Source organism: Bos taurus, chromosome 23, assembly GCF_002263795.3.
Source record: "Bos taurus isolate L1 Dominette 01449 registration number 42190680 breed Hereford chromosome 23, ARS-UCD2.0, whole genome shotgun sequence".
Lineage (NCBI taxonomy): Eukaryota > Metazoa > Chordata > Mammalia > Artiodactyla > Bovidae > Bos > Bos taurus.
In genome coordinates, this window is record NC_037350.1 from 50,862,123 (window position 1) to 50,998,252 (window position 136,130).

Here is a 136,130-nt window from a genome sequence, read left to right on the forward strand (position 1 = left end):
CGCCGCGCGCCCCCGGCTCCGGGAGGCGGCAGGACGCGCGCGGCCCGGCGCAGAGCGCCGCTCAGGCCTCACGTCCGGGCCGCCCGCGTCGACCCGCCCTCTGCCCGCCGCCCCTCCGCCTCGCGCGGCGCGCCGGGAAGCGGAGTCCGCGGTAGCCCGCCCGGCCGCCGCCGGCGCCGGCTCGCACGGCCCGACGGGAAATGTAGTCCGCGACCGCTCGGCGGGCTGAGGAGCGCTCCTTTCCGGCCGGCGCGGGCAGCGGCTCGCACGGCCTGCCGGGAAACGTAGTCCGCGGCCTCTCGGCGGGTTTGCGGCGCGTCCCATTCCGGTGGGCGCCGCGGGAGGTCGGCAGGTTGCGCATGCGCAAACCCACCTGCGGGCCGGAGCGGTGGGGCACGCGCCGCGGCGGCGCAAGGGGCGTGGCTTTGCGCGCGGTAGGGGGCGGGGCGGGGGCGGAGTCGGAGGGCGGGGAAATGCGGGTTACGGTGGACGCGGGCGGGACGCTGGGCAGGGACTGTCTCAGGGAGTCCGAAGGGCCACACACAGCGGCGGCCGGAGACACACGTCTAGCACCGTTCTCCCCAGACTGTTGGCCTTTTACCCCAAACGCGTGGTGTCTCACGGCCGCTTCGTGGTTAAACGTTAGGAACGCGCGAGCATCTCCTGGCGCCGGCGGACGAGCGACGTCGGGTTGGAACCCGCTCGTCTCTGGCCTGCGGGCGAGGGGATGGCCTTCTCTGAGCCGCGTTCCTGCTCTTCTGAAACTAATTAAAAAACGTGTCACAAACCTGACTTTTTGGTATTTAGAGAAAGGAAACACAGGTGGCATGAAAACAAATTAAACATTTTTAGGGGAGAATTGACTTTCCTAAAAGCTGACAAGACTGGAATTTCTAATTCATCTGCATACGAACTGCTTCAAACTTAACCGAAAGGCAACCACCTAAGGAACGTATGAGCCCCTTCTTGTGCAATGATTTTACAAAAAGGAATGGATCACAGAGAACTTGCTCTATCGCCCAGCCGTGTCCAGTGAGTCAGTTCTTTGCATCAGTTGGGCAAAGCATTGGAGCTTCAGCATCAGTCCTTCCAATGAGTATTCAGGACAGATTTCCTTTTAGACTGATGAGTTGGATCTCCTTGCAGTCCAAGGAACTCTCAGGAGTCTTCTCCAGCACCACAGAGAACTAGCATTATATAAAAGATGGTATAAAAAAGAACAGCAAAGGAAATATTTTTTCAGTTGATACTGGATTTAAAGTATGTGTTGCAACCTCCCTGCAATTGTAAAGAGGACCGAAATCCGATTTTCTGATTAGAAGAGGTAAGCAAAAATGAGAAAGAATCTTTACCCTTTGGCCGTCATACAGTTTGAAATGTAGGATCGTGAACTTTTATATAACCTTTTAATTATTACCCAGAGCAAATAGCCCCTGAACTTCACAAAAGCAGGTGGTTTGAGAAGAGGTTTTCAGAGCCTAGAGAGAAATTTCCTCATTCCACCTTAGGTTTTATTAGCTGGGCCCTTCGAATTTAACCAACAGAAGGCAGATCAAAAAGAGAAAAACGGGCCTGTGAGCATGCACAGGTCTCATACACAGGGAGTACCTAGTGGTGACCGGGGGCTTGGGTGGGAGCTTAGCAGCAAACGCAGCACACCTGAAGGAAAGAGAGGACAAGGGAGAGGGCCTTGCGTTTCTAGGGAGCAGACAGCTAAGGCACATGTATGGGGACCCACGGGAGACACACTTAGTGTATTGAAAAGCAGGGACATCACTTTGCCAACACAGGTCCGTCTAGTCAAAGCTGTGGTTTTTCCAGTAGTCATATACGATTATGAAAATTGGACTATAAAGAAGGCTGAGCACTGGAGAATCGATCCTTTCTTCTGTGGTGTTGGAGAAGACTCTTCAGAGTCCCTTGGACTGCAAGGAGATCAAACCAGCCCATCCTAAAGTTAATCAACCCTGAATATTAACTGGAAGGACTGATGCTGAAACTGAAGCTCCAGTACTTTGGCCATCTAGTATGAGTGGCCAGCCAAATCATTGGAAAAGACTCTGATGCTGGGAAGGATTGAGGGCAGGAAGAGAAGAGGGCAGTAGCGGATGAGATGGTTGGAGGGCATCACCGACTTAATGGACATGAGTCTGAGCAAACTCCGGGGATAGTGAAGGACAGGGAAGCCTGGCGTGCTGCAGTCCATGGGGTCATAGAGAGTCAGACACGACTGAGCACCTGAACAACAACAGATGGGAGACAAGAACCAGTTACGTACGTTATATAGCTTTCTCTGGTGCCGCCTCTGGGCCCATGAGGGCCCAGGGTTCCCTCCAGCGATTGTCCTGGTAGATGGGATGGGGGACACCTTTGCAAATTTATGTCCTGCTCTTAGGAAGTAAGGGGAGAGCGGAGAGCTTTTCTTGTATCAGCTTAATTACCTTCAGCTCAGTATAATCTGTGGACTTCCTGGTGGCCTGGTGGTAAAGAATATGCCTGATGATACAAAAGACTCGGGTTCAATCATTGGGTCAGGAAGATCCCCTGGAGAAGGAAACTGCAAACCACTCCAGTGTTCTTGCCTAGGAAATCCCATGGGCACAGGAGCCTGGTGGGCTGCAGTCTGTGGGGTCCCAGAAAGAGTCAGACAGGACTGAATGACTGAACAGTAACAGTGCAGTCCTCAGGCCAGAGTGACAGTTGGGTGTGGCATGTTCTGCTCCTGGTCAGGTTCTGGGGCTGCCCTCAAAATGAGTTTTGAAGGAACGTATTTCTAAATATGGAAACATAGTACACTACGATGATTTTAAACATTTGTAGAAATAAATGGACACATGGTCACCTTTAACACAAAATATTTTGAAATAGTAACAACAAACCAGGCAACATCTGTGAAGCTTCTTGAATCTTTTAATAAATGTAAAGCTTAAAACTTAATTTTTTTAAAACTAATACACACTTATTGTGAAAAATCTACTCATTCTCACTGTTAATATTTTAACACCCTCTTCCAGTCTTTTAAAATGCATTTGAAGACTCTGCTGTGTATATACATATAAATGTAATTCTGTATCTGCCTTTCTTGTTACCTAATATATATTTTCAAAAGTTTTTACTGTAATGGAAAGCATTTATTGTGTAATACTGAATAAAAGTTAGAAGATACAAAGCTATATAGTATAGTCCTATCTTATTACTATACAAGCGCTTTGTTCACATATTTGTATATATAAATATTTAAAAGAAAAAGTAGAGAAGACAAAACTCTCCGTATCTCCACGTGTACATGTAGTTTACTCCTGTGGTCTCATCCATGAATAAAATCAAGCCACTTGGATGGAATGCGAGGTGAAAATGCACGGACTTGCCCTTGAATCTGGGCTTGAGTGGGGCGTGGTGTGACCTTGGGCAAGCTGCTGCCCTTCGCAGGCTCAGCTTCCAGACCTGAGGGCGTTCGGCAACGCCTCGCAGGCCGTTGTGAGCGGTCAGCCATCCTAGGAATGTAAAGGTGTTTAGTACCTCGCTGGTCACCCGCTAAGCCCTCTGTGACTCTGTTTTCCTGAACCCTAGCTCATTCTGTCTGAAGTTCAAAGTTTTCTCCACTAGATGGTGGTACCAGAAAAATAAAATGAATAAACCATACCAGCTTCCCTATCCAGATTTAAACTTTCTTTTTTTTTTTTTTTTGATCACTGATATTGTATAGAAGACATAATGTAAGAAGACATAATGTAGTTAATCAAAGCTGACTTCTTTATAGTAGAACTGGAAGAGACCTTATCCATGAAATTTCAATTTTAAAAATTATTATTTCAAGCCTGAGATAATAATTTTGAATAGTTTTTAAAGATGTAATACCTTAAGAGTAAGACTCAGATAACCCTAGTTATGCAAATGATAAACCATTGGTAGAAGAAAGACTCAAAGAGGAAGAAAAAAGACTTTTTGAGCTAGAACAAAGGGCCATTTAAGAATTCCATCTCATGGCCAACTGGCACATGAAAAGATGCTCAACATTGCTAATTAATAGAGAATGCAAATCAAAACCACAATAAGGCACGATCTTACACCATCAGAATGGCCGTACTACAGAAGTCTACAAACGACAAATGCTATAGAGGGTATAAAGAAAAAGGAACCCTCCTACACTGTTGGTGGTCATGCAAGTTGGTGCAGCAACTATGAAAAACAGTTAAGGAGGTTTCTCAAAAGCTAAAAATAGAGTTCCCATGTGATCCAGAAATCCTATTCCTAGGCATATATCCAGGCAAAACTATAATTCAAAAAGATACACATACCCCTATGTTCACAGCACGATTCACAATAGCCAAGACATGAAAACAATCTAAATGGTCAATGACAGGTGAATAAAGATATGGTGCACATATACAATGGAATATTACTCAGCCATAAAAAAGAATGAGATAATGTTATACAGCACCACAGATGGACCTGGAGATGATCATAGTAAGTAAGACAAAAGAGAAAGATAAATATCATGTGGTATCACTTATATGTGGAATCTAAAATATGACACAAGCGAATTTATACAAAATAGACTCACAGACATAAAGAACAGACTTGTGATTGACAAGGGGGAGGAGAACTGGGGAAGGCAGGGATTGGGAGTTTGAGATTAGCAGACACAAACTACTGTATGCTGCTGCTGCTGCTAAGTCACGTCAGTCGTGTCCGACTCTGTGCGACCCCATAGACGGCAGCCCACCAGGCTCCTCCGTCCCCGGGACTCTCCAGGCAAGAACACTGGAGTGGGTTGCCATTTCCTTCTCCAATGCATGAAAGTGAAAAGTGAAAGTGAAGTCGCTCGGTCGTGTCCGACTCTTAGCGGCACCATGGACTATAGCCTACCAGGCTCCTCCGTCCATGGGATTTCCCAGGCAAGAGTACTGGAGTGGAGTGCCATTGCCTTCACCAAATAAGTGTAAATCCTGTTATAAGACTGTAGTGAATGAGATCAACGTAGAGCAATAAACCCAGGGCTTGAACGTCCTCCGTCAGTTCCTCCCGCTGTTGTGTTTTCAGCGGCCTTGGCGTTCTCTCTCTGTCCTCCGGCCCCAGAACCACGGTGGGCCGACGGTCGTGTGCGTGGCTCAGCTCTCAGACCAGCCGTCTGTTCAGTGGCCACAAGGAAAGTCTCAATGTGGCTGCGAATGCTGCCGGGTAAGGAGCCGCCAGTACTGTCGAGCCTCGGGCATCATCTTGCCCCTCACATTCACACCCAAGGTACATTGGACATTCTGAGCTCGGTTAACCCCACTGTGACGCACATCCCCGCCGTCTTTAGTCTGCATCCTAAAAGTCAGCCCCAGGGTCGTCCGTTGTCCTTCCTGCTGCAGGGGTCCTCTCCCCTAAGCTAGCCTCATGCGCCTTTCTTGTCCTGACTTTCCCGTGTCCCCTTCACTCTGCACCGCATCTCTCATCAAGGTTATTCCAATAAACTGTACACTTCTTGCTGCTGCACTGAGACCGTCGAATTGTTCTATTACTGGTCTTACTGGTATAAAAGAAGGGCCTTGACTTTTATTATTTCATATTTGGCTTTTATTAGTTTTAAGTGATTTTCAGTTGATACTTGTGATACAAAAAGAATATGTCTGAACTTTGAAATCAGTTTCTGGCACTGAGCTTCAAAAATCCTTGGAATTTCCTGAGTGACAGGAGAGCCAATGGGGTGACTCCTGGCGGGTCCCAGGAGAGCTTCAGGACGGGGGCTGGTCACCAGAAAGGCCAGCCACACAGTTCGAGGTTGGAACTGTGGGCCAGCCATCTCCGGGGAGGGCAGGGCCCTGAGCCTGGAGTCTGAAATGGGCCATTCTTGTGGGGCGCTCTGCCCTGACCCATGGGTTCTGATAAAGCACTGGTGTCAAGAGAATTGAACTGTAGGATGATGCCTACTTGGTGTCAGAACAATACCGTGCCTCTTTATTTCCAAAGCATTTATTCTTTTTCTTTCTGAATTGCACTGGTCAGTACTAGTTATTATTACATTGTTGGAGAAAGCAAATCACTTTACCCCATAAAGTGAAGGGTGAATTGACAGAGGCAAAAATCCTACTTCAATCCCTGATTTTTTAAAACTTCCAGTCAAACAGAGAACAGCTGTGTCTTGGTTCCTATTTACCCTCCGGTTCATTGATCGTCCTTGACCCCCCAGGCTGGTCTGGTGCCTTGCCGTCCCTTCTAGCAGACACCCCGTGGTGCTGTAACTGCCCCCTGCGTGTCCGTTTCCACTCCTGCCCTCGACTTCCGTGACACAGGCCCGTGCAGGCCCTGAGCCCGGCCTGTGGTGCGCTGGGTGTGTCTGAACAGAACCGTGAGTGAAAGCCATCAGGCAGGCATCAAGGGCAGGCTTGACCCTCTGCCCCGAGGTTCACATCAGGAGCACTGTTTCTTCCAGAAAGACCATCCAAGTGGGGCTTTTAGTCATGGAAAGATTAGAGGCAGACTTTCAGAGAACCCTTCCATGAAGAAAAAGGGCAGTGTTCGGAGGTGGGCATGAGATGGTCTCCTGGGAGCAGTGGAGAACTGCAGCTGGCAAGAAAGACTGGCTGGCTCTGGGGAGAGCTGGGTTTTTAACTGAAGGGAGAATAGAATGTGGAGGGTGAGCCGTGATGTCTGTTTCCTTCCTGTCTTTTGAACTGAATTTGAAACCCTACAGGAAGAAGACCAGGATGGTTCAGGAGATGATGGGTGTTCTGGCCACGAATCTGGGTTGGAGGACCAGCTGTACTGCGGTGGAAGGAGGCCTCCCCCCTCCCTGCTCTGCCTTGGCCCGGGGCGTGGTGGGCTCCCCATTTGGACCCTGGTGCTCCCACCATGGCCCTAGCAGCACTGCCAGCGCCCAGGGTTCTTCCAGGAGGGTCTTGACAGTGGCCTTCACCCAGCGGGGCAGGAGGGCTGCAGTCCACAGAGCAGCTGGCAGCACATTTCAGTGACCCTTGGAGGATTTCCAGAAATATTAATAAGTAGGGGGTTCACAGGGAGCTGCTAAGTGACTGGTTGGTAAAATGAGGCACGTGTAAAGGAGGATCTCAGAGACGTTGTTAAGAAGGCATTAAAATTACTATGAAGTTCAATAAATGATCCCATCAAAAGTGAGTAAATGACAGAGAAAAAAATGATCCTTGGCTTCTACTTCCACCGCAGGCAAAAATTAATTCAAGATGGACCACAGGCCCACATGTGAAAGCTAGAAGTATGAAGCTTCTACAGGGAAACATGGAAGAATATCCTCATGGCTTTGGGGTATGTGAAAGTTTGTTAGTGATGGCATAAACAGCACTGCTCATTAAAAAATATATATATGAGTGTATATATATATATATATGTATATATTGAACTTAATTAAATTTTAAAGCATCTGCTTTTCAAAAGACATCTGTGGGAAAATGAAAACATAAGCCATAGCCTGAGAGAAAATATTTGTAATACATATGTCTGCACTGGACTTATTTCCAGAGTATATAAAGAAAATTATTGTAACTCAACAATAAGACAAAATACCCGTTTTTAAATGCACGAAAGGTATAAAAGAATGCTTCACAAAAGAAGGTACATGGATAGAAAGCACGGGAAACATCCACAGTGAAAGGCACGTTAAAGCTGCAGTGAAATGCTACAGGCCGTCTGCCGTGCCAAGTCGCTTCAGTACTTCTGACTCTGTGTGACCCCATGGACTGTGGCTCACCAGGCTCCTCTGTCAATGGGAGTCCCCAGGCAAGAACACTGGAGTGGGTTGCCATGCCCTCTGCAGGGGATCTTCCTGACCCAGGGATCAAACCACACTCTCTCTAGAATGACTGAAAACTGAAAAGATTGGCCACATTACATACTGTTGAAAACAAAACACAGTTGGAACTCAAGCGTTGCTTGTGCCAACATACAAGGGTAAAATCATTTTGGAAAATCACGTGGCAGGTCTCTTAAAAGGGCAAACATGCCCTTGCCACATAATCCAGTAATTCTGCTCCCAGAGGGTTTACCCAGGAGAGAAGAAAACATGCTCCTGATGTGTCCAGAAAACCGGCTGGACACAGACGGTTAGCACAGCCTCGGTCATAACCACCTCGGACTGGAGACACCGCAGAGGCCCGGCAACAGTGGGATGGAAAACACAGAGTGTGGTTTATTCACACAATGGAATTCTACTTAGTAAAAAAATAAACGTACCTGCATACACAGCAAGACGGACAAGTCTTAGAAACATTGTGCTGAGTAAAATAAGCCAGATGTGAAACAGCGTGTGTGTGTGTATATATAATGACTCCAATCATGTGAAAATGTAGACCAGGCAGAGCTCATCTGTGGTCTAGAAATTGCAGCAGTGTGTGAAGGGATGGGGCTTATTGGTGGCCAGGGCTCGCGGGGTCTCTTGGCTACCACGTTTCTTCACTAGCCAAAAACTGCCTCAGGCCCTGGCCTTTTGGGTAGTGATAGAAATGTGGTGGGCTTCCCTGGTTGCCCAGCTGGTAAAGAATCCACCTGCAATGCAGGAGACCCCAATTTGATTCCTGGGTCAGGAAGATCCCCCGGAGAAGGGATGGAGTACCCACTCCAGTATTCATGAGCTTCCCTGGTGGTTCAAATGGTTAAGAGTCTGTCTGCAATGCGGGAGTCCTGGGTTCGATCCCTGGGTTGGGAGGATCCCCTGCAGGAGGGAAAGGCTACCCACTCCAGTATTCTTGCTTGGCGGGCTACAGTCCGTGGGGCGGCAAAGTGTCAGACGCAACTGAGCGACCAAGGACAGCAGCACAGAGACGTGGAATATATTGATTGAGGAGATGTCAAAACTCACCAGGGCATCCCTGGTGGCTCAGTGGTAAAGAATCTGCCTGCCAATGCAGGAGACACGGGTCTGATGCCTGGTCTGGGAAGATGGCACTTGCCGCAGAGCAACTCAGCCCGTGCCCCACAGCTGCTGAGCCTGTGCTCTAGAGCCTGGGAGCTGCAACCACTGAGCCCACGAGCTGCACCCCCGGAAGTGCGCACGCCTAGAGCCCGTGCTCTGCAGCAAAGGAAGTCACTGCCTGTGCACCACGACTACAGAGTAGCCCCTGCTCGCTGTAACTAGAGAGAGCCCTTGTGCAGCAAGGAAGACCCAGCACAATCAAAAATAAAAATCCTCATCACCCTGTACCTTTAAAATGGGTGCAGATTGTTTATGTAATTTATATAAGGTTGATTAACCCCCCGCAAGATCCTGTTTCCTGCCCGTGAGGATGACTGCAGTTCACAGAGCCATCAGTGCCACACGCTGGCAGGGATGCAGAGCGGCCACAATGCCCACAGGCTGCTGGCGGGACGCCGTGGGAAGCCTAAAATGGGCTCTTAGAAAAGCTTGCCGATTTCTTACAAAACCAAACGCGCGTCTGCTCTGCGACCCATCAGTTGCACTCTGAGGTATTTACTCCACGGAAAAGATAACATATGTGTAAAATGTCTTGTAGAAGAGTGTTTATACAAGCTTTATTTGCAATAGCGAAACAAACAAGTAAAGACCAGGGTACACTGTAAATCCGCAGGTGATGGATAGACAGACCGTGGTCCTTCGTCCTGTGAAATGCTACAGTGAACTAGAAAAGGAGGGGCTGCAAAAGCACACGGGGTTCCCACAAACACCATGCTGAGGGGACGAAACCAGCGCAGAGGGCACAGGCAGTGAGCCCCTCGCAAGTTCAAGAGCAGGCAAGTCTAGGGAAGCCGGGTGTTAGAAGTCAGTGTCGCTGAGACAGGAATTGACTGAAAGGGGCCAAACAGGAATGTTACGTGTGCGGGTTGGGATGTGGTCTAACCAGGAACCAAGCACTGTTAACAAATTTCTCCTCAATTAAAAAAAAAAATTCAAGGGGTTTCCATTTCCAGTAACGGCAGCTGGGAAATTCAGATAGACCAGTACAGGCAGCTGCTGAAAACAAGTAATAATGCTGAATACAATGGCTTACAAATCTTCTTAAAAGTACCAGAGACCTGATACAACAGGAGCTTGCTGTTTTAGTTGCTAAGTCGTGTCTGACTCTCTGCACCACCATGGACTGTGGCCCGCCAGGCTCCTGTGTCCATGGGATTCTCCAGGCAAGAATACTGGAGTGGGCTGCCATTTCCTCCCCCAGGGGATCTTCCCGACCCAGGGATTGAACCCACATCTCCTGCATTGGCCGGTGGATTCTTTACCACTGAGCCATCAGGGAAGCATGAAAATAGGAACTATCTGGGAACAATCCGAGGGAAATGCAAATCCAGACAGAGCAGAAGGACCTGAGCACAAGAGGTCCTTCTGCCCCAAGCGCTTTTACCAATTCTGCCAATTCTGAGAGCGTCCGTCATGCGCCCAGGGTCTACCCGAGTTGAGGGCTCACCCTCAAGCAGAGGGGTCTGATAGACCTTGCTCCCCCTTCATGACGCTGGCACCCAGAGGGCAGGAGCCCCGGCAATGCTGAGCAGGAGGCAAATCCAGCCCCACAACCACTGCCCCTAACTATCACACTCATTTTTTCTGGCACTGTTAAATATTCTTCTATGTGTGACTTAATAGAAACATAATGTTCTTTCTTGTGGAAGGACCATAGCTATTCAACCAGCTTGTACTTATGTTCTATCTCAGTGTTTTAAATGTAATAAATAATGTCATCATCGATAACTTCAAAGATATTATTTTGCAGTTCTATTTCCTTTGGGGCAAAAGTCTTAGAAGTGCAATTGTGGATCACAGAGCGTGGCAGAATGGCCTTCCCCCAAGAGGAGAGCAATTCCCACTCCGACCAGAAGTGCAGGGGTGTGCTGCTCTGCGCCCCCAGGCTTCGTGCGCGCTCAGAACGTTTCCCGCATGACAGCTGGGACTTGTAACGCCCTTTTACCGTTCTAACAGCTGCCACGGTCCTCATGCACCAAGAAACGCCAATACTTTTGAATATGTGGGATAAAACCTAAAAACCTATTATGAACCATTACATAGTAGCCAGATTTATTTTCTCCCTAAAGATACAACTGTTACCCTTGATAAGAAATAACACACCCCTGAGCATGTGGGGCGTCTTCACCCAGCTCCCCGCCAGCCACCATCACCCTCTCGGCTGCAAAGTTCTCCCGTGGAAAGTTTCTCTCCTCAACCTTACCCTCGGGAAAAGCAGGCCAACGTTTGGTCAGAAGAGCATGGCTTGGGCTTTGCACTTCTGTAATTTCATGCCTCGTTCCTGTCATGAGCTCCTTCTAGCTCTTAAAATTCACTTCTAATTTAGAAGGTAGAAAAGCATCCTCAAGAATGGAAACATAAATATACCCTTCCTCAAATTCCAGCTGGAAAAGATGATGATTCGTGCTGTGCAACAGAGTCTCTAACATTTGGACCTGAACACTCTCACTTTTCCCAGTTGTTTAGAATGGACTCAACAGAAGCGTGAATGCTACCTCACAGCAAGTGTTTTATTTTGTTCTTTCCTTCTTAGGCTTAAAGAATCAACGGGAGGAGATGTTCTTGTGGAACGAGGCAGAACGAGGGGCATGAGGCAGAGAGAATCCTGCGGGGTTGGGTTGGGATTAGAGAACTATAAGGATGAACTCACAGCTCAAGAAAGTTATGCTTCCAGCTCCGTCCACGGAAAAGGACCGGACAGTCCAGTAGCTAAGAGCCCTCTTGCCTTGGTCTTGGTTTCTAAATGCCCTTCTTCCCTGAAACGAACCAGGGCTGCTCTGAGAAATGGCAGATTCTAGAAGAGCAGGAAAAGGACATGGGGAGCTTCGGCGTCTCTTTTTGCCAGAAAGTCAGGAAGTGCCCCCCTAGAACAGCAGGGGTATGTCAAAAGTATTTTGACCAAATCCGGGACAATTTGAGCATCAGAATGAATAGCACAGGGCATGTGTTTTATGTTCAGAAATGATCCTGAAAGGAAGTGTATCAGGATGGGGATGGAAAGCTTCTTAATGAAGAATATCAGTTAACAAGCGTAGAAAATGATGGAATTCAGAAATCACTTCACAGTCAGTGTGGTGATAGCCAATTCATGCAAGAAAGGATACTTAAGTCACAGAGTGATAGATTGTTGTGGAATGGGATACCCGTAAAATCTCACAAGTTGCCTATTAATTGCAAAAGGAAAAGGATAATTTTATTATGGAGAAATCTAGCAGACACTTCCTAAATCAGATCACCAAATTATATGATTACTCACGGTGCAAGCCTCATCACGTACCACCTGTCGAGACATTCTGAGAAAGACGTGCCATCAGTGACGTGGTTTTCATGCCCCGTGGTTTACCTGGTTCAAACTATGAGGAAAGATCCAGCAATTCAAATTGAGAGACATTTTACGAAGAAACTGGTCTAAAGTTAAAAATATAAAAAATATCAATGTCATGAAAGGTTAAAAAAAAACCTTGGTTTTTGTTCTCTGAAAAGATAAAAAGGAGACTGAAAAGACATGTCAACAAAACGTGCTGTGTGATTTTTGGTTGGATCCTGTCTCTTATCTCAGGAGACATATGATAATGTATTCGGGGTAAAGCTTCATGAGGTCTGTAACTCAGAAAAGAGAGAGATGGCAAACATTGAAAATAAAAACCTTGGTGAATCCACGTGCAGGGTGTATGGATATTCACTGTACTATTCACGCAAATCCTCTGTAGGTGGTAGGTTCTAAAAATATAAGTCGGAAGGAATGGAACATTTCTAACGAAAATTATACCAAAGTGCTATGAGCTTCAGAAACGTATTTCTGAATTATGAATGGTATTGAGCCATGTACTTGGCTCCTGTTGAATATCATATATGTTTTCTAAGCAGTAGATTAACTCCATGACTTGTATTTACATTTTACAAGAAAGTTAAAAAAAGATATAATTATGTGGACAAGTTGTACAACCTTTATAGAAGTAATGAACTGGAACATTATTTGGTACTTCTGAGGAGACCAATTTTTAAAGGGCCCTAGATGTATTTTTATCTAGTTTTTTTTCAATCCTCCTATTTTCATTTTTTATTACATGAAATTTAGCTACTTACTCACTGTCACCTGGACATTTTAAGGGTCTAATATCAGCAGGGTTGTAAACAAGTCCGAATGTTCCATCACATCACTGTCCTCCCGGCTCAAAGCGTCCTCTCCCCAAGTAGAAAGTAAGAGATACACATTAGCTTTAAATTTCTGTTAATTTTCTACTAATTATGCAACCCTACACCATGCGGCATTCCTTCCAGGAGAGAAGAGTGAGATCTTGGCTCTTTCCCACCCACCGTTCGCTCTTCCTTTCTCTGGCCCGAGATGGCCTGGCAAGCGCAGGGTGTGATTTATGACTCCTCGGGTCCAGCCTAGGTCACCTGGAACAGCCGGCCACCAACTGTTGAGTGGCTCTTTTTTTCCTCTTAACAAGTTTCCCTTTCATTATTTATATTATTGGGTTTTCTACTTTCTAAATTACTTTTTTGAAGTATAATTTGCACACCCTACATTTCATCCATCATCAGTGGACAATTGAACTACGTGTTAGGAAACACACTGAATTGTTCAAAATGTTTTTTGAACGTTTCCGTCACCTGAGTAGATTTTGCTTACAGTTCATCCTTGTTCCTACTCTCAGCCCAAGGCAACTCGAATCTGCTTCCTGTGTCTACAGATTTGCCTTTTCTGGACATTTCATACAAAAGGGAAGTTTCGGTCTGTCTTTCTGCCTCTCTTCACTTAGCACAGTGTAGCCAGGGTTAGTGCTGCATTCACTTCTACTGTTGAGTAGTATTGCATTTGAACGGCTACATGGAGTACTTTTCTCCATTCACTGAATCTGCTCCTGGACACTGGACTGTTTCTAGTTTTTGGCTGCTGTGAATGACACTGCTGAACATTTGCACGCAAGGCTTTGTGTGTTCACGTCTTTTCATTTCTCTTGGGTAGATGCCTGGGAGAAGAATTGTTAGGTCAGATGGAGAATAACTTTAACAAACTGCCAACCTACTTCCTAAGACCTGAATCATTTTGCATTTCCTCCAACATGGGTGTTGAGGGCTCCAGTTATCCCACATCCTCACCAACGTCTTCCTGCATCTGTCTTTTTATTATAGCTCTACAAGTGGGTATGAAATGTTATTTCCTTGTGATTTTAATTTGCATCCCTCTAATGACAGACTTTTGAGCATTTGTGTGTGTGTATTAACTATTATATATTTTCTTTTATAAGATGTCCTTCAAATCTCTTGTCCATTTTTAGAATTGGGTTGTCTTCATATTGTTGATTTGTAAGAGCCTGTGTCAGGATATGAGCCTTTTATCAAATATATGGTTTCACAGTATTTTCTCCAAGTCTGGAGCTTGTTTTTCCATTTTCCAATGGTGTCTTTTGAGGAGCAAATTTTGAATTTTGGTGAGTACAGTGTATCAATTTTTGCTTTCCTGGATCATAGTCAATGATGCTTTTTGAAAGGAAAGTTTAATAGCTGTGTAGATCGCGGGGGGCCTTTCTTTGCATTTTGATATTTATGAAGATGGCTGCACTCCTGTGTGTACACATGCAAGAGCCTTGCTGTTCTGGGGCCTCAGGATGCCGAGCAGGTGCAGGAGCTACCAGCACTGCCCAGACTGTCTTTGCACCAGCCAGCACACAGAGTCTCTGGCGATGCCTGCCTCGCCGGCTCCCATGACGGCACACTCTCTTGCTGGTCAATGTGCATTGAAAGCAATCGCAATTTCTATGACTCTGTGGAATGACGTTTTCTAAGGTTGAAGAAAGTGAAAGTGTTAGCTGCCCAGTCGTGTCTGACTCTTTTGTGACCCCTTGGACTGTAGCCCGCCAGGCTCCTCTGTCCATGGAATTCTCCAGGCAAGAATACTGGAGTGGGTTTCCATTCCTTCTCCAGGGGATCTTCCCGACCCAGGGATTGAACCCAGATCTCCCGCGTTGCAGGAGGATTCTTTACCTTAGATTAGTATTTCTATAAAAGATTTGTGGCTCCAAAATAAGAGGCAAATCCAGGGGAAGTGTCTGGAGCTGTTTCTACCTCTCCTGTGAGGTTTTCCACTCGTGCTGTCTGTACAGACGCTCGGCTCCTGGACTTTGGGGGGGTGAGGCGGGGAGGCCCCAGCGGGTGTGCCTGCTCTGCCTGTTTTTCTTGGTGGTCAGCATCGTGCCAGGCTGCTTGTGCTCGGCGCTGCTGCTGCTTAACTTCAGAAGACAAGCAGCCTGAGAGCAGTCCTTTCAGTTGACTTTTCCTTTAGGTCAGTTGCTGCTGCTGCTGCTAAGTCGCTTCAGTCATGTCCGACTCTGTGCAACCCCATAGATGGCAGCCCACTAGGCTCCTCTGTTCCTGGGATTCTTCAGGCAAGAACACTGGAGTGGGTTGCCATTTCCTTCTCCAATGCATGAAAGTGAAAAGTGAAAGTGAAGTCACTCAGTCGTGTCCAACTCTTCGAGACCCCATGGACTGCAGCCTCGAGACCCCATGGACTGCAGCCTACCAGGCTCCTCTGCCCATGGAATTTTCCAGGCAAGAGTACTGGAGTGTGGTGCCATTACTAGGACAGTGAGGCACAGTTAAAAACCTTCTCTCTAGTGAACTCTGGTATTTTGGTCACCTGATGTGAAGAGCTGACTCATTTGAAAAGATCCTGATGTTGGGAAAGATTGAGGGCAGGAGGAGAAGGGGACGACAGAGGATGAGATGGTTGGATGGCATCACTGACTCAATGGACATGAGTTAGAGTAGACTCCAGGAGTTGGTGATGGACAGGGAGGCCTGGTGTGCTGCGGTTCATGGGGTCGCAAAGAGCTGGACGCAACTGAGCAACTGAACTGAACTGAACTAGTGATCAATCAACAGATGTGTATTGAATACATATTGTGCATGAAACTGTCTGCCTGTGATAACTTCATGTCTGCGACTGGGACCTCTCCCCTGAAGTCCAGGTTTCTGTCTCACAACTTATGCAATTCAGATATCTAACAGGCCTGTCAAACACGGAGGGCCTGACTCCCCCCAAAGTCATGTCTCCATCACCACCAACCTCAGCTCCCTCCTCCACATGCTCAGGAAAAAACGTGGAGAGTCATCCTTGCCTTCCGGCTTCCTTTCACTCCTCACATCCAATCCATCGTAAATCCCGGTGGATCTAAATGAGTATAAAGTCCTGGATGAGATTCCAACGTGGAAAAGGGACATCAGGGAGGAACTCATGAAGCCTGAATAAAGTATTTGTTTTTGCTGTTGTTTAGTCACTAAGTCATGTGCGACTCTTTGCAGCCTGCCAGGCTCTTCTGTCCGTGGGATCTCCAGGGCAAGAACACTGGAGTGGGTTGCCATGCCCTCCTCCAGGGGATCTTCCTGACGCAGGGATCAAACCTAGGTATCCTGCAATGCAGACAGATTCTTTACCATCTGAGCCACCAGGGAGAGAATGCCATCAAATTAGCCGAAGGCCACTCACCTGGCTTTCTCTGGGTGTGGGGATTTGTCACCTTATCCGTACTTCACAGTTTAATTACTCTGAGGAAACTGATAACCTCAAGTCAGTTCAGTCTTTTCTATTCTGTCACGTAATCTATCTTTCACAAACACATAATATTGTGAAGTTACTCTGCCTGAAGAGCAAAGTTCTCTGGTCCTAGAGAAATATCCAAAGTTTGGCTTTTAAAAAGATTTTATATAATTTTTATATTCTATTCAAAATGAAAATGTATTCTTATTTAATATGGAAAACACGGATCTGAATTAAAGATAAGAACTTAAATCTTTGAAAAGCAAGAGGCCACTAGAAATGGGTTGGGGTGGAGAGAGGGGGGTCGGCAAAGGCTCTGAAAGACGAAAATGGAAGGACTGTAGGATCACCGGTATCAGTTTTATTTTTTGGGGAATCGAGGTTTTACGCAACTTCAGTAAGTCTAGGAATCCCCTGCTGTTGGGAGCAGGCAGGTGGTTTGTTGGCACTGGATTCCCTTTTCTTGGCTGAAGACGGGGAGAGGCAGAGTGTTGTTTGCAGGGAGAGTTTGTGAAACCTCACTCCTGTTCTTTGTAACTCCCCCGCACGCCTGTGCCTTTGAACTTTCCCTGGAGCTGTAAATAGCTGGAGATGTTGCAAATAATCTTAAGCACTGAGAAGCTTAAAACTGTCCGGTGCTTTTGCTGGCAGAAGCTCTCTCCTATTGTAGTGGGATGTGTTCAAAGTGTAAGGTGGGCCAAAAAGGTGGGCTTCCCACGCTTGAACCCTCCATCTGGGAACGTGCTCGAGATGCCAAGACCGAAAAGGGCGGCAGAGCGGGGCGTGAGATGGCAAAGACAAACGCACCTCTGTCGTCCTGAGGCTGCTGCCACCGTGACGCGACAAGAAGGTGAAGGTGATATTTCATCCACCGTTGTGGTGCGTCCTCTCCTTACCTGACCTCTGAAATGGAGCCATCGGCTTTGAAAAGCCTGGTGTCTAAAATTAATATTCTTCCCCATCTGACTAAGAAGGCAACAGCTGAGCAACATGAGATCAAGGACCATCTGAGTTTAAACAGGGGCTCAAAGTGGCATTTGAGAGAGAGGCTACTTCCTCCCGGAGTGGACACTTGTCTTTTCAGAAGACTTACTCTGATCGCAAGGCAAGACCTTTACCAGGGGGTTGAGTAGTCTTTCTGAACTCTGCAAACTCCCCTTTATCTGCTGGAACTTGTGCTCGACGCTTGGAGTGGTCTGGACCCCAGCATGTCCTCTTATAAATGGTAATAACTCTATTTTCTTTCTTTCTATGTTGTCTTACATAGCAAGTTTTATCAAACTCCAGGCAGAACTTCATGTTTAATAGTTCTCTGCAAAACTTTTGTATCTTGGACCCAAGCTTTTGTTTTAATGTGCTAATTTTTATGTGGCTTCCTGAGCCAATTTGAGCACCTTCTACAATGATGTATTAGATTTTAGTTATAGTTTGTCTTAGACGTAGCTGTGAAATTCTTATTATAATAACAGATTTTTTCAGGGCAACTTGTAAGAACACTAATGATGGTCTGTAGTATATTTCACAGAGCTCTGGTTGATCCTGTTCACATTTTAGTGTGAATAAGTTTATGGTCTTTCTACGGTTCAGTAGAATTATGTAGAGCATTGGATTTTAAATAATTTAGAATTTCAAAGTATCATTTTATTATACTAAAGGAGTTGAGAAAATGAAAGATGAAGTTTTGTGGGGATAATTACAGAGGATTTCAAATTGAGAAAAAGCAGGAAGAAGCAATTTCCAGAAAATCTCCAACAGGGGGCCTCCGGAGGGAACCAGCCACAAATTTGCATCAGCTCCCCGAAATGGTCAGGAGATGCGTGGATACAGACACCCTTGTGGGGCTTTAGTATCGGAGCAGTAATGAGCCTATTACTTCGTTTGTAAGTAATAGTGTAAGTGTTACTAGTTGTAACACTTGTAAGTGTATCTAGTGTGTGAAATCTTCAGTGAAGTGTAAGTGTATGTAGGGTGTGAAATCTTCGGTGCTCAGCTGCTAATGACGCAGAGAAGAGTGTCTGGGAATCTCGCCTATGTGAGAGGACTGTTAGGAAGCCAAATTCTTTTAAAAATAAACATTTTAAGACGTAGGCAGCAAAAGGCTCTGAAAATGGCGCATTTGGTGAGACCACTCCCCCGAGGGGGCAGAATCCCCAGGGGAGGCCAGGGGGCCCATTCCTCACGCAGCATGCCCTTCCCATGTCCTTGTCCAGGGCCAGAGGGGCAAGGCCAGCAAGCCAGTTAAACCCGAAGAGACTGTCTCCTTAAACCGGACGCTTAGCCTAGATCTTCTCTGAGGCAGTGAGGGGGCCATCAGCCGCCCCGTGATGCTCAAGTTGCTTCTCACTATTTGCTTTTGTAGGAAAAAGAAGGGAGAGAAAGCTTTTTCCTTTCAAAGTTCCAACGTGTGAAACTCAAGTTAATATTTGCATTTCTCTTCCTCATTTGGGGCCCTTTCTCTAGTTAAGATAGAAGCAACCTCAAACTTCCCGCTGTACATTTTCCCAAAGAGTCAAACGTGTGTCTGGGTGATGGGAGCTCTGTCTCTCCCCCTTGCAGTGGAGAGAAGAGTCGTGATGACTGTGTCCTCATTCACAAATCAGAGACCGAGGGGGCAGAGACCACGCTCCAGACACGGACTTCCTTGGACTCACCACCAAGATGCTAACAGTGAAGAGGCTGGAAGGAATCAACGCGTGTTACTGCAGTGACCAGCTGGAGAAGATGGCCTTTTTCCAGTGCATGGAGGAGGTGGAGAAGTGCTTTCTGGAAGAAAGTTCTGGTGAACAAGATTCGAGATCTGGAAAGAACCAGGTAAGCCACGCCCGTCCCCATCTGTCGGACGGTTTTCAGATTCTGTGTGTCATCACTGGTGTAGAATTAAGGAAGCTCTAGGAAAAGGCAAACCCGCGCTTCGTTCCCTGGAGGTGTGCCTCCAGGTGGGTGCGGTCGCCACTGGGAGGCCTTTGAATGTACAGCTCTCCCTGTGGGTGCCACCATGGTGGGTCACGAGGGTCGTGTGGAAGCGCAGTTTCTTAGGAGGGCTGGTTTGGGCATGCAATCTGGAGAAGCACGTGAAGGCCACAGCTGCTCTGCAGACGTTTCCAGTTCCCTCAGGACCCCGAGGTCCCCACGGAGTAGGGGTCAGGGCTGTCGACAGTGGCCGCTGGCGACAGACTGGCGGCAGGCCCCGTCCTGGCAGCCGGCTCTTCGGGAGGTCCCTCGCTGAGCGTGGGGGCTGCCGCTCTGAGCAGTGGATGCCCTGTGTGCCAAGCACCCAGCACCGGCTCCGTCACGGTGAGGGGTGTCCTCGGGAGTGGACCGGCGGGCTCTGTCCCCTGCTCGGCCCCCTGGGTCCCCTCCCCCTCCCTCCTGCCTGGAGGGGGCCTCACCTGGAACTTGTTTGTCACCCTGCCCGACGCCCTCCTCAAGGTCGGGACCCCATGTCACCCACCTCGCCTGCTCTCCTGCTCATGGTACCAAACAGGCTCCGAGAACGTTTGCAGAACAAACAGGCCTGTTTAAGTGTGCCCTGCATTCCCCTGGGTCGGGAAGATCCCCTGGGGGAGGGCATGGCGACCCACTCCAGGGTTCTTGCCTGGAGAATATCGCTGACAGAGGAGCCTGGGAGGCTGCAGGCCAAGGGGTCGCAAAGAGTCAGACACGACTGAGCGACTTTACTTTCACTTTCCTCTTCGTCCAGCTTCTGTTCTGAAAAACCCTGTCCAGGTAGGAAGGGCATTTCTAATGGTACAACAGATGGTGGAGCACAGCTGTTAGGTATGAAGAGGGGAGGAGTCTTTTCCCTGTGAGTACAGAGAGATAGACCTTGCTGGCTAGGGGGAACGAGTCGGGCTGAGAGTGGTGTTTGGAGACTGCCCTTCCCCTGTGGGCTAACATCTTGTCCCGCATACACCAAGAAGACACTTCCTCGGCAAAACTGAAGTCAGATCCGAGGACTTCCTCATTCGGGCTGCTTGTGATGCAAATGAATAATCAGAAGGGTTTCCTTTTCTGTTCAGTAATTTCTGTGGAACAGGGGGACAAAGTATTCTTATAGGCTAACTTTGAAACAACCAATGATTTGTATAGTTTTTTTTTTTTTCAAAGTTCTTTTTTTTTTTAATTTTATTTTATTTTGATATTTGGCAAAACTAATACAATTATGTAAAGTTAAAAAAAAATGATTTGTATAGTTTTTATGAGTTTGATTAGGTTTCCAGGATGCTTTTTCGCCAAGTTCTGTGATACAAGTTTTGTAAGCAGGCAAGATGGTGCTAGGTGGAAACACGAAGATTTTCAGGGAGTTTTGGTGATGATCTGCTCCAGAGAAATCGAGTGAGTGGGAAGTGAAATGCTTTAGGACACTTCTGAGGGAACGCCTGAGGATGCTGGCCCTGCGGTCCTGACAGAAGGTCCTGTGTGATGGGTCTGATGTCTGGCGGCGCCTGCGCCCGGCGGTCACGGCCGCGAGGAAGGTGGGGAGGAACCGCCACGTGTCCCATTCAGTTTCTCGCCGAGTGGCTCAGGGCCCAGAGGTGTCGGCAGTAAATCTCCCTGTCTCTCCCTCGCCCTGCGGGGGACGGACGGGCCTGGACGGGAGGCACAGAGCCCTTCTCCTTGCCGTGTCTGCCAAGGCCACAGGCCCCGGGGCCCTCGCTGGCCCGGTGAGCGGGTGCCCGGGCGGCCAGCAGGCCTTGGCAGGGCTGGGAGGAGAGGGCCTTCCAGCGGCTCGGATGTCGTCAGGAATGCAGACGGAGCTGGGCTGACACGTCTCCATCTCCTGCTGGGGCCACAGGAAATCTTCACAATCCTGGGCCTTTCTCTCCAGGGACCATACAAACATGCCCACCATGACTCTCTCCACCTCTCCTCTGTCTCTTCATCCCTTCTCTCTTTAGGAAGATTAGCACAGCTAATCATAGTAGGAACCCTCACCGCGCTGCCCTGAGGAGAATTTACTCTGCATTGCAGGCGCTCTGGTGACAGGCACACTGCTCGGAAGGCCTGAAGCACAAGCTCTTTCTAGAAGAGTTTTTTCTCGCCTGAAGAGAACAAACTGCGCGTTCCACAACTTACATCCTTCGACACAGTTCAGCGTAGCTCAGATTCTTTTCCTGCTCCTAACCAGGTTTCTCCGTCACTCATTTTTCCTCTTCTGGCTTTACTTTTGCCTCTCTTCCTCTCTTCCTCTGATTTTTTTGAATTGATAGGACACCACATTTTCTACTTTTGTGCTGTGTTTTGTTCCTTGTGCTTTCCAACCTCCCTTCTGATTGTTTTTGAAAGGCTTTTCTTATATTCTCTTATATTCTACATACTGTTCAAAATCACCTAAGAAGTGTAGAATTCTAAAAGCTTGTGGCGGAAACACTGGGCTTCCCAGGCGGCACTGGTGGTAAAGAGCCTGCAGGAGACGAAGAGATGCGGGTTCAGGCTCTGGGTCGGGAGATTCCCTGGCGGAGGGCGCAGCTCTCCTGTGGGTGGCTGCAGCTCTGGAGTGGCTCCCTGAATGCACTCCAGTATTCTCGCCTGGAGAATTCCATGGACAGAGGAGGCTGGAGGGCCATGATCCATGGGGTCGCAGAGTTAGATGTGACTGAAGCGACTTAGCACAGAGCAGATAGACTACGATAAACCAGCTGGAAAACCACACAATACGGTGTTGAAACAAAGTGAAACTTAAATGAGGGACGTGGCACGTGTGAGTCATGGTCTAATAGCTACCGTGTGCGTCGTTAACTCGGAGTGGCAACGACTCTCATAACTGTGATTAGCGGAATTTCACACAGTCAGATCCAGCGTTTCCTCTTCTGTTGTTCTGTTACCCGTATAAATAACCACCATGCTGTATTTCCCTCAGATCTGACTTGCTGTCTGATACACGCAAACACACACACACGCACACACACATTCTTTTTTCCCAGTGGAAGACCAAGGAGCTCCTGTTCTCAGCAACCTGAGTCCGTTCTCCCCTGCGGTTTTCTGCCCCCTCTGCTGCCCCACTGGCTCTACGCACCCTGCTTTTTCTGCTCAGACTTGTGTGTGCTCACCTTCTGTCCTCTGGTCCTCAGCCCCTGCTCCCCCAACAGGCACGGTCCCCAGGGAGGAAGGGACCGTGCGGAGGTGGGGGGTGGGTCACAGCTCCCGGAATGCTGAACCACTGGGCACAAATGCTGCGAAGACCAAACAAAACAAAGTATTTATGATCAGGATGTGAGTAGGCAGAGCGGATTGGGACAAAGCCTGGGTCTCCCTGTTGCGATGGCAGTGGGCGCATTCAATAGCAGGCGGCCCTTCCTGCCTCACCGCGGTGAAATTGTACTATCAGCGGTGGTCACCGCGATTATAACTTGGATCTCAAAATAACGCAGCTGCGGGCGGAGGGTTTGTGATGTTTGAAGCCGTGCGCCCCCTCCCGCCCACCCCGTGCCCCTCGCCCGCGTGGCAGGAAAAAGCTCCCTGGCGGCGGCCCCGTTTCCCTGGTGCCTATCGTCCTTGAACGGGAGACTAGCGTGCTCTCCACAGTGTCACTCGCTGCCAGCCGGCCTCCCTCTACCCTGCACCTGTTTCCGATCTGTCACCCGGGCCATCATATTTTTCCTTTTAAAGAGGCAGATTAGCCGTTGATGGTGTAACTGGAACCGTCACCGCGGGGTCCCGCAGACCCCGCCGCTCAGCACCGCTTCCTGCCCGGAGCAGAGTTCTGCCTGGAAACGAGCTCGTGCAGGGTCAGGGCGGGAAGGGCAGGATGGACTTGTCACTCAGAAGAAAAGGCGTTTGGATTGCAGGTAGCCTGTGCCTTCTCTCGTCTCCCGTCCTCTGGCGTGTGCTCCGGTCCGTGATGACCCGCGGAGGTCACCGACAGGCGCCTGCTCTTGAGGACACCCAGGTAGTAACGTGGCTGCTGTCCTGGCTGAGTGTTTCTGGCCGGGGAACGGGCTCGCCCCGGCAGACGGAATGCATGTCCTGCCTTGTCCTCCCCCGGGAAGGCCGCCCTGCAGGGGTGGGATCAGGAGAGGTATGCAGCCCTTGTCAACATCTCCAAGTCTCCACCAACTTTCGGGGAACCTGGAGGCAGTCATTCCTGACGTGTATGAAAGCTGGCGTTCTATTTTTGTCTGTGAGAGCTAAAAATAATGTCAGCGTGTCCTCTTCTACTTCTTATGTAACTGAGGGAGATAAAGTGGCACCAAAGCACAGCGTCCTTTCCCCTTGCTAAGAAGTGTCTGCAGAAGAGTGGCCGCCTCTTCTGAGCAAGCTCCCGAGCACAGATGGCCTCCATGCCTTTTCCTTGGGACCTCTGCCCCTCCCTGCCTTTCCTGGGAGGCCACAGCTGCTCTCAGAATGGGCTTCAGTCAGGAAAACAGGAGAATTTTGAAGTAAGAGAAAGAATTCAGATTCTAAAGATTTTAGCGCTTCCCAAGAGAGAGTATTGTATCTGGGAAATCAATTCTTCCTACTTATTTAATTCTTTCATCAATTAGCATAGAATGAGTTATTTTTAGGATAAAGGAGGCAGTTTAGCAAATACTCTAGGAGGTGTTCTGAGTTGCTTTTCCTACCGGAAGTGGTTGTCAGCAGAGCTGCTTATCGCCATCTCCCCCACCGCAGGGACTTCTGGCTTTTTTCTGCTTAGTCAAGCCCCTTCCTTGAAATCATGCTGTCCCAGACGCACTCTATACCCGTGTGTGTATTGCAGGTGGTTCTATGCTTTGTGCACGGAAACAGTACGATTTTCTTCACTTCTCCCAAAGAAGTAATTTTTGCCTCTTTGGATTTGGCCCCCACTGAAAATGCGTGAATTTATGGTTAAAAGTCTCTCCCGGGGAGTTGGCTGACATGTGTCTATGCCGGCATGTAGATATCTGTCTTATTCAACAAGAAACCACCAGCTCTGCATCTGGGTGGTGCTCGGAGAGCCCGGAACTCGAGGAGCCAGGTCCCCGTGGGGCCCTGCGCCTCTCCAGGGAGCCGACAGGACGAGTGTTCCTGTCACTGCTGCCCAAGCCCGGATGTGTTTGGCTGTTGCACACACGCTCCGGGGGAGTTGGCTGATACGTGCCTGTGCCTGCAATAGACTTCTGTCTATAGGGGACGCACGGTAAAGAATGGCCCCTCCCCTGGCTCTGAGCGGTGGTCCCCAGGTGTGTCCCGAAGGAGGGGCCGGCAGGGAGCTGAGCTCATTAGGAGTGCTCTGGTGTGTGTCTTTTATAAAATGTCGTTGTAACTTTCTAACAGTAAGGAAAATGTCTCTTAAATTAGGTTTTACAATATACCCTCTTCTCTTTTCCATTGTGAATGGTTATTTGGAAATGTGGGCGACCTCTTGTCTTAAGAGTGTCTACAAGAGCAGTTTTAGGAACTCCCTTTCCAGGGTGTCAGAGAATGCCATCTGGACGTCAGTCTTCACTGAAGAGGTAAAACCGTGGAAGGCCTCCCGACACCCTGGGAGCACATCTCTGCTCGGGTGGGATTCTGAGACTCCCAGTCTATATCCGTGTCATTTGGGTTCTCAGAATCGTTGAAACTGTGATCGTTTTATGTCATTTGGTGGAATAGGGAAAAAAAAGTCTTATTTTCTCTCTCTAAAAGTTAAATCAAAGTAGTAAAATTTACAAACATTGCAAATCAAGCCTGTGATTCTGTTAGAAAATGATGAGCATATGGATAATGAAATTTCTAGATACAGTTGACCAAACTGTGTCCCGATCCACTTACCTAAGACATGACGACTGTAAAAAGCACGTTTGTCTATCGGGGTTTCCCAGACCAATTTTTCTCACACTCCCTTCATGATTTTTGCTACATCTACACATTACTTTTACTCCTGTTAGTTAATATAATATTTTCACACATCAAGTCGTTAAAAATATTTAGCAAAAGCAAGAACAGAGTGGAATCACAGTTTCGATGTGCTTATTCTAGATTTTCAAATACACAGTAACACACATAAATAAATTTGAAAATGGTTTCTAGTTTACAACCCCCACATCACCCCAAGCTTCTAGTAAAGAGGTGACTTCATGTCACCACTGGACACTGGCCTCGGGGTGCCGTGTCCAAGTCTTCCGCCTGGGCCGTTGGGCACTTTGGGCTTTATTTTGAAATTTCTGCTCAAAACATAGCAATGATAACAAAGACAGGGAGTGATAAGCAGACAGTGGTGGCAAGCGAAGAAGCCCAAAGTGTCCCCCTGAATGCAGATGCATAGGAAACTGCCAGGTCAGGTTCACCTGGCGCCCCTCGCTGGTTCTCCACCTGTCACTGAGGTCCCGGCAGACAGTGGGGCCGAGGTGGGCGTGCATGTGGGGGTGCTGGGGGTGTCCTAGGGGTGCACTCAGGGATGGGGAGCGGGGACCCCTGATGGCTGCACCGCTGGGCAGGAGGGCCTCAGAGGGTGAGAAGGGGGCACGATCCTCTGCCTCCTGTCACACCAGGGCCTTCTGCAGGGTGATGCTGCTGCTAAGTCACTTCAGTCGTGTCCCACTCTGTGCCATCCCATAGACGGCCTCCTACCAGGCTCCCGCGTTCCTGGGATTCTCCAGGCAAGAACCCTGGAGTGGGTTGCCATTTCCTTCTCCGATGCCTGAAAGTGGAAAGTGAAGTTGCTCAGTCATGTCTGACTCTTAGCTACCCCATGGACTGCAGCCTACCAGGCTCCTCCGTCCATGGGGTTTTCCAGGCAAGAGTACTGCAGTGGGGTGCCATTGCCTTCTCCACTGCAGGGTGATAGACCCCCGGCATTTCCAGCTGTGTGTGGGTGACCTGCACCCTCAGTTACAGCTTTGGTCAGGGAGAGACACGGGCTGGTTAGTCCACTGACGGTGCAGAAGCGACAGACCCAGCCCAGGGCTGCCCTGTGAGCGTGGCTCTGGCTTCGTCCCCCCGGGGTCCCGGGGAGCACAGGTCACTGTGGCATTTCCATGATGGTTGCGGGGTCAGGGGGCCGGGAAGCACAGACCTTGGAGGTCAGCTGCTGCAGGTCTTTCTCTGAGGGCAGCCTTCTTCACAAGTGGCTGGGCAGCCCTTGGCAAGCTCGCTACCAAGTTCCCATGTGGATGCAGCCAGCAGCCGTGAGGCAGGCCCTGGGTCTCGCAGGCCCCTCACAGGGTGGCTGACCTGTCCTGGACCCCGGCCTCTGGCTTTGGTGCCACCTCTTCCTGACTCCCCTGTTCTTTAGGCTCCTGCACTGGAAATGACCCCCCAGGCCTCAAGCTGGGAGCTGGGAGTCTGAGCAACAAGGCTGGGGTCGTGACAGGCAGGCCGATGCTCCAGTCTGTGACCAGGTGTCAGGAAGTTCTAGAAAGAGGCAGAGAGCAGACTGGCAGTGAGGGGTGTGTGAGCCCAGTCTCCGGGTTGTCTAGTAGACCTTCAGCTTGTAGGCTTTGCCTTGCAAACGTGAGTGGAGAACACGGACGCCACCCTTCCTGTTACTGTGCTTTGTGCACCATTTAGGGCTTAGCTGATGAGATGGTCGGTACACGGCGAGTGCAGAGAAAAAAACCGAGCCAGGCAGTCAGGCAAGAAAAGGAAATTTATTAGAGGGAAATGAGAGGGTGACTGGCCCTTAAGGAGAACCTGTGTCCTCCCTTTCTGATGGGGTCTTTCTTATACCCCGCCAGTGAAAAATTCTCGGAAGGGATGGTCATGTAGTGGGAGGTCTGGAATCTGGTGGTCTCGCAGCTTTAGAAGGTAGGCGCCAATGAGAGAACGTCGTTTGGGCAATCTGTTCAGTCTCAAGGATCACTGTGGTTTTATTCTTCGTTTGCGAGGTCAACATCATGAGCCATCTTATCAGTGAGGCCCCACGTGGGCCCTATTAGGTGGATGGCGTCACCGACTCAATGGACATGAACTTGGGCAAGCTCCAGTAGACACTGAGGGGCAAGGAAGCCTGGTGTGCGGCAGTCCATCTGGTCACAAAGAGTCAGACGTGACGGAGCGACTGAACAAAACAGAACAGGGGGCTTAAAATTAAGGTGGGGCTAAGTATAGAGATTAACTATGAAGACAAGATTTTAATTCATGAATGTATTTTTTTTCTGCGTCCCAGAGAAATGGCTCTCCCTTCTGAACAGCGCAGAAGCTGTATGATGGCGCGTCCCCTTTCAGCCGTGCGATTCCAAGCCCAGCTCTGATCTGTTTGGCGCTGGCAGCGCGCAGGTGCGCCAGACAGTTGACTGCGGACACCTGACCGGCAGACAATGGGCACTGGCAGGGGCCGCTCCGCCCGGGCCTGGCCCAGGGCACCTGTCAGTTCCGGGGCCGCGTCCAGCCTGGGCGTCTTTGAGTCCAGCGTTTGTATGGTTTGCAGGACGGTTCCCCGATCTGAAAGGGGTTGGAGCTCCCTCGGGCACCAGGGGCAGGACGGAGGCAGCAGCAGGAGGTGTAAGCTCTCAGAGCCTGTGCAGGCCCAGACTCCCGAGTCTCTCAGGCCCCTTGGGTTCTCAGGAGAGGGCTCAGAAGATGCTCAACATGATGACCGTCCAGCCTCCACCCTAACGAGGGGTGTTCCCAAAGGGCCCAGAGAAGGGAAGGCTGGAACAGGCCAGGGAAACACGTGATGAGTCTACGCTGACCAGCTCCGTCTGTCCTGGGACCAAGCAGTTCTCACAACGAGGTCCCTGGCCCCCCTGGGGGACCCTAAGACTCTTTTGGAAGTCTGCATGGTCAAAACTGTTTTCTCTTCTGTTCTAAAATTTTTGCCTTTTCCGCTGCTTTGACTCTTGCACTGATGACATCAAGGCAGTGATGAGTAAGACTGCAGCACCTCTGCACAAAATCAGGCCTGGCACCAGCGTGTCCTAGCAACCGTGGCGTGTTTCCCCACCAGACACTCAGACACAACAGAAAGCTTTAGTTTCTGTTTTCTAAAGAGCCAGGTTCCTTAAGAATTTACTCGGTGAAGCAGGAATAAGAATGCATCTGATTACCTGTGTCAGAGCTGAAATATTCACTTAAATATTCACTTTGTGCCTGAATTCTATGCTTATTTGCTCAGTGAAGAATCTCTGAGCACCCACTGAGTGAAGAGGAGGCAGAGTTTGATGAAACGGGGTCGTTTATTTAAAGGGCTCACAGAGCCTGCAGCTCAGCATGCTTACACAGAGGGGCTTATGATGGGGTCTTCCTGTAGAACCCTCGAGGGCTTCTAGTTATTTCAAAATTTAAAAATGGATGATGACACGAGTAAGGTCTTGTTTCTTCCCAAGCTTCTAGGATGAGCATGATGAGTTGACAGGATAATAGAAGCAAGTTTCTGCACTTGTAAGGCTGTGTTTGTATTTTACTCACGGCTGCCTGATGTGAAAAGCCTGCTCACTGGAAAAGACCCTGATGCTGGGAGAGACTGAGGGCCGGAGGAGGAGGGGGCAGCGCAGGATGAGACGGCTGGACGGCATCACTGGCTCGGTGGACCTTGTGGGCACCACCGCCATCGGCTCTGACGGCCGTGATCTCCAGCATTTGTGCTGTTTCCTGTGTTCCGGGCTCCGTGCTCAGCTCTTCATCCCGGTCAATCCTTACAGTGGTCCTGTGAAGCTGTGTAGTTGCTGTTTTATAGATGAGTAAACCGAGGGTCAGTGAGGCCAGTCACCCAAAGTTACAGCTCTGTGCCACGATGCTCTGTCTGGATGGATTAGTTAGCCCCACACATGGAACGGGCAACGAGGTTCATTTGTAGGCCGTTTGGTGTTGCCGTTCAGTCGCTAAGTTGTGTCCAAACGCTTCACTGGAATTTAACTCGCAGACCATTTAACTGGATTTAGTTTTCAGAAATCAAGCATTAAGTATTTGAAAACCACCTCTGACGAATTTTCCAAGGACAGCTTATATCTTCTTCACGTTATCGGATGTGCTTCTCACCTTTGCTGTTTGGTCAGTTGCTCTCCTCCCTGATGCAAACACAGCCAGGCTGGGTAGACAGATTGAAAGAAAGGGCTTGTTTCTTTTTCTCAGCAAATTGAGGCTCTTTTCTGGAACTGATGTCACAGTGACCTCCTGTGGGAAGAAGCTGCAAAAGTTACCGCAGTCCTGCCGTGGGGTCAGAGCACTTTTGGCTTGTCCTTCCAACTGGGTTTTAAAAATTGTTTAAATAATTCATTAATTGAGGTATAGCTGATTTGCAATATTATATTGATTTCAGGAGTACAACACAGTGATTCAATATTTTCCTATTTCCGTTTAAAGTTGTTACAAAGTCGTGGCTTTATTCCCGTGCTGTGTGGTGCGTCCTCATTGCTGGTCCATTCTGTACACCGCGCTTCGCGTCTGTTAACCCCACACCCCTACGTGCAGCCCGCCCTTCTCTCTCCCGTTTCGTGGCCGCTGGTTTGCTTTCCATGTCTACGTCTGGGAGTCTCTTTCAGTTTGGCTTGTGCATTCGTTCATACAATGTTTTAGATCCTACATGTAAGTGGTATCATACAGTATTCCACTGAGCGAACGCTGTCTAGGTTTGCTCTTTTACATGATATTTACATGTTGTTTTACATGATATCATCTCATTCTTTTTTAAGGCTGAGTAATATTCCACTGCATAAACACACGCACACACACACACACACACGGCATCTTTATCACACACACACACACACGCGCGCGCGCGGCATCTTTATCACACACACACACACACACACACACACACACGGCATCTTTATCCATTGGTCTGTTGATGGGCTCTTCCCTTAGCTCCATACCCTGGCTGCTGGAAGCAGTGCTCCAGAGAAGGCTGGAGTGCGCGTGTCTTTCTGGGTTTGTGTTTTTGTTTTCTTTGGATATATATCCAGGAGTGGGATTGAAAGATTGTCTGGTGCTATATTTTTAGTTTTCTGAGAAACCTCCGTGCTCTTTCCCACAGTGGCTGCAGCTTCCAGTTGTCAAAACCAGTGTCTTGAGGCTGCCGTCCGCCTGTTCTCAGCCACTGATTCCTGGGCAGAGGAGAAGCCAGGAAACAAAACATTGGAACTAATGATTTTCTCAAACATATAATAAGGCTGTAAAATTATAAGCTAAATGCTGTGTGTCAGCGTACCTAAGATATTTAATTTCTTTGTTGTATAATACATAACAGTTTTTATAGTCTGTAGTTTATTAACTGTAGTCATAAGTCTGGACTCTTGAATGGATCTGACTTTCCACTACCTTTAGCTGGTGGACGATAGACAGGGAAGGTGGACGATCCAGGGACCAGCTTGTCCCGCTTTCACCGTGCTGCTCGGTATTTCCGCAGGTGCTTTACACACACTGTACTTAGTGAGAAAGTGCGAGGTGAGCCGTGGTTGCTGTGCGCACAGACTGGTGTGAGACCACAAGCGTGGATTTCACGTCCTCTGTGCTGCCTCTATGACACTGAGCGTATTGCCCAGCCTTTCACCTGCTTCCTCATCTGGGGTCAAGAGTACCGCCCCCAAAGGCTTGCTGTTGTCTAAAGCAGGCTACGCAGAGCTTGCTGTGGAGAGAGGCTCACAGACCACACGTGGGTGGGCGTTGTCCGCGGAGCTGGCTTCCCCTCTGGGGTCTGACTGCTCTCCTGCCGAGAGCCCCACCGTCCGCCTTCCCGAGGGACTCTCCTCCTCTCCTCTCCTCTCTCTCCGCCCGGGAAGTCCTTCCCAGTCCCTGGGAACGGGCTTGGAGGCCTTGCACTGCATGTTGCCTCATTCTCTCTCCTCTCCTGGGCCCTTGCGGGTCCTTCTGTCCTTCAGGGCCAGATTCAAGCCCACCGCGGTTGGCTCTAATCCAGCCTCCCGCATCGCCCTTCCGGGGCGCTGTGTGCCCTGTGCCAAGTGTGCGGGCGGTTCTGATGCCCTTTCTGGTAATTACCTTGGGCTTGGCCTCTGCTCCTGAAAAACTGGGGCCTCTTCCCCGGGGGAGCCTGCTCTAGTCCGTCGTGCCTTTCACGGCACCTGCGTCACGCGGGTCCAATCTGTTTGTGTTCTAGTTATTCCTAACACGGTTTAGGGACTGTTTCGTACTTTAAACCTTAGACGTTAGGATAATTATTAATATCCTTATTTCAACTCTTCAAACAAAGTCACGGGCAGGGCCAACCTCCAAAGAGCAGGATATCTGGAATAATATCGATGGGGGAATTTTCCCCAAGAGTCCCACGAGGATGTGCTTGAGTGTCTTTTACTCATCTTGATGTGGGCAGGGTGGCCTTGGGAGTCAGCGTGACCTGACACACAGATCAGAGCATCGCCCCGCTGACCTGCTGCCTCCTTCTCTCAAATAGAAATTTGTCTACCAGCCTGTATTCTGAAAATGCTCTCACAAAATCCAGGGAACATTGTTTACAGTCATGGCCAAGAGGCATTGTATAGATTCTGAAGTCTGTTTTGAGATTAATTTTCCAAGAAAGAATAAGTTTATTTGAACATGGTTTTTATTTGTTTCTCTGAGGTATTCTGATCTTTAACAGTCATCGTTTTCTGTGTGATGAAGATGGTCATTCACCACAGACCAGAACCTTGTTACTCAAAGGGTGGTCCATGGCTTGCCAGCGTCGCCTGTGAGCTGGTTAGAGGTGCAGACGGTCAGGTCCCTCCCAGACCTGCTGGGGAAGAATCTGCATTTTAACAAGGTCCATTGGTGACTCCTGTACTCATCGAAGGGTAAAAAGCAGTAGAATATTCACTGCCTCCTGCAGTTGACGGATGAAGGGTTCATTCACGTTTACTGTAAAAAACTTCCTGGCAGGAAAACAATCGCTACCACGGTTGTGAATACACGCTTGCGTGTTACAGGCATGTGAAAGCGTTAGTCGATCAGTCACGTCTGTCTCTTTGCGACCCCATGGACTGTAGCCCGCCAGGCTCTGCTGTCCGTGGAATTCTCCAAGCAATAATACTGGAGGGGGTTGCCATTCCCTTCTCCAGGGGATCTTCCTGACCCAGGGGTCGAACCTGAGTCTTCCTCACTACAGGCAGACTCTTTATTGTCTGAGCCCCGAGGGATGGCCTTCATCACACACATGCGCACACACACACGCACAACACTTGTGTGCACGCGTGTACATACATGTGTGCATGTGGGCGTGTGTGTATTTAGTGTGTACATCTTTCCAGGGGGTTGTCAGGCTATTTCTTGGGAACCAGACAATATCCTTTCTTGAACATTTTAAGAACATATTTTCCTTGATAAAATAAATAGGTCTAAGAATAGTTCTTTCCATTAGATTTCTCAGGCAGACAAAACACAAAACTAGTACTAGGGCCAGTTAGATCAGCTGCGGGAGGGACTTGCGAGGCGCTGGGCGTGGCCTGCCTCCCAGTGAGATCAGCTGCGGGAGGGACATGCGAGGCGCTGGGCGTGGCCTGCCTCCCAGTTAGATCAGCTGCGGGAGGGACATGCGAGGTGCTGGGCGTGGCCTGCCTCCCAGTGAGATCAGCTGCGGGAGGGACATGCGAGGTGCTGGGCGTGGCCTGCCTCCCCGTGAGATCACCTGCGGGAGGGACATGCGAGGTGCTGGGCGTGGCCTGCCTCCCAGTTAGATCAGCTGCGGGAGGGACATGCGAGGTGCTGGGCGTGGCCTGCCTCCCAGTGAGATCAGCTGCGGGAGGGACATGCGAGGTGCTGGGCGTGGCCTGCCTCCCAGTTAGATCAGCTGCGGGAGGGACATGCGAGGTGCTGGGCGTGGCCTGCCTCCCCGTGAGATCACCTGCGGGAGGGACATGCGAGGTGCTGGGCGTGGCCTGCCTCCCAGTTAGATCAGCTGCGGGAGGGACATGCGAGGTGCTGGGCGTGGCCTGCCTCCCAGTGAGATCAGCTGCGGGAGGGACATGCGAGGTGCTGGGCGTGGCCTGCCTCCCAGTTAGATCAGCTGCGGGAGGGACATGCGAGGTGCTGGGCGTGGCCTGCCTCCCCGTGAGATCACCTGCGGGAGGGACATGCGAGGTGCTGGGCGTGGCCTGCCTCCCAGTGAGATCAGCTGCGGGAGGGACATGCGAGGTGCTGGGCGTGGCCTGCCTCCCAGTTAGATCACCTGCGGGAGGGACTTGCGAGGTGCTGGGCGTGGCCTGCCTCCCAGTTAGATCAGCTGCGGGAGGGACATGCGAGGTGCTGGGCGTGGCCTGCCTCCCAGTTAGATCACCTGCGGGAGGGACATGCGAGGTGCTGGGCGTGGCCTGCCTCCCAGTGAGATCAGCTGTGGGAGGGACATGCGAGGCGCTGGGCGTGGCCTGCCTCCCAGTTAGATCAGCTGCGGGAGGGACTTGCGAGGTGCTGGGCGTGGCCTGCCTCCCAGTGAGATCAGCTGCGGGAGGGACATGCGAGGTGCTGGGCGTGGCCTGCCTCCCCGTGAGATCAGCTGCGGGAGGGACATGCGAGGTGCTGGGCGTGGCCTGCCTCCCAGTTAGATCAGCTGCGGGAGGGACATGTGAGGTGCTGGGCGTGGCCTGCCTCCCCGTGAGGTCACTGGTCCTCTCCAGATGGACCCCAAGTTCCTGGCCCTTTTGAAAGGCAGGGTCCCTGACGAGCTGCTGCGTTATGGAAATTCCTTGGTCAGCCCTTGTGCACAAGGCAGCAGGTGATCTAACTGAGAAAAGGGATCATCTGTGAGGCCCTTCTAGTGACGGAGGCCCTTCTAGCGTGTAGGCATAGCATCTTGTGGGAGGCGGCTGGATCCAGGGCGTCTATTCAGGGAGGCCCTGCTCCCGAAGCTCCCAGGGTTGGGGGGAAGGTCCCTGTGTCTGGAGCTCCGGAGTCCGCCTGGGTTCCGCCCCTCACATTGGACAAGTGACCTTGACTCTGAGCATGTGTGTGGCTCTCTGATATTTGCTCATCCAGGGCATGTGTGCTAAGTTGCTTAAGTCATGCTCGACTCTTTGTAACCCCATGGACTATAGCCCGCCAGACTCCTCTGTCCAAGCAATTCTCTGGGCAAGAAGATTGGAGTGGGTTGCTGCTTCCTCCTCTAGGGGATCTTCCTGACTCAGGGATTGAAGCTGCATCTCTTATATCTCCTGCACTGGCAGGTGGGCTCTTTATCACTAGCCCCTCCTGGGAAGTCCCAGGGCAGCATTTCCCAAACTCCTGCAGATGAGAATTGCCTGTACATGGTGGGTATTCCAACCCCAGGCCCCTGGAACCACAGCGCCAGACTCCCCATGAGGGACCTGTGCCTCTAACGCTCTCTGGGGCTCCTCAGGGACCCCATGTGCCCTAGGGACCCCACCTGATTCCAGTCCAGCTGACTCTCCTTCCCTCTCTGGGCTAGCTGGCACAAGAGGACAGCCACTGCCAACTGAAAAGATAATGATGTGTCTCTGCTGGGGGTTGGTTAGGCCGTAGAACATATATGATACTTGAAATATTTGGTCTCTGTGTGTGATGTGCACTCATCATGCATCTCTTCTAATCAAGTTAGTCTTGTGACCCCTGACGTCTCCTTAATTAAGGCTGAGCACAGCACGCATGTCAGAGGGCTCTCGGTTCTGAGGAACAGGTGAGTGCTGGCTGCTGTCATCGAGTTTCTTGCCCTCCGCGTGCTCGCTGGGTCTCTGGGGATCGTGGTTGCGTGGGAGGCGTGGGGACGCTGGCTTTGTGTGCATATCTCCACTGGGTCTCTGGGGATCGTGGTTGCGTGGGAGGCGTGGGGACGCTGGCTTTGTGTACGTATCTCCACTGGGTCTCTGGGGATCGTGGTTGCGTGGGAGGCGTGGGGACGCTGGCTTTGTGTGCGTATCTCCACTGGGTCTCTGGGGATCGTGGTTGCGTGGGAGTCGTGGGACGCTGGCTTTGTGTGCGTCTCTCCACTGGGTCTCTGGGGATCGTGGTTGCGTGGGAGTCGTGGGACGCTGGCTTTGTGTGCATATCTCCACTGGGTCTCTGGGGATCGTGGTTGCGTGGGAGGCGTGGGACGCCGGCTTTGTGTGCGTATCTCCACTGGGTCTCTGGGGATCATGGTTGCGTGGGAGGCGTGGGACGCTGGCTTTGTGTGCGTATCTCCACTGGGTCTCTGGGGATCGTGGTTGCGTGGGAGGCGTGGGACGCTGGCTTTGTGTGCGTATCTCCACTGGGTCTCTGGGGATCGTGGTTGCGTGGGAGGCGTGGGACGCTGGCTTTGTGTGCGTATCTCCACTGGGTCTCTGGGGATCATGGTTGCGTGGGAGGCGTGGGGACGCTGGCTTTGTGTGCGTATCTCCACTGGGTCTCTGGGGATCGTGGTTGCGTGGGAGGCGTGGGACGCCGGCTTTGTGTGCGTATCTCCACTGGGTCTCTGGGGATCGTGGTTGCGTGGGAGGCGTGGGGACGCCGGCTTTGTGTGCGTCTCTCCACTGGGTCTCTGGGGATCGTGGTTGCGTGGGAGGCGTGGGACACCGGCTTTGGGTGCGTATCTCCACTGGGTCTCTGGGGATCGTGGTTGCATGGGAGGCGTGGGGACGCCGGCTTTGGGTGCGTCTCTCCACTGGGTCTCTGGGGATCGTGGTTGCGTGGGAGGCGTGGGACGTGGGAGGCGTGGGACGCCGGCTTTGGGTGCGTGTCTCCACTGGGTCTCTGGGGATCGTGGTTGCGTGGGAGGCGTGGGACGCCGGCTTTGTGTGCGTATCTCCACTGGGTCTCTGGGGATCGTGGTTGCGTGGGAGGCGTGGGACGCCGGCTTTGTGTGCGTCTCTCCACTGGGTCTCTGGGGATCGTGGTTGCGTGGGAGGCGTGGGACACCGGCTTTGGGTGCGTATCTCCACTGGGTCTCTGGGGATCGTGGTTGCATGGGAGGCGTGGGGACGCCGGCTTTGGGTGCGTCTCTCCACTGGGTCTCTGGGGATCGTGGTTGCGTGGGAGGCGTGGGACGTGGGAGGCGTGGGACGCCGGCTTTGGGTGCGTGTCTCCACTGGGTCTCTGGGGATCGTGGCTGCGTGGGAGGCGTGGGACGTGGGAGGCGTGGGGCGTGGGCGGCGTGGGACGCCGGCTTCGGGTGCGTGTCTCCACTGGGTCTCTGGGGATCGTGGTTGTGTGGGACTCCGGCTTCGGGTGCGTGTCTCCACTGGGTCTCTGGGGATCGTGGTTGCGTGGGACGCCGGCTTCGGGTGCGTGTCTCCACTGGGTCTCTGGGGATCGTGGTTGTGTGGGAGGCGTGGGACGTGGGAGGCGTGGGACGTGGGAGGCGTGGGGCGTGGGAGGCGTGGGGCGTGGGGGGCGTGGGGCGCCGGCTTCGGGTGCGTGTCTCCACTGGGTCTCTGGGGATCGTGGGGCGTGGGAGGCGTGGGGCGTGGGGGGCGTGGGGCGCCGGCTTTGGGTGCGTGTCTCCACTGGGTCTCTGGGGATCGTGGCTGCGTGGGAGGCGTGGGACGTGGGAGGCGTGGGACGTGGGAGGCGTGGGGCGTGGGCGGCGTGGGACGCCGGCTTCGGGTGCGTGTCTCCACTGGGTCTCTGGGGATCGTGGTTGTGTGGGACTCCGGCTTCGGGTGCGTGTCTCCACTGGGTCTCTGGGGATCGTGGTTGCGTGGGACGCCGGCTTCGGGTGCGTGTCTCCACTGGGTCTCTGGGGATCGTGGTTGTGTGGGAGGCGTGGGACGTGGGAGGCGTGGGACGTGGGAGGCGTGGGGCGTGGGAGGCGTGGGGCGTGGGGGCGTGGGGCGCCGGCTTCGGGTGCGTGTCTCCACTGGGTCTCTGGGGATCGTGGCTGCGTGGGAGGTGTGGGACGTGGGAGGCGTGGGGCGTGGGAGGCGTGGGGCGTGGGGGGCGTGGGGCGTGGGGGCGTGGGGCGCCGGCTTCGGGTGCGTGTCTCCACTGGGTCTCTGGGGATCGTGGGGCGTGGGAGGCGTGGGGCGTGGGGGGCGTGGGGCGCCGGCTTCGGGTGCGTGTCTCCACTGGGTCTCTGGGGATCGTGGTTGCGTGGGACGCCGGCTTCGGGTGCGTGTCTCCACTGGGTCTCTGGGGATCGTGGTTGCGTGGGAGGCGTGGGACGTGGGAGGCGTGGGACGTGGGAGGCGTGGGGCGTGGGAGGCGTGGGGCGTGGGGGGCGTGGGGCGCCGGCTTCGGGTGCGTGTCTCCACTGGGTCTCTGGGGATCGTGGGGCATGGGAGGCGTGGGGCGTGGGGGGCGTGGGGCGCCGGCTTCGGGTGCGTGTCCCCACCGCCACCACAGCTCCCTTACCTTTGTGTTAGTTGCTGCAGTAAACATTTTGTGCCGTTAGTTGGGTAGCAAAAGAGGATCCATGATGATAAAATCAACAGATTAAGAATCTTTGCAGAAGGAAGATGTTACACAAGGTTTAAGGAAGAACCGGCGGTCGGGTCACCCTGTGTCCAAGCAGGTGGACGGGCCTGTCTCTGTGGAGAATTACACTGAAGCGGATCTTCCATGAATCGACTTGAGAGACTGAATGAAATCCAACCTGAGCGCTCTGGGCCCTACACGTGTCCACAAATAGCTGGAGAGGGCACCCGTGGACAGCGGGTCAGGGGAGGTGGTGGCGGAGGAATGTTTGGGAGGAACATCGAAGACCAGGTGGAGAGAAGGCCTGGCTTCTGCAGCGTGAGGCCTCTGGAGCGGACACGAAGGCTGGGGCAGTGCCTGTGGCCATTCCTGCAAACCCTCCCCGTTTCCAGCTCTGGGGCCCGAGTGACAGCCTCTGCTTCCCTCCCAGAGTGCCGGTCCCACACCAACCTGGACACCAGTGGCCTTTGGGCTTCCCTCAGCACGGCCCGCACAGAACAGCAGAACCTGCAGGCGGGGCGGGGGGTGCCTTTTGGAGCTGGTGGTGAACTCCGTCAAGGCCAGGACCCAGCTCAGACAGATGCTCTGGACGGGGTGGCCCAGCGGTCTGTGACCAGAAGTGCAGAGACTCACAGGCTCCACTCAGGCCGAGTGGAAGCCTTTGCTAAATGCCTCCCAAGAACCATTCCCGCTGGGCTCCAGCGAGGAGGACAAAGAAGTGCAGTTTGCAGAGCCCAGCGTGCTAGCTGTCAGCCACCCCGGCGCCCACATGCGCTGAGGGTGACCTGGGCGTTGGTGATGCTGCCCTCCTGGGGACTGGCGCGCAGGTGCGCCCAGTCTGGGCGGAAAGCGCTCAGCGCCGCAGATGCGTGACACTGCGGCTCCGTCTAAAAGATCATCGTTTAGCTGAGGTTGAAATGTCAGGCTGTCTGGATCAGGAGGAAAACCAGATGGGCAGTCCCAGCTTGGTTCCTGGGGCCGGAGGTTCTCCGTGCTCGGGCTGAGTGTCTGGGCCGCGCCTGCAGGCGGGCCCCTTTAGGGCTGTCTCAGGTCTCACTTGGGTGAGCAGAGCAGGGTCAGCCCAGGTGCAGGCGGGTGTCCACCGACCCCTCGCTGCAGCGAGGGGTGGGCCCCAGCCAGCCATTGCGATGGCCACTCAGTCTTTGCTGCTGCTTCTCTTCTTGGCCAGTCCCCTTAATGCTCAGTTCAGAGCCAAGTCTCCAGGTCCATTTGGAATAGAAGAGACACTGGGTCCGTGAAGCTGGACTCACGGAATCCGGCTTTTGCCCCGCTACTCTCTGAGCACGCAGCGGGAGTGCAGGGTGGGCGACATGTACGCCCGGCTCCCCTCTGCCCTCAGTCTTAGGGAGCAGGCAGGCGAGGAAGGGGCGTGGAGGGCTGAGAGCGGAGCGGGTGTAGGGGGGTTGCCTAGTCTGGGGGCACTGGGGAGGTCCCCCGGAGCAAGTGGCGTCTCGGCTCTCACCTGACATGCTGGCATTCAGGAGGCGCTCAATAATTAAGGCTCGGAGTGAAGAGGGAGGCAGGCGTCAGGAGAGGAGAAGACACCCTTGCTGACCGGCCCGGCCAGGCCGAGAGAGCGGGAACCTCAGGGCTGCCCGGAGCCTGATACCAAGGTGGGGGCACCTCCCCCAGCTCCGACTTCCTGTTCACAGCCCTGCCTGTGTTTTATCAGCCCTGAAAGTTAATTCTGGTGGTTCCAGGCCTCATTCCTGGGACTTCTTAGAAATGAAATACACTTGGTGCCACTTCCCCTCCTTCTGAAATTACTGTTGCTATATTTTTAGTACGTTTTAGGGGAGTAAAAAGCATTACTTACCTCTAGTTTTCCACATAACCACTTCTGATGACTACCCCTTTTAAATAGATTTTTTTTTTTTTTCAGGCCATCCAGCCTGAATTAACTTTTCTGTGAGAAAAGGTCTTTCGTGGTTTATAAATTTTCATGCAGGATGCTAACTGCCAGGATATTCTTGGATCACAACCAGAGGCTTAACCAGCCTCCCTTAACGATGAGACGAGGCGGGCCTGAGCCGCACCTGGACACAGTGGCTCTTTCATGGTCCACGTTCAAAGTCATGGCACCTCCCGGCTCAACCTCAGGACGTCAGGAATTCTCTTTAAAAACCTGTTTCCTGGAAATGGGTCTTTGCTGTGCTAATGGATAATTTTTCACTTCATATTTTTTTAAGGTGCATAAATTCTATTTTTTCCCCTGGCAAATAGAGAAACCCCAGGGTATTGGGGTGTGTGGTAAGAGCCTCCTCTGTATTAAACAGGACAGAGCATCCCTGTCCTGGGTCTTTAAATATTTCATTAGCAACCGGGGGTTCTTACACTGACTCCTTCTTCCCTGTCCTCCCCAGACACTGGACTGATTATTTTGATTAAAAGTGCTGAGTAAGAGAATGTGGGCTGAGAATTAGCCTGGTAAGTAAATGCCCAAGGCTTTAACCACAGAGGGACCTGCTCTGGGGCTGTTTAGAGTTCTCTATTCGACGTGCCTTTAAGGGAAGCTGGGTTTTTGAGGCCTGACTTCCTCCTTTGTTTTCTCATCCTTTCTCCTCCTGCGCTGAGTGATCCTCCTGGGCTCGAGCGTCACTCCAAGCTGGCAAAGTTCCTTGGTGCAAAATTTTCAGAGCTGCTCCCTCTGGGCAGTAGATTTCCTTCCCTGTGCTTGGTGGCCTGACGTCCAGGCCAGCTGGTGACGCCTGTGGGAGAAGTCCCTTCCTCCATGGGCTCAGCCCCAGGGGCTCAACCACCGCTGACCCTCGATCCACCCGTCTCCTCCCTCGGCGGCTTTGTTCAGCCTGTGAACCACACACAGCGGACATCTTGCTGGAACGGCGAGTTTGCTGTCAGCCAACTATCCATTCGTTCCTGGGGAACCGCTGACAGCTTACTCCTAAGACTCCAAATAAAACAATGCGTTTGCGAAAGACCATGGTGGGTTTCCCGGGAGGACGGTGCCTGAGGAGGTGGATGGTTGCTGGCCGCGTCCCCACCTGGATGGGGCAGGGCTGCTTGGCCCAGGGGTCCTGCTGGGAGGACTGGCTCCAGTGACCCTTCTGGGTTATGTCAATGAAAAATCACAGAGGCCGTGGCTCCCAGTGTGGGTTTTAAGAGGCTCCTTTGTAGTTTGTCAAAAACTGCTTTCCCAGGGGTTTTGGTGTGTAAACACTGAGACATACCTCCGAGCGGGAACCTCCTAGAAGGAAACAAAATAAGGCCTTCAGCGTCTCCCCAGGAGGTTCAGAGTCACGACAGCACATCTGATGAGCTGAGCCCACCGTCTGCAAAGTGTCCCCAGAGGCCTAGGAGGGCGTCTGGCCCAGCGCTGCAGGCACGGGGCGGGCAGGGCTGCCAAGTAAAGTTCAGGAGCCCCTGCAACCTGAACTCCAGAGAAGCAGTGCATCCGCTTTAGCGTGCGTGTGTCCGTGTAGTATTTGGGGCATATTTATACCCCACAGTTCCTCATTGCTTCTCTGACTTGTTCAAATTATGCAGGACCTCCTGTTTTCTCAGTCACACGGTAACAGGGCGCGGCCTGTGAGCACGCTGCACACGAGGTGTGTTGTGATCGTGGCCACGGGCTGACCCTGGAACCCAGAGGCCAGGTGTGGGCGCAGCTGGTGGGCTGGAACCAGGAGGGCGTGGGGACTCCCGTGGCCCACTGCAGGGGTGCTGATGTCCTTACAGTGTCGGGGGCTGTTACGGCCCAGTGGGGGAGAGGGACATGGCAGGGCTGCAGACAGGGAGGCCTGGGGCCACTGTGGGGGACAGAGAGAGGCTGACGGGGAGGCAGGGCTTGATGGACTGGTGTGAGGTCAGAAAGCAGCAGGTGTGACTGTCCTGGGTCTCCACATGGGTGACGGCCGGATACACAGGACTTGTGGTCAGCATGGTAACCAGGGGGTAAGAGAAATGGCCCCACAGCCCCACTGGGTTCTGAAGCCCCAGCCTGACCTGGTAGTCAAGTCACAGGAGAAGAAGGGCCCCACGGGCGCTGGGTGAGATGGAGGTGGCAGGAGCCCAGGATGCAGGGGCAGGCTGGTCGAGGCCCCAGGCGCCGATGAAGGCGTGAATCTCCTGCAGCTGCAGTCACCAGATGCTCTTCTTGTTGACCCCCTTCTTCAAATGTTGCCTGACGGGCTGGGCTGTACTACAGACAAGTTAGTGGCCCCTCCTGAGTGGTGGGGGCACTTGTCATCCCTGCAGAGAGCAGGGAGGAATCGCTGACCCCCAAGCTCTACGTCTGAGAACAGTCTTCCCCCAAAACAAGGACAGACAGGCTGCCCGCCCAGGACCGCCGCCCAGGGCCGCCTGGCCCTTGTGGGGACCTTGGTCAAGCTGCGATACCCGCTGACCTTTAGAAACAGAGGCAGGCGCTGCTCCCTCCTGCCCAGTGCCCTTGGAGTCCTGAGGCACTTTCTGGGCCCTGGTTTGCCTGTGTGGAGGGGAGGCCACATGACCTCCTGGTGGGTTAAGCAGGGGCCACCGGGCTGTCTTGCGTCCTCAGACGGCTGTCGCTGCCAGTGGTGACGTAGTGGTGAGACGTGGGCCAGCCCCTCCAGACCAGAGCCTCAGATCTGAGCGAGTCCTGCTCAAGTGATTCTTAGGATTCTACAAGCTTGAAACACGTTTCTTGTGACAGAGCGTCTGTCCTCAGGGGTTTCCCAGCCCCTTTCCTGGTACTTCCCCATTTCCCTTCTCAGTTCCCGTTTTTATCCCCAGAACCTTGTGGGGCTCCCTAGGATCCCACTCCTTCCTTGTGACCAGAATTGTGGAGCAAGAGAATCCAAGGGCCTGTGTTTGAGTTCCTGGTGGATCGCTTTCATTTTCAAGTCTGATTCAGTTAAAGGAGCCAGTTCTTCAAGAGTCATGAAGATTGACCAGAGAGAGCAAATTCCTGAAGCTCTTGGGGTGCCACCCATCTGCCCACATCCATGTTCCCCGAAGCCCCACAGGGACTCGACGGGTACCCCACTTCAGAAAGCAGCGGCCTGTGACATAGTCACAGCTCAGAGCATCAGGGGATTGGTCTCTCCTGCCGGGAGGGAAGAAGCTGGCAGTAAGATGTGTACACAGAGGTCTGTTTTAGCCTGAAGGACCGTTCAGTTAATTACAGTTAATTACGTCATCAGGTCTGAGGCTCCTCGGTCCCCCGTCTCCCGCCACGGCTTTTGTCTTCTCTGAGTCCGGCCACAGGGGACAACATCACCGGGGGATTTCCTTAGGCGGACGCCTGACACTGGGATCTGGTTTCAGAAACCACTCACCTAGGGTCTCAAGATACTTGAGCCAGTTCCTGGCGAAAGGCGCCGGCGCTGTGTGCCCGACCCCCTTCCTCCCCGCCACCCACTCCGTCTGCTCTGCTATTACGACGTCTGTCTGTAACCTGAGGCACCTTGCGTTTTCTGCAGGCCTGCAGCGACAGGGTCTCGGTACCACTTTTGGACGTCCACGGCCGTGTATGTCGGAGAGGCTGGCTGCTTCCTCGCTTCTTCAGAAACCAGCGCCCTTACCTCTGGGCTGACATGTGCAGCTGGCAGTGAGGGGAGCTCTGCTTGCTCCCCGGTGAGACAAGAGACTCTCGAAGACAAGAGGCGAGGGGCACTGACCCTGGTGGACCAGGAGGACCTTCCGGATACTGGGGTCTTTCCCTAGGGAGGCCTGGCCGAGCCTCGAGCTCGAACCTGGACCCGCGTGTCAGGGTATCACAGAGGGAGCCGGGATGAGATGCGCTCAGGGCCACTGCCAACCGCGGGGTCTTTTGTTTTGCTTCAATACGGAGTCCTGGTGTTTGTTCCCTCGGTACATATGAGGTTAGCGACCGACCACAAACGTTTGAAGGATCGATTTCTGTGATATGAATATTTTATTAATGCTTGGCAAAAAAAGCCCTTTTTCCTTCCACACAATTTTCCAGAAAGCTATCACTGACTCTTCACATTTTTGTTCCTCAGCTAGGGTAACAAACGGTGTCTAAATGTCTTCCTGCTTGAGTTAGGGCTTGAGTCAGCTGCATCAGAGTCAGAACACCTTTTTCAGAGCCCCATTGGACCCAGACCCTCTGGGATTCCTGTTGTTTTCCCCTAATATACCCCTGTCCAGAGCAAGCCCCCTCTGGACCCTCGGGGGCAGGAGCCCCAGGACGCAGGGTTTGGTGGTAATGTCTAGGCTACCGAAAAGCGCCTGTGAGTCCAGCCCACCCGTGCAGGTGCCGGAGGAGGAGCAGAAACGCCGTTCCTGGCCGCAGGGCGTCGAAGGGGGATGGCCATGTTCAGAATGGTCCACCAGAGAGCCAGGGAGATGGGGACAGAAACAGACAGAATCGCTTTGTGGAGAAGAGCCCAGAAACAGTGAGGCTCCCGCAAGTGCTAACAGCCTCAGGAAGGGCGTCTGTCTAGCCGGGGCTGCCTGGGGCTGGAAGCCCCCGCATCCCAACCGCTTCCCCGTGAGCTCTGACTGAAGATGCCAAAAGCCAAAACCGTGGCTTTATGAGGTGCTCCGGCTGGGCTGCGATGGAGAGGGAGCATGGAAAATAAGACAAAGAGCACACGCAGACTCTGGGGTGCCAGTGAGGGCGGGAGAGCCCAGGAGAGCCTGGGGTGAGCGTGGCCCTCAGCGTTTCTGAGCAACCTTTGCGTCTCCTGTTCTGCCGAATGTCCTTGCATCCTTCCGTCTGGGAAGCTGACTCGGGCAATTCCATATTCTCTCATTTCCGTTCTGGAACGCCTAGTATTTGAGTGCTGGGTCTCCTGGTCTCGGAATTTCTTACCTTTCTCGTCTGTTTTCCTTCTCTGCTCTGCTTTCAGGGAGTTTTCTTTATTGTGGGGGTTCCTTCAAGTTCTCTCGTCAACTATCGGAATCGATCGCAACAACTCTTTCCTATTCTCTGAGCACTTCTTTTACGTAAATCCTGTTCTAGTAACAGAGATTGAACACGTTTCATGGGCATATTGATGAGTTTTCTTTTAGTTTTTTTTTTTTTCTTGCATCACCTCTGCTGCCTCCAACTTGCTTTGCTTCATTGGTTTTAGCCTCTGGTTTTCGTGCTAGGGCAGAAATGCCAACACTTGTGGGCATGTTAGAATTACCAGAAAATCCTTAAAAACTCAAGTGTCCAGACCACAGGCCAGTTGAATTATAATTGAATTATAATCTCTGGGACTAAGATGAAATACTTAGTACTTTTCAAAGCTCTCCAGGGTTCTGTGGATAAGCCCTGTTGCTTCTCCACGTCCCTCCTCTGCTGTCCTGAGACTCCACTCTCCTGTCTGGGTCATTCGCCCATCTGCCTCCCGTTTCTAGTGTTCTGTTGCCGCCGTGTCTCCTCATGTTATCTCTTGTTTCTGAGTGGGTGTCACCCGTTTATTGCTGTGGTGGTTTTAACAGGGTCTGAAGAAGGCGCAGAGCGTGGAGTAAGACAGGGAGGGAAGGAAGGGCTCTTAGAGGAGGTCAGTTCCAAACCAGGAGGAAGGGTCCTTCTAGTTCAGTTCTGGTGGATATGGACACAGGTGCAGCTGTATCAGCAGTGATTTTACTTTGCTTCATTTATTAAAAACGGGGCTATTCCCTGAAAATCCACCCAGATTTTCTTTGACTACGAGAGCGCTGGCACCACCCTCGTCTACAGTTAAAACTTCACAAGGTCAGTGTTTACTCATTTATGGTTTAGTCACTAAGTCCTCTTTGTGACTCCACGGACTGTAGCCCGCCAGGCTCCTCTATCCATGGGGTTCCCCAGGCAAGAGTACTGCAGTGGGTTGCCATTTCCTTCTCCAGGGGCTCTTCCTGACCAAGGGATCAAACCCAGGTCTCCCGCATCATAGGCAGATTCTTTACCAACTGAGCTACGAGGGAATCCCTACTGATTTATAACTAGTGATAACAGACTTGGTGAGAGTTTGCTTTTCTCTATTTGTTCTGGTTAAAAAATTAGTGTAAACAATATTGCAAACTGGTAAACTGATTAAGAGAAAGATATTCAAGGATCTTACTAGAACTTAAATGCAGGAAGATGAACAAGTTGCTGTGATTACAGATGCTGCTGATCTGATCTGCTCTGCCCTGAACCACACTTCAGTAGCTATTAATCTGTGTCACTGAATTAACAGAACTGGAATAAAACTCTTCCTTCTTTTTAAACAGATTTCATAATTTTATTTTTTTACATACGTTTGGTCTGCCTGAACTTGGGACTGTGGCGTGTTTAATGAAAATAACAAGAAGACCAACTGTGAGGTGAAACATGTCATTTCTAGTTAATAAACCAGTAAACACAGGCAAGGAATCCCGGCTGTAAAGCACTGCGCCTTTCCACAGTCAATTAATGCAGAATTATTTGGCATGTTCAATTCTGTAGCTAGGTGGGAAGTTGGTGTATTTAATTGTGCTCAAGCTCACGCACTTACCTGTGAAGCAGGGCTCTCTTTCCTGCTCTCAGGGCCGGTAACGGAACCCGGGGCAGCGGTGCCTCAGCCGCCCCGCCCCGGAAGCACGGTTGGTTTGTCTCCCCCACCGTGACCCCTGCCCTCTCCCCCTCTCTCTGTCTTTCCTTCTTCGCGGATGAACTTCCAGCGCTCTGGTCCCTGTGCCGGGGCCGACTGGTGCACTTTCTCCCATGTGTGGGTGGATGTGACTCAAGGATGTGAGCCCAGACCTAGCTACACATCCTGCCTTTTGAAGGGTGTGGGTGAGTGTGTGTGTGTATGTGAGTGTCAGTGGGTGTGTGTGTGTAAAGTGTGGCTTTCTCTCAGAAGCCTGGGAGTTTCGCTCACTCCTGGCTGGTCTGTCTACCACAGCAGTTCTGAGTGGGGCCAGTGGAGTGAAAGAGAAGGCAGGGAGCCGGCCTCGGAAAGTCACACGAAGGCTCCAGTGGGACTGGTGACATCCAGCCTTATGAGTGTGAAATTTACAGACTCCCAGTTTCCCCAGCAACACAGCTGCACCTCTTTTGTTTCCTGTTGAGAAAATAGATGACTAAGAGCTATTTTATCCATCAATTCTGTCAAATAGGCTTGACTTTTGCCAACCACACTGGTGTGACCGAACATGTGAACGACGGTCAGAGTCAGTGCGTGCCCGTGTTCAGTCAGCTGCCGCTTAGGGATGGTACGTGGCTTCTAGAAACAGAAGGGCTTCCCTGTGGCTCAGCTGGTAAAGAACCTGCCCGCTGTGGAGGAGACCCGGGTTCGATCCCTGGGTTGGGAAGATCCCTTGGAGAAGGCAATGGCAGCCCACTCCAGTGTTTTTGCCTGGAAAATCCCATGGACAGAGGAGACTGGTGGGCCACAGTCCATGGGGTCGCAAAGAGTAGGACACGACTGAGTGACTTCACTTTCTAGAACTCACACTCTAGTGAGTTGAGTACATGAAGGTTTAGACCCTGAGAGTCTAGAGGTCCACAGGTTTGGTTCACAGCCAAGCTCTCTGAAACGCTCTGGCTTCTCCCTCACGGCCCCAAGGAGGCTACTGGGGCTCCTGCCACGGACCTGCTTTCCCTGTAGCTTAAGGACTGGAAGGGCAAGAAGTTTTCCTTGAAAGCTTTTTACTCTCTGATGCTTATATCTCAATGGCCAATCCTTCTACAAAAGAGGCTGAAGAATGTAGTTTTTTAGCCGAACACATAATCCAGGTGTCTCTTAGAAGGGAAGACGGGGAAAGGACGTTAGACAGACTGCTCGTGACCTGTGACATGGTCTGTCCAGAGACCAGGCCGAGTGAGCGCATGGGTCCATGGGCAATGAGGGGCTTCTTCACACGTGGGCCAGAGACCCCAGCCCCGGTGTCCCCAGCACTCTGACTCCCCGAGACTGGGGTCTTGGGTGCTGGGTGTGAAGCATTTCCCAGAGGAGGCAGCTCATGGCAGTAAACGGAATGCTGAATACGGAGTGAGAGGAGGTGGGTGCACATCCTGAGTGATGCTCAAGCTGGACAAGCTGCTTGACTTCCTGGAGGCTCAGCTCTCCCCTGCCAGGAGGACACGCTCACCTTTACTCCCGGGAGGGCCGAGGCGAGCCGGGGTCTGCGGACGTGTCTTGGCTGGGAGCCTCGCACACGGTGCTGCTGACTCAGTGGCCTTTAACCTGAGGAGCCGGGGTCACAGGCCCACCCCGGACTGGGGGACCCCCGGCCTGGGGGACCCCCGGACCGGGCAGATGTGAGCTGCTGGACCTTCACCTGGAGTCCCACACGTGGGTGCTGGGGTCGACGGCCACAAGGTCATTCCCAATGCCAAATGGCGCCTTGTGAGCCGCTCGGCCCGGGGAGCAGGTGCGAATCGGATCTCGCGAGGCGCGGGCCGCTGCCCGCCGCAGCCTGCCCGCCCTGGGCTCTGCTTGCGAGTCTGCTTTGTGTTTCAGGAGTTCCGTTTTTATACTGGCTCGTTTACAGATGTTTGATCAGGTGTGAACTTCTACCAAGAAGACTATAAAAAAGCAATTTAACCAGGGAGTCTGAAATGCCATACGAAGGGTCGGCCTCTACACAAATTACGTGCTGGACTTTTAAAATGAACAAAGTTGCTCTTTCTTTTTCATTTCCTTGCGAAGCTCCTAGAAGGAAAGTTCAGGAGTTCACTTCGCCTGTTCGGGGCGGCTGTCCCAGCAGCCACACTGTCCTGTCTGACCTCAGTTCTTCTCTTTTCCTGACATGGCCTCTCCCTCCTGCTCACCAGGCAAACACCTGGGTATGTTTTCAGGCCTGGCTCAAGGGGCAACACCGCCTCAAAGCCTCCATAGCCAGGAGCCCCCGGAGGAAGCCCTCTTTCCCCTGGGCTGGGGTAACCCTGCATCTTTATCGTAAGAGCGTCAGGCGCTGATTGAGAGCTTACCACGTGCCAGCCGCTGGTCTAAGTGCTTCACATGTGTTCACTTCATGCTCATGAACGCTCTGTAAGGTCAGAACCCTTATCATCTTCAGCTTACAGATGAAAATTGAGGCACAGAAAGGTTAAGTAGCTTGTGCAAGATCACACAGCTAGAAAAAAAAAAGCCAAGGCAGGACATGCATCCAGTCTCTTAAGCAATTATAACCCATACAAGATAATTCTTTTAACAATGCACTTCTCAGTTTTTCTCACTTGATTATAAGAATTTTCCGTCAAGGGCTTTGTCTTATTCCTCTGAACATATTCAGCATTCTATCTTGAATGGATGAATGAATGAAGAGGTATACACATACCAGCATGGGGAAACAAATTCAAACAGTACAGGAAACTTGAAAGTGATGAGAAATTACACTATGGCTCCAACTCAAGTTTCTCTCCACAGTGCATGCTGTTGAATTTCCTGTGATTTCTTTTAGGAATGCCAGCATATATGTATGTGCTTTAAAGAATTCATCCAAGCAGGATCAAACTTGAACACATTCTGTTCATTCCTAGTACATACAGGGCTATTTTTAACTTAGCAAGACTGAAAAGCGTTTCCCATCCATCCACTGTCCATCCATCCGTCCATCAGCAGACGCTTGAGTCTCTTCCACGTTTGGCCGTTGTGGATGATGCTGCTGTGAACAGGGCTGTGCAGATACATTTCTGCATTCTTGATTTTAGATCTTTTGGGTGCACCTCAGCAGCGGGACTGCTGATCGTATGGTGGCTGTCTGGTTGAGTCTTTGGAGAATCCGCCTCACCCTTTTCCCTGCTGGCTGCGCCATTTTATGTTTCCACCATCAGTCCACAGGGTCCTGATTTCTTCACGACCTCACCAACACTTACTGGTTTTATGCTAGGCTCCCAGGCTCGATGGGTGTGGCGGGTATCTCGTGGTGGTTTGGGGCTTATGTTATTTTATTTCTCTGCCCATGTGGCATGTGGGATCTTAGTTCCCTGACCAGGGATTGAACCCATGGCCCCTGTAGTGGAAGCTCAGGGTCTTAACAGCTGGACCACCAGGGAAGTCCCCTGGCTTATATGACTCTTCATTCAAGAAAAATCATCCTTCACCCTGGGTTTGGGTGGGAGTGTTTTAAGGAGAAACAACAAAAGCAAAGCTCTCTGTGGGACGTGGCTCAGGGCGTGTTTGTCAGCCAGCGTCTGGGCCCAAATAAGGGATCCGACCTTTAAACTGGCTGGGAAGTGCTGCACCGCCCTGCCAGGCTGACCCCCAGCGACCTCCCCGGGGATTCCTGAGTGTTAAATTGTGCCCTGACTCTGGGTGGGAACGGCCTGCTCTAACAAAATGCTGGTGACTGCTTTGTGCTGGCGTTTATGGCAACGGGAGAGTGTTCTTCCAAGTGTCGGGGTCAGGCATGGATACGCCTCCCGGGAGGAGGTGGACTTGCCCCGGGCGGTGGAGTCTGTGCAGACAGCTGACCCGGCTGTTCTGGGGACCCTGCATCAAGCTGGTGTTTGTGATGCTTTTCTTTTTCCAAAACACTTCCACATTCGTCACTGTATGTCAGCCCCTCAGTGATCTTTAAAACTAGGGGCGATAAGCCAGCGTCTCTAACGTGGAGCGCTGTCCGCAGGGGGTGCAGCTGGTTAGCAGAAACGCCCCTAGGATCCAGCCTCCTGACTGTGGGCCAGTGATCCATCTGACAGAGATGGTCCCCTCCCAGAGTTAGGATTTCATGCCTTTGAAGAGCCTGCTTTCTTCAGGACTTTTTCTGGCTTCAAGCAAAGTACCCTGTCGAGCAGTGGCAGAGGGCAGCTTGTATCTGGCCCTTTCTCTGTGGACCCTGGTGGTAAAGACCAGCTCTATGAGGATGGGCACAACCCTGGGGCCTCCCTAACCTTGGCAGGTGCCACCTAGTGCCCCTCACAAGCCTTCAAGACCAAGGCTGGTTAACTCTGCTCAGCTTAAGGCTAGAGACCTCTGCTGATGACTCTCATGATGGTTAAAACCAAAGTCTCCAAGCATGAATGCCATAGACTGAGGAATGCCCTGGGTCTTCTCTTGTTGCTCTGCGTAGCTTGAGTCAGAGATCACGGGAAGTTCTGTGTCATCAGAGAAGGTCTCTGAGTGACCGGTGGTTCCCAGCTGGACTTCGGGCGGCCTGAAGTAGGTACAGGTCTGAGTGGCCCTCCCCAGGCTACTTGCACAAACACAAACCCACGCATAACCAGTCTGTCTTCTGGAACTTGCTCTCCGTGAGCTGAGTGGCCGGGGCACCGGGGCTCATGGACACAGCAGGTGGACACCACTGATGGACAAAGGCGGCCAGCTGAGCGTGGTGGCGTCGCTCCACAGAGGTCATCCCCGGCTCAGGTGGCCCCTGCTGAGAGTGAGCCCCGGGGCATGATGAAGCTGTTGTTCCAGGGACAGCAGAGTCAGCGCCCGGGGGTTTCAGGTTTCGTGACTGTTAGTGGGAACAGGGTGAAGGTTTCCTCAAATAGACGGGCTCACAGCGTGTCCTTTTCTGCTTTAAAACAAAAGAGGAGAAAAACCCACCTCACATGCCACCTCTGACATGTTATATACTTACTTGCAAGATGTATGCCTTTGATTGATTATTTATATCTTTACAGAAGCACCTTCTTTGTCAAGGATACTACAAATGGAGGAAAGAGCTTTTGTTTCCAAGGAAAAACAGTCACCGGTCACTCTTAGGTCGTTCTTCAAAATGACTCCCCAGAGCCTACTTAAAAATTACAGACCCGAAATGTTGCCTTATGTCTTTTAAACCAGAGATACCCAACGTTAGCATTACTTAAAAATAGTTTTTAATTAGTGGATAATGTTACACATGAGATGCCCTTCCAAAGCATCTTAGCACTTTACAGCTTCTCAGATGATACCACCCTGTGAGAGTGTGTTCTTGAGCCCTGGGCTGACTCCCCACGCAGAAGCTCCTGAAGGGTAACCAGGTTTCCTCCTGTGTCATGCTCAAACACAGTTTGAAAATAAAAAGTCTTGCCCTCATTTCATTCCATCTTTACTGAGCCAGAGGTAAGAGAATTTCATGAGGAAGTTTGGAAGTAACTGGTGACTTGAGGATATTTAGAATATGGACCATCTGAGGGTGAAGACAAGGACTGCTAAAAAATACCTCCACAAATTTGTAAGTTGCATTCATCAAGGAAATGTTGTGCTAAACTCATTCTTTCTTCTCCTGAGTTATTAAACTGGCTGACGTGAGAGTGCCAAGACTTAGATAAATTTCCACAGCTCAGTTTCTTGCCGTGTCTTGTGGGAAGTGCAGAGGCATGTGAACTGGCCAGCAGCAGAGCGGTGATACTGTGGTTGGCTAGAGAACCATCCCCAGGACAGAGCCCGGGGCTGTGGTCCTCAGCGTCCTTCCTGCTGTGGCTCCGTCGGAGGCCCTCTGTTCCCGCCCTGACTCCTGTGCGTGGCTGTGTGCAGACCAGCTCCCTGGCACTCAAGAAAACACACCTCCAGACCAGTTAGGGTGAGAGATATTATTATGAGAATAAATGCACCACTGCGATCTGGAAAACGGACGGCCAGCAGATTTCAGTACCTGGGACACAATCAGTACCAAAGTGTTTGAGCATCTGTGAGGGACCCTAAGTAAAGCAGGCTGTGCTGTGACCTTGCCCTTCGTCTCAGCCTGCGCAGCATCTAAACTCCAGTGTTAAAGACACTGTAAGGTGCGCTTCCCGTCTCCCGGGGAGGCCCGGCTCCACAGCTGAGAGCAGCCTGCGTGAGAGAGGCGGCTTCACATCTCCAGGGGAGGCTTTCAGGACTGGAAAACCTACAGATGAGGGAAGCTTTAAGCCAGTACATACAAGTGGTTAATTTTTAAAAATGAAGCTTTGATGTCCCATCCAAAAGTTTTCAAAACAAGGCTTGATTTCTATAAGTTTTGCTCCAAATGGACTTCTCTGATAAACAGACATGTCAACATGATCAATTACTATTTGGGTAAATATTTTAAAGAACTATAAGAAATTATAAGAAATAATTTGTTATTCTGTCCTGCCTCTAGAGGGTAGTCCTTGGACGATGGTGACACCGTCTTGCTGGTTGTCTCTTCACCCTGGCTGTCTCAGGCACGTGCCATAGAGGCTTGGTGAATTAAACGCTAGTTCACAGACCTTGCAGAGGAGTCTTGGCTGTGACAGAACTCTCCGCTTAAGACAAAGTTTGCAAATTAGATGGCTAGGACCTGGACGAGCTAACCCCAGGGCAACTGTTCCCCACCCTTGACTGTGCGTTACTCACAGGAGCTGCCCAAGAAAATACACAGGGCGCCGCTTAGAATGGAATTTCAGAGAACGAACGATTTTTTTTGGTAAGGGACACACATTAATAATTATTTGTCATTCATCTGAATTTAAATTTAACTGGGCGTCCTGTGTGTTCCTTTGCTAAACCTCATAAGTCTAAGGCTTTAGAAAGGGTTGAAACGAGGTTCTCACTTTGGTGGTTTGGCCTGGGATGGGGCGCCAGGGCTGGGGTGCTTCAGAGGCTCTCCAGGTGACTATTCTGCAGGTGGGGTCGCGGGGCGCTGTCCTGTAGGGTACATTTCGACCTTAAACCTGTTCTCATGACCTCCAGTTGGAAGCATCTGCGCCTCCTTTCCGAGGTATCCCGGGCCTTAGGACCCCAGGGGCCAGTGGTGGGGGTCTGTGGCCCGCAGGCCTGGGGAGAAGCGGGAGCTGTGAAGTGGCCTTGACATCTCTGCCCTTCCTGAGACAGCAGAGCTTTACCCTGGGAACTTCTCCCTGTTAGAATTCTCCCGAAAAGAAGTGTCTGTGCCCAGGCGCTGGGCTCCTTGGCTCATCTTGCCATCACAGATGCTGCTCCCAGCTCTGCACGGTCCTCAGAGGTGATGCTCAGCCCCTGGGCACCCTGAGTTCTCAGGAGGCCTCCTACACCCGAGTTCCCACACCAGGGCACCCCACAACCCAGGGAGGCCTCAGACTAGGAGAAGGGCCAGGCTTTGCTGGCCCCTCCAAGTTTGATCGTGTATGAGAGCCGAGTCTAGGCCTTAAACCCTTCGGACTCCCCACTGGAGAATGCTGCTGCCTCCTGGGGCCCAAGCCCAGCATCGGGGCCTGTCAGCCAGGAGCAGGCCTTGCAGGGTTTGTCTTCCCAGCTGGAATCCACAGCGGTGTGTCTCTGGATTCCCGCTTGCTTTTCTCTGCTCACTTGGTGGTGCTGGTCACACGCCTGAACTGGGGAGCTTGCCACGGCCTTGGGTCTGAGGCGGGCGAGGCTCCTCTGAAGACAGTGCCCAGTGGGAGGAAGGGGACTCGAGCGTGAGGTTAGGCCTGGCCCTGGGTTTCTTTGAGCCGGACACCACGCCTCCCTGGCAGCTCCACAAATAAGACACAGCACTGTGGATGGAGACTGGAATCCCTGAGGGCAAGCCAATGCAAGTGTAAGATGGTGGGTTTCATTTTAGATTTGTACGGTTTGAAATCCTGATACCATGACAAAATGGTAAGATCTAGTAATCATTGGAATCATGGGATTAAACACAGAGTTCTGAGCTCATTTGTGTAGAGTTTAGTTGAAGGTGTCCGTGAGTCCTCCAAGGAGAAAAAACTGGGGCTCGGTGCTCACAGATGTCAAGCACACGGAGGAGAAGCTGGGAGCTGCGTGATGATGGCCAAGGCAGGAAGACGCGCCAAACAGCTGTCAGCTCCTGATCACATGTGGACCCTGAGGACCGCTGCTGCGATGAGGTCTAAGATGAAGGCACAGCATCGCCTGCGAGGATGGGATCGTCTGCCATCTGATAGGCGCGTGGCTGATGGAGGGAGGCTAAACCGTTAGATATTTTTACTAGTGACCTATCAGAGATGCTCATTTAGAAAGAAACCAGATAGCGTTTTCAAGGATGTGAGCTCTGTAGGAAAATTACTGAGGTGTCCTAGCCAGAAGACAAACCCGGTCTTAATAAAGACTTCTGCACTGAGGCAGCCGTGGAGGGAGGAGGCCAGAACTTTTAATTTGAGTTGGAGTACAAAGTAAGACGCCAAAAGATTAAGTGGAAGGAACATATAGTCCTGGATATAAACAAAACACAGCCCTGTGAGAAGCCCAGCGCTGGCAGAATCCTTGAGCCTATTAGCAGCTAATTAACTCCTGTGCTAGCTCGGGCTAATGAGACCGATGGCCTGGTCACAGCAAATCCGAGAGGGGACAATTCCTTCTGTCTTGTTAGTGGGGGGAATGGAAACGGGACACGTGGCTTTTTTCTTTTTCCGGGGCCGAAATTCACGACGACAAAGGCTACGCTGTGTGGCAGATCTGTGAAGTTAAACTTGAAGATCAACTCCTTGGTATCCTCTGAGAAAAATGATTTGAAAAACGACTTGAAGAGAAGCTAACAAAATATAATGCTTAAAGGCAAATTTAAAAAAACAATTTTCATCAGAGAACGTGACTCATAAGCACACATTTTTGTTATTTCTAAGCGTAAGTACGTTTACAGATTCAGTCAGCTTTCCCAGCTTCAGCTTCGGAGTTGGTGCTCTTTGGCTAGTACTTGAATTTAGTAAGGAAACTTACTTAGCATTATGAATTATTAAAGCATTGTTTAGAGGCAGTATATTTAGATATAAAGATGAGACTAATTCTATCAAAATTCTTATTTTTTAATTTTGATAATGATATTAGATTACCTGGGGGAAAAGGTTATGTATACTTTCAGACATGAATTTGGTTAAATCAGTATAGATGGGAGCAAGGTTTAGTAAAAACATGGATGATTATGAAATGCATATGAATAGTATGCTGTTTCATTAAATATATATACATATATATATCCATGTTATAAAATAAACTAGTTTTAGTTATTTAATCACTTGAAAAGAATTCCTACATTCTAGAATTTTTGAGTTAAGGATTTTTTTGCAGCTGGAGTCCCTATTTTATAGAACATGGATTTTCATAGGAGTTGGAATCCTCATCTGGTTAATTTTCTTTAAAATTAAAAAAAAAAGCCCCACATTTGACTTCGACATTAATTGTTATTACTTTTAGGAGAGAAAAAAATTTGAGGTGCTACTAAGAGTAAAATCATAAAAAGGACTTAATATTTTTTATAACATTTACACGAGAAACTGAGCTTATTTATTTTTAAATAACACTACTTCTGTGTTAAATAGGGAAAATTGTGCCGATATGAGTGGCTTTGTGGAGTGAGCAGAAAATGAGCAGCAGCCAAGTGCTAGTGGGTGAAGCAACGTCCAGGCTCAGACGTGGCCGACGCGGCCACGGCAAGTCACATATTTGTGTAAATGTACCCCAGCAATAATGAGGTCAGCTTGAAAAATATATTGCTTATAACTGAATTAAATCAAAATGAAAAATTTTATAGTGATTGTTAAATGCCAAATTGAACTGATCTCATTAAATGTGAAATTCAAGTATATTTAGACTTTTGCCTAAATTTTAATACATGAAAATAATGAGACATGACCAGAAGAGTTGGAAAAAGTTACTTCTAACTTTTTTTTCTTTTAGCAGTCTCTCATTTCACAGCTTAGATGTATTTTCTGGAGTTGGATGAAGTAGCCTAGCGTGTGAGCCTCCAGCGCGCCGCGCGTCGCAGTGAACAGAGGACGGGCTGCCGGCGTCGGCCTGGACGTGGAGCAGACGTGAGCGTTCTGCTCATGACCCGTCACCTAGTGCGGTTATCTTTCGTGTGAGTTAGGTTCACAGAGAAGAAAGAGCTCATTAAACTCGAGGAGGGGCTGCAGTGGCGTGGAGTGAGCGTAGACGAGGTTTATACGAGGTTGTAACTGAAAACAGACTTCAGTTCTGGGCTTGGGATACCCACAGCTGCAGCTTGCGTCCAGGCGGGTGCAGTGCCGCGTGGGCTGCGGCCAGCTGTCGCCTCCTCGTGGGCATTGATTTATCTCCTGCTCTTCCGGGGGCAGTCTGGCCAACAGTCTCCAGGAAGATGGATGAGCAGCTGTGTGCTGTGTTGCTTCCTGTGGAAACCCACGGAGAATACCAGGTGGGCCCCCACAAGCCCAGGAAAGTAGGCCAGCCCCTCCTCGTTTTCAGACCCTGTCCAGCCCAAATCTACTCCATTTGGATACAAGTGCAGGCACTGATAGAGTTTCCTTAATCCCCACTATTAGGTCTTATTTGAGAAGAAGTTTTCCCTCCAAACAAAAGTAGTCACTTTAAAGTTTACTGGACCTGTGTCCTTCTCACTCTGGCGACCCGATACCAAAAGACAGATTAATGCTTCTGTTTATACCGGTTCATAACATAAAACAATTCTGCAGTTGCCTGTTCTAAGCGTCTAGAGACCTGCTGTGTAGTAACGCAGCGGGCAAGGAGAGCTGCGTGCACATTTGGAAACGGTGCTGTGGTGGGCGGGTGTTTAGTGAGAGGAGAGGAGAGCACAGTCTGTGACGCATGAGTCCAGTTGGCACTTTAGGGAGGACGGTGTTGCGGGGGAAGTAGCCAGTACTCACAAGAACCATCGCTTTTAGCAGAAATGCTTCCGCTAATTGGGTGCTCTTTGGTAAAGAACCCTCCTGCCAATGCAAGACACGGAGATGAAAGGGACATGGGTTCAATCCCTGGATCGGGAAGATCCCCTGGAGGAGGGTGTGGCAACCCACTCCAGTACTGTTGCCTAGAGAATCCCGTTACAGAGGAGCCTGGTGGGCGACCGTCCATGGGGTCACAAAGAGTCAGACACGACTGAAGCGACTTAGCACACAAGATTAAAATCTCCTACAGTTGAGTGGAGCTGAAAAGACTCTCATTTCTCTTCTCTTCAGCTGAGCTGACTGGGCCTACGTGGTCTTCAAGGTCTCTTCAAGTTCTAGATCATTTTATGATTTAGTAAGTTTTCTATTTCTTGTTTTATTTTGAACGTTTAAAACACTGTGTTCCTTCACTGTGACTTGTGTGGCTGGGAACACAAAACGGTGAAGTATCCAACCCACCAGATCGGGAAGCAAAGTACTTTCATTATCTCAATTCCTTTAAAATGTCTGATTTAAGCCTGTGGTGTTTCATCTAAGGTGATTTCGTGGGTTTCTCCTTGTTCTGTCTTTGGTCATCATGGAAAATAAAAAGCATTTTTTCCGTAATGAAAAATGCTACCTTTCCACATGTATTAGTTTTGTTCATGGACGAAGCGATCTTTTTGTGAACAAGAGATTGTTATTCTTATTGGAATCAGTGGATAGCGCTTTCTTTTTTAAAAAAAATAAATGTATTTTTAATTGGAGGATAATTGCTTCACGATATTGTGCTGGTTTCTGCCAGACATCAGGGTGAATCAGCCATAGGCATCCATGTGTCCCCTCCCTCTTGCGCCTCCCCCACCTCCCAGCCCATCCCACCCCTCTAGGTTGTCACGGAGCACAGCACGGGCTCTTCCTCTTACACGTGGTGTGTATGTGTCTCCACGCTGCTCTCTCGATTCATCCCGGCCTCTCCTTCCCCCACGGTCCATGCGTCTGTTCTCTCCCACTGAAGCAAGGTGGACAGGCTCAATGCCAGTACTGCCCGAGACCAGGAATTCACAGAGGAGCTGAAGTGCGCATCTCAGGGGTCAGTTCCAGAGCCCCTGCCCCTGAGCAATGCTAGGGAAGGGGCCTCATCACACTCCATTCCCCTCAGACGGAGGGGAGATTCGAGTCTCCTGATAAAGGTCCCGAGAGATCACCCTCCTCCATGTGGACAGGGCCCGAGGCAGAGGGGAGAAATCAGCTCTGTGGAAGCAACTCCCTCACCAGCTGAGAAATGGAAAGAGAGTCACGTACAAACAAGCACACACGTTTCTGTGATCTGCCCTCAAGACACCTCCACACGGCATCTGGTTACTAAATCATCATCACAGCAGAAGAGCGATTCCAAGGACGCAGGTGCCTGGAAAGGCTCCCCAGAAGCGGTTTCTCAACCAGCAGACAAAGATTCGGAGAGTGCGTTTAACTCCGCCAGGCTTCAGTCCAGAGTCAGCGGCCTCGCAGACGCTGAGAGCCACGGGGGCGTTAGAGCGTGCGGGCCGTGTGTAGGCCGGCTCCTTGGTCCCAGGACAGGTGCAGGGAAGGGCTTCAGTGTCCGAAGCAAAGGCACTGACTGGGCACCTGTGTGGCGTCGAGCTCAGCGATGCACAAAGAAAGCTAATCAGATGTTTCAGAGGAAATCACTGTGGCTTGCTTTTGCCTCCTGGAAAATTAGGTTTCATGACCCTCATGAAGTAAAACGTGACCGTGCCAGCACCCGCCTCTAACCTCGTCTCCTCCCATCATCGCAAGTGCTCATTACGTCTGAAGCACGTAAGGCAAGTTGCACTCAAGGTCTGCGTGGTCTGCATTGCTGACAAGGTCTCGGGGGAGCTGGACACAGACCTACTCTGAGTAGAAGGGACCAGCCAACTAAACCTTTGGGCAGAGTCATCACAGACAAGTGTATATCTACAGCATTCGCATAACATTCCAAGTTCAGAGACTTCTCAGAGACGCCTTTTAAAGCCACTTTGCTTTGTAATATGCTTGCAAAACTTGCTGCCCTGGGGAAGCTGCAGAAAGGCAAACCATGGCAGGTGCAGCATTTTGCTCAGTGATTCTAAGCTCGGATCTCTGAACTTCCCTTAAGCCCAGGGGCTACACAGCCCTCCCCCTGGAGAACGCTGGGCTCCCCAGAGAGCGCACCCACCCCCGTGAGCCAGCTTCCCAGGGGGCTGGGCTGGACCGCCCGCCGCTTCCTCGGAGCAGGACACAGGAGATGGAGCGATAAAAGCGAACATAAAATAAAAATTAAAGCGCATACGGAGAACACCACGTGAAATGAATCCTTATAAAACTGTCTGCAGCGGAGAAAAATCAAAGGGTTTTATTAGGTGATGAAAAAACCCTGTAAACTTCATGTGGAAACATTCCAAGGTCGGGTCTTGTGTTGTATAAGAGAGTTATACTAAGTAAGACTCATTTTAATCAAATGCACATCAAGGAGCTCAAATCCCATTTGTACCTGAGTTTGAAATTGGTTATTAACACACACACCCCCGCCACCGGTGCCATTCCTCAGCAACTTTGCAGGTGCTATTCTGGGGACAGAGGTGGCCGCGACTGGGGGTTTCAGATTCACTTTTGTGTGAAGCATACAAATAACTCCATGCCCTGGGAGGCAGTGTTCCCCACTGCAGCCAGTCTCCTCTCTGCTCACCGGCATTTGCACGGACGAATTCAGTCCCTTGCGATGGCCACATTTTGACCAGGAAGCAAGGCGAGGATTTCAGGGGAGAACAAGGGGTGTGGGTGGGAATGTGGGCTTTTCCTTGGCTCCTTCCTCTCCAGATCCCTGCAAGATCATCTTGGAGAGGGGTCTGTGGTCTGCTGGGCAAGCGCCCCTAGACTCGTTCCTCGTGTGTCCCTGGTGGCCGGTGAGGAGGAGGCAGCAGTTTGCTAGATCATCCGTCCTGGGGAGGATCGAAGACCCTTGATGGTGGGAGGGAGACGGCAAGGCTGAGGAGCACAGCCTCCCCAGTGTCGCACTGTCGTTCATGCTGCGGTGGGGCTGCCTGGGTGGTGAGCAACCAAAAAGTCCTCCAGAAGCCAGAAGGGTGGGCCCCGAGTGGGCAGAGCCCCGGCTCCCAAACCTGGCAGCTCTTATAGTGCACAGGGCGTGGCTGGGGGTCAAAATGTCAGTCTCCAACCCACTCTTGGAATTTTATGAGGCTCTCGGGAGCACCCAGGCACTGATGGTTTTCAGCCCCTTGCCCAGCTGGTTGAGAAGCAGCAGGTCAGAGCAAAGGAGGATCTGGGCAGGTGAGAGGGTGGAGGGCTGCCGGAGGGCGGCTAGGCAGAGCCTCGTTGGCGGCTCCTGGGAAAGGCAGCAGTTAAGGGCAGAGGGCCCAGCGTTTTCTGCTTAGGAAAGACAGGAGAGGTGGTGGAGGAAAGGAAATAAGAAAGTATGAACCTCTTTAAGACGTCTGAGGTGAGTGTGTCCGTCAGCAGTAAGAGGGAAAGTAAAGTCTGTATGATCCACATGCCCGTGTGCCTGGATCTTAGGCTGTCGTTGCTTAGTCGCTCGGTCCTGTCTGACTCTTTGTGACCCCATGGACTGCAGTCCACCAGGCTTCTCTGTCCATGGGATTCTCCAGGCAAGAATACTGGAGTGGGTTTCCATTTCCTCTCCAGGGGATCTTCCAGACCAGGGATCAAACCCACATCTTCTGCATTGCAAGCAGATTCTTTACCACTCTGCCAGCCCAGATCTTTAGGAGAAGAGTCTTAATTTATTCCCGATTAGTTCTAACCAGTTCTTTTAAATCGACAAAGGCAGGCTGGAGAGGAGAGTGGAAGAGAGGGTGTATTTTCAACAGTCAGTGTCTCTAGTCCACAACCTGGTCCCCAAGGAGGAAGGGCAAACCAAGGGTTGGCCTCTCCCAAAACCTTGGGTCTTTACACGCCTGTTCAGGACCTTCTTGTGGCCCACTTGGTCACTCAGCTATAGCAGGGGTTTTGGGGGATGAGACAACATGTGCATGCCCAGTGGCTTCAGTCGTGTCTAACTCTTTGAGATCCCATGGACTGTAGCCCGCCAGGCTCATGGGATTTCCCAGGCAAGAACACTGGAGTGGGTTGTCATTTCCTCCTCCCGGGGATCTTTCCAACCCAGAGACAGAACCGGAATCTCCTGCGGCTCCTGGGTTGGCAGGTGGACTCTTTACCACTTGAGCCACCTGGGAAGCCCAGACAAAGCTTGAAAGTGTGTGAAGTAAGTCAAGTCTGTTCTCCGTGAAGAGTGGGAGCGCGTCTGAGCAGGGCAGGCCCCACCCACCTTCTCTCGCCGTAGGGGCAGTGACCCGGCGCTGTGCTGCCTGTTTACAAAACTGCTGATTCATCTTGTAATCAAATGAGGGTAAAATCATCCAGGTCTCTGCCCTTGACACAGGCGCCCATTAGGCTTTCCTGAACCAGCACCGTTGATTCTGGCCTCTCTCTTGACACACACCTGGGAGCAGTCCTCTCTCCTTGGTGGACACAGCAAGAGGCTTTGGTCTTTCTGGCAGGGTCGTGTTCTCCTGTGACCGCTGACTGTCCCTGATGTTTTCTGCAGCCCAGGGGGTGTCCGCCCAGTAGCTCTGAGGTCCAGGCTGGCACTTCCCTCCCAGGTTTGGTCCTGCCCTGTCCTGCCAGGCCCGGCACGTTGCTCAGCAGGTTGTATCTGCCGGGGACTGTAGGAAGTTTTCTTCCTTAAGGTCCAGAGAGTTTGCATGTGCGCCGAAGATGAAGAGAACCAGATTTCTCTTACAGATGATCTCTACAGTTATCTTGCAGGAGCAGGCGAGGAGACCGAGTTTCAATATTCCTTGTGAAAATTCTTTCCTTTGTCTTGTTTGAGGCTCTGTTTTCCTCTCTCCCCTGTAAGGAGCCTAACCAAAGTTTAACAATTTAACATTACAGCTTTTATAATTTGCTTTTGTTTTTCTAAGGCATTGGTTAAAGTTACCCAGAGTGCTCGCTCACCTTGGCCCCTCAGTAGCAATAATACACCCTCAGCTCAGCGTACAGGCAGTTAGTTTGGTCGTGTCCCATCGGGATGTTAAGAAAACGGTTTTCTGAGGCAGCTATAATCCCCCCACACGGAGCCGCGGCGATCCCGTAAACCAGCTCAGGGACGCAGACTGTCAGCGGCGCCCGGGGAGCCCGTCTTCAGTGGCGCAGCCTGATGGGGCTTTCCTGCCCGGCCATCAGCAGTCCGGAAAGCACGTTTTCCTTCTTGCGCATGGGTTCAGCAGGCCTGCCGTGCGGTGCCGCAGAGCGGAGTGCAGGGAAAGGTCTGTGCCCCGGGCGAGGATGGTGCCCGGGGTCAAAGCTTCACCCTGAAGTTTTTGTTCAAACAGCAAGGAGAACTACAGCTGCTGCCTGTTTGGAGTTCGTCGGGTCCAAGCTCCTCTAGATGTCAGTATGACACAGGGAAACGAGCTATGACAGGCTGTGGCAACGAGGGAAGACCTTCTTACATCATTCAAAGGGGAAGGCGTACCCGATACACAACAGAAGGGAAAAAAAACAGAGCCTCACTTGGAAGCTGGGCTCTCACCTCGCTCAGCGCCAATACTTCTCCTGTTGGTCAAATCAGACCGTGGCACCTAGCGCGTCCTGTGGGCACCCACCACCGACGTGGAGACGGCCCTGGAGGCAGCACCTGGGGTCAGCACGCCACGTTATCCATTCTGAGTCTTTTGATAGACTGAAACCCACCTACACACACCAGTTTTCTTTCCTGAGTCCCCTGTGCTTTTACCATCACATTCATGCCATCCAGTATAAATCCAGAAGAGCAACACCTGCCCACCAGGGATTTTCACTGCAGAAGAGAAGCATTGAAAGACAAAGCTATCAGACATCTGAATTTGTTAAACTACCTTATCTGACTCAAAATCTGAATGGAATTCTCTTTCTCTCCTTTCTTCCATATTAATTCCGATCTTCTGACTGATGAATATTTATTTCTTTTCTTATTTGTTTCCATCTGATGGCATCTTCTTGTAACCTTTTGTCTTCTCTCCTGTGGTGCTGGCTGTATGGTAGATATCCCATCAATATTAATGATATACCTCGCCTATAATCTTCTATTTCTTTTTTCAGAGTGACAGTACAGCTGCAGTTAAGAGTTAAAATCCTGGTTATGCCATTTCTGAATTATATAACCCTGTGAAATTATCCAACTGTATTATAAAATGGAGTTAGTAGTATATATCTCGAAGTGTTGCCATGAGGAACCAGAAATTACTGATGTAATGTACTCAGAAACGTGCCTGGTGTGTAGTCAGTACTTAGAATATACCAGCCACCATCATCACCATCACCACCGCCGCCATCATCACCTCCACCAACATCAGTCCCTGAGTAAATGCCAGGGACTCAGAGACGAATCTGTCTTTTTGCCCGCTGGAGCCCTACATCTAGTGGGAAGTTGATGATAAAGACATTAGGAAAGCGTTGCGTGCTGTTTGGGGTGGGGATGTGCTGGCCGCTGTGCTTGAACGCAAAGGGAAGCTGAAGGCCATGGTCCTGGCTCTCACTAAAAAAGAGAAAGTTCCAAACTACCAGACTCTAATCTCTAATTTTGGTTTTCCGCAGATTTACTAAACATGCCTCTGTGTTTGAAGGTCCTTATCTGAAAAATGAAAACGCTCTGAACCCATTGGACTGCCTCTTGGGTTGTTTAAAAGCACTTATAATTTGTCTTGACATCTGTGACCTGCACTTACATAGTATTTCATGCTTGTAAGTCACACACAGGCAAATTTTGCTCTTTCCAAAGTGAAAAAAAAAAAAAAAAAAAAAAGACTGATTCTTTGAACATCCATAGAATTTCATTAATTTATAATGCATAACTTCAGAACTTGTGATAATCTGGGTGGATTGGGCTAATGTTTACCTTTCATGTAGTATTTAAAAAGGGTTTGGTAAACTAATTCAGAGAAAGTAGAACTGGGAGAAGAACGCTCATCTCCTTAGAAAGGGGCCATCTGTTCTAAGTGGCATAGAAGCCTCTTTTACAAATGCTTACTGTAGTCTTCTACTTTCTGATTTGCAAAACCTATTCACATAGAGCCTCTGATTTTTATGTGAACAATATCAAGACTGAATAAGCAGAGGTCAAGGGTAACATACACATTGTCAATATCCTTTAATCTATCCAAGAAGATGGGCCTTCTTCTACAAACAATGCCAGAGTTTTATAAAACTTCTTTTAAAACATTCACTTTCAAATACTCTAGTTGCTACAGGGCTTCATCTATTCAGACTGTTCTGCCCTCTAAATTACTATTTATTTTTGGCATTTTTGTCCGTGTTTGAATTGTGTAATGTAGTGGTTCTCAATCTGGGGTGAATTTGTCTACCAGACATTTAGCAATTTCTGGAGGCATGGTTTTTGGATATTTCACCTGGGGGTTCTGTGGACATCTGGTGGGCAGATGCCAGAGATGCTGCCAAACGTCCTGTAATTCTAGAGACATTCCCCACAATAGAAACTTCTCCAGCCCCAAGCGTCAGGAGTACTGTGGTCAACAGATACTGCTGTGATGTGTAATTCACATTGCTGATTACTCCATCGTGTCCCCACAGGCTAAGGAGCAAGCGTGGTCACTCCCTGGCCTGAAGGACACAGCACCTGCCACCGCCACCGACGAAAGGACAGCGGCCCCTGCAGGTAACCTTTCTGTGAGATTAGATATTGATGAATGAAGAGGGCTCCGTCACGCAAGGCCTGTTGTAATTCTTATCCAGAGGAAGTTACACTTTCGTGAAGCCCTGTGTTGGGTCAAGAGCTGCTTGAATACCTTTATCTGATTGGCTTTGGGTCCTCCTAGCTGCAGACCAGAGGATCTCTGGGGGCCCGGCCCTCAGTCCATTGGCCACATGCTCTCCTACTTTGCTTTCCAAAGCATGTATCTGCCGATAAAGAGAAGCCTGAATAGAGGTGCCATTCTGTGAAGCCAGAATGACACCGGTCACATGCGCCCTTCATTAAAATATTTTGTGTCCTATGGTGGCTTTTAGAGAGATCTTCCCAGAAGAACCTGCCCTCCTCTGAGGAAGAATCGTTTAACAAGCTCGACGAGAAGCAGGCTGAGAAGACCCCTGCGTCTCTAGCTCAAAGAAATTCCGCCACATGTCAGACAGAAAGACCCCGCGATGAACCAGGAGATTCTGCCCTCAGAAATTCCACAGAGCCGAGAAAGAGTGAGGACGGAAGAGACATTTCATGCCCAGGGAGACTGAGCCGACAGGACGCTCACAGCTCTGGGGCTGAGCGAGGCTCTGCGGATAGAAATGAATGTCTGGTGTTCAAAGGGGAGGAAAAGGGGCTTCGTGCTAAGGGAGAGCCTGGCGACGGAGGAGCTAAAGAAGCTGGAGGATCCGAGATGCCGCATAGAACAGGGCCGGCCAGGAGTTCACATAAAGAGCAGTGTGTTGATAGAACAAACGGTGGTCAGCCCCACGGAAGGTAGGGTTTACAGCGGTCGCATCCCCAGCCACCGCTTTCTGTAGATCTAGGAGCAGTTGCAGTTTAAGGCCATACTGAAGGATTACTGAAGGGACTCTTTAAAATGACGGTTTAGAAGCTGCTTCCCCAGTGGTGAATTTCTTGCCATTATTTTTTCTTCTTGCTGTGACATTTTCCAGCAATTTATCACTTTCTATGTCTCCTACCAACTGACAGACAGATATGGTGATTACCAGCAATCACATTTTGTATTTTCTAAACATCAGGTAAAAGTTTCTTATTTTTAGCAATATAGAGCACATTCTTCCTGAGATCAATAACTGAGCAATGATCAGATTGATCAGATGGTACCTTGGCTGCTTCCCAAGCATTATGAGGACTGAGTAGGTTATTTAATGCTTCATCCTCATCTTCGAAGTCTCACACAGAAATTCAGGCAATTACGCAGCCAATTAAAATGAATGAATCTATGTTGTGATCAACCAAATATCTACTTGAAACAAAGAGCTCCCAGATCCAAACATCTATGGTGTTTTTTAGGGATTGAAGATATAATTCTTATTTCCTTTTTGAATGATGTATTTTGGAAGCTATTTGTAGAGAAGTCTAATTTTTCAAGAGTTAAATGTAAACATTAATGCTTACGAAGGAAGTCCATCACTGAAGACATGGGTTTAGTAGCATCTGGAGGTGTTGGAAAGTGGACATTAGGTCAATTCTTTCACCAGTAGAGGCTCCTCTCACTGCTGGTACTATTCAGAGACCATTGCTTTTTTTTTTAATTGCACTTTAATGCGGTGGTTTCCCTCTTCTTTAAGGAATAAAGTGGAAAATGAAGATCAAATTAGTTAGGGAGTCATAAAATGACTGCTGTTGTAAAGGGTCTGTGGACTTGCCATGAGGTCGTTAGGGAGCATCTCTAGGATGTGGGCTATCTCCAGCTGCTTGGGATGATGGGGGTGCACCCAGCTCCATCTCACCCCAAACCCTGACATCACCACCTCCCTGTCTTGAAGCTTACATCCCATCAGCAAAGCATCGTCGCGAGGAAGCTTTCCTGCTCAGAAATGTGACCATCTGAGAGTTTTCTCTTGGGAACGTTGAGAGCTGTGGCTGGATTCTATTTTCCAGGCGTGTCAGCTCCGTAAAAGCCACGCCCCCGTCACGAGCCGTGGGAAAGGCAGCGACAATACCCGTCTTGCAGAAAGCTGCTCCAACACAGGCCTCGGGAGGCGGGAAGAGGAGAGGCAGCGAGAAGAGCTTGGTCCATGAGGAGAACAAGAAGAGCAAGACAGGCGTGGCGGGTAAAGGGGCCGGGGCCCTCGGAGCGCACCGCAAGCAGCTGCGCTGGGGACTCCCTGCAAAAGGAGCCAGGGCCCTCGGAGCACGCCGCAAGCAGCCGCGCTGGGGACTCCCTGCAAAAGGAGCCGGGGTCCTCGGAGCACGCCGCAAGCCAGCCGCGCTGGGGACTCCCTGCAAGGCAGAGCCCCCGAGGCCTCTGGAGCAGAGGCCCCCAGGCAGCAAGCTCTGGAGACCCCCCTGGGTAGGAAACGACTTTGATTCCAGCCCTTTAAAGCATCTTACCTTTTCCAGCAAGCATTTCTGACTAAATTTCACGTAGACTAATGTCCCGCAGGATGCCTTACAACATATCGACAGCATTTGTGTTCGTCACTCCACCACTGTTTTGGGTGGCGGTGAAGAGACAAGTGCCACCATGAGGCATCTTTCCTAGCTGCTTCATTTTGCAGCACATTTATGGTGTGAGAGGAGAATGTCCTCATCAGATCAGATGCCCAGAGATTAATATCAGTATCTGAATCTTAAAAAAATATGAACTCTTGGCAGAGTGCCTAGCACAAGATAAGTGTTTAAGGATTACATTTTGAATAAATCGGCTCACTTCCCTCTGTAGCCTTTGGACACACGTATGAAGCTGCATGCAGTAGGTGATTAAATAATGAATAAATGGAGAAATGAATAGGTTCATGGCAAGAAAAGTTTTACAGTAACTCTGGAAAAGTGAAAAGTGTACTGGAAGAATATTAGTAAGTAACTATGTATTTTAGGGCCTTGCAAGCTGGCGGAGTGGTTAAGAACCTTCCAGTCAATGCAGGAGACACCAGTTTGACCCCTGGGTCAGGAAGATCCCTGGAGGAGGAAATAGCAACCCACCGCAGTATTGTTGCCTGGGAAACCCTACGGACAGAAGGCCTGGCAGTCTACAACCCACGGGGTCACAAAGAGTTGGGCATGACTTAGTGACTAAACAGCAGTGTATTTTAGAACAGATCCTGCTGTAGACTGGAGGTTAAACGCCTAGGCTGGGAGGTCGAAAGTGGGAGAAATTTGCGAGCTGGAGAACATGCACTTAGCCAATGTTACAGGTGTTTTGTTTCTAGTTAGGAAAAGTTCATCTTTGAGCTTTGTGTTTAGTCGCTCAGTCGTGTCCGACTCTCTGTGACCCCAGGACGGTAGCCCACCAGGCTCCTCTGTCCACGGGGATTCTCCAGCCAAAACACTGGAGTGGGTGGCCTTTCCGTTTTCCAGGTGATCTTCCCAACCCAGGGATCGAACTCAGGTCTCCTGCATTGCAGGTGGACTCTTTACCAACAGAGACACCAGGGCAGCCCCTTTAAGCTTTAAATGTGTCTTAAATAAAGGCTAAAATATTTTGGAAAGTCACATTTAGTAATATCAAACCTTTCAATGATGGAATAAATTTTTCATTATTTCCCTCTCTACTTTAATTAAAATTGTGGACTTTACCAGTTGTGTGTTTTTTTTTAAATGGGTCAAACAGTGTCAGGGGTTTGAATGTAAATGACTGAGACTTGGAAGCATTACCTGTTTGGACGTTACGTGGAGATCTTTGATTGTTTTGTGGTTTCTGAAAGCCGTCCCGGGGAAGCTGGGGGCTGAGGTCCTGACAAGCTTTCTCACAAGTGTCGGGGTCGCCTTCATGACCCACAAATCACGATATGAAATGAAGGTCTGTGTTCCCTGGATCTTTAGAAACCCAGGGGGCTGCTCGCGTTTTGCTTCTAAACGAGCACGTTGGCACGTGGGCCGCTTCTCACCAGCACTTCTCCTCTCGCCTCCCAGCCGACGCCCCGGCACCGCCCGCGCCGTTCGACCACCGCATCGTGACGGCCAGGCAGGCCGCGGTCAACAGCTTCTACACTGTGAGCAGGACCGAGATCTTGGGAGGGTGAGTGCCGCTCCTCTTCTGCACCCTCTTGACAAGGAGGAAAGAGTGCTTGCAAAGACACAGGTCTTTTTTTAAATTCCTATGTGTTTCATCTTTCTATTTTTACTTTTCTTGGTTTTTGTACTGATTTTTCATATTTTTAAATTTATATTGGAGTATAGTTAATTTATAATGTTGTGTTAGTTTTGGGTGTACAGAAAAGTGGTTCAATTACATCTCTATATATTTTTTTCAGATTCTTCTCCATTACAGGTTATTATAGAATACTGAGTAGAGTTCCATGTGCTATACAATAGGTCCTTGTTGGTTATCTGTTTTATATACAGTAATGTTTATATGTTAATCCCAAACTCCAGATTTAGAACCACGCCACCCACCTTTCCCCTTTGGTAGCTGTGAGTTTCTTTTCCAGGTGTGTGAGTTTTCCAGGTGTGTGAGTCTGCTTCTGTTTTGTAAATAAGTTAATTTGTATCATATGTTTGGACCTCATATATAAGGGATATCATATGGCCTTTGTCTGTCTCAGTCTGACTTAGTTCACTTAGCACAATAATCTCTAGGTTTGTCTATGTTGCTGCAAATGGCATTATTTCCTTCTTTTTATGACTGAGTAATACATATAAGCTGGAATCAAGATTGCCGGGAGAAATATCAATGAGCTCAGATATGCAGATGACACCACCCTTATGGCAGAAAGTGAAGAGGAACTAAAAAGCCTCTTGATGAAAGTGAGAGACGAGAGTGAAAAAGTTGGCTTAAAACTCAACATTCAGAAAACAAAGATCATGGCATCTGGTCCCATCACTTCATGGGAAATAGATGGGCAAACAGTGGAAAGAGTGTCAGACTTTATTTTGGGGGGACTCCAAAATCACTTCAGATGGTGACTGCAGCCAGGAAATTAAAAGACGCTTGGTCCTTGGAAGAAAAGTTATGACCAACCTAGATAACATATTAAAAAGCAGAGACATTACTTTGCCAACAAAGGTCCATCTAGTCAAGGCTATGGTTTTCCCAGTAGTCATGTATGGATGTGAGAGTGGAATTATAAAGAAAGCTGAATGCCTAAGAATTGATGCTTTTGAACCGTGGTGTTGGAGAAGACTCTTGAGAATCCCTTGGACTGCAAGGAGATCCAACCAGTCCATCCTAAAGGAAATCAATCCTGAATGTTCATTGAAACGACTGACGTTGAAGCTGAAACTCCAATACTTTGGCCACCTGATGCGAAGAACTGACTCATTGGAAAAGACCCTGATGCTGGGAAAGATTGAAGGCAGGAGGAGAAGGGGATGACAGAGGATGAGATGGTTGGATGGCATCACCGACTCAATGGACATGAGTTTGAGTACACTCCAGGAGTTGGTGATGGACAGGGAGGCCTGGCGTGCTGCAGTCCATGGGGTCGCAGAGAGTCAGACACGACTGAACTGAATCTATATACCACACATTCCTCATCCCCCAGCTATTGGTAGACACTTAGGTGACTTTCACGCCTTGGCTGTCGTGGATAGTGCCGCTATAAACAGAGATGGATCTTAAGAATTTCATAAATGTTTGTCAGTCTCACCCAGAGAACCAGAAACATCATATACAGTTATTTTAAGTGATTTTAACCATTTCTGAAAACTGTCGCTGATGCCGGAAAGGCTGATGAGGTGACTACCCTTCACGTTTCATCTGCTTCACTTCCCGTGTTGTCCTGTCCGGAGTGAGAGGAAAGCAATGTGAGTCCCCAGGAGGTTTAGAAGCTTGAACGCTGAGGAGCAAAACGTAGAAATGTGTGAATGCTGTTTATCTCATGGCACATAGTAAATATTTTTTTTTAAATCATCGCTGGTTTTCCATTTGCACTGATACCATGTGAGTTACCGCCATTCATTTCGGTCGGTGACGTGCCCTGCAGAAGGACTTGCTGGCAGGACATCCACACAGATGCCCTCCCCGAAGAAGGAGGAGGCGAGTCCACCAGGGAGGAGGGACCTTCCTCTCCCGCTTCAGCCACGACCCCCCGAGAGGTCCTGTGACTCCCAGTGTTGATCCCAACAGCAATCTGTGTAAAGTAAGAGGCGGAGAGCAGGAAAACTGTACATGTATTCAACACATAGACATTTACTCACGACACAGGGAGAGCACGTGTGATTCATAGTGAGCCTGTGGTCAGGGGTGTGGCTGACTCTGCGAAGCCCCTCCTGGGTTTTCCAATCCCGTGGCTCCTTTGCCCTCTGTCACAGGAAACACTCGAACTTTCTCCTCCTCGGCCGGCTGATGGCAGAGAGGCCCCCGGCCTGTGAGGACGGTCGAGGGGGACGGGGCTTCCGGAGCAGGCAGCGCTGCCTGGGGCCCCCTACTCTCACGGCAAGCATTAGCTTATCAGGGTCTTGAGGAACGGGGGTGGCAAGCCAGCCCTGTTTCTCTAAAGGAGGAAAGTTTTTTGCAGAAGCGGCTTTGGAGCAACCCCAGGGTTTGTGTGTGTTTCTGGTCGAGGTCTCTCGGTGACTCTCAGAGCCTCCGGGGCAGCGCGGGGTCTTCTCTGGCGGCTGCAGGCGGGACCACCCGCCCATCGCCCCATCCCAGGCTCAGTGAGGAGCTTAGAGGGGTGGTCAGCTGGGCATGCTGGCCTCGTCAGCGGGGACCTCCTCTCCGTCGGGGGCGAGTTGAGGCGCAGCCCCTTGTCCTACAGAGTCGGTGGGGCCAACCCCCCAGGGCCAGGATCCTGGGGCCCCCACGCCCCGGCAGGCCCCTCCATTTTCCTGGGGTTCCTTCCCCACCTGTGGCCTGTGGGGTGATTAGAGTTTCTGCTCATCATGGTCAGTTATTCCTAGCATGAGGTTATCAGCCTGGCGGGCCAGCAGGGACCCTTGAGGCCACCTCCCGCCCCAGGCCTTGCAGGGTGAAGCCTTCCAGAGGAACGGAAGGAGCTGAAGCTGAGCAGTGACGTGGCACCACGGCTGGGCCAGGCCGATCTGGGGGCCATTGCTAATTAAGGGAAAAAGACCTTTCTTAATGAGGAGCCACATCTGAAGCGCCCGGGGCTGTGTTCCTGGGCTCCAGGAGAGAGAGCACGTCTGGAACAGTGGGTGGGATTGATGTCACACTTGGCTGTGCTTACGGTAATGTCACTCCACCCCCACCCCAGGACGCATCTGCTTCTGTGCAAGGAGTGTGGCTAAGTGGGGTGGGCTGGGGTGACCTCCCCCCAGCTCCCCAGCCGTTTCACTAAGTCAGGAATCACACCAAGCAAGTCAAACAAGAAGACTGCTCATGAGTGTGTATTTGGGGAGGTGGTGACATTTGTAAGAAGCTGCCTTACGAAGTGCATTTAAATTGATATCCAAGCTAAAGTGTGTACTGTATGCTTTGATTAAATGTGTCTATATGCAATTTTGTGATTACTTATTTATTTATATGCAGTTTCCAAAAATAATCTGACTTGCCTGACCAACAGCCTGTATCATTCTTATGCTTAGAGAACCTAGCTTGTTATATTCACATGCATTCAGAAAGATTCTATTTTCTCTACGATAGAAACCCTCAAATTTTAGGGTGCATGAGAACCACCCAAGGGATGTTGTGAAAATGCAGCTTCTGGGGTATTCCCCAGCCTTCCTGTTTCAGTAGGGCCGGGACATCACCCCCAGGTGACTCTGAGGCCTGTGGCTCGTATCAGAACTTGACCTATTCTAGGGGATTTGGCAACAGCAGGGGCACGTCAGGCTTGCTCACTCAAGTCAGAAAGAGGGGTGCCGGAAAGCTTCAGTGTCCACCGGGCAGCGGCTGGACCGGGGCCCTGGCGGGGACAGAGCCTCACCTGGGCCACGACCTCTTCTCCCGCAGTGGGCGCTTCGGCCAAGTTCACAAGTGTGAGGAGAAGGCCACAGGCTTGAAGCTGGCGGCCAAGATCATCAAGACCAGGGGCGTGAAGGACAAGGTAAGGCCCACGCGGTGTGGACACGGTGGGCTGCCATCCGCCCAGTGCTAAACCAGCCCTCCCTTCCCCAGGACGACGTGAAGAATGAGATCAGCGTCATGAACCAGCTGGACCACGTGAACCTCATCCAGCTCTACGACGCCTTCGAGTCTAAGAATGACATCGTCCTGGTCATGGAGTAGTGCGTCCCCATCCCCTCCCCATCCTACGCGCACATCCCCAGCACACCGCCCTGTCCTGCCTCCAGCTGGACCCTGCTGGACCCCGGGATTCTGACTTGCATGTGTCAGAACTGCATCCGCCGCGCGAAGGAAATTACTCAGGAAAGGGTCTCCACGTGAGGTTCTGTTGCTAAGCAGCAGGACGACCACACAGGTTTAGCTCCGTATGAGCTGTACTGTCGAGGCCCTGTCTTAACTCTTGCTCTGGGTACCCTGGAGGGGTGAGCCTTGAACTGTGTCCTACTTTTGACCTGATAGTGAAAACAAAGCTCATGTCAGACTCTTCTAAGTAGAGCTAAGAGGCTTCTGTTTAACATCACCTTTCTGGGGCCGTCCCTCATGGCCCAGTGGTTAAGACTTCACCTCACCATGCAAGGGCTGTGGGTTTGATCCCTGGTCTGGCAGCTACAGTCCCACATGCCTCGTGGCTAAAAAAACCCAAACATAAAACAGAAGCAGTGTTGTAACAAATTCATTAAAGACTTTAAAAGTGGTCCACATCAAAAAAATTATAAAAAGTAAAATAAAATCACCTTTATAAAAGCTTGAGTGTTTAGTTAGAAAGTGAGTCATTCTAACCAACACTGAATCCGTGTTTGCGACTCACTTCAGCTCCCCACCCCCAGCCCCCACTTCGGGTTTTGCTTGTCATTGTGCGATAGGAATTTCGGTTAATGAAACATCCAGCATGAGCTCCACACGAGCACTTAATCGCTGAAATCAGCCTGGCCCTCCAAGGAGTCTGGAATTCCCTCCACCCCTGCCTTCCTAGCGTCCTCCTGGGCCTCCGTGCTCCTTAGGAGATGGCAGAGGTGGGCCCACCCCAGAGCAGCAGCCCCTGCAAGGGAGGGGCTTTGAGACTTTCCATTTGAGCAAGTGGTGGGGCTCCAGTGACAGCCATCACCGTCAGAGGCATCTTATCCAGAAGGTAGAGAGACACAGCTGCAGACACATCCAGTGGGCGGGTCAGCGGCGCGCAGATGCGAGGAGCAGGTGCTCGTCGAGGGCGCTGACTCGGAATCGCCCCCTCTCCCCCGCAGCGTGGACGGAGGCGAGCTCTTCGATCGCATCATCGACGACAACTGCAACCTGACGGAGCTCGACACCATCCTGTTCATCAGGCAGATATGCGAGGGGATAAGACACATGCACCAGATGTACATCCTCCACCTGGACCTGAAGGTAGGGCGCGCTCGGCCTCAGGGGGACGCGAGCCCTTCCCCCAGGCGGGTCCGTGGTCCCTCGGGTACTGGACACCCGCTTGGGAGACGGAGCCCGTCGCTGGGTATGTATTCGGGAATTTGAAGACTCTGGACTCTTAGCCTCATCTCCCTATTCCCAATTTCTGTCACTCCCTGGTATGTGCTTGTCTCCATCCTTAGGGACTGCTGTTCAGAGTCTTATTGTAAGTTGCTTATGTTAAAGGAACTCATAGGGAGGTGGTTTCTACCATCACACCAGCCTCATCACCACCATCCTGGTTGCATCCTCTCATCATCTGAGTAGGTGGGAGGAATTTTAGCTGACTCAGAGTTCCCTGCTTGTGGTCAAACTTCCCAGCTCTCCAGAATCCCCAGCAGTCCTCTAAAACCCTCCAGGAGGCTCTGGACTTCAGGGATTATTTTTCTACAAGCATGCTAGAGCCGGAGGGAGGATGCTATGGCAGCATGGGATCCAGGGCAGCTGGGGGGAGGTGCTGAGAGGCTGAGGGGCAGAAGGGTGGTGGGTGGGGCTGGGCACCCCCCCGGGAGCGGTGCGAACCTGTTGTAAGTGGTGGGGAGCCCACCCTCTTTCTCCTCTTATTTTATGACCTTTCCCTCTCGCGCTCTCTCCCTTTATGAAGTCCCTGTAATTCGACAGTGCATCGTTACGACCAGTGAAATACGGGCCCAATAACTCCGAGCAGCTCTTATGTCCTCAAGGCATCTTCCTGTGTGGCTCGGTCGTTTCTCATTTCCCTGTTTGCACAGTGTGACACTGAGATAAAATACACATTCTGTAGAACATACCATCTACTGCAAGTCATCAGGGATCGCGGAGCTAAATCAATTCAGCTTCCTTGAATAGGTTTCCATGGGCCTCCGTTCCTGTAACTTGGCTCCTCTCACCGTCCTGATTTACGCGCTTGCCTCTCCCATCCACAGAGCAGGAGGAAGTGGTCGATGGGATGACAGAGCCAGAGGTTAAAAGTCATTAGCAGAGCCCATGGCTATGAACCGGTTTGATAATGCGCACTTTCACGGAGCATTTTCATTGAGTGTAGATACTCTCTGAATATCCCTAACGGGGTTTGATTGGCAGCTGAAGCAGGGACCTGACCCGTCGGAAGTCAGACAGCTCCATATGTGGCTTCAGAATGTTGACTGAGGACTTGCATGGGCAGTTCTAGTTGTGGCTCGTACGTAAAGATGCAATAAGGGCGACAGCTGGATGGGTCATCAAGGACCAGGCGCCCTTTCAGAAAGCTCCTTGGAAGGAGAGGGGCCCAAAATACCAAAGGCTTGTCTCTCTGTAGGGAGATTATAGGTGGCTTACAATGGTCTCCTTCCTGCATTTTTTGTGTTTTGTAAATCTTATTCAATGAATATGCTTTAATTTTATAATTAGAAAAAAATTAACTTTCTGAAGTGCCCTCAGAGCTGTTTTTTTTTTTTTTTTAATTCTGCAAACAATTCTTTTGTGTCGTGGTGCTTTTTGGCAGTTGGACAGCTTGATACATGATCAATCAGTTATGTAAGCACGAGGCCAAGTCTTCCTGTGCAGCATCCACTTCTCTATAAATTGCCTTTGCCTAGAGACATCTGTTTTAGAGATATTTTAGAGAAAAAGCTTCCAATGACATTATGCCCAACCAAATGGACAATTGAATGTTGACAAGCAGACACTCCTGGAGCAGGAAATGGGAACCCACTCCAGTTCTGTGGCCTGGGACAGAGGAGACCGGCCAGCCACAGTCCATGGGGTAACAGAGTTGGACACGACTTAGTGACTAAACCACCACCACCAAGCTGGTGCTAGCTCATCTCATAAAGTGTTGCTGTGTTTCTGACCTCACTCTACCCTCTCCTCCACCTGGACAGGCAGGGTAGGGGGGCAGCCATGACCCCATGTGAAGGGTGGGACGTGGAATCCTGGGGACTTGGCACCTCGGCTAATGCCCCCTCCTAGCGCTTAGGGAAGATTTGGGATGAGTTAGAGCTTGAGAGTTCAGGCGGTTCTTTGAAACCTTTATTTCTCTTTTTAGGATGAACTTGACTTTAAGTCAGATCCCCTATTTTTCCCATCCCTCAGGTCTTCTGTCCTAACGTAGGGAGGTGCACTTGTCAGATGTTCTATAAATACCGAGTTGCAGGGCTATCTACCCCTCTCCTCTGCACCCCGAGACCGTCCCATTGGCAGGGCCAAGTCTTTCCAGAGGCAAGCTCCAAGGGAACGCTTAGTCAAGGCTTTCAGGCACGGAGACCAAACTCAGCAACTCTCTGGAATCGCCGAGAATGAAGAATGAACGGGGGCGGGGGAGTCCTCCCCTTACAGATGACTTTCCCATAGACTGAGCTCAGGGAAAGCCTGGGGGTCAGGGCTGCTCGCATGTGGGTGCGTGCTCGGTGTGGCCGGTGGAATGAAGCAGGCCATTTCTCCTGGAACTCATAAATCCTCGGGAAAAGTAGTCCTCCAAGAAGGGGAAATTCATACTTAATAATTTTAGGGGGGCGGATGTCAAGTCTGAGACGGCCTCCACCAGGCCATTTGGAAAGTCCTGAGGCAGGAGGCCTTGGCCTGAACTCAGGCATGGTCGTCAATGGCAGAGCTGGTGGGGGAGGGAAGGCAGGGTCATGCGAGCTTGGCAGGGGCCCACAACCTCATCCACCACATAATTAAAGGAGAAAATACCCACGCAGACAAGCCCGCCCCAAAGTGAAAGGCCTGATATGTTTTTCCTGAGCATCGTTGTATTTTTAGTTGTGGTTCAAGGACAATTTGAGTGAAGGATGGTTGTTTTCATTGCTAATGTGTCTCTTTCTCCTGGCAGCCTGAGAACATCCTGTGTGTGAATCGGGACACTAAACAAATAAAAATTATTGACTTTGGATTGGCCAGAAGGTATGTCAATTTGGACATAGGTGTATGAATTGAGTTAGAGAACATGATGGGTGATCTTTCTTTGCAAAGATAAATCTGATATACCCCTTGGTTTCATATCCCTGTTTAGAATTAACCAAAATTATGTTTCAGCTTTACTTTGCTGGCTTCAGAATTTGAACGTTTAGGAGTTTCTACAGTGCATGCAAGAAAAATATGGAATATTAAAACCTAGTACAGTGCAGTTATTAAATGTTAAGACATTAATCCATAATTTGTGAGAGTTTGTCTTAGTCTTTTGCATTTTGTCCATCTGTAAAGAGAAGACTTGCCTTAAAAAAGTAATTGTGTGAGCAGGATTGCTCACAGGGTTCAGGCAGAGATGAGCTCCTCAAGGGAACGGAGTTTACTCGGACCTCAGCGCGTGAGTGAGAGTGTTGGGCGGTCGTGAACGGCCGCGTCTTCTCTATTCATTAAACTAGGCTTGTTTGAGCTGTCGACAGGGCACAGTCTGTTCTCACGGCTCCTTCAGTCATGTTTCATAATTCATAATTCAGGTGTTCTAATTATTCCGAGTGGCTTTTCTCACAACCATTTCAGATTATTAAGGATCTCTAGGAGAAGCTTCATTACCGTTTCAGACTCTTCAGGCTCTCTGGTGGGAAGCTTCGTTACCAGTTTCGGACACTCTGTCTTTAATATACGATTTCCTTCAGTCTGTTTACATTAACTGTGCTGTGCAGCTGCAGTTATTTTGCTTACAGACTGCACCCTTTCTGTTTTCTCGAGTTCTGATTTTTGGCTGACCCTCTTCATTCCTCTGTGTTGTCTCCTAAATTTCAGGTACAAACCCAGAGAGAAGCTGAAGGTGAACTTTGGAACTCCTGAATTCCTCGCCCCTGAAGTTGTGAACTACGATTTTGTCTCCTTCCCCACTGACATGTGGAGTGTGGGCGTCATCACCTACATGCTGTAAGCAGGCTCCCAGCCCCTCGGACACTTGTTCTCAATCGCCGCGTAAATTCCATTTGCTATTTTGAATAAGGCCCTAAGTTAGATCTTTCAAAGATAAATAACTCTGCCCCATACTCAGGTACTTCCCATGTTCTGTTGAGTCTGGTGGATAAAGGAGTAAATTCTTTAATCATCAGAAAAAGTAATAGTCTCTCTTCTTCACTGATCACCCAGATTCCTAGACCACCATCCTATGCTCTAAAAGGAACTTAAAAAACACCCCCAACTGTGTCCTGATCCCCTGAGTGATGAAGCAGCCTCACTGTCCAGGGGTGACGTTCCTGGCGTCTGCCATCTGAGGACGTGATGGCACTCTGTGGCAAAACGCGTTAAAAGGGCATCTGTGTTATTCTGTGAGATTCGTGTTTGCGGGTAGCTGTGCCTTCACCACAACCACTGCTGATAAACAAAAAATCATGCTCGCGAGTCGCTCACTCGTGTCCAACTCTTTGCAACCCCATGGACTGTAGCCCACCAGGCTCCTCTGTCCATGGGTTTCTCCAGGCAAGAATACTGGAGTGGGTTGCCGTGCCCTCCTCCAGGGGATCTTCCCGACCCAGGGACTGAATTCACATCCTATGTTAACTCCGGCATTGCAGGCAGATTCTTTATCCCTGAGCCTTCTTTCCATTTTAAATGACAGAACCAAGAAGGCACCTGTCTCCACAGAGTCTGAGGGTGTTTAAAGGCTTCTCACCCTGGACGCCGTGTCTTACAGACTCAGCGGCTTGTCCCCCTTCCTGGGCGACGACGATGCCGAGACCCTGAACAACATTCTGGCCTGCAGGTGGGACCTGGAGGACCAAGAGTTCCAGGATGTCTCGGAGGAGGCCCGGGAGTTCATCTCCAAGCTTCTCATTAAGGAGAAGAGGTGACCGCATCCCCTCTGGGCTCAGGAGGAGGCAGGGCGAACAGAGGCGGGGCCCCGGGGCCGAGAGGACCGCAGTCAGGGAAGTAGCCACCAGCCCCGCGGCTGTCTCTCTGGTGCACCTGTGGGGCTGTAGACACAGTGACTCTGGTGCTCTCCACCCGGTCTCCTGAGGCCTGGAACCGCTGTGATCGCGGGGCTTGAGTGGGGCTAGGGGGCTCCACGCCGCTGAACAGTTGTTTCATGGGAGAGCCTGCTGTGGGCCAGGCCTGCTGCTGCTCTCCAGACATGTTCTCTTTACGCACTTCCCAGTTCCGTGGGAGGAGGGCATTATCAGTCATGTTCTTTGATGATACTCCAAGATCACATGGCCGGTTAAGTGACAGAACCAAGAATCAACACAAGGCCGAGCACGTGACTGTTATGTATGAATGGCCTGCTTTCTGTCTTGCTGATAATTCAGAATTCAGTGGATGAAGGGTACTGATACTGAAATACAGGGGATCACATTTTAGGATCATAGAGGGGGTGGAAGACTGTGATGAGCCAAACATACTTTTCAGATGATCCTGTCTTAAATATATAATGACAAAAGATAAGACTAAATAACAAAAATTTTAAAAAAGACAGCTCCCAAAAACAGAAAAGAAAAATACAAAGAAAAAAGAAAACAAATTAAAAATAAATAAATAAAAATAATTTTTAAAAAAGTTTTAAACAAAAAATGGAAAACAAAAAACCTCCAAAATGGAAAAATAATGAGAGAAAATAGAAAAATAATAAAACACATAATGGTAGATGGCATTTAAGATGTTCATGGCCAACAATACTTGCTTTATTGTTTTATAGCTTTTAAGTTATATAACCACCACCATGAACCAATGGACAGGCGGTTCGGCGGGGTGGGGCTGGGGCTGACCCCAGAATAGACAGGTGGTTCGGCGGGGTGAGGCCGGGGCTGACCCCAGAATAGACAGGCGGTTCGGCGGGGTGGGGTCGGTCCGGCGGGGTGGGGTCGGTTCGGCGGGGGTGGGGTCCGGGGCTGACCCCAGATGCTCCTTCCCCTGCACTTCACTGTCCCTGATCTTCCAGAAATTGTATCTGGGGCTTTGAGGGCAAATGTATAAAGCCCAGTTCCTGGCTTTAGGTAACTTGTGATGTAATAGAAGAGACAAGCAGTTTTTAGTTCAGTTCAGTTCAGTCGCTCAGTCATGTCCAGTTCTTTGTGACCCCATGGACTGCAGCACACCAGGCTTCCCTGTCCATCACCAACTCCCAGAGCTTACTCAAGCTCACATCCATTGAGTCGGTGATGCCATCCAACCATCTCATCCTCTGTCATCCCCTTCTCCTCCCACTTTCAATCTTTCCCAGCATCAGGGTCTTTTCAAATGAGTCAGCTCTTCACATCAGGTGGCCAAAGTATTGGAGTTTTAGCTTCAGCGTCAGTCCTTCCAAAGAACACTCAGTACTGATTTCCTTTATGGTGGACTCTTTTGATCTCCTTGCAGTCCAAGGGACTCTGAAGAGTCATCTCCAACACCACAGTTCAAAAGCATCAGTAGTAAAGAACCTGCCTGCCAAGCAGGAGACATAGGTTCAATCCCTGGGTCGGGAAGATAGAAGTTCAATTTATGAAGCTCAGACATCTCATCAAGAATGGCTATTTCTATTTGAAGGAAGATGTTCAGGTAGCATCAAGATTTCAGAATTGTCTTGCTTGTCTTACCAATAGTGTTACCCTGATGGGATTGGATGGTAACCTATCCCTGATACTAATGCCATGGGAGACAGAATTGCCTGGCAACTTGACACGAGGCCATCTGGTCTCCGCTGGGTCCCTAATAACCGCTGCCTTTCCCTTTAGCTGGAGAATCAGTGCTAGTGAGGCTCTCAAGCACCCTTGGCTGTCGGATCCCAAGCTCCACTCCAGGCTCAGCACGCAGGTAACCACGGCTGCTGTTCTCCCTCTTCTTTCTAGTCGGCTTCAACCTTCTGACGATCAGATGCTAGCGGCACCTCAGCCTTGAGTGAAGCTCTTTCTAATTAGTCTCTCACAGCCTTCTAATCTTGTGCTAGCGCTAAATTGCTTAAAATGCTTTTATTGAGCAATTTGTGCTTTTTAATGATGCTAACTACACTAGAGAATTATTTTCAGCAGAACTATGTATTAGGTTTATTATTTAATTACTGTATCCATTGCAAAGTGAATCGTTTCGTCACCGTAACCACACCCACACTTACACATTTAGCCTCGGGCATAGGTCACATAAAGTTTTGGAGAATACATGTTAATGTACATTCAAGATATATCTCCTACATAGAACTCAAAATTCTAACTTCCCTGCTTGCCTGGTTTAGTGTGCTCTAAGCACCAAAAAAAAGTAAAAAGAAAGGTAATATTCAGCTTGGACAAGAGATTAATGTAAGTGCATGGGAAGGAGACTGAATGGTGGGGTGTACCTTGAGAGTGACCCGGCCTCCCCGTGTGGTCACTTCTTATGCAAACTCCTGACCGCCTCTCACCGCCCTAGCCAGCGCTTACATCTCACTTCCCTTGTCAGTACCTCCAGCACAGGTCTCTTTCCTAAGCTTTGGGCCCGAATACTCCCCTGTGAGCTGGCCATCTCTGCTTGGATTGTCTCCGCTCCCCCCTCCACCATCCTCACCACCCTCCCAGACCCCAACGCCTCTCTGTGCCCCCTCTCCCTCCCCCAGTCCCCTCAGCTCATCCATAATTTTCCTCCAACGTCTGCACTGATTATTCCTGGAATCTGTACAGTCCCCACCGTCAGGATGGTCATCTAGGCTGAGGCCACCTGTCACCTGAGTGACTACCATCGCCTCCTGCCGACGTCCACATCCAGATCACCGTGGATTATATAAACAGCACAGAGGCAGAGGGGTCGCATCTAAGCAGCTTTCCTGAATATTTAGTGTGGTCAGCGGGGCACGATCCCGGAGAGGCGGCGGGCAGGCCCTGCCGTCACTCGCTGTGGAGGCGGCTGGTCGGCCTCGTACACCCCCCTCCCCTCCATCTTTGCTCCTCCGGGGTTTGGAGTGCAGCTTTTCCACCTACCAAGCCCTGGGATTACTGTGCCCCTGGTACTCATTTTTTCCACATCCAGTTTTTATTGAAATTACTTCTAAATTCGGCATCAGTTGTAAGTTTTATTTGTGTCTGAATATACCTTTCCTTGATAATTGGTACTGATGTCAAGTAAAAATAGGCTGATTCCCTGGTAGGTACCTCACCCAGACGGCATAAACTGCTTATTAGGGTTACCAACCTATTCTGGGCCAATTTTCCACCCATGTATTTTTATCCAAGCTTATTGGTGTCCAAATACACTTTGACGTGGTGGACAATATGGAAACCACAACAGATAATTAATGACATTATACAGTGTAGAAGTGTTTAAAAATATTTTTTAGATCATACAACAATAACAAAAATCACCTTTTTGTTATTTTATCCAACTGCTGGTACCTAAGGTGAATAGATATTTCAGGGATGGTGAGGATTAAACAAAAAAAATTCCGTTGTATAAATCCTGTTAGTTACCGTGAAAGTTATAATTGTACAGCACTGCGCCAAGCACTGTTCTGATGGCTTCAGGGAAATGAACTCATTTGGTCCTCAGGTCGATGCTCTGATTCAGACATGCCATCATTCCCTTTATGTGAAAGGGCCGCTGAGGACAGGGGTATAGACCCACCCATGATCCCACCACAGGCAGCAGACCCTGGAGTCGGGTGAGGCTCCCCACTCTGCTGTCCCGCTGGAGGCAGGCTGCTGGGCCAAGGGGGCCTGTGACATTTCCAGGACCACCCTGTATGACATCTTTCATGTTACTGAAGGATAGCACTCAAGCTTAATATATTTTATTTTTTGGTGAAGTATTGAGAATAATTTTTTCTAGGTGATTCACTTCTGGGAGAATCTTGTTTCTATGTCCTGTAGAACCAGAATTCAACTTTATGTTGACAATTCAACTCTTACTCAAACTATTTAAATCTAAATTCTGATATTTCAAAGTTTTCATAATAAACTTTTATTTGTCTCTTTTCATTGTTTCATGCTTAAAAGCACTTCCTGTTTCCCAGCCACTGAGCATGTCCGTGATCTGTGAACTTGGAAGGATTCTCCCTCTTAGACACCGAGGCCTGCGGTCTCCACCTCCTGAGCTGGGCTCATAGGGCCAAGCCCACCACCCGCACGGGACTCACTGCGTCAGGCACAGCCTGCAGCAGGGCCTCCCGGAGGGCAAACCCGTGCGCCCTTGGCCAGCACCTGTGCAGACACAGTTGCTGCTTTGGGGCTGGGGGCGGGGAAGCAAGCAGGTGGGGCCGATGCTCTCCTGCCACGGCTCATGACCATCCAGCTCTCCTCCCCGTCTCCTGGGCGCCGGTCTCATTCTCTGCTCCTGTCTACCGAGCTAATGACGATGGACGTGCTCAGAGCCTGCGTGCGCCCACGCTCTTCCCTGTCACCAAATCATCCCTTCCTTAATTATAGCTCTGACCGTATTATCCCCTGATGAGAGAATCTCCCAGTCTTCCCCTCCTTGCACCCTGAACCCCCATGCCCAGCAGTTCAGGCCCCCATGGGTGCCAGTGTTGGGGCCCAAGTCCTGGGCAGTGTCCGAGGCCCACTCCCAGTGCCCTTTCTCCAGGACGGTCTCCTCAGCGCCAACCAGAGGGACTTCCTCTGTCCTCCGGAGCTTCTCCCGGGGCCCTTAGTTCTTGTCTGCTGGCTTGAGAACATCTGCAAGCAGCCATGTCTGTGTCTGGCTCATCCCTGTGGTCAGTCTATCTTGACTCTCGTGCTCCGTCCGCCTGAGTCTTGGCTAAACACACACGTGTCACAACAAGGGTCATGGAGCGCGAGTCTCTCTGCCCATGACTCCAAGGGGAGGAGCGGTGAGTGACGACAGGGGCGTGGAGGGGAGCGCGGACGCCCTCGAGCCGGACTCTGCGGCCGTAAGCCACTCAGGGTCCAGGGACGTCTCTGCAGGAACCCCTGCCTCTTTGGGTATCGTCAGACCGCGTCAGTCTGACCCTTCTCGAAATGTCTTCTTGGTTTTCCTAGAAAAGGAAGAATTGCTGCTCTGATGCCCGGGACCTGGCGACCAAATAGTGTCCGGAAAGTGCCCTCTTGAAAGGTTGGTCTAAAGGGGCCTCTGAGCCTAGAGAGAGGGTGGGGAGAGTGTGGCTGGCTGACCGCGAATGCAGCGGGGTGCGTTCCCTCCGGGGAGGCCCCGAGGCCAGGAGGCTGTGTTTGGGTCTGCTCTGCTGTTTCCTAGCAGAGGATCCTCCGTCTTGTGATTTGTGGACTGGGGACAGTCTCATTTCCCATGTTTGTTGAGTGGCTCCACTGAGACCATCCAAGCAAAGCCAGAGACCAGGGCTCGGCACACAGTAGGTACTCAGGAGGGCTCCTGGGAGTCCTTGCAACAGTTGTACATAGTAGGAGTAGCAGGGGAGGGAGCGCTGTCTGCAGAGTCGGGGAGTCTGAGGACCTGCCCAGGGGCACCCCTGGAGCACGGTGGAGCCTGACGCTCTGGGGAGTCTGCTCACTCTTCTCCTTCCGAGCTGTTGCCAGGCCCAGACCCCATCTTGGACCCCAAGGAACTGCCTCTTCATACAAAGCCTCTGCCTTGCTTAGAATTTTGTCAGAATTATTCAGAGAAGGAGTGTTACACACGAGCATGTGCTGTTACATCAATAAATGGTCCAATTTATGGCCTAAAAGGGGCTTCCCAGGTGGCGCCAGTGGTAAAGAACCCATTTGCCAGTGCAGGAGACATCAGAGACATGGGTTTGATCCCTGGCTCGGGAAGACCCCATGAAGGAGGGCAGGGAAACCCACTCCAGTATTTTTGCCCAGAGATTCCCATTGATGGAGGAGCCTGGTGGGCTACAGCCCATAGGATTGCAGAGAATTGGTCATGACTGAGAGACTGTGCACACACACACACACACACTCACACACACACGGCCCAAAGGAGAGGCCGAGGGTGTGCACTACCCCAGAGGGCTTCGAGAAGCCCCAGGACCCCCGCTGGCCCCGGCCAGCCGCCCCGTCGTCTGGGCTGCGAGTCCTCGGCCCCCGGGCAGCTCGGCTTCAGCGGCCCTGCTGGACTCGAGCCTCGTGAGGCGACATTCTGCTGCCTGCCTGTCCAAACTCTCACCCTGACTTGTATCTACTCTGGCCCCGAGGTTTTCTTGGTCTGTTGCCTGTGTGCGCTCTTGCAAGCTGCCTCGAATCTGTTGAGTAAGATGGGGTAGAAATAAATCACCAAATCATCATACAAGTCACGAACCAGCGTCGGCGAACACCCTGGCTTTGGCACGAGGTTCCCTTACGGGGGACCCTTTCGCTTGTTTGGAGATTGATGTGACGTCAACGGGAAAGCTTTTGCTTTCTACATACAAAGACCATTCTTGTTTGTACAGACTAGCGGGGAGTTGGCGTTGGGAACAGCAGGGGGTAGCCTCACGTCTGGTGCCACGGTGGAGAAGGAGGGCCATCTGCACCCCCTGAAGTGGGCATCCTGGCTTTGCTGGGAGCCGTGAGCCCGAGGTCTGAGGGCAGCGCGCCCCAGCGGTCCTTCTCTCCCCCAGCCCCGCCCAGAGGCAGCTCTGTTCCCAGCGACCACAAACCCTGAGGGTTTGCCGCAAACCACCTTCCCACCATAAGCCCTGGGCAGGCTCTGGGGGCTGGTGGGAGCGAGGTCACTGGGTGCCAGGAGGTGCCCAGGCAGGAGGCCTGGCGCCAGGGGCTGGTGGGAAGGATGAGGCGAAAAGGCAGTGGGTGACGGTTCAAGGAGGTTTGCTCTTGAACCCAAGGTGATGGAAGGTGGTGGCGGCCAGAAGGACAAGGACAAAGGGTTGTGGGTTTTTCCCCCCAAACTTCAAGCTTTTTGTTTTGTATTGGAGTATAGCCAGTTAAAACCGTCGTGGCAGCTTCAGGTGAGTGGTCAGGGGACTCAGCATGCGTGTGGGTGTACACGCATCCATTCTCCCCAGATGCCCCTCCCATCCAGGCCGGCACATGACGCCGAGCAGAGCTCCCTGTGCTGGGCCGTAGGTCCCTGTTGGTTATCCTCTTTAAAGTGTGTACGTGACTTTCCCAAATGACAAAGCGCTTTGAGCCGGTTGCCCTGGCAACACAGCATCTTTGTTGCAGATGCTCAGCGAGACCACTCCAGACCTGGCCTGGTCCACTCCGAGACGACCACTCGGGCTGGCCAGCTTCCCTTCCTGGGTCCCCCCCACCCCTCCAGGGGCCACAGAAACCCACCTCGGTCCCACCGCATGTCCATGCGATGCAGGTGCTTCCTGGTTTGCTTTCTCACTTTTTTTTTCTTTCTCAAACTAAAATGTAAGGTTAAGAAATTAATACTGGGGGCAGCCTTCCTTGAGAAGGATGCTGTGCTAAAAGCAGTAGACCGTGCTTCACAATCTCTCCTGCCAGGAGGAGCTTGGAGTTTGGCAAGACATAACATGAGTAAAACCAATTTTGAGATAATATTGATTTTTAAAATCTGGTGGTTGGAGATGATTCCTGTGGAAAAAGAGCCTTATGAATAAGGCATAACCCGCAACGCAAATTGAGGACAGAAATCTCCTGCAATTTGTCAGAGGTTTTTTGATGGGCTGAGGAAGTGCTCTAAAAACAAACCAGGTGGCGTTTCGTTTCTCCTTCCTGCTGCTCCGTGGCCAGCCCGGGAGACGCGCGCCGGGGCCAAGCCCTCGGGTCTACAGGGAGGACATGGGTCATACGTGGCTGAGACAGATGCAGAGAGTCCCACGCGCGTCCCCGGCTGCGCTTTGATGCCAACGGAGCTGGCAGGACGCAGGGTGGCAGCGGGTGGGAGCCGGCTGCGCTTCAGGCGAAACAAAGAGGCCTTGTCCTTCGATCCTGCGCGTGGTACCAAAATATCTTGCATAAACTGAGCACACACACACACACACACACCCCACCCAGCTCTGGTAAGCAGTGGATCCTTCAAGGAGTTCCTTTTTTTTCTCACAGACACACATACATTATAAAAAGTCATCTGTGGTTTTCCTAAGGGGCGCAACCAACTAATTACAATTTTAAAAGCCTTGCTGAATTAACAAGAGTCATATTTTGTTTGCTTTGCAGGAAAACTGCTGTGGTTGCTGCTGCCTTGAGAAGATTTTTGGAAAAATCAGCAATTCTGATGCCTTGACCCCTACGGAGACTGGTGGCTCTGGGCGGTGGGGAGGGGAGGGTGCCACTCTGAACTCTGAGCACCTCTGCCAGGCTTGGGGGCGGGGGGTGCTGAGAGTTGAAGCCCTGGAGGCAGGCAAGCCTGCGCCCACCCCAGCCCCTGCCATACCCTGCGGCCGGGAGCACCCAAGAGTATGGTTCCCTGCCATCCTGAACTTAAAGCTTTCTGTCTTTGTTGCTGGGGCCCAGCAGGCCTCGTCTCTGCTATGCCTCAGATCACTAGAGTGGTCATACTGGAGACTGAGCTGAGGGTTTAAAATGTGTTGGAAGCAACAGCAAACTATTATCTATAGGATGGATAAACAGCAAGGTGCCACTGCACAGCCCGGGGGACTGTACTCAGCATCTCAGGATAGACCGCTGTGTGTGTTCACGCTCGGTCGCTCAGTCCTGTCTGACTCTTTGTGACCCCACGGACTGTAGCCCACTAGGCTCCCCTGTCCATGAGATTCTCCAGGTAAGAATACTGGAGTGGGTTGCCATTTCAGGCCATAATGGAAAAGACTATGAAAAAGAATGTATCGCTGTTCGGTCGCTCAGTTGTGTCCGACTCTTTGCGACCCCGTGGACTACAGCACGCCAGGCCTCCCTGTCCTTCAGTATCTCCCAGAGTTTGCTCAGACTCACTTCCATCAAGTTGATGATGCCATCCAACCATCTCATCCTCTGTCGCTTTGCTCCCTTCTCTTCTTGCCCTCAGTCTTTCCCAGCAACAGGGTCTTTTCCAATGAGTCAGCTCATTATAATGGAAAAGAATATGAGAAAGAATGTGGATATATGTTAAAAAAAAAGTTGGATACATTTAGAGAGAGAATTTCCTTTCAAAGGGGTGAGTATGTTGCCAGAAAAAGTTCTAAGTCCGGTGAACCCTTGACCGCTTTGTTTCTCGGACTTTATTATTTTGATTTGACTGAAATCCGGTGAATCCAACTGATGAGTAATTTGCTTTCTGGAATATACGCTTTCTTTGAATTCTGAGCAACAGGATCAGAAAGCCTATCTTCCATTTGTTCTGCCATCTCCTCCAAGAGCAGCAGTCTTCCAAGCAGCTGGTCTACTTTCAGCTGAGGGACACAGGTTGTCACCGTGCACTTTGCTCTCTTCCGAGGGAACCGTCATCCACGTGAAACACGGGCCTCGAGAGGCAGTGCATGGTTAGTCTGTCCATTCATGGCCTTGAGAGTAACGTTAACTGTCCCGAGAGCTTCCCTCAACGCAGCTGGAATGAGAAGGACTCTGGTGAGTCCTTCAGGGGACAGTGCTGGGCTTCCTGTCGAGCAACCTGGGTAGAGAGGACCAGTGGCCACGCCACGTGGGGGCCCTTTGGCTCAGCCCGGCACAGGGCACCCCCACTCGGACGTGACCCTGATTTCCAGCTGGAAGCTCTTCCACTCCCAAGCTCTAGTGCCGTTTCTTCACATGTAACAGGGGACCCGAGCCCTGCTGCAGAAACAGGAGTTGCTTCTCCAGGAAGCTGAGACGGTGGATGCCACGCCCATCACTTACTTCTTAAGCCTCTCTCACATTTTCCACTTCCAAATACCTGTTGTGTTGAGACCAGCTATAATAATGTCTTTATTTTTAGCTTTAGTCGCTCTAGGCTCCAGTTGTCTCGATAGTGATGAAACCAACTGAGAACAGCTCCGGGGGCCCCTGCGTGAGGGGGTTCTGACAGGCGCTGACAGTTCACCGTCCTCTCTGATCCCACCCGGGCATCCTCCTCACCCGCCCACGTGTTTCGGGGGCGGGGGAGGCGGAGACAGAAGAGACGCGTAATTAGTTCAGGCCTCTCTCCAGCTCACCGGTAGTGCAGTGCGACGCGTCTCTGTCTCCTTTGGGCCTGCGCGCTCATCCAAGGCTGGCTTCTCCTCTTCCTGTTCTGTGATTCTGCTTCGTGTTTAATTTAGTTTCCTTAAAACACACATGCGCACACAAGGCCCTGTGACTGACGTGTTATGTCACCACTCTGTCCTTAGCTGCTGGTGTTCATCGGGTCTGGAAAAACACGAGGTGGTCCAGGTTTCATGCTCAGCCCACAGAGAGCTGCATCCGCTCAACTGCTGAACGGGACACAGGGGTCTGATCGGAAGTCCCTCGTGGAGGGTGTGTTCTGGCCCGGGTGTGGGCTCCCCCCGGCCCACATGGAGGACCTTCCGCTGGGCTTGGGGTCTCCTCAGTCCTGGTCACCTTATCCGGTCCCACTGCGTGCGGAGGACCCAGCTTGGGCCAAGTGAACGAGTGCTTGCTTGCCAGATTCACCCACTGACGACCCTGCAGTCAGCGGGCGTGGGCTTCAGGGTTTAGAAAGGAGACTCTGCTTTGAAAGCGGCTCTCCTTAGGCTGCATAGTTAGATTTGCACGCTTGGCTGGGGAGTGCCAGGGCGGGGTCCAGGGGGCTTTCTGAGGGCGCTAAGGACAGTGTGCTGAAGAGCTGATGATTGCCCTCCAGTTACACGAGATGGGGGGTTCCCGTCTCCTGCTCAGTGGTCCCCTCTGTCCACACCCTCGTGTCGCTGCGGGATGCGATGATTCTTACGGGAAATGGGGTTTGCACATCATAGGAATCAAACCGTAGGAGCGTGTGGACCCAGAAGCAGAGTCTGGCCGGACCGGGGTCCTCGTGACCCCTTTTCTCCAGAAGTCACCAGGGCCGAGAGGCTGTGCTGGGCTTCCGCCTCCTCTCCGTGGACGCGGTGGCCTTGCTCGCTCCTTTAGGCTATCGCTGTTTCTCCAGCAAATGGAGGAACTCAAGTGACAGGGGGGTGGGGCACGTCCCCCAGCCTGGGGAGAAGGAAGCCGACAGGGACCCAGAGTCTGCTGCTGCTTAGAAACCAGGGAGAAAAGGACCATGCTGTTCACGACATAAACCCCCCCCACCCCCCGGCACGGACTCCCACCTGGATTAACCGTGGAAACCACTTCCGGGTTGAGGTTGGCTGACTCGTGTCTTTGGGCGCTGTAGAGTTGCCTGGAGTCACTTTCTGTCTGACTTGACATTTTTTTGCTTTCTTTCCTCAAAGATGCAAATAGGCGTGATTTGTCATGCGAGGCCGACTCTGATATGATGTAGTCTCAGATCTGTGAGAACTAACGTTTTCACCATCTTTATGGAAATTAGTACAGCAGCATTTTGTCCTTGTTTTGGAACCAAACATGGATTTTTATACGAGGGAAACGAGCAAGACTCTCCTTTCATTCGTTTTTTGTCCTTCTGTTCCCACGACCCCGACTCCAGCCTCTGGGTTGTGGGAGGGCCAGTATTAGACTTGAGCCTGTTGGGTCTGGACTCCAGGCCAGTTGAGGGGCCTCCCTTGGAAACTGGTCTGTGAGCTCGTAACTAGGGGCAGGCGGGGTCGAGCTCAGCTCTCTCCCCTGGAGACTCCGTCCTGGGTTCAGGCCGTTCCTCTGTGCCCACGCCCTTCTCAAACTGGCCACGGTGCCCTCCTCTGCTTTTGCTCCACCTTTTAAAATATTCTACTTCTTTCTCTTTTTCTTACATTGGAATCAAAGTCCGGCTTCTTATGTATCACCATGTTCCCCTAGAGCCTCTCTGAGATGAAAATTATGTTTGCAAAATGCGAGTTGCTTTCTGTCCTAAAGGACTGAGATGCTGCACTTGGTGGGCGGGACTTCCTGAACCAGAACGACTTCTGGGCCTTGTGTGAAGCTCACAGCTTCTCACCCCAGAGGGTCGGTGTATTTCTCCTCCCAGCTCCGATTCAGGCAGGCGCGTCGTCCCTGGCGGTCCCTCTGTGGGCCGTCTCACCGTGCGTGAAGGCTTCTCACTCCCCTGCTGCCCACTCGAAGGGGCGGAAGAGCCCTGCGGCGTGTGTGCCGTGTGGAGCCCCGCATGCTCTGCAGTCATCCCGGCGCATAGGTGCCGGTGAGCCCTCTGGACAACGTTTTTCCACGCAGACAAGAAATAAACACGGAGCCCCGAAGCCGTGACTACGCTTACCGTGTGCGTTTTCTATTTCTGGTGTAGTTCCGTTCATCTGTACTCCTTTTCCTTATAAAGATGTGTAACAGTCATATGTACGTGTCGTATTGAAGAATAAACTTGGACCTTGTTTATCCTTTGGTTAATGAGCTGATCTGTGGATGTGGCAAACGTGATGCAAGTGCTCTCCTTTGGATGAGGATGGCGTGTGGCGTCTGCTGATAGCAAGAACCCAGGCTACATGCACAGGGGCCCGAGACCATGCACAGGAGCCCGGGGAAAACTACTCCCCCAGCTCGGACGCAAGGAGCCGACGCAAGCTGCAGGGGCCCGAGACCATGCACAGGAGCCCGGGGAAAGCTACTCCCCCAGCTCGGACGCAAGGAGCCGACACAAGCTGCAGGTTTCCCCCAATTTTAGCTCAAAGACACAGACTGACACACACAGAGCCCCGGTGCCGGCACCGCGGGAGAAGTCACGCAGGCCGCTGGCAGCTCGCCTTTCCTGCAGCTCTGGGCGACTCCTTAGACCCAGAGGGGTGTGCGTCGCCCCAGAGGACCTACCGCTGAGGGACTCAGGAGGAGACGGCTGCCCAGCCCGGGGCCACCAGTCGCCTTCCCGGCTGGAACGCTGCTGTGAGGGCTGCCCGCCTAGCCGTTGTCTGAGGGTGACGTGGGGCAGGCCAACATCACTAGTCTAGCCCCCCAGGGGTGGCTGCCCACCCATACTGGCTGGCACGGTCCTGCTGGGAGCATTGGACCCTGTGTTCACAGAGACACCCTGCTACTCACTCGAGACTCAGGCTTCCCCACCCGGCGTCAGGCCAGGCCCTCTGACCTCTTTCCCGGAGGAGGAGCCCTCCTGGGCCTCTGTGATGTCGTGACACAAACCACAGCTCTGTGTCTGACCCGGGTCCCAGGTCCTGGCCTGGGAGCTCCTAGAAGCCCCGGGATTTCCTGAGCGTCCACAGCTGAGCTGTTGCCCTCAGGTGATTCTGGGCGGATGAGGCTGGTGGTCTGATGACCCAACCACAGGACTGGGGGGGGCCTGGCACACTCACCTGGCCCCCACCGCCCCCGCCCCCAGGGAGGGGGAAGGAGCTGGGACAGAGCTAGCACCGGTGGCCGTCACCCTTGGGTACTGAAACCTTTATTAAAAACCCTGAACATAGGGACCTGGAGAGGTTCTGGGTTAATGAACATGCTGGAGGGGGCGCACCCCAACTCCATGGGGTCAGAGCCTCCTGCTCTCAGGACCCGCCCAGGCCTCACCCTTCTGGCCGCTTGTCTGTGTCCTCCACTATGTCCTTTGTAGCACCCCGGGAGTAGGAGGTGAAGGGAGCCCCTGGGTTCTGTGAACCAAGCATTAACTCAGGTGATGGAAGCTCAGGGAGGCGTCTTGGGAAGCCGTGATCTGTAGTCGAGTTGGACAGAAGCCTGTCCAGGGGTGGGGGGGTCTGAGGGACTGAGCCCGGAACCGGGGTCTGCGCTGACTCCAGGCGAGTGTCACGACGGTTGTGTGCGGAAGCCCTACACACTTGCTGTCAGAAGTGTTTCAAGGAGAGACGCAGTGTTCTTCTGCCTCCAATATGAGCACAAGCAGGTCAGGGTCCAGTTCCGCCCTTTCCCAGGAGGGTTCCCCCACTGGGGCCGGGGGCTCTGGCTGCTCCCTGTCCTCCTGCGGGGAGGGGACGGGGCGGTCTCCCTCACTTGCGTCCCAGGGGAGGTCCCATGGTCACCTCCCCAATCCCCTCTAACAGACGACCCCACCCCACCTTGGATCCAGACCCATCAGGGGTTGAGAGGGTTTGGAAGCCCCCCTTCAGTAACTCTATGCTCTTGCTCCCAACACGGGCATCCCCGAGAGCTTGTCTGTGTCCCCAGATGTTGCCGGGGACAAATCGTTTCTCAACAAAGATGCTTACCGGTGCATGGGGCCTCGCCTGCAGAGCTTGGCACCCTCAAATCTCACTCGTTGTTAAGTGATTGATGGCAAAAGTACGGAATATTATGAATAAGCAAGATTTTCTTTGCCATGTGTCCTCATGATTTTAAAATTATTTCCCCTGTGCATATGCTCAACTTGAAGGAAAACAACCCAACGAGGATATTCATAATTCCTGCTAATTAATGTCTGAACTCCTTCCCCCTCAATGACATCACACACCTGTTCACTGTAAATTTCCCAGAAACTTTTTATACTATATTAATGTTGTCCAGAACTTGGACACACACCTGAGGTTTTTCTGAATTTTAATTATTCTCAAGTCAATTTTAATATTCTGAATAATTTCAGACTTGCCCATATGTTTAATAAAATTGAACTCTAAAACATTATGAAGTTTTCCTAGGGTTTTTTTCAAAAGATAATGTACAGTCAGCCTTTATAAATGCTTTAAAAATTGTTTTTAGAAACTGCTTTCACTGAAAAATTTCCGATTTGTCTCAAATCTTGTTGCACAATTCAGTTAGTGGCTTTTCTTGTGAGCTCACAGCTTTCCAAGGGGACAGGAGTTTTGCTACTCTGTCAAGACCGCCTTCTGCTGACTTCTCGGGTGTCGGACGCTGTGGTTTTGATCGCTTTTCCTGCAGCAGTTTTCACGTTGCTTCTGCCTCACCCAGGAGCTATTCAGTCCCAGCTGTGCTACCTTAGAAATTTGTCCGACATCCACCTGTTTCTTAAAACATGTTTGGTTAAGGAATTTCAACACACACGATATTACTTTGTTGTTATCGTTTAGCCATTAAGTTGTGTCTGACTCTTTTTTGACCTCAGAGACTGCTGCCACCGGGCTCCTCTGTCCATGGGATTCTCCAGGCAAGAACACTGGGGTGGGTTGCCATTGCCTTCTCCAGGGATCTTCCTGACCCAGGGGCTGAACTCAAGTCTCCTGCGTTGGAAGACAGTTTTTTTGTTTGTTTTTTTTTTTTAACTGCTGAGCCACCGCAAATCGGGTAAAGATGGTTCCTGTTGTGACAATCTACTGGGACTTGAAATTTCAGAATAATACTCTTTAAAATAGAAGAGGAGGCCTTGTCCGTATCGGCAAAGTAAGGTTTCCATTTTGTCACAGTAAGCAGCAAACAGCGTTTACTGTTTAGCCTTCATACGGGAGTTTTATTGCACAGTAACTTCAAAGTCTGGCTTCCCTGGTGGCCTGGTGGTAAAGACTCGTCTGCCATTTCAGGAGGTGTGGATTTGATCGGAAAAATTCCCTGGAGAAGAAAATGGTAACCCACTCTAGTATTCTTGCCTGGGCAATCCTGCGGACAGAGAAGCCTGGCAGGCTACAGCCCATGAAATTACGAAAGAGTCAGACACGACTTAGTGGCTAAAGAACAACAACAAACTTAACGGCCGCTTTATTAGTTACTGGTAGTTACTATGTGGTAACATTAAAGAGGCAGCTAGCAACAAAAATTAGACTTAGGTGGGCATATGGGGCTTCCCTGCTGGTTCAGCTGGTAAAGAATCCGCCTGTGAAGCAGGAGACCTGGGTTCAATTCTGGGTGAGGAAGATCCCCTGGAGAAGGAAACGGCAACCCACTCCAGTATTCTTGCCTGGGAAATCCCATGGACAGAGGAGCCTGGGGCACTGAAGTCCATGGGGTCTCAAAGAGGCAGACTCGACTGAGCAACTAACACTTCACACTTCAGAAAGGTACAGACGGTTACGGACTTTCTGACGCTAAAAATAGCCTTTCTGTATGTTCACCTGTTGGTCATTCGGGTTACATCCAAATTTTAGCTTTTACAAATAAAGTTGCTGTGAACATTCCTGAGCGGGTCTCCGCATGAACGTCTCTTGCTGATGAATCTGGTTTGAAGTTTATCCATTTTATTGATCATCTCAAATAACGAACCCTTTCCCCCCATCGGTCTTCTCTATTAATTCTCTCTTTTCTGTTTAATTGCTTTCTATCCTTATCGTTTATATTCCCTTTCTTTTCTTTACTTTGAGTTCAGTTTGGTCTTTTTAAAAAATTTTTTGAGGAGGAAACATAGGCTGTGTATTTGAAATATTTCTTCTTTTGTAATGCGGGCACTCAGTGTGAATGATTTCGCTGTCAGCCCGAGGAAGCCTGTGATACAAGGGGGAGGCCATCCAGGTGGGATCATAAAGCGGAGTACCCAGCTGTCTCCTGATAGCACTGCCTGTGGGGCCCTCTCAACGCGTGTCCTTGCAGACAAAACCAGGAACCCCTTCATGATTACACTCCCTGGAGGCAGCCCATGGAAGAGCCATGTCGCTGTGTCATTAAAAGTGAGGTTCTAACATGCTTCAACAAAAGGCTGGCACTTGCCATCTGCCTCTACAAGGATTAATTCACAAACTGCCATGACCACTGACCTTCAACACCCTCTGAAATGAGTTCAGGGTGGAGATCAGGAATGAGGCGCTCTGTGCTCTGGGAAAAACTGCCAGAACACGTCTTTAGATAGTTAGAGATTTCCAGGAGAAGATTTTATGAGCTCAATTCTTGCATCTCTTCGTGTCTAGAAAAGCACTAAAATCTTCCATGGTGACGTCTGCTCCTCGGGACCAGCAGTGACCTTCACAAGCCGGGCAGAAACTGTCTGCAAAAACGTGTGTTTGATTGCGTGAACTGCCCTCAGCACGACCGCGTGTACACGGACCTCCCGCCTGTGCAGAGCCGCCTCTCAGAGTCATCTGACACGCCGCCTCCCGCCTACAGTCTGCATTTTGCCCCAGATGAAACTTAACTCTCACTGTGCTTTTTTCTCTCAGTCAACATAAGCATTGGTGTTTACCTGCCTGAAAAGTCAGCCCTCTGGTGTACCACGTGCATGCTCATCCCCGTTAACTAAGCAGATGTTTCGTACAGGATCCTGGGTGTAAGATTTGCCCTCACTCTCTAACTTCATCTCCACGGTAACCTGTGTGAGGTGTTGGCCCTACGATAATGCCATTTTTCACACCAGGAAGCTTCGTCCTCCACAGCGAGGCTGAAGGTCATTCTCTGTGAGCGTGGACATGGGTTTATCCTAAGGTCTTTCTGATCCCAAATCACAAAGCAACCCTTTCCCTCTTGACTGCGTCCACAGCCTGTGCACAGATGGGCAGGTGATCCCTGACGAGCAATGGCCTGGTGAGGTGGCCCCCAGTCACGGGGCAGGGAAGAAGCCGGGTGAGAGCTACAAATCCGAGAAACTGCGATTCTCCCCCTTGTGAGAAACGCGTCTTCTCCCGAGGGCTTCCTGGGAGAAACTGCCTCAGCTTGTGAGATGGCCCTGCGCTGGCTGTGGGCACACGGTCAGCCCGCACCCACGGGCACCAACAGGCAAAGTGAAGCTCTCCTTATGCCTGTATTGTGTCCTATTGTTTGTGAACACACACACACACACACACACACACACACACACGATTTCACCCTCAAGCAAACCTTTAACAAAGGTTAAGTTAAATGATCATGAGTTCATACATCAAACATCGGAGCACAGTTGGGTTAAGGGTGGAAAATTGTTTAAATGCACACAGACACACATGGGTGCTCACAGGTGGAGCTCCCTGAGCACTCCCTTGTAGCATCTGTCCTGAAGTGGAAGACGAGGATGTGTCTGGTGGGGGGGTCACCGGATGCCCCCACCTTCTGCGCGGCCAGGAGAGTGCTCACCAGGTAATCATTTCCGGGAAACGTGTTTCCGGGCTGCACGTGTTAGAAGCTCTGACCCATCATCTGTTTGAGGATCCATCTGTTCATTCGATGAGGAAGCAGTGCGTTACATCTTCACTCTACCTGCTAGTCTGAAGCTTTGTTCATGTCCGTCGGCCACCCTGCAGCGGCTGAAATCAGCGCAGGTTTTTGTTTTTTATTAAATTTTGACTCTGCTCTGGGCGAGGCCGGCCTTGCCATCACCCAGAGTGCTCAGCAGGCCCTGGGAGTCCCGGTGCAGAGGAGCACTGCTGTTAGTAAAGCTGGCCGTGGCTCAGGGCTTATCTGTGCTCCATCCCCTCACCTCTGGGCCCCTCTGCGCTGCTCGGGGCTCCGGTTCTTCTCTGTCGGGAGGACAAGGGTTTTGTTCCAGGACGCGAGCTCCGTGGAGACTCAGAGACGCCTCTCCAGCACTCTGGGCTGGAGGGGCCTCTGCAAAGCAGGCCGGGAGCATCCAGCTGAGGTTTCAAACATGGCAGAAACCAGCTGGTCGTCCCCTGTCTCCAGAGAGGAGTTCAAAAAGCCCAGGTGACGCACAGGCCTTCGGCAGGCGTCCGGCCGCCCGGCGCTCCTGTTACACTCGTGCACGTCCGGTCCACCAGTCCCCGGAATGAGGCTGGGGTGTGGGTTCTCCCTGTGAACCTTGGGTTCCAGTAGACGTGGGGCCCTTGTGGTCCCGGGCAGGAAGTGCGCCCCTGGCCTGGAGAAACTGGACACGGTTAGACCTTCTCTCACGTCTGTGCAACAATTCGGCTTAAGTCTAGGGATGAGAGGTGCAAGGTAACAGCCTCACAGCTCTGATTCTTCCTGCCTCAGGGAGACCCTCGCCGGGACAGGGACCTGGGACCAGAGGGTGACAATGTGGGAAGTCCTTGCGTTCACCCTCCTGCCTTGGAGCAGCACGGACGGGCTCCCCAAGTGCCCCCGGGTGGTCCCTGCCCTCGTAGCATCTCAGAGGGTGATGGATTTGTGTTCTCTTTGGCCAGAAAGACTTTCCCTGCTGGTGTCCACGCTTGGACTCTACCTGCAGCTGAAGCCGCACCCTCAAGCCACCTGGGTTCACGGTGGCTGCAAGGGCGCCAGCCCTCCCCTGGCTTTCAACGTGCAGGACCCCTTCCTGAGCCACAGGAAGTAACCTCGTCCAGGTGGGCACAGCCCTGGAGCAAAACCCCAGGGACCCTCAACCCAGGGGAGCTGGACCAGAGAGAGACGCCCGCTTCAGCCCGGAGAGGAGCAGGGGCACACTCCCCACCCCGCGCCCACAGCTGGTTCCCAGCAACAAGGCCTCCACGGACTCCTCTGCCTCTGGCTCTCCCACACCCCACCCCTCACTCCTTCGTGGGATGACTCTCCCCGTAAACGAACCGTGTCCAGGCTCACGTCTCAGGATCTGCTTTCAAGATCCCTCAGATGAAAACAGACACCACGGTGAAGCCACACGCCAGCAGGATCACCGCCTGCGCAGGGCACTCCCGCTCACGCTCACGTGCGCCCACGGACGCGGGGAGGAGGAGGTCGAGTGACTCGGTTTCCTCGCAGCCTGTCCCTGCGGCTCTGCTCGGAGCTCCCGGGTGCTGCGTGCCTTCCCTCCGCGGTGGTCTCCCGCCCGACGGGCATCTGCCTTAGGTTTTCAAGACACCCTCAGTGCTCCTCACGTGTATCAAGGTCGGGGACCACTCACTGCAGAAGGAACAGGGTCCAAGCAGAAGCTGCTAGACCGTGAAATCCGAGGAAATATTCTCACGGTAGGAAGGATGAAGACGTGGGTTTTTCACTGGGAAACAGGACTCAGCTGATCCCCCGGGTGGTCCCACTGAGTCTACCCTTACGGTTTTTAGCTGGGGAAGCTCTGCCCACCTTTGCAATTCCATTCCTTCCCTACGAGGATAGTCCCCACTACTGTGGGGTCCTTGGTTCCCCAGTGTCCCCACTTACCACCCTTTAAAATGGGCCCATAACCGAGGGTTGTTCATCTTTCTGACTCTTTGCAGAGAGCATTAGACTTTTCAGTAGGAGACTGAGGGACTGAGATGAGTGCTGAGATGTGAAAATAGAGATGTTCCCTCCAGATTATTTTTATCTTGTCTTAAACACTCAAACACCGAGACAGGCAGACCAATTAAGCTTTCCTGGGAAGCTGTGCATGTCTTCCAACCACAGCAAGTCTGGGGTTATAATTCCCGGCTCCCTACAATAAAATCGTTTCAAGGGTAAATAAAAGGCCAGTGAGAACAATGGCTGGTTGAGAACAACTGTCTCACAGTGACCACTTCGTACACCAACTGTGCGTGAGCAGATCCTGCCGGGCACAAACCGGTTCCACTGGGGCGACCGTCCGTGGCGCTCACTCCCAGGCCTGGTGGAGCCACACCGCCTCCCCCCGGGTCATTTGTGTCTCGGTCTCATTCCTTTATAATCTGCACAGTTCCCCCAGCCTGGCGGCCACTGGCCTTCAAGGCTGATGTGCGTGGGGTGCAGGGGCTTTGCAAGGCCGCAGAAGGTCCAGCCTGGCCGCTGCTGACCTCTGGATGCCACCCGGGCATTAGTCACACGGCCCCCAGGGTCCCCAAGTCCTGGGGGACGTCCCCCCTCCTCCAGCTCCCAAGGTCCTTTGTGGGGGGCGGGAGGAGCAGAAGAAACAGGCCCGTCACAAGGCCACGCAGAGGAAACCTGACCGCCACGTCCAGTACAGCACGTCCTCCTCCGAGACACTGCGAGAAGATCACCCTGCACAAAGCCCCCAGGCAGGGCGTGTGAGGGTCTCCCTGATCAGAGGAAGGCACTGTGTCAGCTCAAACCCGTCAGAGCCTCCGTCAAAGAAACAGAGAAGCGACGCTGGCAGGAAAGCGGAGCCGGGGTGCCCTGCTGGCCCCGGTGCCCTGTTGGTGGGGGTGCGGCATGGGCAGCTGTGAGGGAAACAGCACAGCTGTTCCTGAAACCTTAGACGTGGAGTTACTCCATGACCAGCAATTTCATTCTGCGTGTGTGCCGAAAGAGTGAGAAGCAGGACGCAAAGCAGGCGCCCCGCTCACGGCAGCAGCACCCACAGCATTCACGGCAGCTGAAAGGGGGGAGCACCCACCTGTCGGTGGACGATGGGTGAACAAGACGTGGTCCATCCACACAGTGGATCACGGTCCAGTCTCAGAAAGGAAGGAGGTTCCGACACGTGCTGCAGCATGGAGGAACGCTGAGAACATCCTCAGTGAAATAAGCCAGCCACAGAAGAAAAAGCTCTGCATGATTCCACTTGTACGAGCTCCCTAGAGCAGATTCATAGAGACAGAAAGTGGTTTCCAGGGGCTAAGGGAGAAGGTGGAGTGAATTTTTAATGGGAGAGAGTCTCAGTTTTGCAAGAAGAGCTCTGGAGACGGTGGTGATGGCTGTACCACTACGTGACTGGTCTTAGCACCACTGACCTGTGCGTGTTAAGTGCTTAAGATGGTAAGTTTTCTGTTGTTGTGTTAGTCGCTCAGTGTCTGACCCTGTGACCTCATGGACTATAGCCCTCTGTCCGTGGGATTCTCCAGGCGAGAACACTGAGTGGGTTGCCATGCCCTCCTCCAGGGGATCTTCCTGACCCAGGGATTGAAGCCGGGTCTCCTGCATTGGCAGGCGGACCGGTTACCATCTGAGCCAGCAGGGAAGCAGAAGAAGAAAGCAGCTCTCCACCCGGGGACGAGGCGGCCTCGAGGTGGAGAAGCTGGTTTCCACCCCCGAACGCGCTCACGCCGCCCTGCGCCCACGGCGGCTGCTCGTCCTCTGTACAGGGGGCTCTGGCCAGTTTCTCGCGGATTCGAGGAGGGGCGAGCACTCGGTTCCCGCCGTTCGGGCCTTTGCCTATTACTCCCGTTTGTTTGGGTTTTACTTTTCCTGACCGTGGCACTTCTGGCTCTGTTGGAAAATGTCACATGGTTCACACCAACGTTTCTATTCAGCAGGCGTGTAAGCAGCAGAGAAAGCACGCGCAAGGCCACTTCCATGTCTCCCTGGAGTTCACACCCATTGCTTTTAAGGTGGGTTTGATCCATAATGTTTAGAGCACGTCCTCTTTGGAACCATCATACCTAAGTGTCAGTCGGGTTTTTTTCTCCTTTACTGGTTACTTTTACGAGGCTGTTCCCTTGAAAGAAGCTCAAAGAGCTTTATAAAAATCCATTGTATGAATCTTTCTCACACAGCAATGCGGTAGAGCGGGAAGTGGTAAGGCTCTTCCAGTTATGAAGAAACAGTCGAGGGAGTGGAAAATTCCAGAAGGAGCACGCCTCCTTGAGCTGCCATACCCCACCCTGATTTCCAGATATGCCACGGCTTTTTCCTCAGTCTAGACTGGAGACACTTAGAGCGAGAGGCTGGAACTTTAATGAAACGCTCTGTTAGAGGCAGACTTCTTCAAGCTTGGCTTACACATCCAGGGTCACGCATGCCTTTCTCACGGATGTGTGGATGGGGGCAGAAGCCAGGTTTCTGGCTCAGAAAGAACCTGAGTTCTGAGTTTAGACAGGAAGTCCTCAGTCTGAATAATTAAACTTAAAACCCGGCATTTTTACGTAACACAAAGGAAGCACAAGCTTTCATTCCTTTTCGAGTTTCATAAGCATTTTTGGTCGTTCTTGTTAACAGAGATAGCAGCGTCTTAAATATTTTGCTTATGAAAAGCAACATTATAAAATGCCCTAAAGAAGTCTATTCTTTAGTGAGCTCTCACTAAAAAGAGCTACTCAGAAATTCAGCTTACTATATGGGGACCAAAGAAATAAATAAATTCAAAGTCTTAAAAAATGAGATTTTTATCCTATGCTTCTTCCCAGCTTGAAGGCTTCCGGGGGAACTCTTTGGATTGCGGGGTTATGTTTTCTCTGGGATTGTGGTGATAACACTGGTTCGCATGCATCCTGGGGCGCTAGCTCAGCTCAGCCACCAGGTGGCACTGTGGTCATTCACCAGCGCCCGCGGCGCCCCGGCCGGCGAGGTCGCCCAGGCATGTGCAGCCTCCGGTGCTCAGCCTGCGCTCCGTTATTATTTTTTGATTTATAAAGCGCCATTCCTCCGCAGATTCCCTGGCCGCAGCTGCTTTGGAGAAGGCTCGCAGAAGCATTACCCAGCAAGGGGAGCGACCCCGGCAAGGCGTAAGGTGGTCTGACGGACGCGCGCAGGTGGACATCTGGAAAGAAATCTGCTGACCCAAAGGGCCCAGCGGCCAAGGCCCCGGCCAGCAGAGGAGGGGTCAGCCCCGGGGCCACCCGTGTCCCAGCTAGCACGGAAGGCAGTCCCTCCAGTGGGCACACGCGCAAATCTGTTCCCGTAAAAGATAGAGGCAAGAGTTCTTTCGGTGGTGAGCAATCGAAACATTGCAGCTGGGACCTGCTGGGCCCGGTTCAGCCTTTGTGTTCCATCCAGAGTTGGGCTGGCTCCAGGCGCTCGGTTCAGTCTGCAGGGAGCCAAACACGCTCCTCATGGTTTAGGGAACTGCTGCAGTCGAGACCCTGAGCGGGCCGGGGAGCTGGGGACACCAGGGACCCTGCCTCTGGGGACAGTGCTCTGAACAGGGCGGTCATTACAGGTGGAGCTTTGTAACAGCAGCCGAAAACTTATAAATCCAGTTCTAAGTCATGACTGTGCGAGCCAGAGGGGAGCACGTTGATGGGATGCAAACGAAAATACAGAAGCTTGATGAAAACAGCACGACTGTGGGAGGCCAAGTGGAACCGTGGGCTGCGAGCTGGCGGTCCGACGACACGGGTCGGGGGGGTGACCTCCAGTGGTGCGGGCACCCACATGCCCTGAGCCCCCGCCCATCAGACCCCGTGCTCTAAGCCCCGCCCCCCATCAGACCGCGTGCCCTGAGTTGTGCTAAGCAGTTCTCCCAGCAGTCTAGCGTAACAGCCGTTGTCATCACTGCTTTACAGAGGAGGACCCTGAAGGCCCGATGGTCAAGATTACGTGGCCAACGAGACACGTCTGGGAGCTAGAGCGAAGGCCCCTCGGCTCCCAGGTCCCTTAGGGGCACCGTGCTGCTTCCTGAACAAAGCGGAGACGCGGGCGGGCATGGCCGCACAGAACCTCCGAAGGGTTCGCCTGCATCCCGCAGGCCTTCCCGCTGGCCGAGAGGAGGAGCGTCCAGAGCTCGGGGCCTGTCTGCCCTCCTCCCCACCTCCAGGCGGGAGCGGGGCTACTGTGAAGACCCGGGCCCAGGGGTCTCCTGCGGTCTCTTCTCTGCTGGTAGCCACTCGCGGAGCGCGGGAGAGAGGAGGAGACCCTGCTGGTCACTCCTGGGGAGCCTGTCCGACAAGCGGTGGAGAGTGGCCGAGCGCGGTACCCGCGGCCATGGCCTGTGCACATTTGATTGGGGGATGATAAACTGCGCACAGGAAACTTGCTTCTTTCATCAACTCAAACAGGGAGGGAAAGCTTGAGCTCCCGGGAGGAGGAGGTGGGAAGACGGGGAGGCTGGAGCCCGGGCTGCCCTGACTGAGTGGAGGAGCGAGGGGAGCCGGGAGGACATGGACGGATTTGCTGAGGACGTTATTGATGAGCAGAGTGCGGATCCCTGGCCCTCATGGGACGTCTAACCTGACGATGGGAAAGACGGAAGAGCTGGTGAGGACTGGCCTCCAGCTGACCTGCCAACTTCTGGAAAGAGACGGACGGCCGCAAGCGGAAGGTGCCGGGCCAGGGGAGGAGGAAGCAGAGAGCAAACGTGGACGGTGCCCGTGGTGAGGCACAGGGGCCTCTCTGACCCACCGTGTCTAAGGAGCCCCGCAGAGAGGAGCTGGGTGCTGGGTTCCAGTGGAGACAGGCTGGAGCCAGGCCGCTCGGCGTGGGGCGGGTGGGCTAGGGTGGGCTCGCACTGGCGGGGGCTGCACAGTCGCTGCGGCTTCACACGCCCGCTCTGGGCTGCTCGTCAGTGTGGCCGAGAGAGCCACACCCGGACGGAGATGCGACACCGCCTTCTGGGGTCCACAGCTAAGTCTTCCCACCTCCCCCAACCCCTGGTGACATGGAGGCCGTGGAGGAGAAGCAGAAGGAACACGGCCTTCTCCGACTTTGCTGGGGCTGATCAGTGTCCAGTAAGTACCTTCTTTGAAAAGTGACTTTCCCCAGCAGGTTGTTTTGGAAGTGAAAGTGACTCAGTTGTGTCCTACTCTTTGCGACCCCATGGGTTGTAGCCCGCCAGGCTCCTCTGTCCATGGGATTCTCCAGGCAAGAATACTGGAGTGGGTAGCGTTTCCCTTCTCTAGGGGATCTTCCCAATCCAGAGATTGAACCTGAGTCTCCTGCGTTGCAGGCGGATTCTTTATCAGCTGAACCACAGGGAAGCCCGGTTGTTGGGAGTGTTAGAATTTTTTAAAAAATTGACTCTTCACCGAGTCCTATTCTAGCTGTGTGGCTGGAAGTTATGCACGTGAAGCGTCAGACCTTCCCAGGAGGTAAACACTGCCGTCTCCGTGCTGAGATGTGGACACGAGGCCCCTGGAGACACGGGGTCACTTGGGGCCTTGGCTGCTGGTGGCAGAGCTGGCATTGGACATTGGGTCTAGACTCAAAACTTGGGGCACTTCCTCCTTATTTCCGTAAATACAAAATAAGAAGAAATAAGAAAACATATCTCATTTGTTTTGTGCACACAACATTATTGCTTTTATAAAATATAGTCTGAAAAATCATCTGAAATGTCATCAGCCATCAGCAACCAGGAACATTTCAGTGATTCTCCATGAAGACTGCATTCATTTGCTGCATTCAATTCACTGCTGCATTCATTTCAAGATGAACTTGTCAATACACAGGTTTCTCCTTCTTGAAAACCGATTGCAACATATCTCATCAACCAGAAGTGTCTGGCTCTTTGGTCTTCAGGTTTGCCCAGTGGGGTGGGCTTGGGGTTTCCATAGGGGGAAGGGCCTCCCTGGCTGCAGGAAGCCTCACTCCCGTGTCTGCCCCCCCCCCACCCCGCCCACTGGGGCAAGGCTGCTGGGAGCATCTGGGGGCTCTGACCGGCTTCCGAGAGGGGGTGTGATCTGCCTCTCGGGACAGGATTCTGGGGACGGGTCCTGGAAAATGAGAACCACGTCCACCCTCATCTGCCTTGACTGTGGGGATTTCCCTCCAGCCAGGCCCTCCAGGAAGCACTTTCAATATTCCCTAGAAATGCCACGAGGTGACATGATGGTCCATTTTCTGTCGCTTGGGTGGGCGCACAGCTGAGAAGGGCTAGGGTCTGCCCCCAGGCCTCTGTAACTTGGAGCCTGTGCTCGGCGTCCCTTCAGTGTGTCCCTGAGTCAAGTCACTATCGCTAGCGGAGGCTTGTGTGGGAGAGGTCTACAGGAAGGTGCGGTTTGGGGGTAGGAGGAGTTAGACTCAGCAGACACACACACAGGTGTGCACACACCTCGCACCAGCACGGGGCCTCCCTCTCAGAGGAGCCTATGAGCGAGCAGCCTGTGCTGGCTGGGACTCAGAGCCCAGCGCCCGCCCGCGTTTGGGAGCCAGCACCAGATGTGAAGGCGCCTTTGTTTTCCTTATTGTGCAAAAGGTGTTCTGATTACAATGTGTTTTTCTGAGTCAGATGAGGGAGGTAAAATGTTGGCTATGAGATGGTATTTGTGAAATCCCAGTGGAAGAGATCATAAAGTGACTTTAGTGCTTGTTTACGAATGGTTTCGTGATCTGAAGGAGAACAGACTGAGCCGTAGTCACTTAGAGAATTTCTCTGGCAGGTTTGTAAATGCTGATGTTCAAGGAGGTCAGAAGAATGAATAATGAGACAGCTGCATGGGGACTTGTATCAGTCAGGAAAATGGGTCCTGCTGCATAACAAACAAGCCCCTGGGTCTCCTAATGCAACAAAAGCCGATCTCTTATCCAAGTGCAGGCTGGCCGGCTCACAGGGCAGCTCTCCTCCCAAGGATGAGTGGGGATCCTGGCCGTTTCCCCTGCGGCCCTGCCAGGGAGCGATAAGGTTTCAAGGCTGCCACACTGAAGAAATAAGGGCCCGAGGGCGGGTGGGGTGGTTTGAAGACCATATTCCGATGCCAAAATCAGAGGTTTGCAACCACTTCAAGAAGGACAAGCTCTAACTTTCACATTTGATGAAGGCACCTTGAAGAAATGTGAAGGTTAGCTCTTCTCTCACGAGTTTAGGAACATATTTGGGAATAACAGGCCCAGAACTGTGGAAGTGGAATGGAAGTCCGTGATGAAAAGGAGCTGTCGTCAGACCTGGAGCTCACCCGAATCCAGGGCGATCTCGCCTGGGATCGCTGCTTGGTTACCTCTGCACAGACTCTTCCCAAACGATGCCTCCGTCATGGACTCCTTGTGGACGCATGTTGGGAGGAACCAGGATCCTACCTACGACGACCACCGTCTGCAAAGAGCAGACATCTTGTCCCTCATGCTGCAGACATTTTTTATGAAACAACCAAGTTTCACCAAGGAAACTGGAATCCTTGGGTTCCTTCTGGACCCCACTTCTTCTCCACATCCCTGCCGCCCCGCCCCTCCCTCCTTAGAGGACACAGCTCTGACTAACTCGCCACGGTCCCTTGTGGGACACTGGTTTAGAGACTCATTGCACCGCTGTTTTCCGTAATAAAGGCATAGGGTTGATTTATGTATTTTCAAAATTTATACAAGTGACGTCCTGTTGTGTGCATTGTTAGGACCACTTTGTATATTCAACATTTGGTTTTCAAGAGCTGTTCAAGGCATAAACTTAATTGTTCCTTTTAATAAATATTTTGTATTCCGTTATATTGGCTCTTGATGTTGGAAATTTAGACTGTCTTCAAATTCTCTTCTTACAAACTAGTTAGTGAATGATTATCAGGGTTCATCAGAGAAATGGAACCAATAGTGTGTGTGTGTGTGTGTGTAAGTAATTATGTACATATATATATATATATATACATATAGATATAGAACCCACTTATACTTAATATATATAAACACATATTTTTATATGAAATGGTTGTAATATATACAACAATTCTCAGAATGCTCAGCTCAACTTTGAAGCCTCAATTCAACAAGGATCGTTTACATTTTATAGGCTCAAACCCCCAAAAGCAAGTCCTCTGGCTTAAAAAATCCATTCGCAGGAACTCTTCCGGTCCCGGGCCCCCGAGTAGTCACCGAGGTCCTCTGTGGCCCCGCCTGCAGCATCCGTCTCCTCTGTCGTCCTTGCACCTCAGCTCTGGTTTCCCACCTCAGCGCTGCTGACGCAGGGGCTGAGGAGTCCACACCTGGGGGGCTCCTGGTTTTGGAGGCTGTTAAGCAGCCTCCCTGGCATCTGCCTGCTCGATTCTCACACTCCCCCAGTTGTGAAAATCACAGCTGTTTCCATTCCCTGCCAAATGTCCCACGAGGGCAAAACTGCCTCAAACTGAGAACCAGTGACTTAATTAAAACCCCTCGGTAACGTCCCCATGGCAGATGCTCTCAGAGAAAACGCCAGCCTGCCCACTCTGCCCGCAGGTACTGGGTGGAAAGGGGAGAAGGATGTGCAACCTGATTGACCCTCCAAGGTTGCCCTTGAGGTCTAGGTTCTGAGTTTATTTCTCTGCTGGCTACACTTAGGAGGGATAATTTCATGAGTAAAAACGATATGGTCAAGACAAATTGAGAGCAAATAAAGAAAGAATCTCTTTTTTTTCTATGGCAGGAAATGATAGGAACCTGAAAGGGAGTTTGCTTAAATTTTTGTCTCCCTAATTTAATTTTCTCTGTTGTTTTCCCAGTGGGGACCAGGCTTCCAGATGTTACCGCTGCCTTTTGATGTTAAGGGGGCTCCGGACAACGAAGAGCCGCAAGCATGAGCCCCCTTCTCCACAGGCCAGACGCGCGTCAGTCACCACCACCTAAGACGCAGGGAAGAATCTGGAAGAAGCAGAAATGTTTTCCAAAGAAAACGCACGTCGTGAGGTCCGTTCACAGGCTATTTTGACCCTAACTCAAGGGAAAGTTTTCCCCACGGCCGGACTCTCAGTTAAGCACATTTTAGAGAGTCTGACCGCTGACTTTTCCTGCAGTAGACTAGGAAAGAGTGGGCGTCACAGAAAAGTGTCCTGAAAGCAGAGAAAATGGTTGTTACCCCCTGATGGGAGAAGACAGAATAACAGAAACGGGAGCAATAAAAACCATCTCACGACCCCAAAACCTCAGGGGCCCGAGGTCAGCTAACATGTAGCATAAACTGCACAAACACTTCATTTGTCCCCTCTCCCTCCATGAGTAATGTTACAGCGCTCACAGCGCTGGAGGTTTATGGGCGATGCTGAGTCTTTATCAAAGCAAGTTTCTCTTATGTTCACGATAGTCCTGCGGGCAAGGGTGATGGTCTCACACGAGTGTGAATGTGTGTGATCACCACTGAACTGCACGCATAACCCTGATGAGACTGGTGAACATTATGCTGCGTGTGTCACTGTTATGTAAAAAATCAGGTCTTAGGAGGACTGAGAAGTGTGTAATGTATTTTGGAAAAAAATAACCAAAACATATATGATTCAAAATAAAACTGTGCTGCCTAGGATAAGCAGACTCTCCTCGTGAGACACTCAGGAACAGTGTCTCCTTTATCACAGAAACTTGATGGTCACGATGTCTCTGGAATTTGCTCAAAATCAGCAAGCGAAAAAAAAAAAAAAAACACAGCAAGGAATCAGGTCCTAATAGAAAGAATCGGATGTCATGATTTGGGGACTGGCTTTTTTTAAAAAAAAAACTCTGACAATGAAATACGACTACAAATCTTGTGGTTTGATAATAGAACTTAAAAAAAACCCATGTTGGATGCCTGGGTCCATTTCTGCAGCTCCTCTGAGAGTGTGAGCTTCAGGATTCCACCGTTACGCATCAGGATGAAGGATGAATAGGTGGACTGTCTGCCTTGACGACGGCGAGCAGATTCCTGGCGGCCAGCACCGAACACAGCGACCCCCGCGGGCCCCGGGGAGCCGCGGCTTCTACTCAGAGATCCGACCACTTGCTGTCATTTGTCACCCTGTTGACTGCAGCAGTAAGGACTCACTCACGCTGCTATCATGGTGCCAGGACCACGCCAGGGACTTTCCGAGGAGCTTTGTCCCGTCACATGAGAAGGTCGGATTGGGCGCTGCCTGCTTCCTGCTGTCTGGTCCTGCTGTGTGTTTCGCTCGATGTTTCTGCTCGTCCACATTAAAAGGGGAGAAGTCCTGAAAGCACAGACTATTGACCAAGGTGGGGCAGGCTCTGGAGACTCAGCTGACTTGGATTGACCACTGGCCCTCTCATAATTGTCTTTTTAAGGCTGCTGCTGCTGCTGCTGCTAAATCGCTTCAGTCGTGTCCGACCCTGTGCGACCCCATAGACGGCAGCCCACCAGGCTCCCCTGTCCCTGGGATTCTCCAGGCAAGAACACTGGAGTGGGTTGCCATTTCCTTCTCCAATGCATGAAAGTGAAAAGCGAAAGTGAAGTCACTCAGTCATGTCCGACTCTTAGCGACCCCATGAACTACAGCCCACCAGGCTCCTCCACCCATGGGATTTTCCAGGCGAGAGTACTGGAGTGGGGTGCCATTGCCTTCTCCATCTTTTTAAGGCAGGGAGCTTCAAACCTTTTTTTTTTTTCTGGAGAAAATTAGATCTCAAGTTTGGGGTTCGAACTCTAATTTTGTTTTTGTTTTGCTTAGTGAGAAATTTGATGTTCTGTAAGTGACTTTTAAAGTTATTTCTTTTTTGTGGCTGCGCTGGGTCTTCGTTGCTTTTCTCTAGTCGCGGCGAGTGAGAGCTGCTCCCGTTGAGGTGCACGGGTTTCTCCCTGCGGTGGCCTCTCTCGTTGCGGAGCATGGGCTCTAGGCACTTGGGGTTCAGTAGTTGTGAGATGGGGGCTTAGTTGCTCTGCAGCCTGTGGGATCTTCCCAGACCAGCGATCAGTGCATCCCCCGTACTGGCAGGCGGATTCTTATCCACTGTGCCGCCAGGGGGTCCCTGCAAATGACTCTTAAGTAAGCACTATTTGATGGGGGCGAGTAGATTCATCCAACTCTTCCTTCCCATCACATGTGGCTCTCAAAGTCTGGTCCTCACTTAGGACCAGGGGAGGAACTGGCACAGCTGGAGGCATCCTCTGCTCAGCAGAGAAACAGAATTAGCCCACAAGTCTGAAAAACTCAGCCGTTGGTCTGCGTGGGGCCTCTGGGCAGCCAGCGGGGATGGAATTCTCTGAGGAAAGAAAGGATTTTTCTGAATCATTTCCTCAGAAGGGAAATAACCACCCAATTTTAGCCTCAAGCTTTCAAGTTATTTCTCCAAATCTCTGGAGGTTTTTCAGATCCAGTTCTGAAGGTTTTTATAAAAGCGAAATGGCCCTGAGATCTCCTGTCCAAGTGCAGAGCCCCTTGCTGAATGGATGGGGTGTGATGCGGTTTTCTGAGAGCTTGTTTGGATTTCAGGAAGTGAACGAGATAAGCTGAATGGCCTTTTCCTGCTCTGACTCTTAAAAAAAGAGTGTTGCCCAAAAACGCTTGAAAGAAACCACTGACATTTCCTAACTTCAAAAGAACAAAACTCTAACAGGGGAGGAAAGAAAATCACAATTAGAGGCCCAGGATGCAGCAGACACAGCCAGTGGTACCGCCAGTGGGGACAGATTTAGAATAAACACTCGGTGCCCCAGAGGCTGCGTGTGCATCTCGTTTTGTTTTGTATGAACGTCCCTGCCAAGAGCGTGACGCAGAAACACACCTGTCTGGTCTGAAATGTTTCCCTTGCCACCCTCCTCCCTGCTTCTTGCTTTGCATTTCACTGTCAGGGGAGGTAATCTTGGCGTGTGTGTGTGTGTGTGTGTGTGTGTGTGCGCGCGCGCACGCGCTAGAGGCTGTTTCAGGGAAGTTCTGTGTTGGTAAACGAGGTGGTTTAGGGCTGAACGTCATTTCTGTTATTTTTGTGGAGAGATGGAAAGTCAGTGTGATGCCCTGATCGCCGCATGACATCCTTCAACATGGGCAGAATTTCCAGGGAAGCCCACCCCAGCCACCCCTGAGCAGCTCCGGGCTGGACTTTTCACCCTGAGAAAATATGGTTATTTCAGACACCCCTCATCACCCAGTCCTGAGACGCTTGGCAAGAGCAGGGGAGCAGCACCCAGCCTCTATTTGAGGGCAGGAGAGGAGAGCCAACCTCTGCCAGGCCTGGGCCGAGACCCGGGGCTTCCCAGAGCCCTCGCCCGCAAGCTCCAGGGCAGCCTGTGAGACGACAGGTGACCCGTCCCCCCTTCCCTGCGTGGAAGGGCGTGACTCCGGTGCAGGTGTGGCCTTATTCTCGGAGTCAGGGTTCACAGGCGATGTGAAGAGATGCAACGCTCCCTGCCATGGCTGCATCAATCCTTGAAAACTCCAGGAGGCTCAGCTCCGGGACCTAAGAGCTAAGGTCCAGAAGATCAGGGAGTAAAAGCCAGTTCCTTCATGGCCTCGCCGACTCGACGGACATGAGTTTGAGTAGACTCTGGGAGACGGTGGAGGACAGGGGAGCCTGGCATGCTGCAGGGGTCGACCCTCAGGGTCTCAAGGGGTCAGACGCGACTGAGTGACTGAATTACGACCACAACATGCTCCGTGGCACGTTCAGGATAGGAGAGTAGACGTGAGAAAGTAGCGAGGTGGTGGGCATCCACAGTCACTCCAGAAACAGTCCCTTCCCCTGGGGGCAGGTGGGGGGCCTGTTAGTCTCCTCAGCAGGAAAGCGCCTCACAGCTGCTCTGCCCGGAAGAGCCCTCAGCCTGCTCCTGGCCCCACTCGAGCCCGGCCCCATCGCCGTCTCTCTCCTCCATCTCCCCAGGCATTTGCTGTCAGGCTTGGAGCATTTTCCTCCTTCCCCCATGACCCCACGCCCTCAGAAGCCAACTCTGGCCAAGTTACTCCTTGGCCTGTGAGAAGCCTGGAGACCCTCTTCAATCCAAAGGACATTAGAAATGGCATTTTCTGACCCTCCCTGGACCGGGCTCAAGGGAGTGACGTCTTTGCTTCCCGGTCCCCTCGATGAGCTCCTTGGAGATGCTAGTCCCGGTGAGTCACGCCTGCTCAGCACTGTCGGGGCTGCCTCCTGGGGGGGCTCCTCCTGCCTAAGCAGGGGGCCAGCCTTGGCAGCCCCTCCACCCCACCTCACACCACCCGAGGGGCAGGGAGGGGGCTGGGAAGGGACAGGACCCTGCCTCTCCTGGCACCAAGTACTTCTCTCATCCCTGGAAGCGCTTTCCTGCTGAACTTCAGAACGCAGTTATTTTGAAGTCAAGCCAGGAAAAGCTCTGGAAACAGTGATGGGAGCTTGTGCTGGAAGCCGAGGACACAAGCCCCATGCTGACTCTCCAGGCCTTATTTATTTCATGATCTGGACTAATTTCTCAGCTGTAATCGACACCACCCACCACCTATGAACTTCCCAGAAACGTCCGGCAAGGGAGGGGCGGGACGAGCAGGAATGCCCGTGGCCGCCAGGCTCCAGGTCCAATCTGTCACGGCCGGCTCCATAATTCATGTAGACGGCCTCCTCAAATAAGCGGAACTATTGGCAGCGAACGGTCGGAGCAAACGTCCCAGTTTTATTACAGGACGGAGTCTGTTACACGATCGGGTTGCAGAGTGAGTTGACGTGTGAAGACCCAGCTAGCCTTTACATTTCGATATTTTGCTCATCCTGGATTTCTTTGGTATTAATTTTGATCTTTGAAAAAAAAGTATTGTACTAGGAAACTTAAATGCGTATTAGTAAATGAGAGAAGCCAATCTGAAAAGGCTTGTGCTGTGATTCCAACTCAATGACATCCCAGAAAAGGCAAAACCATAGACACAGTGATGAGATCAGGGGCTCCCAGGATTGGGGGGCAGGGAGGGAGGGAGGGGGCACAGGCGGGGCACAGAGGAGCCTGGGCGGGCCATTAGACTCCTCCGTAGGACGCCGCAGTGATGAATACATGCCATTAAGCATTTGTCCAAACCCTTGGAATGTATAACACGAGGCATGAACCCTGATGTAAACAGCGGGCCCTGGGCGCTGACCGTGTGCCAGTGTAGGGTCATCGATCATAGCGACTGTACCCCAGTGGGGGTGCCGATAATGTGGGAACAAGGCATGGGGGGGTAGGGGGCAGGCAGGAGATTTCGGCACCTTTCTCTCAAATTTGCTGTGAACCTAAGACTTCTCTAAAAAATAGAGTTTGATACAAACATTGCATTAATATGCTATTATCTGGGACATTACTGTACGATGGGGACAGAGTTTCACGAGATGGAAAGAGTCCCGGGGAGGCTGAGATGGGACGGGGCAGCGTGACTGTAAAGCCGCTGAACCTGAAAGTGGTTAGAGGCGCATTCTGTGTTGTGTGTGTTTGATCAGAACTTCGACACGCCATTTATCTTAGTGACGGAGTTTTTCGCCCTCCCCCCCTTCGCCTTGAGTTGGGTCCTTCTGGTCTCACCCTCGTCCTGGCCCCACTTGCCCACCTCTGAGAATCTGAGCGCTGCGGATGTCAGGGGTGTGAACCACCACACCTCAGGGGCAGACTGCCTACGCCTGATGCAGACAGCAACCTATTTTATTTTGTTTTTCTTATGCCTGCTGCTGCTGCTAAGTTGCTCCAGTTGTGTCCGACTCTGTGCAACCTCACAGACGGCAGCCCACCAGGCTCCCCCATCCCTGGGATTCTCCAGGCAAGAACACTGGAGTGGGTTGCCATTTCCTTCTCCAGTGCATGAAAGCGAAAAGTGAAAGTGAAGTCGCTCAGTCGTGTCCTACTCTTCGCGACCCCATGGACTGCAGCCCACCAGGCTCGTCCGTCATGGGATTTTCCAGGCAAGAGTACTGGAGTGGGTTGCCATTTCATCCTTCAGGAGATCTTCCTGACCCAGGGATAGAACCTGCGTCTCCAGGGCCTTTTCTTTAAGAGGAGGCTCTCTGATGTAAAATCATTCTTCTCAGTCTGGCTTACCTTGTATTTAATGTGCATCAGAAATAGAGGATGAGAGTGAGTGAAAACAATGAAGATAACCGTGGAAGGGCGCATAGGGGCTTCTTTGGCGGCTCAGATGGGAAGAACCTGCCTGCAATGCAGGAGACCCGGGTTTGCTTCCTGGTCAGGAAGCTCCCCTGGAGAAGGGAATGGCCACCCACGCTAGTGTATTTGCCTGGAGAATCCCATGGACAGAGGAGCCTGGGGTCGGGGTGTGCGTGGCTAAGTTCCTGGGGTCACAAAGAGTTGGCCATGACTGAGCAACTGACACTTTGGAAGGAGGCTGTATGCATTTCCCACCGTGGAATCATGAACAGCACAAACAGTGCTGAAAGCTACGGTTTGTCATCTCGATGTTACTGATGTCTCTGTGGATCAGACGTCCAGTGCGGTCTGGCGGCCTTCACGTCTGGAGTTTCCAAGCTTATGCTCCTCGTTGGCAGGATCCAGTTCCCTACGGTTGCAGGACTGGGGTCCTTTTCCTGCCGGTGTCAGCGGAGACTTGCTCTGAGTTTGCGGGGGTCACCTCCTCACCACGGGCCCTTCCCCTCTCAGTTAGCAAGGGCATGTCAGGTCCCTCTCCTGCTTGAATCTCTGAGCCCACTGGGTCACCTCCCCGGGGTAAGGTCAGCTGACTTGGGAGCGTACTGACATCCGTAAAGCCCTTCACAGCAGTGCTCAGGTTCACCTTTAACCGAATGGCTGGGAGGTGTGCACACACCGCAGATGGAGGTCTTGGAGCCTGTGTCCTGGACTTTGAGGGGAACAGTTTTGGGGTCTTCAAGTCCTGTGCTGGCTCCAGCCTCGCAGACAGCGTGCCTTTACTCTTCATTAACCACGGAGGGCCTCGGCACTGAAAGAGTCATTCCTCCAGGGACAAGAGAGAGCGGTGTGATGCTTGCTTTGTTCCAGGTCGGTTTGAGCCTGGGACAGGACCACCCACGCAGGTGATAATTGTGACGATTTTCGCGGCGGTCAGATTACTGGTTGACCCCATCCCCTCCTGTCACACCAGGCCCCCAAACCCTCCTCAGATGGAAATCATTTTCAGAACTTGACCGTGCTTCAGAGGCAAAGCCCTCGCTAGCCACTTACAAACACCATTTGGCGTCCACCCCCGTGTTCTCTGAGAGCGCAGTATCTGACTGACGTCTGCACGATTACTGCGGGGTGATACGCCTCATGGGTGCCTATCTTTCTAACGGAAGTGGTGCAAAGACAAAGAGAAGCATGTAGATTACCAACTTAGCAATTGGGGTTGGGAGCACTGACTGAAGTTTATTTTTGTTCTCTCCAAGCAGAAAGGCTGTGTTCATAGGGCAACTGTGGCAGAACGCCCTGCCTACTTATAGCCTCAGAATACTCCGAACAACTGAAAACCCCTTCTGGGTGGTGCGTGCTACATGATGAACTTTCACTTGTTTTAAATTAAGTTTCTAAAGCTCCCTATCTGCTCAGGTACCGAGAGGAGAGCGTCTCCTGCCAGAGTCCTGAGATGTGAACTTTGGATACAGCTGGCTGCTGTCATCCAGGAAAAGGATGAGGAAAGCGTTCCTTTCCAAAAGCTCGGTCTCAGGTTTCAGGGGGGTTCGCGACCCTGCCCTCCTCCCCTCGCCCCGAGACCCTCGCTGCCTCGCGAGTCCCTGTTACAAAGGCGGGGCCCTGTGGGGGCCTATTTGCCACCTGCTGGCTGCGCTGAGCGGCACCTGGCCCCGCCAGCCGGTCAGCACAGGGGCTCATGCCTGCTGCTCGCCTCCCAGGTGGGCTTTCCCGCAGCCCAAGCTCTGCAGTCCCAGCCCGTTCCTCACGGCTCCCTGTGGACCCCTGGCCTTAGCACCCCAGAAAAAGGAGGGCCTTTTCGGCCTGGGCCTTCCTTCAGACTATCTCACGTACAAGTATTTGCCAGAATTCCTCCAGCTGCTCCCCATGGACGCTGGCTGTTGCCGGCATCATCTTCTTCATCCTTCGCTTCCTCTTTCTCCCCCACCCTCTCCCACTGCCTCCTCCAGGGAGCCCTCGGAGCATCTGTCCATCCTGAAATGAGGCCCACTGTGACAGGCACACTCTGCCTCTCCCACAGCCCTGTGACTCCACTGGTTTTGCCCTCCATGGATTTTTGACAGCCTGAGTTTATCTTGGCTCATCTTCCTTCAGTTCAGTTCAGTCGCTCAGTCGTGTCCGACTCTTTGCGACCCCGTGAATCACAGCACACCAGGCCTCCCTGTCCATCACCAACTCCCAGAGTTCGCTCAGACTCACGTCCATCGAGTCAGTGATGCCATCCAGCCATCTCATCCTCTGTCATCCCCTTCTCCTCCTGCCCCCAATCCCTCCCAGCATCAGAGTCTTTTCCGATGAGTCAACTCTTCACATGAGGTGGCCAAAGTACTGGAGTTTCAGCCTTAGCATCAGTCCTTCCAAAGAAATTCCAGGACTGATCTCCTTCAGAATGGACTGGTTGGACCTCCTTGCAGTCCAAGGGATTTGCAAGAGTCTTCTCCAACACCACAGTTCAAAGGCATCAATTCTTTGGCACTCAGCTTTCTTCACAGTCCAACTCTCACATCCATACATGACCACTGGAAAAACCATAGCCTTGACTAGACGGGCCTTTGTTGGCAAAGTAATGTCTCTGCTTTTGAATATGCTATCTAGGTTGGTCATAACTTTCCTTCCAAGGAGTAAGCGTCTTTTAATTTCATGGCTGCAGTCACCATCTTCCTTCTGTGACCCTGAATTCAGTGACACTTCTGGCAGATAACTGTCCGAGTCTCTTCAGACTTGCTGGAGGCAGCCCCAGGCCAGAAAGAAAAATGGTCTAGGAGCCCCTCTGGCTTCTGTGCGCCCAAAATGTAAGTCATTAGAGGAGAAGAGGTTTAGGATGCTGCCAGATGTGCTTGCCAAAGCAGGAGGCACAGCCAGAAGAGAGACTCCTGCGGCAGGGGACAGGGTGGGGAGGGGCTGCTGGAGAGGTGGCAGGCCTCGCCGAGGAGCGGTGCCCACGGCCTGGGAGACCCCGGCTGCACCCAGGTCTCTGGGCCGTGTCTCGGAGGGAAGAACCGGATCAGCCCCAAAGGTCCCCGGTGGGACCCACCTGTCCCTTCCTGGTGGCTTTTATAGGATGGGTGTTTGCTGTAGTATTTAAGAGCTTAGTAAGAAATACCGTTAGCCTACGTCTAATGACTTCTTTTGCTTGAAAGTAATATTTCTTTTTTTTTTCTGAATATAACAGAATTTTCATGGGTTTAAGCCACGCTTCCTGTTGATTAGCAGGAAACAATGCTTTTTGCTCTAGTTTTCTAGCAACATGTTATACACCCTACGGGTTTTGACGAATGTTTGATGTAATAGGGTGTTCCAGGTGGTGCTAGCAGTAAAGAACTTGCCTGCCAATGCAGGAGACTTAAGAGATACCAGTTTGATCCCTGAGAGGGGAAGATCCCTGGAGGAGGGCATAGCACTCCAGTATTCTTGCCTGGAAAGAATCCCATGGACGGAAGAGCCTGGTGGGCTACAGTCCATGGGGTCACAAAGAGTTGGACGTGACCGAATTGACTAACACTATGATGTCATATGTCCCCATGACAGAGTCATATAGAGTGATTTTGCCCCTAGAAATGCCCTGCGTGCCACTGTTTTTCCCTCCCTCGTCCACCCTCCAACCCGACAATCATTGCTCTTCCCACTGTGGTCTTTTTACATGGTTCTGCCTTTTCCAGAGTGTCACATCCCTGGGATCGTACAGCACATAGCCTTTACAGATTGGCTTCTTCCACTTAGCAATACGCTTTTAAGGTTTGGAGGCAGAATTTTTATGCAGCAACAGATAACCCAAACACTTGACATATAACATGTGTGTCAATTAGGAGACCAAATGCGATCCACACACACGATTCTGTTGACCAAAGGCCAACTGACTGCAACCTCTAAGAAGAGGAATGTTTCCATGACATCTCAGTAGCATGGGTTATGAGATGATACTCAGGGCAAGGCACGTTTATCTGGAGACAGTTCAAGCCAGCAACTTGCTCCAAAGTAGAGAAGTTCAGCCGAATGACCACTGTTACAAGTTAATACCAATTTGATGCCATCATTACACTCTTACGTGATCAAACCAGTAAATTATAAAGGAACTCAGTCCTGAATATTCATTGGAAGAACTGATGCCGAAGCTGAAGCTCCAATACTTTGGCTACCTGACGGGAAGAGCCAACTCATTGGAAGAGACTCATGCTGCGAAAGATTGAAGGCAGGAGGAGAAGGGGATGACAGAGGAGAAGATAGGTGGATGGCATCACCGACTCAATGGACGTGAGCTTGAGCAAGTTCCGGGAGTTGGTGAGGGACAGGGTGGCCTGGTGGGCTGCAGTCCATGGGGTCACAAAGAGTCGGACACGACTGAGCGATGGAACTGAACGGAACTGAACTGAGTGCCATCATCACACTGTTACCTGGGATGAGGTTTTACTACCACTTTTCCCCAGCTACACACGTAGGAGTGCTAAGAGGCTCGGTTGTATCCGACTCTGTGACCCCATGGACTGTAGCCTGCCAAGCTCCTCTGTATGTGGAATTCTCCAGGCAAGAATACTGGAGTGGTTTGCCATGCCCTCCTCCGCAGGATCTTCCCAACCCAGTGATGAAGCCCACGTCTCTCATGTCTCCTGCATTGGCAGGCGGGCTCTTTACGACTAGCACCACCTGGGGAGCCCCTCCTGATAACACGCACACACACACACACACACACACAGTGTTATTTTCCCTACAGAAGCAGGAAGTCCAGCTGTTTTGAGACAGAAATATTTAACTTTTAAAACAAAGAGTTTCCGCCGCCCCAGATCAGAACCCAGGAAGGCCTGTTGGGCGTCCCTGGCCCCGGGCTGGCCGTGGCTCTGCGCTCACCGTTGGGCGGCCCCGGCCTGTCACCTGGCTCTGCACCCCAGCTACTCCGTTCAGCAAACGGTGAGGTTACAGCAAGCAACCAGCAAGATCTCTTCCAGTTCCTGACCTGAAAGGCAAATTCAGCAAACTTACTGACCTACATATAAAAATCTCATGAGAATCAGTTGCTTTCCTGATTTGTAGAGAAAATTGTCTACATTACAACCTTTTACCAAACTCACCTGGGGTCTCTCAGAGTAAAGCCAATCCCCATGCCCATGGGGGCCCAGACTCCAGACGGAAACCTCAGAGTGGGCAAACCCCCACAGCGCTCCGTGAAGGCCTGGCTCGTGAGTGCAGGGTGAGCAGCTGGCCATGGGTTCCCATTTTTTCCTTAGCACAAATTTTCTTTAAATATGAATTGACAAACGGGGAGTTATATGAAGTACATGCAAGCCAGGAAATGATTCTGGCTTTTAGAGAAGATTTTGAACAAGAGTAGATGGACTATAATAGTGATTATAAGGTTTATGGTCATCTGTTCATTCTTCCTTCAAAAAACCAAACACACACAAAAATATACTCAAGCCCATCATCCCTTCCCATGGTCATCTCACATCTCCAGTTCCCACTTTTCACAAAATAGAGCTTTTCTTAGAAAAGCTATTCCTGCACCAGCTCAAGAAAACCCTCCTCGGTAAACTGCCCTATAGCGCACCTGAAGTATTTTGGTTTACGATGGCTCCGCACTTCTCTCTCTCTCGCCTCTCGTGTGAGTTTGGGGTGCCTCGTGTCTGTTCCAATGACTGTTGGAGCTTCTTGAGGACAGGAATTAGATGGTCTGTGTTGTTCCCCACGTTCGAATGCTGGGCGGTGTGCAAACAACCAAACCAAACGTAATGTTGACAGTGTGGGGGCACACGGCCTGCCTGCTCACACCTGTGCCCCCAGGCAGCCCAGAGGGCACGCCTGGCCCCTACATGGCCAATAAAGGAGTTTCCAGAAATGTGGTCACCACGTGAGCAAAAACAGAGGCTGGAGTGAATGGTTGTGCAGTGGGTTTTGAGCTCTGAGCTGATCTGCTCATGATTCCAAAACAGCCATCCTGTTCAATAAAAAGATTCGCTAAGTAAATAAAGCAGCCCTGAGCTGAATAAATATCCATGAGCCCACGCTGATATAAACAAATGATTGGATAAATAAACAAATGGCGGAAGAGAGACAAGTCTTCTCTGCAGAAAATTCCAAATGATTTATGGAGACGTTCTGTCCTCAAGGAGACAAAGCAGAGCCCCAACCCCTAAGTGTGTGCTGTGCACAGAGGCTTCCTTCCAAGGAGGACAGTGTGTGTGTGTGTGTGTGTGTGTGTGTGTGTGTGTGTGGCGGGGCTAGGGGGCTAAAGCAGCTTCGCAGCGGAGAAGCCTGGGGCTGGAGCATCTTCGCAACGGAGAAGCCTGGGGCTGGAGCAGCTTCGCAGCGGAGAAGCCTGGGAGAAACAAGCTCAGCCCAGGCTCAAGGTCAGTATTGACAGTGACAAGTCATCGTAACTGTATGTACCCCTGACAGGAGGTGATGAGAGTGGCATATTGCCTGTGGTCTTCCTCCCCAAACCATAATCCCAGCTTATCATGAGGAAAAAACCCTGGACATTCCACAAAATTCCCAATCAGCTCTCCTCAAGGTTGTCCAAGTCATCAAAAACCAGAAAAGTCTGAGAAACTGTCACAGCCCCGAGGAGCCTAAGGAAATGGGATGGCTACATGCAATCAGGTGCCTTGGAGGGGATCCTGGGACAGAAAGAAGATATCAGTTAAAAAGTAAGGAAATCTGAATAAAGTATCAGTTCAGTTCAGTTCAGTCACTCAGTCGTGTCTGACTCTTTGTGACCCCATGAATTGCAGCACACCAGGCCTCCCTGTCCATCACCAGCTCCCAGAGTTCACTCAGACTCATGTCCATCGAGTCCGTGATGCCATCCAGCCATCTCATCCTCTGTCGTCCCCTTCTCCTCCTGCCCCCAATCCCTCCCAGCATCAGAGTCTTTTCCAATGAGTCAACTCTTTGCATGAGGTAGCCAAAGTACTGGAGTTTCAGCTTTAGCGTCAGTCCTTCCAATGAACACCCAGGACTGACCTCCTTTAGAATGGACTGGTTGGATCTCCTTGCAGTCCAAGGGACTCTCAAGAGTCTTCTCCAACACCACAGTTCAAAGGCATCAATTCTTTGGCACTCAGCTTTCTTCACAGTCCAACTCTCACATCCATACATGACCACTGGAAAAATCGTAGCCTTGACTAGACGGACCTTTGTTGGCAAAGTAATATCTCTGCTTTTCAATATGCTGTCTAGGTTGGTCATAACTTTCCTTCCGAGGAGTAAGCGTCTTTTAATTTCATGGCTGCAGTCACCATCTGCAGTGATTTTGGAGCCCCCAAAAATAAAGTCTGACACTGTTTCCACTGTTTCCCCATCTATCTGCCATGAAGTGATGGGACCAGATGCCATGATCTTCATTTTCTGAATGTTGAGCTTTAAGCCAACTTTTTCACTCTCCTCTTTCATCAAGAGGCTTTTTTGTTCCTCTTCACTTTCTGCTATAAGGGTGTCGTCATCTGCATATCTGAGGTTATTGATATTTCTCCCGGCAATTCTTGATTCCAGCTTGTGCTTCTTCCAGCCCAATGTTTCTCAAGATGTACTCTGCATATAAGTTAAATAAGCAGGGTGACAATATACAGCCTTGACATACTCCTTTTCCTATTTGGAACCAGTCTGTTGTTCTATGTCCAGTTCTAACCGTTGCTTCCTGACCTGCATATAGGTTTCTCAAGAGGCAGGTCAGGTGGTCTGATATTCCCATCACTTTCAGAATTTTCCAGTTTATTGTGATCCACACAGTCAAAGGCTTTGGCATAGTCAATAAAGCAGAAATAGATGTTTTTCTCTCTTGCTTTTCCAATGATGCAGCGGATGTTGGCAATTTGATCTCTGGTTCCTCTGCCTTTTCTAAAAGCAGCTTGAACATCTGGAAGTTTGCGGTTCATGTATTGCTGAAGCCTGGCTTGGAGAATTTTGAGCATTACTTTGCTAGCGTGTGAGATGAGTGCAATTGTGCGGTAGTTTGAGCATTCTTTGGCATTGCCTTTCTTTGGGATTGGAATGAAAACTGACCTTTTCCAGTCCTGTGGCCACTGCTGAGTTTTCCAAATTTGCTGGCATATTGAGTGCAGCACTTTCACAGCATCATCTTTCAGGATTTGAAATAGCTCAACTGGAATTCCATCACCTCCACTAGCTTTGTTCGTAGTGATGCTTTCTAAGGCCCACTTGACTTCACATTCCAGGATGTCTGGCTCTAGGTGAGTGATCACACCATCGTGATTATCTTGGTCGTGAAGATCTTTTTTGTACAGTTCTGTGTATTCTTGCCACTTCTTGTTAATATCTTCTGCTTCTGTAAGGTCCATACCATTTCTGTCCTTTATCAAGCCCATCTTTGCATGGAATGTTCCCTTGGTATCTCTAATTTTCTTGAAGAGATCTCTAGTCTTTCCCATTCTGTTGTTTTCCTCTATTTGTTTGCATTGATCACTGAGGAAGGCTTTCTTATCTCTCCTGGCTATTCTTTGGAACTCTGCATTCAGATGTTTATATCTTTCCTTTTCTCCTTTGCTTTTCACTTCTCTTCTTTTCACAGCTATTTGTAAGGCCTTCCCAGACAGCCATTTTGGCTTTTTTGCATTTCTTTTCCACGGGGATGGTCTTGATCCCTGGCTCCTGTACAGTGTCGCGAACCTCCGTTCAGTTAATAATGACGCTATCTATTTTGTTTCATTAATGTAACTAATGTACCAGATTCAGTTCAGTCCAGTTCAGTAGCTCAGTCTTGTCTGAGTCTTTGTGACCCCATGGACTGCTGCACGCCAGGCCTCCCTGTCCATCACCATCTCCGGGAGTTGCTCAAACTCATGTCCATCAAGACGGTGATGCCATCCAACCATCTTAACTTCTGTCATTGCCTTCTCCTCCTGCCTTCAGTCTTTCCCAGCATCAGGGTCTTTTCCAATGTGTAAGGTTAATAATAGGGGAAAATGGGTGTGGGGCATACAGGAACACTCTGTATTATCTTTGCAATTTTTCTGTAAATCCAAAACATCCTATTAAAAAGTATTTTCTTTCAAAAATATCCAGCTGAACATCTAGGGTCAAAATCTGTTTTGAGTTTGTTGAGTTGACCAGACATTCCCATGTCTCGATTGCATTGTGATCATAGCAACTTTTTTAATTTCAGAGCTAACAAAAGATACAAATATGACCCAGACCCAGTTTTCAAGAAGGCACAGCCTCACTCGACAGGCGGAAAGGGAGCCGGGCGTCTGTGGCACCGGCATTGCTGAGGCATTTGTGGGGCTGCTCCGTGGTCACTGCTGGGCGATGATGGACAGCAGCCGAAAGCCCCCGGATCAGGTCTCCTAACAGCTCTGGTCGCTTCACTGGGCTCAGGCATATTCTCTTGCTCCTCAAAGGAATTCACCTTTTTTGTCTTAAAAAAATGTGAGATAAGAAGGCAAGCTGGGGAAAGAGCTACTCTCCCCAGAGTCAAGTTCTCAGCTTGGGTCGGGCGTCCAGGACAGAGGCTGAAGGACTGGAGTCCTGCCTGCCCTGGACGTCCGCTGGTTTATGTCTTTCGTTTTCACAATACTCACCCAAGTGTGGCTGGCTCCGCTGAAACAAATTCCCCGAATGTCTCGTGAAGCTCTGCGTGATTGTAGAGACAGAGCCACGGTATAGGGCCTACTTTATTTCTTCTCTTGGCCAAAAAATTTTCCAACTACTTACTTATTTCTTTGAATATATATGATGGTCACATGGTACAGAGGGCGTGCGCTCAGTTTCTGGGACTGCTGTGACAAAGTGCTCCAGTCGGTGGCTCAGAACAACAGAGATTTATTGTCTCACATCCTGGAAGCAGGAGTCAAAATCAAGGTGATGGCTGGGCTGTTCCTTCCAAGGTCCAAAAGGAGCCTCTGTTGCAGGCCCCTTCCTGATTTCTGAGGGCGTGCTGGTAATCTTTGGGGTTCCTTGGCTTGTCGAAGTGTCCTCCAAATCCTGCACGCTCAGTCGCTTCAGCCGTGTCTCTCTGCCACCCCACGGACTGAAGCCCACCAGGCTCCTCTGTCCATGGAATTCTCCAGGCAAGAATTCTGAAGTGGGTTGCCATGCTCCCCTCAAGGGAATCTTCCTGACACAGGTCTCTTACATCTCCTGCACTGGCAAGTGGATTCCTTATAACTAGCTCCACCTGGGAAACCCTAGTTGTCAAGATTCAGTTACCTGGTCTGCACCCTTGGACTGGGTTATTGAAAGATTAGGAAAACCTCCTGTGGACTTGGAAAGATCACAGATGTGGGAGATAGATTTTGCTTCCCCGGCCCGTTATTTCCTCTCTGTTTGCTGCTCCTAACCACTGAGTCCCTGGTTCACATTAAACCACATAAACAGGGATGTTCTGATATTCGGTGCCCATCCCTACCCCATTCTGGGCCGGGCAGACGTTTTCTTAAAGGGTCAGAGTGTGATTTTTCCAGGCTCTGTGGGGCCAGATGGCCTCTGCCACAACCACTCAACTCTGCCATTTGAAAGTAGCCACAGACAATCCTCAGACATGTGGGCGTGGCTGCGTTCAAATAAAACTTTATTTGTAGGATGAGGCTGGATTTGGCCCCTGGGTCACGGTTGCTGGCCCCTGTCTCTGTGAAAACTCCTGGACCTCACATTCTGTGGGACAGCAGCTGACACCAGCCGCCATGGTCTCGTGGAGTCCTGGGTCCTCCCCAGCAAAGTGTGAGGCGAAGAAACTCTGCTGGGGTCCCCAGGAGCCAGCATCTGGCCTCTGCCTCCTCCACATAGCAGACCGCTCCAGAAACAGCGCTGTCTTTTCAGTTATTTGCAGTAACCAAGCCACCGCATTCGTTAGGAAACACCAAATACATCTTTCCGCCTCCCCCACCTCCAGTGCTGCCCGAGGTAATGAATATCCAGCTGGGAAAGGAGAGAATGTGGGCCATCTCCCCCAGCTGTCAAGGGCCAAGACAATTAGGCGAAATTCTTTCTCTCGCCTCCAAGTAAAATCTTGGACAAGATGGCAGCTGCCTCAAGAGGGCACCCCCCCCCCCGGCCCCCGCCTCCCCGCCAAAGCCATTTAGATTTGCCAGTGTTCCATGTGTGGGGCTGATTTGTAGGTTAAAAATATGCAGTGTTCGAAAGAGGGAGTCATTTATTTCTTGACTGACCTTGGGCCTTGATTTATCTCAAAACAGAATTTTCCTCTTGGTAAAGCAGGGCTCATTCTTTCAGTGAGTCCTTGAAAGCTCATGCCATCAAAAACAATCCATATGCTGAATGCACAGAAACACTCTGAATGTCAGGAAGGTGGCGGGGGAGAGGCTGGAGGCGAGGAGACGGGCGATGGGAAGAGGCTGGGAGATCTGGGGGAGGATGCTCGCTAATGACGCGCATTTCAGGGAGGGGAAGAACCTGCGCGGGGGAAGGATGAAGGTGGTCCCTGCCACCGTGGCGGCGCACCCTCCTGGGTCCCCTCCTGGCCGACCTCTCCCTGACTCTGGGGAGGGCGGAGAGGCAGCCTGTGTCCTCGCGGGCAGGGCCTTCCTGTGACCCGCCAGGGACCCCGCGGCCCTTTCCCACAGCCCTCCCCTCGAGCCCTGCTGCAGCTCTCCGTTTATTTTTTCAGGTGAGTAAACTCCGTATCAAATGCTGGTTTCTCAGTTGCTTTTAATTAGGCTTCTGGGCTCCACTCTTTCATCTTGGTGAAGTCTGCGCCACTTTTCCCCAGCTATTTTTGGTCCTAAAGCCCGGGGTTTGCTTTCATTCAGCTAATTGAAGGCACACAGGAAAGGAGAGAGGGGATAATCCTGATCAGTCGACGTTTCTGAAGGCTGTGATAAACCACACGTTTGTTCAGCAGCAGAAAATCACTTTCAAAATGTTAGCTCTGCAGCCCCTTCCCTGAGGGGCCGGGATGCGACCCACCAAGGTGAAGGTCACAGGTCAGGTGGGGTCCCAGGAGCCCTGAACTCCTGGGGAGGCTGGCAGGCGGGTGAGATGCCCCCCTGTGGCCAGATAGCCCCTCCACGATGTTCCCCTTGGTGAAGGTTCAGGCAGACAGCCATTAACGTCAGCAAACAGAGCAGACAGTGACACCCTTGAGATGAACAGCCAGCCAGCCATCAGGTGCTTCTTAAATCTCAGAAAGGAATATATATATATGTCTACAGACCCTTGAAAGCCCCTTGGACTGCAAGGAGATCAAACCAGTCAATCCTAAAGGAAATCAATTAAATATTCATTGGAAGGACTGATGCTGAAGCTGAAGCTCCAATACTTTGGCCACCTGATGGGAAGAGTCAACTCGTTGGAAAAGACCCTGATGCTGAGAAAGATTGAGGGCAAGAGGAGAAGGGGGCAGCAGAGGATGGGATAGTTGGATGGCATCACCAACTCGATGGACATGAGTTTGAGCAAACTCTAAAAGATAGTCAAGGACAAAGAGTCGAACACGACAGCATCTGAACAAAAATATATATGTGTGTGTGTGTGTTTGTGTGCATACATATTAGTAAAATTTTATCAAGTCTTAATAAAATTAAAACATGATAAAAATTAAAAGGTACTTTTTTGGCCCTTTGGGGCAAAACATTCTCTGAAACTATATTCATGAAGTATGTACACTTTTTTTTTTTGCTGTCCAACTCTGCGACACTTTGCAGGGTGTAGCCTGCCAGGCTCCTCTGTCCACGGGATTTTGCAGGCGTGAATACTGGAGCAGGTTGCCATTGTCTTCTCCAGGGCATCTTCCTGACCCAGGGATTGAACCCTCATCTCCTGCACTGCAGGTGGATTCTACCCACTGAGCCATCTGGGAACCTTCTCATTTATTTATTTTTTTTTAACCAAGCTATTTAGTAAATTTTAGATCTTGTCAGAGTAATACAAATAGGTTTATGTAGGGCAAATATTCAGTTTTATTGCTGTTATTCTATCTTTATAATTGATAGATACAATTATGGATATTCCATAATGTTTCTACAAAGTGAAAAAAAACCCTCAGTTTTTTTTACTAAAAAAATAAATCATATTTATGCTTGTATCTTAATATACTGTTGTGCCCCAAGTCCACTCCCAGAGACAAAACAGTACAACCAACCAACTGCTAGAGTTGGATTTATGAGAGACTTTATATCTTTTTTTTTTTTTAACTACTTCTGACTTAAGAAATAAAATACTTACATGGATCCAAGACAATCAATTGACAATAAATTCAAGATTCGTGTTAAAGTAGGCTTCATAAGACAACAAATGGAAAAAATATCTGCAAGTCATGCAGGCAAAGGGGATATAACTAATACCTAAATCGTTCCCACAAGTCCATGAGAAAAAAACCCAGTGACCCAGTAGAAAATGCTTAAAAGAACACTTTACAGACATTTAAATATATGAGTAGAAAAGATGCTCAAGCTCACCCACGAGTAAAATGCAAATTAAGCTAGACTGAGATTTCATTACCCAATTCCTAGTTTGTTTTTTTAAAAAAAGGATAATGTGCTGAAGCTGCAGAGGAAGAAAAAGTCACTCATGAAAAGCTGATGGAAACATGTTGTTTCCAACTTCTATGGGGAATTTGGCAACAGATATTAAAATTATGAATGTATATGCTCTTTGGCCTGAAGTAAGTTATATTTATTTTATAAATATATTAATTCAAGGGAGAAATAAAATATGTACAAGGTTATTCATTGGTATTGGCTGCAACAGCAAAAGCTTAGAAACAACCCACTTTTCATCAGTAAGGGACTTGTTAAATAATTTTGTTATAACCCTACAATAGAATATTATACAGCTGTAAAAAATGAAGGGTCTCTATCAAATAGTCTCCACTACATATTATTAACTGAAAAAAAAAATCTAGCGTTTGTAATTTGTTAAAAGAAAGTGAAAGTAAAGCATTAGTTGCTCAGTCGTGTCTGACCGTTTGTGACCCCATGGACTGTAGCCCACCAGGCTCCTCGTGGAATTCTCCAGGCAAGAATACTAGAGAGGTAGCCATTCCCTTCTACAGGGGATCTTTCCAACCCAAGGATTGAACCCGGGTCTCCTGCATTGCAGACAGATACTTTACCATAGGAGCCTGTAGGGAAGCCCATGTAATACCTTATGGCTTGCTAATAATAGGAGATAAAGATAGATATATTACTAGATGATAATGACAAGGAACGAAGGCAGAAATAACCAGTGTCTGGGTTTGCGCTTGTTTGTAACAATATGAAGCAGCTCCGGAAGGACGTGGAAGAAATACGTGCCTGTACAAGGGCTAGGGAAGGTGCAGAACCAGAGTGGAACGGTTTTCACCACACGTGTTATTATAGGTTAGATTGTGTCCCTAAAGATATGCTGAAATGTTAACCGATGAATGGAACCTTCTTTGGAAATAGGGTCTCACACTGAAGACGCAATCACATTAAAACAAAATCATTCTGGATTGGGTGGCCCGAATCCAATGTGACGGTTGACCATACTGGAAGGGAAAGGGCACACACGCGTACATGGAGACAGTCAAGCGAAAACGAAGGCCGACCCCGGGAGGACACGGCTGAGCGGCTGCACGAGCGCTCACTGTCTCCACTTTCCCTACATCTGCACCTGTCTTCACGGAGGCACGTGGCTGGACGGCAGGACGACAAGGACACAGACGGGACCCCCCACCCGGCCTGGTGTCCCAGGACGAGCTCTCCGTGTCACCACGGGGCCGGGGGCATCTGAACGCACCGCCAAGTGTGTGGCCGGTGGCGAACGCTGACCCGAGGTGGCCTCGTCCTGTGTAAACACGGCGCTCGGTTCCCGGAAGAGCCCAGCCTGCCCTGCGAGAATCGCCGTCATGACCCTCCTGCCATCGGCAAGCACGGACTGGCCTTCTCCCCACCGTTGAGGCAGAGAATGAAAGCTGAAGGGACCTTCTCAGAACTGGGGCAAGCTGAGGTTCCCCTGCTGTTCATGCAGAATTAAATGCCTCTGAGCCTGACGGATAACTGGCCCCGCGGTGGTCGTTTTGATCCCCTCTAATTCCCTAATGGGTTTCTCAGAATATTTTGGATTTTGGTTTATTTTCTTAAGCCAGTGAAGGACCTCCTTATGTTTCCATTCACTTTAACAACGTTTTTGGTTTTTTTTAATGATTTTTTTTCCCCTCCTGGAGCCGCTGCTCTGCGAAGGAGGTGCAGTGAGGCCTTGGGGGGATCCGTGTGCTTGTGGCCCATTTTCTCTGACTTGGACACAGTTTCGAATGAGACCCACTGCCCGGCCCGGCGTCCGGCGAGCAGGTACAGTGCCGCCACAGGCACTCTGGCTCTGTGGTCACCGGGCGGCGCATCCGGGCCTCGGGCTCTGCCGGGGTCTGGGGGCTCACCCCTGCTCTCCACCAGCCGGGCACTCTCCACCTCCGCTGGCACAGCTCTGACCCGGGACCCCCAGCACTCAGCAAAGTCATCACCCCAGCTGCCCCCAGGGGTCTGGGCGTCCCCCCTTCCCCGTCACCCAGTGGCCCGAGACGCGGACGCAGGCCTCTCAGGTCTGCATCTTGGTGACCAGGCCCTTCTTCGGGCAGCGCGCCTGAAGGGCCCGCCAGGAAGCTGGCCACGAGGGCCCTGCGTGTGTCCTGGGACCCCCCAACTCCACGCCGTCTCTGGCTTACGGGGACGCCCGAGTCTCACTCTAGTCTGGGCCCATCGCTCTTGCCTCAGTGTCACCGAGACCACGGTCGTCTCCATGGTCTGCAGGACAGGCCTCTGACTGCCCCTCCAGCCCTGACGCCGTCGCTGAGGGTGAAGCGCTGTCTCCTGGGCTTTGCCCCACGGTCCCTAGGGAACCTGGGTCTGTGCCACCCGCCTTGGGGTTGGCCCTGCCTGCTGAGGAGAGCTGCCCTGCACCCTCCCCGGTGCTGTCCTGGGGGAGGGCCCTGCTCTGCCCTGCAGGCTGCGGCCGGCTGGGCACCTTCTGGCCTTACGTGCCGGGTGGAGCTGCTCTGGCAGACCGGGGTCCTGGGCTCTCAGCCTCCCTGGGTCCAGGGCTGGGACAGACTGGGCTCTGCTGCTTCACGGTCGCTTCAGTCATGTCCGACTCTTCACGACACCATGAACTGTGGCCCACCAGGCTCCTCTGTCCATGGGGAGTCTTCAGGCAAGAATACTGGAGTGGGTTGCCATGCCCTTCTCCAGGGGATCTTCCCCACCCAGGGATGGAACTCAGGTCTCCCGCATTGCAGGCAAATTCTTTACCATCTGAACCATCAGGGAAGACTTAATATATAATTAATATAATATTCTTGTATTGATGAATAACATTCTTATATTATTGTGCTAAATATGTCCCAATATTGATAAGGTCCACCTGGGGTCTCATTGATAAGATGGTTCATGATGTTGACCTCGCAAACAAAGAATAAAACCACAGTGACCCTTGAGACTGACCAAATTGCCCAAATGACGTTCTGTTTTCTCACTGGCGCCTACCTTCCCAAAGCTACAAGACCACCAGATTCCAGACCTCTGCTTCGTGACCACAGGGCTCAGCTACAAGCTAAAAATTAACCACCCCTTCCGAGACCTCTTCACTGGTGGAATATAAGAAAGACCCCGTCAGAAAGGGAGGACACAGGCTCTCCTTAGGGGCCAGTCACCGTCTCGTTTCCTTCTAATATATTTCATTTTCTTGCCTGACTGCCCGGCTTGCTTTTTTGTCTGTACTCGCCGTACAAATATGGAATATCCCACTGGCTTTTCTTAATATGCACTTAATGATTAAGACGTCTTCAGGGTCTTGGGATCAAGGATATGCTGAGTGGGAGGTGGAGAGGCTGCAACTGCCTTCAGCCCTGGCACAGTCAAAAGGAGCTTCAGAAACCATCTCCAGTCTCCATGAAGCTGGGGCCTGGATTCTGGCAGGAAGACATCTGGTTCCTTGCCCTCGGGCTCCACTTCTGCCAGGCAGGCAGCGAGAACACACTTGTGCACATTTTCAAACGCCCTTGTTGGCTCCGACCTTGGCAGCCCAGGGCTGGGTCACAGCAGCAAATGTCTGGCAAGTTACCAAGAGTGTGTCCTGAGACACTGGTCACTGTAAGGGCCGGAGGCAAATTCTGACCCAATGGGCTCTCGGCGCTGGTGGGAGGGGAGCAGGGCATCTGAGAGGCCTCGCCGTCCGCCTCTGCAAGGAGCCGTGTGTGTGTGTGTGTGTGTGTGTGTGTGTATGTGTGTATGTGTGTGTGTGTGTAGGGCATTAGATTCTTGCTTGAGCTGCTCTAATTTGGGGTGTTTTGCAGGTCTGCTGTCTCAGTGAGACGTTCTTAGGTGGACTGTAAGGCTGGCCTCTGTCCCCCGTGCTCTCTGGCTGAGAGAGGGAGAGAGAGACCCCAGAGCGAGCCCCAAACTGGCGTCAGACCAAAAGCAGACGACGGTGCTTCTGGCCACCAGGACTCGACTCTTCAACCTCGGGCTTCGTTCTCCAGGACGAGAGAAAGGCTCCACCTTTAGTCCCACGGGTCTCACCTGTGTCTAACGTAAGCAGAAGCGTTGACTGCTGACCCGGGGACACGGGCCCGGGGTATTTAGAGCCTCTCCACCGGCACACTTTCCCCCAGGGTGACTACAGCACCCATCTCCTTCTGATGTTGGTGCTCGGCCGGGGGACCAGGCAGTGGCCCTGGCCGTGACCGAGTTCTCACTGTGGTGACGCAAACATGACTCCAAATTCTGGCATCTGTAAAGAGAGGCCTGCCCTGGACAACCACTTCTATTTCTTTATTTCTGCGGTTAACTGACTCAGCCTACCTGGAAATCTGTATCGATTGCACAGACCAGAATGCAAACAGGCCCACCGGTGTCCCGCAGTAACCCCAATCTGTGTAGCACCGAAAGGAAAACACTGAGGTTAGCTAAGGAGCAAGTGCCACGTTAGAGAGGCTGATCGCCCCGAGCTCTTGGTTTCCTCTTGTTTTGTGGTTGGTTGCCTTTTGGTGGAAGCAATTCTCTCCCTTGAAGGATCCATTTCTTCTGCTGGTCCGGTCAAGGTCAGAATCGTTGGTGTTTACACCCCAGACCCTTCATGCCTCTCTCCCCAGCCCCTGGCCCGGTGGCTAAAGATGCTGCCTGAAGACGAGGATCCAGGGTGCTCCTGGTCCCAGGTGGGAGGTAGGAGCGGGTGGGGCTGTGACTAGCTTCAGAGCAGACTCTGCGGAGGAGAATGGGGCAATTCTGCAGCCACTCCTAGATTCCACACAATGGTGCGCTTCAGAGACAGGAAAACAAATGAATAAATCTGGAGAGATAAATCAGTGCCCTGGAGCTGGCTGAAGCAACAACAGTGTGAGTCGGAACTCTGCCTCTCGGGGAGTCCCGGCCTGGAAACCAGGGTGGGTTGGAGGCTGTGACTTGCCTCTTCTCTCTGCGTGGAGGTGAGACGTGATAAAGGACTGAATGGTTCCCGTTGCTGTCTTCAGTTGCCTTCTGTTGCTTTTTCCTTCCATGCTACCTGGAGTTCAGTTCTGCCTCATGAGAAATAGTGTTGGAAGTAAGAGTCTGAGGTGGGAAAGCCGCACGGCCATCGCCAGGGCTGCGGTTTGGGATCCTTTCTGCCTCTCTCCTCTCTCCACCTTTCTTTTAGTTCCCTGAGATGCTGACTCTAGAAGCTGCCACTTCCCGGTCAGCTGTTCTTCTCCTGTGTTTATAAATCGCCCGATGTTGTCCTATCCTTCCTCCGGGGGACACTTGAAACAGCCGCGCTCCTTGTGGGTTCCCTTGCTGCCCCTCCCGGTTGGCAGCCTGGCCTCCCCACTCAGGGCCCACCTCCCATCATTACAGATGACGGGGCCCCAGGCCCCCACCCCCAACACAGGCAGAAGGGGAACTTGCGCGTCTACCGTCTGCTCAGCCAGCACTAGCACGGCAATGTCCTGTGTGTGTGTGCATGTGCATGTGTGAGCGTGTGTGACTCAGGAGCAGAACATACTACAAAGACCGCATCGCTTCCCCTTTGGAGAGCTTCCAAGTTAGTAGGGTCGACAGGATGACCACGTGAAACAGTGAGCAAACGGGGAAGGGCGGAAGCGGGAGGATGAGGAAAGGGCAGCCGCGTTGGTGGGCTGGCGGTTACTCAACGCTGAGCACGCCGAGGGCAGCGTCCAGTCGGGTTCTCTCCGCACCCCTGCGAGTAAGGCACGTCGTGTCTCATTTTACACGCGAGTCAGCGAAGGCCCTGGTAGTGCTACCACTGAGCGCTGCTGAGAATGCCGGCAAACTGGCTCACACGTGCGACTGCTGGGAATATAAAGCAGGCCGGACGCTCTGGAAAGCAATGTGGCAGTTCTTTAGGAGACTGGACGTGCAGCTACCATGCGACCCTGAAATCGCACGCTTGGGCATTTATCCCAGAGGGAAAAATTATATTTACACACAAAAACTGTACATAAACTTTTTATGTATAATAACCCCCAAAGTAGTTGGACACAACTGAGTGACTAAGCGCGCACACAGACACACACACACACCCCAAACTGGACACAACTTCCAGGTCCTTGAATGGCACAAACACACCACGAAATTATTGTTGTTTAGTCACCAAATTGTGTCCAACTTTTTTCAACTCCAAGGACTGCAGCATGTCAGGCTCTTCTGACCTCCATTGTCTCTGGGAGTTTTCTCTAATTCATGCCCATTGAGTTGGTGGTGCCATTCAGCCATCTCATCCCCTGCTGCCCCCTTCTCCTCCTGCCCTCAGCTTCAGCATCAGTCCTTCCAATGAAATCCAGGGTTGATTTCCTTTAGGATGGACTGGTTGGATCTTCTTGCTGTCCAAGGGACTCTCAAGAGTCTTCTCCAACACCACAGTTCAAAAGCATCAATTCTTCAGCACTCAGCCTTCTTTATGGTCCAACTCTCACATCCATACATGACCAGACGGACCTTTGTCGGCAAAGTAATGTCTCTGCTTTTTAATACTCTGTCTAGGTTTGTCACAGCTTCCTTTCTAAGGAGAAAGCGTCTTTTAATTTCATAGCTGTAGTTACCATCCACAGTGATTTTGGAGCCCAGGAAAAGTAAAATTTGTCACAGCTTACACTTTTCCCAGGGTCTCCTGCATTGTAGGCAGATTCTTTACCGTCTGAGCCACCAGGGAACCCCGCCAAAGATGATACACAGATGGAAAGTAAGCATACAACAACATGCTCAGAACCTCTTGTCGTTAGGGAAACGCAAATTAAAACAGCAATGACATGCCATTTTGTACTACAAGGATGAACTAAAATCCAAAATTAACCGTAGTGATTGCTGGTGAGGACGCAGAGGAAAACAAACTCTCGGGCGTTGCCGGCGGGCGTGGTCTAACCTGTCCGCAAGACAGTTTGGTAGTTTCTTACAACACTGAAAGCAGAGGAAAGTAGAGCAACTTTGCAGGAGAGAAACCTGGAGCCAGCATCATAGTGATGGGCCATGCTGATGGCGTGTGCCCTGCACACGGTGTGCAAGAAAGGCACATTCCTCCCGTCTTCCTCCCAGGTACCCGGTCTAATCAAGAGAAAAATGCCAGACAGATTCCAGTCCAAAGGACCGTCTTGAAAATACAAAGGGAGCACCTGGCCAGTACGCCTTGGAACAGAGAGTCGCCCGAGATGAGAAGTGAAACGCTGTCACCGTCAGGAAGAGCTGCGGAGACTTTACGCCTTAGTGTGAGGTGCTATCTGGATGGGATCCTGGAACAGAAAGGAGACATTAAGTAAAAACTCAGGAAATCCAAGTAACTACAGACTCCAATGAATAATGCTGCATCAGTGTCAGCTTCTTAATTGTGACAAATGTACCACAGTAATGTGAACTCAACATCAGGAAACTGGAAGCGGATTTATGGGTGCTCTCTGCACCATCCTCAGAAGTTTCTGTATACCACGTCTATTCCATAATAAAAACGTATTCAAAATTTAAAAAAAATGAATAAGCTATCATTTTCTGAAAAGACAAAAAATTATACTAAAGCTGAACCAATAAAAGATAGTTTTAAATGACAGAAAATTATAAAGCTAATCCTGAAGACATCTTTTTATGCAATTAAATTATCTATCTATCTATCTTTTAACTTCTAATTTGAACTTGACCCCAAGTTCAGGGACTATGGACACAAAAGTAAGAAAGAAATGATCCCTGCCCACAAGAACTGCAGATCTCCTTGACCTTGGGCCTGAATGTCTACAACTCTGGTTGTCCAGGTGGGGTTAAAATGGTGCTTGCCCTTCTTCTTTGCAAGGCCAGGGGCACACAGCATTCTGAGCCTGCCATTCTTTGGAATTTTTGTTTTTAAAATATTGGTTGGAATTCCAAAATCTTTGAACCTATGTGGTGAGAGAGCAGAAACCTTAGTGGTGTCAAATCACACTGGTGTTGGCCTTCAACTCTTGAGGAACTTCCTGAGGCACAGAAGGATCAGCGGTAAAGAATCTGCCTGCCGATGCAGGAGATGGGGGTTCGATCCTGGGTCGGGAAGATCCCCTGAAGAAGGAAATGGAAAACTACTCCAGTATTCTCGTCTGGACAATCCCATGGGCAGAAGCGCCTAGTGAGCTACAGTCCATGGGGTTGCAAAGAGTCGGGCACGACCGAGCGCTGGGCAGCCGCTGCCAAGTGCTTTTTGCTGACCTGGTGTCATGTCTACATTTCTCTCAGGGTTCTGTTATTTCCTACGTCATTAGGAAGCTCCAGATTCAGGGTAGCAAGCCTGGTCCATGCCTATCACGTTTTCCCATTATGTAGTAGAAGGTTTAAAATCCCCTCCTGGGTCAGAGCTCCTCAGGGGAAGGCTTCGGTTTATCGGTCACTGGAGTCAGAGTTTGTTTGAAAGCCCTCTAGTGTTTCACGATGGGAAGGGAACGAAAGTTCTTGGAGTCTGTGTGGCGTCTCTGCCACCTCTGGGCTCAGGGATGCTACATGGTGGCTTGAAATGGACCAGGTGGGAGACATACACCATGGAAACCAGCAGATCCTACCAACCGGGTCTCTACCAGCCGCGGGCACCCCTGAGGACAGCTTCGCGCCAGGGCCAAGGAGCCACAGCCTGCTGCACCGGGAGAGGCTGCCAGGCGTTGCCCAGCCGTGCTCCCCATATTCTAGCTGGATGAACTTTGCGGGGAAGGATACAGGACCTGTCGTTTACTTGCATAAAACGCTTTTCTTTGCTCTTGGGAGAGAGACCTTAACACGACCTTTGAGGCCCTGAATGGTTTGGCCCCGTCCATCAGTCTCACCGGATCTTGTCTGGGGTGGGGAGCTGCCCGCATCTCCCAGCAAGGCTGGCCTCCTCCCCAATCCTCAAAGCTCCGGCTTCCAGCTGCAGTGGGGTCTACGCACCACACCCCCTTTCAGGGACGGTCCCTGTTTTGCCCGGAAAGTGCCCATCCTCGGGGCTCCCCAGGTTAACCCCACTCGCGTG

General features: G+C 51.2%; 2 protein-coding genes and 1 long non-coding RNA gene across 8 annotated transcripts in view; 2 read left to right on the forward strand and 1 right to left on the reverse strand.

Annotated features, from left to right (window-relative positions):
* Window positions 1-72, reverse strand: part of WRNIP1 (WRN helicase interacting protein 1) — an 11,406-nt gene extending 11,334 nt beyond the window's left edge. The window contains exon 1 of the mRNA NM_001103106.2: window positions 1-72. This exon is cut by the window's left edge and continues 764 nt beyond it. The gene's annotated coding sequence lies outside the window, so the exon portion shown is untranslated.
* Window positions 73-17,516: 17,444 nt separating this feature from the next.
* MYLK4 (myosin light chain kinase family member 4) lies at window positions 17,517-91,177 on the forward strand. Of its 3 annotated transcripts, none has more exons than XM_010818635.4 (13): window positions 17,517-17,700; window positions 19,032-19,286; window positions 64,633-64,717; window positions 68,621-68,726; window positions 72,564-72,657; window positions 72,729-72,838; window positions 73,919-74,060; window positions 76,909-76,979; window positions 77,802-77,930; window positions 78,691-78,843; window positions 80,708-80,786; window positions 83,933-84,005; window positions 86,996-91,177. In XM_010818635.4, the coding sequence occupies exons 2-12, from the start codon at window positions 19,134-19,136 to the stop codon at window positions 83,978-83,980; spliced, it is 1,170 nt and encodes a 389-aa protein (XP_010816937.1). In that variant the 5' UTR covers window positions 17,517-17,700; window positions 19,032-19,133; the 3' UTR covers window positions 83,981-84,005; window positions 86,996-91,177. The 3 variants fall into 3 exon arrangements, with proteins under 3 accessions (XP_010816937.1, XP_010816936.1, XP_010816938.1); XM_010818634.4 differs by having other exon boundaries at window positions 19,076-19,286; XM_010818636.4 differs by lacking the exons at window positions 17,517-17,700; window positions 19,032-19,286 and adding an exon at window positions 23,224-23,364.
* A 7,170-nt stretch (window positions 91,178-98,347) lies between these two features.
* On the forward strand, window positions 98,348-121,585 carry LOC101904174 (uncharacterized). Of its 4 annotated transcripts, none has more exons than XR_239730.5 (5): window positions 98,348-100,162; window positions 100,657-100,734; window positions 101,774-103,788; window positions 107,461-108,823; window positions 111,539-121,585. It is a non-coding gene; the product is annotated as an uncharacterized lncRNA (long non-coding RNA). The 4 variants fall into 4 exon arrangements; XR_001494945.3 differs by lacking the exon at window positions 111,539-121,585 and having other exon boundaries at window positions 99,285-100,162; window positions 107,461-107,644; window positions 108,537-110,379; XR_009492612.1 differs by lacking the exon at window positions 111,539-121,585 and having other exon boundaries at window positions 99,287-100,162; window positions 107,461-110,379.
* The last annotated feature ends 14,545 nt before the right edge of the window (window positions 121,586-136,130 follow it).

Excerpts from the sequence above, each read along its gene's own strand:
- MYLK4 (XM_010818635.4), top strand. The coding sequence starts at position 19,134 with ATGCTAACAGTGAAGAGGCTGGAAGGAATCAACGCGTGTTACTGCAGT. Across the intron at positions 68,727-72,563 it reads AGGACCGAGATCTTGGGAGG|TGGGCGCTTCGGCCAAGTTC; the intron begins GTGAGTGCCGCT and ends CTTCTCCCGCAG. Across the intron at positions 72,839-73,918 it reads ATCGTCCTGGTCATGGAGTA|CGTGGACGGAGGCGAGCTCT; the intron begins GTGCGTCCCCAT and ends TCTCCCCCGCAG.